Source organism: Notamacropus eugenii, chromosome 7 (genome assembly GCF_028372415.1).
Source record: "Notamacropus eugenii isolate mMacEug1 chromosome 7, mMacEug1.pri_v2, whole genome shotgun sequence".
In the NCBI taxonomy this organism is placed as follows: domain Eukaryota; kingdom Metazoa; phylum Chordata; class Mammalia; order Diprotodontia; family Macropodidae; genus Notamacropus; species Notamacropus eugenii.
Genome location: NC_092878.1, coordinates 141,370,167 through 141,514,345, shown reverse-complemented (window position 1 = coordinate 141,514,345; position 144,179 = coordinate 141,370,167). Strand labels below are relative to the sequence as shown.

Here is a 144,179-nt window from a genome sequence, read left to right as displayed (position 1 = left end):
AAACAAAACCAAAAGAATGAGAAAATGGAAGATAATGTGAAGTATCTCCTTGGATAAACAACTGACCTGGAAAATACATCCAGGAGAGACAATTTAAAAATTATGGACCATCTGAAAGCCATGACCAAAAGAAGAGCCTAGACTTTATCTTTCATGAAATTATCAAGGAAAACTGCCCTGATATTCTAGAACCAGAGGGTAAAATAAATATTGAAGGAATCCACCAATCACCTCCTGAAAGAGATCCAAAATGAAAATCTCCTAGGAAATTTGTAGTCAAATTCCAGAGTTACCAGGTCAAGGAGAAAATATTGCAAGCAGCTAGAAAGTAACAATTTGAGGATTGTGGAAAAACAATCAGGATAACACAAGATCTAGCAGCTTCTATGTGAAGGGATGGAAGGGCTTGGAATATGATATGCCAGAAGTCAAAGGAACTAGGATTAAAACCAAGAATCACCTACCCAGCAAAACTAAGTATAATACTTCAGGGGGAAAAAATGGTCATTCAATGAAATAGAGAATTCTCAAGGATTCTTGATGAAACGACCAGAGCTGAAAAGAAAATTTGACTTTCAAACACAAGAATCAAGAGAAGCATGAAAAGGTAAACAGGAAAGAGAATCATAAGGGACTTACTAAAGTTGAACTGTTTATATTCCTATGTGGATAGACAATATTTGTAACTCTTGAAACTTTTTTCAGTATCTGTGTAGTTGGTGGGATTATACACACACACACACACACACACACATTTGGAGAGAGAGAGACAGAGAGAGAGAGAGAGAGAGATAGGGAGAGAAAGAGAGATAGGGAGAGAGAGAGAGAGAGAGAGAGAGAGAGAGAGAGAGAGAGAGAGAGAGAGAGAGAGAGAGAGAGAGAGAGAGAGAGAGAGAAGGCACAGGGTGAGTTGAATAGGAAGGGACCATATCTAAAATAAAATTAAGGAGTGAGAGAGGAATATATTGGGAGGAGAAAGGGAGAAATGGAAAAAAGCAAATTATCTCTTATAAAAGAGGCAAGAAAGACTTTGCAATGGAGGGAAAAAGGGGGGAGATGAGAGGGAAAACATGAGACTTACTCTCTTCACATTTGACTCAGGGAAGGAATAAAATGCACACTCATTTTGGTATGAAAACCTATCTTACCATACAGGAAAGTGGGGGAGAAGGGGTAAGCAGGTTGGGGTGGTTGATGGAAGGGAGGGCAATGGGAGGAGGGAGCAATTAGATGTCAACCCTCTTGGGGAGGGACAAGGTCAAAAGAGAGAATAGAAGAAATGGGGGGCAGGATAGGATGGAGGGAAATATAGTTAGTCTTACACAACATGTCTATTATGGAAGTCATTTGCAAAACTACACATATATAGCCTATATGGAATTGCTTCTCAGTGGGGATGGGTGGGGAGGGAGGAAGGAAGAGAAGTTGGAACTCAATATTTTAGGAACAATTGTTGAGTATTGTTCTTTCATGCAGCTGGGAAATAAGAAATACAGGAAATAGGGTATAGAAATTTATCTTGCCCTACAGGACAAGAGAGAAGATGGGGATAAGGAAAGAGAGGGATGTTAGAAGGGAGGGCAGATTGGTGGTAGGGGTAATTAGAATGCTTTGCTTTTTGGGGTGGGGGAGGGGAGAGATGGGGAGAAAATTTGGAACTCAAAATTTTGTGGAAATGAATGTTGAAAACTTAAAATAAATGAATAAATTTTAAAAAAGGCTTTCTGACCCACACATAAGTACTGAAGGTGGTTCATTCAGTGAAGGAAACACATAGGATGGGAAAACTGAACTCAGAGTTAAATTCGTTCCTTCCCAAAACCGTTAACAGAGATTCCTAGGGAACAGTTTTAATCCAGAGAGCTTGAAAATACCGGTAGCCAACCTAGTACGGTTGTCAGCTCAGGTATAGATACACAAGTCTATAATGATCCTGAAGGTTAACCCATACCAACCACTAGCTCTGTTATGAGAGCTGAGACATCAGTCAGTGACAGATCTAGACCTATCAGAGCAGTCACTAGGCTAAGTTATGAGGCTACAGATCTAGTTACACACTTATCTTGGCAACAGTGCTAGAGATTGCTCACGTTAAAAGTGTCTTGAATTTTTGTTCCTTGCATATGCACTGACATGTAGATTATTGTATGTTTGAGTATTGTTCGTTTTTTAAAAAATATTTTGCTGTCCATTTGATTGTGTTGTGTTATATTCAAGTACAGCAATATCTGTTTATTGTTTTCTGTATACACCGATGCTTAAAGTGAAGTTGTATTTTATACAACTTTATGCAGACTTTGCTTTATTAGCAATGCTTATTGCTTCTGATTGATTGCTATATACTATGAATATTCATGTATTTAACTCTTAACTCACTTCTCAAAAGGTGAGACCTGTTCCATGAATGGGCATTACCTCACTTTAAGTGAGTACTTGAAAAGGCCTTGGCCTAAAAGGCCAATGTCTCCCATTGCATGCTGGGCTGTCTCCAGTCATCCTGATGAGTATCTGGTCACTGGATCCAGATGGCTCAGGAGGAGAAAGTGAGTCTGGTGACCTGACACAGCTTTCCCTCACTTAAAACAAAGTCAGGTGCAAATCATCTCTGATATCATGGTCCTCTTCAAAAACAAAGGACAAACACAATGTACTTTTAAAACATATATTTGTTATATATTCTATATGTACTTCAGATCATTGTCACTATAATATCCTCCCAAGTGACATTCTGCATAGTGACATGTCTATGTGCTGTTAATGTACATTTATTTATTTCTGTTTCAATGGTGCTGAAGATTGATAACTTGGGATACCAGGAAAATTATCCTTGTTTTAAAAGGGCTAATATTTTTGTTCATTCTATGTATTTATAGTTTTAGATTTGCCACAGCTGATTTTTGCAAGGGACTACAAAGGGTTTCTGTCCAAAGGAGGAATATAACCCCAGTCCCAAAGCCCACTGGTATGAGACTCTCACCTTATTGGTAGAGATCAGTGTCCTATGCCTATGTCAGGGGCCTGGCAGAGTTGTTGAGTGCAGGAGTACTACAATCACTTCAAGTCTCTATATTCTCTGAGTTCTCTTTAAGGCTCTTGGGATTCTGCAGTTGCTTCAGGTGCTGCTAAAGTCTTCCAGCTTTGAAAGACATTAAAGATGCCAACCTCACTTCAAGTTACTGAAGGAAAAAACCCTGGAAAGGAGTCAACATGAGAGGAGCCAGCACTCTCTGTCATTCCCTTATTTCCCAACTTAATACACTAGGGATTTCAAGGAACTCTCACTTGGATAAGATATAGTATTCTGTCCCTTTCTTTTGGTTGAGCTGAGTTATCTCACTTCCAATGGGAGAGCTCCTTCACTCTCTATTGTTCTCAGATACACTTTCTCTGATTTCTGTTTTTGCTACTGATTTGGCTAAGTGGGTTTTTTGGCTAAGTGTTATGTTTTTAGCCTGGTACCCCTTATCTCTGAGGAGAATAGAGTGGCAGCCTCTGACCCCTACTTTCTTTGTTGTCTTTCTGGCAGGGAATAAAGTCTTTTCTAGAGAGGTTGGGGGAGAAGTCAGAGATGTCTATTCTGCCTCCCTTTGAGTCACACAAAGTCATCCCCATACCGCATGTAGGAGATGACCCTCACAACATGTGAGCCCTTGCTACACCAGTGTTACAGAAGTGATGAGTGAATGGATAATTCCATCCCTCTACCTTCTCAGGCAGAGGCAGTCAAATGCACTGGATGCTGAACTACAGAGGGTCATAGAAAGTTAGCTAGTAAAGTTGATCATGTTCAACTGCTTCATTTTCAAGGAAACTAAGGGTCAGAGAGATTAAATTTAAACCATTTGCTTAAGGTCCTTTTAAAACTTTAAGCTAGATTTTTCCCCCAGTACAGTCGGTGTGGCCGTAATGATGGAGTTCAGCCCTCCCTCTCTTAAATTCAATTCACTTGCATGTCATGGCTTCACCTCCCTGATATCATTGTTCTCTTGAAGAATGATGAACAAACATAAACAACCACCACAATGTAGCATAAGCAGGGGTTGGCCATGATTTTGAAACAAGGATTTCTTTTAAGTTCAGTGTCTTATTTTTATTTTTACCTTATTTTATTTTTAATGGTATTTTATCTTTTTCCCACTTCTATGTCAAGACAATTTCTAGCATTCATTTTTACTAGTGCCTTAGTTTTAAAGTGCTTCTAGCTTTGTAAAGAGAAAAAGCATTGAGCATAGTGGACTCAGAAATATTCAGACCCAGCCTTTATAAGTTTGTTTCTGTCCTTGACATTCCATTCCTCAATCACCCACTCACATTCCTAAGAGTTGTAAACTATTATTGATTTCGATACAGTTGAATCCATACTCATCCTCAGGCTTTGCAGAGTGAAGGTGTCAGGAAATTTTCATACTTAGATTCCATTCTTTGAGAGTTGCTAATATTCCTTCTCCTGCGTGCTCTAAATGGATTTTGCTTTTACCCACAGGATATACCTGTTATTGTTTTATATGAAAGTAATTAGGTATTATGGATAGTCTGTTGATTTGGTTTCCAATTAAAGACTGGGATCTGTCTTGATAGCCTACCAAATTTCCAATTAGTGTTACCATGTCCTACTTTTATGGAAATATTTCTCTTCCTAATATATTGACAGTGCTGAGAACAGAGACCATAGAATCAGATATTCAGGACAACAGCTATTATTCTGCAAATGACATGTGTGGCCTCCAGCTAACCTCTAACATATCTCTGATTTATCACTCTGAAAATGATATATAATTATAGTCTTTTTCATATGATCCATTAAAGCTATGTGAATATTTTGATTATCAACTGTACTTGCAGGGCTGTTCATTTGACTCTTGGAAAAAATAATTCTTTGATGTTTTCCATGATTTGATTTTGGATGGTAGAAATTTGAGGAGAGATTATGCATACTAGAAAAAAGAGCAGAAGTAGCCAGTTTAACTTCGTTTTATTACTTGATTTTAGCATTTTTTCAAAGTAAAAAATGTGTCACATTTATTTTTAAAACTAAGATTACCTTAGGCTCATAAGAGAGATGGATTTTTAACATTTGAACATTTTAAAGATCAGTCTTAAGTGAAGCAGAAGTGAATAGCCATTTGGAAGAAAAAATAGCATCAACTGGCTCATCAGTCATTTTAAGATAGAGTTTCTATGTCCATGGAACACAACATTCCAAGCATGTTTAGAATTGTCACTGTTCTTTCTTATTACCATTGCACTTCATAATATTATTGAATTGGCTTGTATGTTTAGAAGTCAGGAAATGATAATTATTCATTGCTTTTTAAGTTGCAAAAATCACTTCATTGGGTAAATTTTACATATGTTTTATAGAAGAAGCTGTCATTCCAATATTTGACATTCGCACTTTCCAAAAAAATCCCATTGGAAACCTTGAAAAGCAAGTAGTATATGGAAGGTTGCCTGACAGCTGGCTATGCCATAACTTTTATTGGGGAATATAATGCCATCCTTCAGGTTTGAACTCCATATTTAATTCACAGAATGTTTACCAAGGGCTTTCTATGTACTAAACATTGATAGAGCTAAAGGAAATAAAAAGATCAAAGCATGGTTCCTGACCTCAAGGAGTCAGCAATGTAGTAAACACTTTATCAAAGGAATTCAAGATTTTGTAAAGGAAAAAACAACCAAATAATTTAATTAAACCAATTCAAGTCTCATTATTCAGCTGTCATTTTATTTTATGGTATAGTTGATACTCATGTATCATATCCTCACATAGTATATCATATACTCATATAGTAAAGAATTTTTTTCCAGTGTGTGCCTTTTAGATTTTCTCCAAGGAACTCATCATATTCCTTTTGGAGGAATGAAAGGTCTTAATTTTTATGTTGCTAGGAATGCAAGAGAAAAATTCAGATCTCTCCTTACCTGATGTTAGATTTGTAAGAAGATTTTTTTTATATACCTAGATACAATAGTAAGCAAATTCTTCAAGAAAAAAATTATTAACGGTATTGAGTATAGTAAAAAATTTGGTTTAAATTACGCTTGACAAAGAATATTAAGGCAAAGAAATTGCTCAATTTTCTGGACTAGCTACAACATTAGTTTTTGTTTTTTAATTATCATAGTAGAACTATTTTTTTCAGTTTATAAATACTGAATTAAATCCTGTTTACATAAGCTTCATAAAGGAAAATGAACTTAATGTTATCCACCCTTATTAAGCATATTTTTGCCAAGGAAAAATGAACTATCTGTGCTATTGCCATTAGAAATTCTTCTTGTCTATAAGATCTGTTTTTAATTGTGAATTTAGAGAATGGAGTTAATAATATTTAAATTGTAGTCCTCTTAATCCAAAGAATTTCACTTTGATGTCTAATACATACGATAAAAATAATAGAAACTTTCACATTTCCATATTAAATAATTGCTAATAATTTTTCTGGAAAGTTTTACTAAAAGTAAAATTCTGTGTTCAGGTCCTCCCCCTGATCAAGGAGGCAAAAGTTGGGAAGAGAAAGTTAAAAAGGAGTTTATTGACACACCAAAGCAGAACAGCCTTGATAGGATGACTAGATGGATCAGGGATTCAAACTGGGCACTGCTTTTGTACAGAGGAATCAGTGGCTTCTATATAAGGGCAAAGATATTTTGATTGAATCATGTGATTGTGAGGAAGTAGGATCAGTGCCGGTTCAGTTCCTTCCTAAGTATTTTGATTGGCCCACCTTTCTAATGAAGAGATGGGGTAAGTGAGCATGTTGTTGCAGCAGCTGCCATGTACTGGTTATGAGGAGATGGGATTAACACTAAAGAGATATGAATAGAGACTGCCCTTTCCTGCAGGATCACCCTCTCCAAAGTCAAGCAAGATTAAAAACATGGGGTCACTTCAGAATGATTCTACATTAGTGACTGATTTTACATAATTCTAAACAAATTTGAAAAATTAAACTTTAAGAGAAACTATCTCAGAGGCATCATATTAGTAAACATTTATTGCATACTTACTATTTATAGGACATTGGAGATAGAAAGAAGTAACCAGTATTGGGTATTATAAATGATTTTATTGGTATTCTCAGGTTTTGATAACAAAAAAGTGTTTACTAAGTTCTTCCTCTATCCATCCATCTATCCATCCATCCATCTATCTCTCTATCTATCTATCGATCGATCGGTCTGTCTGTCTGTCTATCTCTCTACTAAAAAAAAGACCTAGATAAAATCACATTATAAGTTACTTATCTGACAATCTCAAGTATCTAGAACAGTAGACAATGAGTTCAATAGTGACCAAAATATGCCTCTGAATAGCCAAAATAAAGGCCACAAAATCCACAGTTCAAAATCTTATAGGGACAGCTAGGTGGTGCAGTAAATAGAGTACCAGTTCTGGAATCAGGAGGACCTGAATTTAAATCTGTCCTTAGACATTTGACACTTACTAGTTGTATGACCTTGGGTAAGTCAGTTAATCCCCATTATCTCTCCTCATCCCCTCCAGAAAAAAATAATACTTTAAAATAAAATCTCACTTAGATCTGAGGTTAAAAAAAGCTTATATACCTGCTCAGTTTTTCGTCCAAGCTCAGTGCTAGGATCTACTACTGTAGCTGCATCCATGAGCAAATATGATGAAGGTTGGAGTCAATGGATATTGGGGTGCCTGGTAATCAGGTGGAGCAGACATTGTGGCCATCAATGACCCCTTCGTTTACCTCAACTATGTAGGTTATATGTTCCTATATGATTCCACCTATGGCAAGTTCAGGGGCACTGTCAAGGCTGAGAATGGGAAGCTAGTAATTAATGGAAAAGCCATTACCATCTTCCAGGAGTGGGATCCTACCAGTATTAAATGGAGAGATGCTGGAGCCAAGCATGTTGTAGAGTCCATTTATGTCTTTACCACCATGGAAAAGGCTGAGCTCACTTGATGGATGGAACCAAGTGGGTCATTATCTCTACTCCTTATGCTGATATTGCTGTATTTGTGATAGGAGTGAGCTGTGAGAAATAGGATAATTTCCTTAAGATTGTCAGTAAAAATCTCCTGCATTACCAAGTGCTTGGCCCCATTGGTCATGGTTTGGTCATTCATGACAACTTTGGCATTAGAGAAAAACTCATGACCACAGTCCATGCCATGATGCAGATGATAGCAGATGGTCTTTCTGGCAAGCTGTGGCATGATGTTGCCCAAAACAACATCTCTGCTTCCATCGGTGCTAATGTAGGGCAAGGTCATACTTGAGCTGAATGGAAAGATTATAGGCATGGTTTTCCATATTCCTACTCCCAATGTATCTGTTGTGGATTTGATCTGCCTCCAAATGAAAATGAAGTTTTAAAAATTATACAGGTGTGCTTTCAGATCCCAAATCGGGTTAGAGTCAATTCTTTGTATAACTGGTAGATAGCCTGTTTTCCTCAGAGTCCATTGAGCAATATGTTGGAGTCAGCAAAAGTTAGGTACAGCATTCAACTGCAATTAACTTAACAATTTCTGCAATTCTTAACAATAAGGGTATGAATTCAAACCCTTTGGCATGACTTCGTTGATTCTTGAATTTTATCACTTCTCTTGTAGTCATCTGTTCTCACTTGCAGTCATTCACAGACAACTGAGACAAGGAAGTTAAATGAAATACAAAGCATGTGTGTGGATGGCATGCTGTCTGGTAAAAGCCTTAAGTTCTCATTTGCATGTCCACTTGATGTGGTCCAATCTGTTGAGTATCACATATACCTCTTGAAACTTTTCTCTTTCTTTTGGTACATTATTAATTCAGGAAAGGGTATCTACACATACATTCATTTCCCCTGGTTGATAGTATATACTGAATTCATATTGGCTTGAGCTACTATCCATCTCTGGCATGCAGCATCCAATTTAATATTGGTCAAAATGTGTCACTGAATGGTCAGTTCACACTTGGAATTTTATTCCATGCACATTATATAGTCTTTGAACCTATAAGTGACAGACTACTTCAAAATTAAAAAAAAAAAACCAAAACTCCAGCTTGTGGATGGAGTAACAAATTTCACCATCAGTCAGACCCATGCTCATTAATATGATTCTGGTGATCAGAACTCCCCAGGCTGGAATCTCAATAAAGAATCACCAATAAAAACATATAAGGGCTTCTACATTCTATGTTTATGCCAATGACAAACATTTCTTCGAGATGGTTTCTCAGGTCTCCCATTAAAGACAGAATCTCAATAGTTTGGGTCTGTACTGGTCAACACTGTTATATTTATGAGGCAGTTTACTAAGTATTTAAGGACTTTTACATTTGCCCATTCATTGGACTCTGAAGAGCTTTGCTGGTTTTAAAACCACTTTATATTTCTTTGCCCTTCTGCTTCTAAATTCCTTTAATCATGTATAAGCAAATGAGCTCATTTAATAGTATAGCATTAGTTTCATCATTTTTTTCTTTTAAATAGTATTGTATTTTTTCCAATTATATTTCAGACAATTTTTAGCATTCATTTTAAAAAATTAATTAATTTATTTTTAGTTTTCAACATTCATTTCCACAAGATTTTGAGTTCCAGATTTTCTTCCCATCTCTCCCCTCCCCCACCCCCAAAACACCTTGCATTCTGATTACCCCTTCCCCCAATCTGCCCTCTCTTCTATCACACCCCTCCTTTTCCTTATCCTCATCTTCTCTCTTTTTTTGTGGAGCAAGATGGAATTCTATATCCCATTACCTGTATTTCTTATTTCCCAGTTCCATACAAAAACAATTCTCAACATTCATTCTTAAAACTTTGAGTTCCAACTTATCTCACTTCCTCCCTCCCCACCCATCTCCACTGAGGAGGCAAGCAATTCAATATAGGCTTTATATGTGTACTTTTGCAAAAGACTTCCATAATAATCATATTGTGAAAGACTAACTCTATTTCCCTCCACTCTATTCTGCCCCCCATTTATTCTATTCTCTCTTTTGATCTTGTTCCTCCCCAAAAGTGTTTACTTCTAATTACTCCTTCCTCCCATTTGCCCTCCCTTCTATCATCCCTCCCCATCCTACTGATCTTCTTCTCCCCTACTTTCCCATAGTGTAAGACAGATTTTCATACCAAATTGAGTTGCATGTTATTCCCTTCTTAAGCCAAATGTAATGAGAGTAAGCTTCACTTTTCCCCTCTCATCTCCTTCCTTTCCACTGAAAAAGCTTTTTCTTGTCTCTTTTATGAGAGATAATTTGTCCCATTTCATTTTTCCCTTTCTCCTCCCAATATATTTCTCTGTCATCCCTTAATTTTATTTTTTTTAGATAGCAAACCTTCCTATTCAACTCACCCTGTTCCCCCTGTATATATGTATGTATGCATGTATAATCCCTCCAACTACTCAAATACTGAGAAAAGTTTCAAGAGTTACAAATATTATCTTTCCATGTAGGAATGTAAACAGTTGAACTTTAGTAAATCCCTTATGATTTCTCTTTCCTATTTACCTTTTCATGCTTCTCTTGATTCTTGTGTTTGAAAGTCAAATTTTCTTTTCAGCTCTGGTCTTTTCATCAAGAATCCTTGAGAATTCTCTATTTCATTGAATGACCATTTTTTCCCCTGAAGTATTATACTTAGTTTTGCAGGGTAGGTGATTCTTGGTTTTGATCCTAGTTCCTTTGACTTCTGGAATATCCTATTCCATGCCCTTCGATCCCTTAATGTAGAAGCTGCTAGATCTTGTGTTATCCTGATTGTATTTCCACAATACTCTAATTGTTTCTTTCTGGCTGCTTGCAATATTTTCTCCTTGATCTGGGAACTCTGGAATTTGGCTACAATATTCCTAGGAGTTTCTCTTTTTGGATCTCTTTCAGGAGGTGATCAGTGGATTCTTTCAATGTTTATTTTGCCCTCTAGTTCTAGAATACCAGGGCAGTTTTCCTTGATAATTTTGTGAAAGATAATGTCTAGGCTCTTTTTTTGATCATGGCTTTCAGGTAGTCTCATAGTTTTTAAATTATCTCTCCTGGATCTATTTTTCAGATCAGTTGTTTTTCCAGTGAGATATTTCACATTATCTTCTATTTTTTCATTCTTTTGGTTTTGTAATTTCTTGGTTTCTCATAAAGTCATTAGCTTCCATCTGCTCCATTCTCATATTTAAAGAACTATTTTCTTCAGTGAGCTTTTGAACCTCCTTTTCCATTTGGTTAATTCTGCTTTTAGAACATTCTTCTCCTAATTGGCTTTTTGGGCCTCTTTTATCATTTGAGTTAGTCTATTTTTAGAGGTGTTATTTTCTTCAGCATTTTTTTTGGGTGTCCTTTAGAAAGCTGTTGACTTGCTTTTCATGAATTTCTTGTATCACTCTCATTTCTCTTCCCAATTTTTCTTCCACCTCTTACTTGATTTTCAAAATCCTTTTTGAGCTCTTCCATGGCCTGAGACCACTCCATATTTATTTTGGGGGGTTTGGATGCAGAAGCCTTGTTTTTTTGTCTTCCTCTTATGGTATGCATTGTCCTTTCTCATCTGAAATGGTGGAAAAAAAATACCTGTTCACCAAGGAAGCAATCTTCTCTAGTCTTATATTTTTTCCCTTTTGGGGGCATTTTCCCCAACCAGTTACTTGACTTTTTAGTCCTTTGTCAAGAGGAGGGTATACTCAATGGACCTGTAAGTTCTCAGTTCCTTCAAGGTAGCATAATCAAGGGAGAGGGGGTTAGTCCTTTGCTGGCCTGCGCTCTGGTTTGGGAACAACCACCAGTTTTTCTGCCCAGGATCTGCTAGTAGAATTCCTTCTCCCAAGCCTCTACTAGCTCCACCAGCCAGTGCTCCTCCTGATCCCAGGATTGACACTCAGGGTTGAGATTCAAATCAGCACCCCAATTCCCCCAGGATCTTAAGGCCAAGGGCTCCAAAAATGGATGCTGCTGCTACTGCTGCTGCTTGGGGCCAGGGCTAGGGTAGGACCCTGCTCCATTCTCACCCAGGTGAAAAAGCTTTCTTACTGATCCTTGAAGCTGTCTTTGGCATTTGTGGGGTGAGAAATCTTGGAACCATAGATGATACCTGTGATTCTGTCACTCTGAAACCTGCTCCAGTCTTCTCTCTGCCAGTGCTGTGCATGCTCTCCCTGGGCTGTGCTCCCTGGGCTGCGCTCCCTGGGCTGCACTCTGCTCCACACCCAGTGTGATAGGCCTTTCATGTTGGCCTTCCACGCTGTCTTGGGCTGGAAATCTCTTTCGCTCTGTGGTTTTGTGGCTTCTGCTGCTTTAGAATTTGTTTAGAGTCATTTTTTATTTTATGGGCTGTGGTGGGGAGAGCTTCTACAGGTCCACCCTTCTACTCTGCTATCTTGGCACCCAGCACTCATTTTTAATAAAAATTTGAGTTACAAATTTTCTCCCTCCTTACTCCCCTCCCTTTCCTTCTTCCTAAGATGGTAAACAATTTGATATAGATGACATATGTGCAATCATGTAAAACATTTCCATATTAGTCATATTGTGAAAGGAGAAACAGAGCAAAAAGAAAAAAACTACTAAAAATAAAGTGAAAATAGTGTGCTTTGATTTGCACTCAGACTCCATCAGTTCTTTCTCTGGATGTGGATAGCATTTTTCATCATGAATCTTTTGGAATTGTCTTAGATCATTGCATTACTAAGAAAGGCTAAGTCAATTATAGTTCATCATCCCATAATATGTCTGTTACTGTGTACAGTGTTATCCTGGTTCTGATCATTTCACTTTTCATCAGTACACATAAGTCTTTCCAGGTTTTTCTGAAATGTGCCTGCTTGTCATTTCTTTTAACAAAATAGTATTCCATAACATTCACATACCACAACTTTTGTAGCCATTCCCTCATTAATGGTTATCACCTGAATTTCCAATTTTTGCCATCACAAAAAGAGGTGCTATAAATATTTTTGTACATGTAGGTCCTTTCCCCCTTTTAATGATTTCTTTGGGATACAGACCTAGCAGTAGTATTGCTGGATCAAAGGGTATAGTTACATCACTCTTAATAAATTTTCTACAAAACTGCTCTATCCTAGAAAAGTCTTTATGCCTGGATAATTCTATTGGTATGGAATTCAGAAATATAGCTACCTTCTCTGGATCAGTGTTTGTATCTTGTGATAAATGATCCAGATAAATGGATACATGATTCGACAGCTTCAGACCAGCTTCCTTCAGCCAATCCAGCACTTTCTTCAGTGCTCATGTCTTCCAGTCCTCATGTTCTTCCAGTATGTTTCCCAAGACAAAGATGTTCTTAATTTTTCCAAGCAGTACATATCCTTATGGGTGCATGTCCTTAACTACTTGGTCCGTAAGCTAGTGAAAAGTAGTAGATGCCCTTCCAACGTATCTGGGAGCATACATGCAAACTAGTAAAATCCAACTGTACACATGAGAGCAATGCTCTCCTTTTCTTCCTCAGATATAGGATTCTGACAATATCACGACACAAGTATCACTGCCTGCCTAGCAGACACTTCAGAGCATCTTGAACTTGTGACATAGTGTCCTGGTTCACTTTAGTTTTTGTGTTCAAAGCCTGGTAGTTTACTCACATTCATTTCTTTCCATTCTTTTTTGGTACCACCACTATTGGTAATGTGTAAGGGCTGCTACATTCTGTGTTGATGCCAATGTCAAGCATTTCGCTGAGATGGTTCCTCAGGTCTCCCATTGTATATAGAAGGATTTTTCCCAGAATGGTTGAGGATTGGTCAATTGGATTCTGTGAATTGCTGCTTGGGCACATTTTACTCATGCAGTAAGAATATGCCTGTCCTCCTACTGAATCACCTCAGCTTAATCCTTCCATTCTTCTGATCCCAGAGAATCACCAAAGTGAAATGCCTCAGGATCCATGCCAGAGTTTAAAAAGTCAGTGCTCTTGTGATGTTCAGTGTTATTTTTCTTCTCTATTCTCTGCTTTTGACTGTGAATGATCCAAGTGTATGAGTATTAAGTCACAGCTTATTGCTAGTATTTTAATGGGCTAAAAATGATTCTAATCAGTGCTGAGATTTCAGTGAATATTGAATTATGGGCCTACCAGAGCCACCATGTCTACTATCTCATTGACATCAAAAAACTTGCTTAAGGAATTTAAACTTACCTTGATGTATCCTTGGCACAGCTAGTCTTTATCATTCAATCTAATACATCCAGAGAAGGGGTCCTGCTTATGTCCTGATGGAGATTTTCTTTTAATTAGATTGTTGTGCCCTCTATTTTATTGACCCTTTAACTTTCCAAGAACAATTTAATCTGTTGTTTACTCTCTCACTTTATTCTCTTTGAGCCTCTGCCTTCAGCTCTACATCTTCAGTGAAGGTCCTTTTCTTTCCTTCTATGGCCCACTCTTAAGAAATTATTACTGAGATAGTTAGGCCAGAGCTCCTCTTGGCAAATGTAAAGGGATGTTCTTTCTGTATTAATAATTGCTTCACCTCCATTAGTTTTCTGGAGGATCTGTGCCTCTAACAAGGTGCAGGACCATCTCAGGGTTGTACATTAGACCTCTATCTGTTTGTTGCAATCTGATCAGATTCTCCTTCTCAGGTTGTTCGCCTCTGCCTTCATGTTTACATTGACTATCAAGTCAGAGACTCATTCTCATACACTACATGATAGAATCAATGAATGTGGTAAATACTTTCTGTGTAGCCCCATAACCACCAAGCAGATGGTCCAAATTTTGTAAATGAGTCTACTGGATGATTCTGAGCTGTTGTTAGCCTTAAGATTCTGTACAAAGTCAAGAACTGTCCCTCTGAGATTATTAATCTAATCATCTTTTCTGAATTTTGTGCCTTCCACTACTTGTAGCATATATTCTGCATGCCCAATGCAAGTCTCCCACTGTCTTCAGGGGCATGTCTCCTTTCAAGGAAAGATGTGGAATTTTGACTTAAGGTCACCAGCCTCACCTTCTCCTCCTGAGATATCTGGATCCAGTGATCAGGTATGAATCAGGATGACTGGAGGTGGCGCCTCACAGGGAATAAAAATAAGCAAATATGCAAAGAAATATAGATGGAACAGGCATCAAATTCAATCATAAAAAACAGCATCAATAACTTTTTCAATGTACCAACATATGGCAAATAATTATAATTACAGCATCCATTCAAAACTTCTTCATAATTTTTTAATATGCAAATAAAATCCAACAAGAAATATTTTGGATGATAACATTTTCACTCAAATAGATTATGGGGCAAAAAACTTATCTGGTAAAGGCTTATAGGCAGCAACCATGCTAAAAATAATTAGGACCTTCCTTGAATAGTTACTGGAAAAATATTTCAAGTATATAACTAGAAAATGAGACAAAACTTTTCTGTGCAATCAAAGAAAGAAAAATTAAACTATGTACTCACTAGGTATAGGACAATGCTCAACAAAAGTCCCTTTCTGAGGCAAATATATATAAAAACAACACATAAAATATAAACATAATGTACAAAAAGGTCTCATTGAAAAATAAAATTAAAGAGCTAAAGCAAAGCATTCCTTCCAGCTATCTGTAATAGAAACTTACTTCATAAGATAATTTCAAAGCATAAAAACTATAAATCTCAGCCAGCATCAACATAGCTTAAAAGAATCATCAAAAGTAACATTTAAATCATAATAGCAGGAGAGTACAACAGGGTCTCTCTAACATGCAAGGAGAATTAGATGAGAAGTTAATATGCTCAGTCTAGCTCATTGTCTTTGTCAGAAAAGCAAAAATTATTGGTTGCAGTACTTGCAATGGAGCACCCTGTGGGGAGGGAAACAAAGTGCCTGGCTCTCTGTCATTTTCCATAAAATTCTGATCTCAAGCTCATCACATAATCTCCATTTCAACCTGCATTTTTGCTACTTTTGTCAGAATTCTTCATGAAAGATGCCACAATCTCACAGTTCCACAAGGTCAGTCAGTCAATCAATTAAGCATTTATTAAGAGCTTACTACATAGGAAGTACTATGATAATTGCTGAAGATACAAAGAAAGGCACAAACAATTCCTCGAGGTCAGCCTCAAAGAGTTAACATTCTAATAGTAGAGACATGTAAACAATTGTAGATACACTATAAAAACAGGTTAAATTGCAGTTAAGGACAGGTAGGTGGCGCTGCAGTGGATAGACTGCCAGGTCTGGAGTCGGGAAGAGTCATCTTCTTGAGTTCAAATTTGACCTCAGGCACTTACTAGCTGTGTGACCCTGGGCAAATCACTTAACCCTGTTTACCTCTGTTTTCTCATCTGGACAATGGGCTGGAGAAGGAAATGGCAAACTACTCCAGTATCTCTGACAAGAAAATACCAAGAGATCACAAAAAATCAGACATGACTGAAAAATAACTGAACAACAAAAAACTGGAGTTAATCACAGAGAGAAGACACTAACAAGGGGGAGGAGACCAGAAAAAGCCTCTTGCAGAAGGTATGACTTGAGCTGAGTCTTGAAATAAGACAGAGAAGCCAGAAGATAGAGACGAGAAAGAAGAACATTCAGAAGACGGAATGCTATTTTCAAGGTACAATAAGACTCCTAGATTATGTGAAGGGGAGTAAAATGTAATATTAGAAAGGTAGGAAGGGGCCAGGTTGTGAACAGGTTTAAAGTTAAACAGGATTTTATGTTTGAATTTGGAGGTAATCACCACTGGAATTTATTAAATGTCTGGGGGTGGTGGTGATGATGGTGGTGTGTGAGACATGGTTACATCTGTGCTGTAGGAAGATCAACTGAGTGTAGGATGAACTGGAGCAGGGAGAGACTTGTGGAGGGGGAAACAACCAGCGGGTTATTATAATAATGCAGGTGTAAGGTGATGAGGACTTACACTGAGGGGGCAGGCTGTGTTGGAGGCAGATATCTAAAAGATACTGTGAAGTAGAAAGAACAGGAATCGAAAACAAATGGATAGGGAACAGCTAGGTGGTATAGTGGATAGAGCACCAGTTTTGGAGTCAGGTGGACCTAATTTCAAATTGGACCAGTGAAGCTGATGATTCTGCACAGTCCTCCCTCGCTTAAATTCAATTCACTTGCATGTCATGGCATCACCTCCCTGATGTCATGGTCCTCTTCAAGAACAAAGGACAAGAAAAAACAGGAAGATCCTGTGCAAGTTACTTAACCCAGATTGTGTCAAAAAAAAAGAAGGAAAGAAAGAAGGAAGGAAGGAAAGGAAGAAAGGAAAGGAAGAAAGGAAGGATGGAAGGAAAGGAAGAAAAGGAAGGAAGAAAGGAAAGGAAGGAAGGGAGGGAGGAAAGGAAAAAACAAGGAGGCAAGAAAAGAAAAAGAAAGAAAACAAACTGATATGTGAAGTGATTGTGTCAGTGTGGGTCAGAATTCTGGTGTAGCATCTACATGGCAACACAAAGCTACACTAAAAAGGTGTTTACTTAGTAGGGAAAAATGGGAAATCATATTTGGGTTCAAAAATTCAACTTCACATAAAAGATAGGAGAGGAATGGTAAGATACTAATTTGTTTGAAAAAGATTTGGGGGTTACAGTGGATTTCAAACTCAGTGCAAATAAGTTAGTGGTGTGATATGGAAGTCAAAAAAACTAATGCCATCTTAGATTGGATTAAAAGAAATAATTTCCCTGAATAAGGTAGCTAGGTGGTGCAGTGAAAAGAGAATCATGCTTGGGAGTCAGGAAGACCTGAGTTCAGTCCTGTCTCAATAGTAGTGTTACCCTCTATTTGCCTCAGTTTCCTCATCTGTAAAATGGGGATAACCATAGCTCCTACCTCAGAGGGTTATTGTGAGGATCCAATGAGATAATAATCACAAATCGCTTAGTATAGTGCCTGGCACATAATAAGTACTATAGAAACATTAGCTATGATGCTGCTACTGCCAATGATGCCCTCTACAGGAGGGCAACCAGAAGGTGAAGAGTCTTGAGTCTAGATCATATGAGGACTGGATCAAGGGACTAGGGGCTGTTAGCTTGAAGAAAAGAAGGAGATTTCTTCATATTTATTAAGTGTTTACTATGTGTGAGATACTGTGCAAAACTGTATGTTGTCCTTGCAACAACTCTGGAAGGTAGGTACAATTATTATTCCTATTTTACAATTGAAGAAACTGAGGCAGACAGAAGCTAAGTGAATTGTACAGGTTCAAACAGTGTCTGAGGCTACATTTCAATGAAAATCTTCCTGACTAAGCCTAGTGCTCTAGAAAAGCCACCTAGCTTTCTCTAGAAAGAAGACATGGGGGACATAATTCTGTTCAAGTATTCAAAGTTCTGAACATCCGTATCCCAACTCCTGCTTTCAAAGATGAACCAGGTTCCCAGAACAAGGTTGGCTATATCTTCTCCTCCCTACTCCTAGTGAATATTCCAGAAGGGGTCAGGGGTAGTTCTCCAATGCCATCAGCAAGAGCCCCCACTAGTATGCTTTCCCTCAAGATAATCAGCTAAGAATTTACCTTGAGTTTAGCCTTAAGCAGATTTTAGAAAGGTATTCCACTAATATGGTACAATATGAGTTGGTACAAAAATTACCCCCAAAAGTCAATGTTACACTCGCCCACCAATACATACAAAATCTGGGGGAAAGTCGGCTCCAGCTTAGAAAATACATGTGGCAGATAGTTAACAGTTCCTGATAGACAGAAGTCTTTTTCTTTCATTTATGAGGTGCTTAAGAAGTTTACCTTTAATGTGGTGAATCAGTGTTGAGATTGTCTTTAGCTCCTGATGCCAGCTGATCCAAGAAGACCATTTTGGACACCAGTGGGAAGATGAGAAGTTCAACATCCTCTGAAATTAGAAGGCTCTCTGATCAAAATGGGGGGGGGGTGGTGGTGGTTACAGAGGCAGCTTTAGTTTTGATCTTGAAGGAGGCCTGGCCAAGGCTAAAAGCTAATGCCTTTTCTTCACTCCCACACCTCAAGTGGTTCCTTCCCAGGGATGTACTGGAAAGTCATACTTGTTCCAATTTCTATAAAGGCCTCACTTTCCAGCTAACTCTTTTTATTCAGAAGGTATAACAAAATCCTGCAGTCAAATGGAAGAGGCCTCATATCTGGGATTTCACTTTATCAAATGATTTGCAAGGATTTTTTTGCCTTTTACTCTAAGGTCTTTTAATTAATGGAGACATATTCTTACCTAGTTAAGGTATAAGACTAAAACGAGGTACAGTGGTTTCAACTTCACCCTTAAAAAGGTATATCATGTGGAAGAGGGGTTTGGTCTTAGACAATGAATGGAAGCTGCAATGAGGCAAGAGTAGGCTTGAAGTCATGAAAAACTTGTTAGGACTAGAGTTTTACAAAAGTGGAATGGGGCTATCTCAAGGAGAAGTAAATTCTCCTTGACTGGAGCCATGGAGCACACTGAGCTTTGCATTTACCAGAAACAATTCTATTTAATTTAACAATATTCTATAGCCAAATATTTCTAGCTTAAGAAAATATCCAAAGTGCTATCTTCTTTCCCCCATAGCCCTGAACAAATCTCTGCCCTATATGTTTCAAGATAAGAATTATAGGAATCCTGAACAAGAAACATTTCATAATATTAAAATATTAATTAATTAATGAAATATTAAAAATTAAGTTTGCTATGTTGGAGCATTGTATCTCAACAAACAGTACAGCAATAATGACTAAATTCCTTCCTTGCTTACTCCCCTCAAGGATTGAGAGAATTTTCTTCTCTATTAGTAATATAAGAAAGAAGAGGGTACTTCCTTCTGAATGTAAAATAAGGAAATTATACACACACACACACACACACACACGCATACACACATACACATACATACACACATACTTTATTCTCTAAAAACCATGGAAGCATATAAACAGGGGCAGGAAGGGATGGCAGTAGCATGAGAGAAGGTGGAGAAGGCAAGGAAGCTGCTTTTGGGCTCTGGATTCTGAATTAGTAAGAAAAGAGTAGGTTAGGTAGAAGGGAGATCATCTTCTTGCTGGCTGGAGGTCAGGGGATGATAGTAGTTTATCACAGTTTTCAAGGAGGATGAAGAAAGTTAGTGGAATCTTAGTGGTCCTATTTTCCTGGGATATGGGAGTGGAGTGGAGAGTGCCCACTGAAGAACTTTGCACCTAATACTGGGGAGGTGTTTGTGGTGCTGTTATCAAGGGAAAAAATGCTCTGTAGTTCTATTATCCAAGGAAGATTCTGAAAGACTGTCTGCATCAGTAACAGCAGCAAAGACCGAGACAAGGGTGTCTCTTGATTCAGTCCTCCAAGGGCTTAGAAAAAAAAATACCAAAATCTGAGTTTCCAGGGGTCACCTGTAGCTTCATCTTTTGAGAGGAAGAAAGGGAAAGGAAGGCCTCTCTCAGCTCAGAGAGCCATTTGTCCCAGCCTCCTTTCCAGATTCTTGCATGATTCTTGTTTAGATCCTCAGAAGGACTTCTGGAGACCACTGGGGAGGGGGCAGAAGCAGAGTATTAGACCATAGAATGGTCTGTGCCTCTTGGCCTTCCTGAGGAACAAATGGAGCACGTCAATCCCCCAACTTGTAGAAAAAGCACAGCAACCTGCCCAGCTCAAGGACAAGGAGGGCTCCAGCTCTTCCTTTTGAGTTTCAGCCATCAGAGGGTTGTCCTTCTGCCCTTAGTGATCATGTGGAAAGTCACCAGCATACAGGATAGGGATCAGGAGCACTGAGACAAGGAGCAATTCTCCTGAAGTCAATATGAGGTCATCTTTTGGTTCTTTTATCTACATACAAAATACATTTGGTCCCAATAAGGTAGACCAGCAGGTACAGCAGAGTCAAGAACTTAATGATGACAGAGAAAGATTCCAGTTGATTGTAGGTCATGGAACAGGGCCAAGAGAGAATCATACACTTGTCCTGCATCTAGTCAGTACTCTGGACTACAAAAGACATCCACTGGACTTCCTGCACCACTTGGGTCATGAAGATACTGTTGCCAATGGAGGCTGTAAACCTTCACACGGATTGGACTCTAGGGTCCCCACCCAGCCCAGTACTGCTAGGATCATGCTTAGAACCTGGAGGCCAGTAGAAGCCATTTAACAAGGCTTAGAGAATACTGCCTTGGAAACACAAGGTGCAACTAGAGAACAGAGGTAGAGTATCATTGCAAGAATCTCTTCAGGAGAAGGGGAAGACAAAGATCTTAACAAGACAAGAAGTACTTTTTGTTCAAAGTTTGGTTTCCACTCAGTCTCTTGTCCTAAGAAAGGCTTCCCCGTCACATCCCTTGGATTTGTACACCCAAACAGGGAAATCTGGGAAGGGTTTTTATCCTAGAGGAATATTTATTTTCTAATATTTCTAGAGAGACTAAAAAGACTTTTAATATATTTCCAAAGAAGTCCTCAAGCAGAGGCTGAGTCATTGTCAGATATATGACAGTTTAGATTCCTTTCAGATAGGAGTAGACTAGAGAGCCATTGAAGTCCCTTCCAGCTCTAAAATTCTATGATTCTGTGTTTAAAATGATGAGGGAAGTAGAGGATATAGCAAAGAAAGAAGTAGAAAATAGGCCTGTAGGAAGGGAAAGAGGCATACAGAGGAGATAAGCAGTAATAATTCAAATATTAAATACCTACTATTTCTAAGGCATTCTGTTAGGCATTAAATATATCTACAAAGATAGAAATGAAAGAATGTCTGCATTGAGGGAGCTTCTATTCTATTTGTGTTACTTCCAATAATAATAATTACTTATATGTAATACATATAATCATATATATTATATATTATTTTAATAATGATATTCTAATCTAATAATTTCTAATAATACAATATTCTATATTGTATACATATATACTGACAAGCAAATAACCAACTTGAGAAAGAATGAAAGAATTATAGTTTAATTAACTGACATTTATATGACGCTTTGAGGTTTACAGAGTAATGACCATTTCAAATAAGAAATATGCAAAACAATTCATATAATTTACTTTTTAAGGTCAAGGGGCTGTTGATAGTATTGGAACTCATTAAAAACATGTTGGTAAATGGAACTGAAAATCTATTTCAGAAAATAATATTATGATGTGTTGTAAATGCATTGTTCTCTGAAATTTCTGGCTTGAAGTCTAAATAAATTTTTAGAATTTTGATTATTTAGTGGTGAAATCTTACATTAGCTGAATTTTTCAGTTCTAAATCACTTGTCCAGGAATTTAATCTTAGGCACCAACTTATTTCTTAGCCTGAAGTTTGGCATGTAATATGCAACAAAACTAGATGCATAAGCAAACATTTATCCAAACACTAATGTAGTAGTGGTGGGCTAATCACTAACATGTGGAACTGGACATGTGATATGGTTCCATGGGGGATGGATGCTTTGAGCCCTTGCTAAGAACAGGTATAACACAACAACTCTTGGTCCCTATGGCTGAAGCCAGAAGGAGCTGCCCACTTGGAAGTCTTTAAGAATTGATAAAAAGAAAAAAAGCTCCACCTCTTTCCCTTCCTCTCTCTTTTGATTGTTATCTGTTAGCTCTCCTTTGGACTTCTGCTAAGGAGTGTGTGTGTGTGTGTGTGTGTGGTGTGTGTGTGTTTGTGTCTGAGTGTGTGTGTGTTCCCCCTTCCTGACCAGTTCCACGGCTATAAGTATATGATAGTAAGAACACATGCTTGCCAAGTGAACCTGGAATTAGACCTCAAGCCCCTGGCCATTTCTTCTGCTTTGTGTTTCTTTCACAAAGCATAGGTGACTGAACTTCAGTCCTAAAAGATGAACATTTCTAGTTTTGGTGACTTTCATGAATTTTAAGGGCCATGAGTTCCTGAGTTGGTGTTGGCTGCCCAGTGAGTGGTACCTCTTCCAACTACACATTCGCAAGGTCACTATAAGAAACTTCTACGAAGATCCTGCAGCTGAGAGGATTAAGAAAGCTCAAGCCATGTTCTTATTGGCCTGTCAGTTACACACTTGAAAGTGTTCTGTTTAGTAGTCCCACAGAGAGCCTTTATTTTTTAGAGAGAAGATGATGATAGGCTTATGAGCCTTTTCTACTTTAAGCACTTCTTTTTGTGGTGGAGAAAATGAATGGCTGTCTTATGTCTAAGTGTGACAATTGAGTACCTTTTCTAGAAGGGATCCTTTTATGGGGAGACCCTTGAAATGTGCCATACCTAAGTTTTACTGTAGAGGTTTTCCCTGGTACTCACTCCAGGTGAGAGCATAACAAATCAGAACATTTTAGAAAAGCCACATTTCCCATAATTGAACCAGGTCCATGTGAGTCCTGAGCAGGAGTCCTTTGTGGGAGAAGGTGCCCTGAGTACTGGTGGCACTAATGCATAAACCATTAAATTTAACATGTGAAAACTTGCTCTTTTCTAGTTTTTTTCTTTGTTCTCCTGTATTCAGTAGTAGACTTCTTCCATTTCATTATTTCTGCCATTATCATTCCATTGATTTAAGTAGACAAAATTCTTTTTAATCTGTCCTTTACATCTAGTTTTTTTTTTTTTTGGTGAATTTTACTATTTTCTTCTGTGTTTTTAAAAGTAGACCCAGGGGCAATTAGATGGGCAGTAGATAGAAAACTGGATCAGTCAGGAGGACCTGAGTTCAAATCTGGCCTCATACATTTAGTAGCTGTATAACCCTGTTTGCCTTCCCTATAAAAAAAAAATAAACACAATAGACCCAGAGCATTATATACTCAAATATTCAGCGTGATCTGCAACATCACTGATGTGAATATTTCTATTCTAAAAGACTACAATCCATTCATGTTTCTTCATTTTGTGAAATATACATTTAAAAGGGAGAATTTTTATTCTCCCTTAAGTTTGACAAGACAGGGTCCACCCAAAGTGCTAGTCACTTTGCTTCTTCTACAGGGGTCCATCAGTTAAGCCTCACCCTCTCCACTTGACCAGCCCATCTTTTCCCGATACATTTCTCTGTTGACATGTTAAAGCCTCCCTGCACATAACATATACTTTTGAGGTGACAATCATTTTCAGTCCTTCCAACAGTGCATTGTCATATAACTGGTAAGCAGGGTCTGTATGCTAGTATGCTAATACATTATTCAAAAATAACTACATCCGAGTTACAAAACAAAGTGCTGTAACAGATCTGAAGTGGAAGGTCATCATGCACTGGGAGAAGCAGGGAAGGTTTCTTGGAGGAGGTAGAAAGAGTTCTTTTGAGGGGGCAATCCTTTCAACAAGCATTCATTAAATGCCTACTTTGTGCTAGGCACTAGGCACTGAGGTCATTTGGGACGAGAGAGAGGGAGAGAGAGAGAGAGAGAGAGAGAGAGAGAGAGAGAGAGACAGAGAGAGACAGAGAGAGACAGAGACAGAGACGAGAGACAGAGACAGAGACGAGAGACAGAGAGAGAGAGACGAGAGAGACAGAGAGACAGAGAGACAGAGAGAGACAGAGACAGAGAGAGACGAGAGAGACAGAGAGACAGAGAGACAGAGAGAGACAGAGACAGAGAGGGAGACAGAGATTCCAGCCCTCATAAAGTTTGCATTCTTTCAAATGGAAATATGTTATTTCAGGAATAGGGAAATAAAGAATAAAGGTATGGAGGCATGAATATGACAGATTTAAGAATATATTTTTAAAATTCATCCTACATCCTGTTGGCTTTCTATTTTTCACCCATAGCCTTCTTAACTGTTCCTAACACAGAACCTGCCATCTTTTCCATGGAATGCTCTCTCTTCTCATCCCAGTCTCTTAGAACCCCTAATTCACCTCAAAAATTAGGTCAATCAAAGCCTTTTCCTGATCTCCCCATCTAAGTCCCCCCCCCTCCCGAAACATCCACTTGTGTTTATTTATATATTTTGTAAGTGAGACAGCTTTAGGGAACATCTACAGTTCAAATCCTGCTGGCCACTGATGTTAGAGGCCGAGCGATCCCGAGCAAGTCACTTAACCTCCTCGTGCAAGGCTATAAATTACAGAGCAGGTACTAACCAGGACTGGTAGAGGGAGTTTCCTCATTGGGAATTCCCTATACTATTGAAATCACAGGCCTGGTTAAAAGAGAAAAAAGTCAATTCCTTGAAGACAATGGTGGTTGACTTTTGTCTCTGGAATCCCAGAGCCCAAAACGGAGCCGGGTAGCTGGCGCTTGATCAATACTTGTTGATGAAGCACCTGGGCATCTCCGAGTCACCGATGCTCAGCTGGGGACGTACTAAAAGCCTCTTGTCCACACCTCCCGCCTGTCAATCTCGTTCTTCTCCCAGAAGCCGCGCCTAAGATGCTTCGCAGGCTGCCTCCTTATGAGACAAAACCCGCCCGTGGGGTCCTCCCGACAGCCCGGGGCTGCAGCAGAAGCCCCCTGCCTCTCTCCCCGGTCCCCTCCTCCTCACCACGTGTCACTCGGCAGCCCCCGCCCCACTCCGGCTCCTGCGAGCCGCAGCCATTGGTGCAGACGGGCTACCAGGCGGGCACCCCATTGGCCATTTTAGGAAGTCAGTCTGGGGCGATGGTCCGCAGTCTGCTGGCGGAGGAAACTTCCTGGTGATTGTGACGCTGGGAGAGCCAGAGGAATCCTGAGTCTAGGCCGGCCGAGCTGTCAGGGCAGGCATCGTGGGGCCCCCGCGGCGGGCAGCGAGGCGGAGCACCGCGGGACGTCGTGGGTTGGGAGCCAGGCGGGCACCACAGCGGGCAACGCTGCAGCCGCGCTCGGGTGGCGGCCGCCAGCCTGATCCGGCCTCCCAGCTCGGGCGGCTTCTGCGGGCGGCGCCGCGGCTCCTTTCCGGGTGATGAATCGGAGTTGCTCGTGCGGGTATCTGCAGCGGGCACCGAGGAGGGGAGGGGGCGGGCAGGGCCGGGAGGGCCGGGGGCCGCCGCGCAGCTCTGCGCTGCCGCGCTGACCTTCGGCGATGCTCCCGGAGGTGGCTGCCCGCGGGGACGACGGTGCGCGGGGCCAGAGACGACTGCGGGCAAAGCCTGGGCTCGGCCGAACCCGGAGAGACCCCCGGGGCTGCCCGGACGGGCTTGGGGCGCCAGATGCTCCGTGGGGGCGAAAGTCGGGGCCTTGGTTGGGAGGAGACGCGGGAAGGGGCTGCCGCGCCGCCCCCTGCCCGACGATGCGCTTAGTCTGGGCAGCAGCGACCCTCCCCCCCGCCCCCCAGCCCGGACCACGGTGGCAGGGCGGCGGCGGGCGGGGGGCGTCAGCGTCTGGCCCCCGCAGAGTCTGGGTCCTCCGCTAGGCCCCAGTGTGCAAGCAGGCTGGGGGAGGGGGGCGGTGCCTGTGGGCCAGCACCTCCTTTGCACTGTCAAATTCTTCTCCTGGTCCTGGGCTACGTGGGAGTGTAGGGACAGCGAGCGCAGCCGGGGTGCATAGTGTAGGACATGGTTTTAAGGCTGGAAAAATCACGGAGCCTTAGCTGGAAGGGCCTTATCTAGCCCATCCCCCTTATTTTATTAGGAGGGAAACTAAGCTCTAAGAAGTTTTACGACTTGCGCAGGGGCGATTGAAACCAAAGCCTCTGACTCCAAGGTAATGGACTGGACCCCCAGGATGACCTGAAAAGTCTATTACCGGACGTTCAGAAATTCGAAGTTCCCCTCCAAAGTTTCTGAAGCTTGAACTAAACAACTACAAATACCCCAAACTTTTGCAATACATAACAGAAATGCTTTGGTAAAGACTATGTTAAACACTCTACTGTACTGTTTGAATTGCATCTGCATGCCCTGAGGTTTTCCCCCCTAAATCACCGGGGACACAAATGTTTTTCCATTTTTGTTTCCCTCTGTGGCCATTTAGTTCTAGCCTCGTTTACAAATTTTAAACAAAATGTTTTAATTTTTATTCAGAACTTAACAGAGCCAAATTAAATGGGCATTTGCATATATGCGTAGTAGGAAAAAAAGAGGATTCTACCTCAAACTGCATATCTCTGTTAAATATAGCTTGCTTTTATTTTTGAACATGTTAAATTTAACCAGTAGCTTTCCATGCGGTCTTTCTTGTCAGTTTTTCTTTGGCCTGCCTTCTGTTCTCTACATTTAAAAAATAAAGATACCAATGACACCCTTTCACTTTCTTCTTTTCTTTCATTTTCCCTTTGTTTTTCCCCATTCCCTTTTCTTTCCTTCTTTCCCTTTTAAAAATTCAATTTTATTTTAAGATCCAAATTTCTTTCCCTCCTCACCTTGAGAAAGCAAGAAAAGCAAATATCATCATAAATGTGTAGAGTGAAGCAGAACAAATCAGAGACCTAACCTGCTCACTTAACATGTTGGGGCTAACAGCTGAATGGCAAAGAATTATATAGGATAATCAGGGAATCTATATTCTTTTCAAGTACTTGTGGAATATTTAAAAAAATTGCTCCTGCACTAGGTTATGGAAAAGTCCTACATAGATGTAAAAAGGCAGACATTATATATACTGTGTTTTATACCACAATACAATTAGAATTAAATAGTGATACCATTCTTAAAGTAATAAGACCACATAGAAACTGGAAAACGATTAAACAACAAAAAAAAATGCCTCAGTGTGTAGTCTGAGAACAATACCTTTCCATTTGAAGGTGAATGGTGCATTCATAGAATCTTGAGTCAGTTCCTTATATGTACTTGGAAATGAAACATTTATCAGAGGAAGTTGTGGCAGCAAAGATTCTCCACCCTTCCCCCTCCCCCAGATATTATGTTTCTCTTCTAATCTTAATTGCATTGGGTTTGATTTTTATGTAATAAAAATTATTTATTTTGTCTTCCTGGAGGCTCTTTATCTCTTGTTTGGCCTTGGACTTTTCCCCTATCTGTAGATCTTAAAGGTAATTTCTTTCTTGATCCTTTAATTTCTTTATGAGGTCCCCTTTTAATGTCTAAATTATATATCCATTTTGTCCTTATCTTGATGGTGTGAGTTGTTGGTCTAAACGTAATTTCTGCCAGTCTGCCTTCTAGCTTTCCTAACAGTATTTGTTGAATACCAAGTGCTCATCCAGTAACTGGGTTCTTTGAATTTGTCAGACTCTAGATTATTGTGCCATATATGTTGGGTGCCTAATCTGCTCCACTGACCCGATTTTTATTCAGTATGAAATTGTTTTGGTTATTACAGATTTGTAGTTTAGTTTGAGATCTGGTATCATTCCCACCTCTTTTCATTATCTCCTTTGAGCTTCTTGACCTTTCGTTCCTCCAAGATGAATTTTGTTGTTATTTTTTTAGCTTCATAAAATAATCTTTTGGTGGTATGATTAGTAATTCACTGATGAGTAAAGTAATATAGATAGTATTGTCATTTTTATTTATTGGCTTAGCTTAAGGATGAGCAACTAACATTTCTCCTATTATTTAGGTTTATCTAAGTTTCTATAGTTGGGTACACATATGTATGTATGTATTTGGTATATGTCTTGATAAGAAAGATACCATATATTTTATGTATTTTGGAGTTATTTTAAATGAAATTTTTCTTTATTTCTTCTTACTGGCCTTTGTTGATAATATATAGGAATGCTGATGATTTTACATGGCTTTAAAAACAACATGCTGTTGTTTCAATTTTTAGGCTATTCTCTAAGGTTTCCTACATAAACCATGATATCTGCAAGAACTGGTAATTTTGTTTTTTCTTTGCTATGTTTATTCCTTCAGTTTCTTTTTCTTGTATTGCTATAGCTAGCAATTCTAGTATGATATCAAATGACAGTGGTGATAATGGACAGCTGTGTTTCTCCTATGATCTTATTGGAAAGTATTCTAGTTTATCCCCATTACTTAATATGCTGCCTCTTAATTTTAGATGTCTAGTTCTAAGGAAAGTTCCATTTCTGTCTGTTTTCTAATATTTTCAGCAGAAATGGATGTTGAATTTTCTCAGAATTATTTTCTGTATATATTGATATAATCCTATTTTTGTTATTAATATGGTCAGTTATGTTTATTGTTTTTGTGAAACTGAACTCATTCTGTATTACTGGTATAAATCCAACATAGTCATAGTATATATTCTTTTTGATATGTCACTGTAGCCCCTTTGGCATCAATATTTATTAGAGATATTGGTCCATAGTTTTCTTTGTTTTGATTCTGTCTGATTTAGATATCAAGACCATATTTGTATCATAGAAGGAATTTGTTTTGCATACACTTTATTTAATATCAGACTATTGTTCTTTGAATGTTTGATAAAATTCACTTCTAAATTCACTTATTTGTTCTTTTTAAATAGTTCAGTTGTAGTTTGTTCAGTTTCTTTTTCTGAGGCGGGATTATTTAAATTCTTTATTTCTTGTTCTGTTAATCTGGAGTCTTTTCACATTTTTTAAAATAAATATCCATCTGTTTCCTTTGTTGTTAGTTTGATTAGCATATAGTTGGATACAACAGTTTCTTATAGTTTGCTTTATTCGTTTTTTTAAGAATTTTTTTTATTTTTGATACTGGTCATTTGGTTTTTTTTAAAAAATAAACTAGCCATTGTTTTATCTTTTACTGGATTCCTGAAAATAAGGTATTAGTTTTATTTATTATTTCCCTTTTTTTGTTTTCAATTTTGGTACTCTTGTGTTTGATTTTCAGACTTTCTGTTTTGGTGCTGAGGCTTTTTAATTGATTGGTTTTCTAGGTATTTTTTCTTTTTTCTTTTAGTTAAATGACATTTCATTGATCTGTTCTTTCATTTGTTTATGAAAGTATTTAGAGATAAAACATTTCCCTAGGGCTGCCTTGTTATCTCATGCATAGTTTTAGCATATTTTCATTTCATTACTTTTGATAAAATTATTATTTCTATGATTTGTTCTTTGACAATTGTTTAAGATTAAATTATTTAGTCTAATCGATTTTTAATCCTTTTTAATGATACCTTTATGGAATATAATTTTTATTTCATTGTAGTAAGTAAAGGATGCTTTTTTGTATTTGCCTGTGAAGCATTTGTCCCTTAATATTTGATTAATTTTTGTAAATGTGTCATGCATAGTTGAAGAAACACATTTATTTGCTTATTCCTTTGCTTATATAGTTACTCATTTATAATTTATCCAGCTATTGATTTATTTATTAGCCATCTTTTTATTTGTTTGTTTATTTGAGCACACTTCTTTCTCTTTGTATGCAGTAATTGTCAGAGATTTACCATGATTAACTTTAAGAAATATCTATTTAGGTACTTCTTTCTTGTTTACTTATTTTTTGTTAGATTTTTCTAGGTCTGAAAGGCATACATTGAGTTAATTATAGTTTTACTGTCTGTTTCCCCCTGTAACTAGTTTAGTTTTTCCTTCAAGTATTTAGATGCTATGGCATTTAGTGCATGTATGTTAGGTATTGACATTCAGTGCCTATAATACTTTTCTGCATATTATATTGCCATTTATCTTTTATTCAAGTATGGTTTTGCTGTTGTGTTTTCTGAGATTGTGATTGCTACCTTTGCTTTTTTGTGTTCAGCTGAAATATAATCGTTTTGCTCTAGCCATCTTTGTTTCATGTATGTTTCTTGTAAGCATAATACTCACATTTACACTTATGATCACTAATTGTGTATTTTCATTCATTCTGTTCTTTTGTATTTTCTCCCTTCCTTTTCTCCCTATACCTGCTGTTAGAAAAAAAAAAAAAAGAGATGAGAGAAGAATGTACTTAGCAGTAGTATTCTGTGTTTGAAGTAGTCTATTTCTCATCCCTTGCCCCTCTTCTTTTCTCCTTGTCCAGACTGTAATCATAGGTTCTTACCTTCTTTTTTTAACCTCTTAATCTTCTCTTTATCATCCATCCTCTGAGATTAGAATTTGTTTTGCTTATGACTAATCCCTTCCTATCTATCCTCCCTCTTCCTTCCTGTTTCTCCAGTTGTTTTTTTTTTTTGCTGTTTCTCTCTTGAATTAAATGCTTTTTTTATACCAAACTCTGTGTTTGTGTGCATACATGTATACAGACACGCATGTGCTCAACTTTGTTTTGATTAGTTCAGATGAAATTATGGTTCAAGTGATGCCTGCTCTCCCTCTATCTTCTCCCTTCTTGGTCTAGTTTTCCACTTGTACATTCTCATTATGTGAGATACTATGTATGATTCCTTCCTTTTCCTCCTCTCCCTCTTTTATTTAGTATATCCCTTCACATATCCCCTTTTTCTTTTTTAAGATCATCAAATCCCAAAAAAAAGACAACAAACTACTCCTTGGTCCTTTGTCTTATTTAAATACCTTTATGATCTTTTGATGTTAAGGTTCTGAAGGACCCTTGTTTCTTCTTTCCACCTAAACAGTTCATCCTTGTGTAGTCCCTTCAGTTGCTTACCATGTATTTACCTTTTTATGTTCTTCTTGATTCTTGTGTTTGAATTTCAGAGTTTCTTCTGAGCTGTGGGATTTTTATTGATACTTAGAAATCTTCTATTTCATTAAAATCTCCATTTTCCCCTCTGTAAGACTATACTGTTTTTGTGGGTCAGTTATCATTGATTGTAAATTTATATCTTTGCATTTTGAAATATTGTTTTCCAACCTGTCTTCTGTAAGTGGGAGCAACCAATTCTTTTGTGATCTTAACTGACCCAATGTAGTATTTTTTAAAAATTAAACTCTCTGAATTTAGATTCTGACAATCCTAGGTTTTTATTTTGTGGAGGTGATATGGGTTCTTTCTGTTTTCACTTTGCCGTCTGGTTCTCTGGATGCAAGATATTTTCTTTCTTTTTTTCTTTTTCTTTTGAGGCTGTTGTGATTAAGTGACTTGTCTGAGGGGACATTTGAACTCAGGTCCTCCAGACTCCAGGGCCAGTGCTGTATCTGCTGTGCCACCTGGCTGCCCCTTTCATGGTTTCTTGAAATAAGATTGTGTGTGTGTGTGTGTGTGTGTGTGTGTGTGTGTGTGTGTATTTGATCATGACTTTCAGGTAGTCCAGTGAGTATTAAACTATTTCTTTCTCATCTGTTTTCCAGATAATTCTTTTTACTTTATATTTTCTTCTTCTCCTCTTCCTCCCACTCCCAGCTGTGACTTTCAAATTTTCTCTATGTTTAATATTTCTTGTCTTTATGGGGTCATTACTTTCTATTTAGTCCATTCTAATTTTCAGGGCATTTGTTACTTGAATAAGGTTTACTTCTTGTTTTAAGCTGTAAATTCTCTTTGCAAGTCTTTCCCTTGAAACATTCATTTCTTTTATAGTTCTTTCCTCTTGAGCTCTAATTTCATTTATAATATCATTAAAAAAATACCCTCTTAATTCAAGGAATGTTAGTTGACCTTGTGGCCAGGCTGTGTTTTCCTTTGAGGCTTTGCTTCTAGATTTTATGGAATATTTTCTTGTTCTGGGTTTGTTCTTTGTGGGTATTGTATTGCACTTTATCATGATTATCTTTTTTGATTTACTCATTCTTTCAAACCTTTATTTCTGAGTTGGGACTTTGTGGTAGGGCCAGTACCTGGGCTCTTTTGGATTATCCTTTTTTTGGAATCCCTGGTGTCCTGCTGCTGCATTTTCTGGCTATTCTTAAAGGATCTCAGGGGTGGTTCAAAGTTTAACCAGGCCATAAGCAATTTTATCTAGGGTATGATTAGTCTCATCCTGGTCTGAGTTTGACAGGCTTTTTACCCAGTTTGGGTACGGACAACACCACTGCAAACATTCTCCCAATTGGAGCTCCAGTAGACAATACCCTTTTCCTCAAGCCCCGAGTTGCAAGCCGAAATTATTTTAAAGTTCATAGCTTTGGAACTGTAGGTTAGACCTCAGTCCGTGCCCTTCTTACTTAGCTATAGGACCCAAACTCATTCTATGGGCTGGAGACAGGATCCTGGTCTAGGGTCTGAGCAAAAGAGATGTTGGCCAACTCTCAGTTGTAGTTGTCTTGGTTCCTCAACTGTGGGCTGAATCTACAATCTTAGTCTGGGAAAAAAATGCCTTATTGTAGTTTCTCCTTCGACTTCTTAATTACAACTTAGTCTAGTATTCTTCTTCAATCTTGGTGTAGGTATAGTTGGAGGAGAGAGCTAGGTTCTCCTGGCCTCTCTGATGTTAAGCAGTATTACCCTTTTGGGTGAGCCTCATTCTAGTGAGAGTTACAGAATTGGCTATTAAAGTATGATTTTTATTACAAAGAGATTAACAACCACGCTTTTAGCATATTTGTTAAGAAATTCTTTAAGAACAAAAAGGAGCAGTAGATCTTTCATCTTTAGTGGCTACTTGATCTTTATCCTGACTTTATAGAGTTTAAAGATTTTTAGATATGGTGCCAAATGCCCTACATTTGTTCAGTTTTTTCCACTGAACATTGGAAAGATCAGAAACCTTATGCTCTAGTGATAGTTTATTGGGAAAAAAGTGTTCAGACCTTTAAGAGTCTGTCCTACATAGGAAGTCAGATGGCCATGATCCCATGGGGATCACACTTAAGTTGGACATAGAAACCCAGAAGAGATGGAAAGGGGAAAAAAAATTCCTGGCTCTATAAAGGTGGGAGTATGACCACTAGTATATGCTATTATAACCTGAATTTATAGTAGGGATGAATTTGTTTGGTTTGGTTGCAGTTCTGTATGTTGTTTCATCAGCTCTACCCTATTGCAGTGGGGAAAGTTCATCAAAAAGCTTCTTGATTTGCCCAAACCATCCTATGATATTAACATGTCATTGCTGTGTTTCTGAAGGTGTTGGCTGAGATTTGCAACTTTACAACAGCAATGAAGAAGGCATTCATTTTAGTAGAATGGGCAGGGCCCAAGAATATTAAGCCTAATTAATTAGTCTGAGCCTACTGGGACCAGTTTTCTCCATGAAAAATTTAATCTACCTGAGGCTTATATCCCTAGAACCTGTTTTTCTGGCACTGTTGGTTCTGGCCATTTGGATCCTTCCTTGTGAGGCTTTGAACACTCCAAACTGATAATGGTGTTTAGTACACAGATGATTTTCATAGGCTTAGCATCCACTTCTAGACAATCAAAGTGGCCCCCACGTAGGGGCTGTATCAGTAGCCTAAAAGTGTTAATACACATTTAAATGTGACCTTGAAACAGTACCATGGACAGACTCTTTCCTTGTGGCCATCCCATTTATCGTTTTCTTTGATAAAGAATCTCACCCTGGCTCCATCACCCTGCAGAACTGGGGTAAATCTCATAACATAAACGTGTTTTGTCTTTTGACCTTCCTGAAATGGACTGACTTCCTTGCAGAGGTATTGTCTGTCCTCAGTCATGTTAGCATTTCTTCCTGGAAAGGTTTGGGCAAATCATTTTGAAAGCCAACGAGGATTTGTCCACTGAGGTGGGGAATAGTTGATCCTTGCATATGGGATAGGTTGGTGGATGGAAATTAATGTGTGTTGTTTTGTTGCTGAATGAGGTGAGGGAGAGCAGTACCCTGAACCCTACATCTCCTGCAGAAACCTGAGACATCAGGTGTAAACCTTGGGGCAGTCTGTGGATGTCCTTGTTGTGGGGCGGGGGGGGGGAAGTGTTAAATAAGGGAGGAAGTCTTAGAGAATGGTAGGTAGAACCAAGAGAAGAGATATCTCGGAATAAGGAAGTGTTGAAAGCAAGGGGATAACAACCTTTATCGTGTGTGTGTGTGTGTGTGTGTGTGTGTGATGAAATAGCTGGAGTTTTGTTTGTTATGACGTTTTTCTTTGTAGGGAATATACTTTCTCTTAGAACAATATTTATTTATTTATTTAGGACTGAAAACTTGATCATTTATTACTGGTCATAAAATGTGATTTCCGTACTGAAAGTAAAGTACGGAGACCAAAGGGTGAAATTTATTTTTGTTATTTCTACCCAGGCCTTGAACACTAAAGAGTTGATTAGGATGCATGGCATAAATGGCTGAGAATGGAGATGAGGCAATGTAGTGAGACATGCTCCCTCCCAACCCTGTTGGTCTTTACTTCTCTGCTTGTATTTTCTCTCTTGGTATATATGATTAAAGAAGATTGTTGATCCCTCAAAAGTTGCTTTCCTTTTAGAAAAGCAAATCCAAGAACCTGAGCTAGCAGGCCATCCTGGATGTATCAGGGTGATTGCTGTTATAGCTATTCAAAAAGAGCTGCTATAAATATTTTTGTACAACTAGGTTCTTTGTCCTTTTTAAAAAAATTTCTTTGGGATATAGACCTACTAGTGGTATTGCTGAGTCAAAGGGTATGTATAGTTTTATCGCCCTTTGGGCATAGTTCAAAATTGTTCTCTGGAATAGTTGGATCAGTAGACAACTCCACCAACAGTTCGTTAGTGTCCCAGTTTTCCTGCATCCCCTCCAACATTTGTCATTTTCCTTTTCTGTCATATTAGGCAATCTGATAGGTATGAGGTGGTACCTCAGAGTTTTTTTAATTTGCATTTCTCTTGTCAATAGTGATTTAGAGCACTTTTTTCATGTGACTATAGGTAGCTTGGATTTCTTCTTGTGAAAAGTGCCTATTCATAGCCTTAGACCATTTATCAGTTGGGGAATGACTTTCTACTTTCCTTCTAATCTAAGCATTAATGGTTTTGTTTTTGCAAAAATTTTAACATAATAAAAGTAAGCAGGTTACATCTTGTAATGCTCTCTGTCTTTTGTTTGGAAATACATTTTTCCCTTATCCATAGATCTGACAGGTAAACTATTCCATGATCACCTAATTTGCTTATGGTGTCACCTGAAATGTCTAACTCACATACCCATTTTGATCTTCACTTGTTATTTGATGTGACATGTTGGTCTATACCTAGCTACTGCCAAATTTCTTTCCAATTTTTCCCAGCAGTTTTGATAAAATCATGACTTCTTGGTCTCAAAAGCTTGGATCTTTGTGTTTATCAAACATGAGATTACTGCAGTCACTTCCTACTGTGTATTCTATGCCTAATCTGTTCCACTGAATTTTTTAGCTAGTATCAGATTGCTTTTATGATTCCTGCCTTATAATACAGTGTGAGATCTGGTACAGCCTGGCCACCTTCCTTCACATTTTTTTCATTAATTCCCTTGATATTCCTGACTTTTTGTTCTTCTAGATGAATTTTGTTATTATTTTTTTCCAGCTTTGTAAAATGATTTTTTTTGTTGGTTTGATGGATATGGCACTCTATAAATATAAATGGATTTTCATTTAATTCCTTTTTTGAAATCTTGTGGTAGTTTTTTTTTTTTTTTTTGCTTAGGTTGAAAAAATATTTTGTTAGAATGTAAGCTTGAACTGTTTCATTTTTGTTTTTATAATCTCTGGTGCTTGCTAATTATTTGTTGATGAATAGATTATTATATTCTCTTCCAATTTAATCTAATAAACATTTGTTAGGTGCCAGGTGCTGTGCTGAACACTAGGGATACAATTCATAAAAAAAAAAAAAAAGACAGCTCCTGCCCTCAGGGAGTTTACAGTCTGGGGTGGGAGGAGGAGAGACAACACGGAAAAATAGGCTGGGAAAAAGCTGGGGTTGGGAGGATGACACCAAGGGTTACTCTGGATAGTGTCATCTTTTTCATGGAGCTGAAACCAGGGAGAGCAGCAGATGAAGAGGACAAAGGGGAAAGTGCAGTATCTGTCCTTCATAAAGGAAGGCTTTGGGAGGGATTTGGTTCTCCACCTTCCATCCCTCCCATCAGAGAGTAAGCTGAGAGAAATGGTGTCGATCAAGGCTTGAGTTACCAGCATGGTAACTCAATCATGAGATTAAAAGTTATGAGTTTATCTTGGGAGGGGCATTTTGTTCTTGGGAGTTGAAACCAGACAGAGCAGCAGAAACAAAATTGCCCACTTCTCATTGTCATCTCTAAATCTCCCTTGTCTGACGTCCCTTTCTCAATGGCACTATAATCTCCAAACAAACTGAGTTTTATTGAATGCCTGTGAACAGTCTAGCCCCAAGATTTTCTACCATCCTGTGAAGATCTTCCAAAGTTCTTGTGGCTCTATGAAACATTATCCAACATTTCTGTCATACCAGGGAGATCCTATTGAACTGCTCTGGGTCTTGGCAACCCAGGGCTTTTTTTTCTTTGTAGCTAAAATTTTTTACATCCCTGAAAAATGACTTGGATTATATAAAATCCAAAGTAATGTTACATGTGTTGGATATAACATAACACATCATTTGATATTAGTACTAATTAACACATATGTCAACATGCAATTGCATGCAAGACATATGTTACAAGGACATGCTAGAGGATGCTGGAGACTCTGAAATCCAAGAGCAAAAGGCATGGGTCTTGCCTGGAAAGAATTCAACTTGAGCCGTCTTTTGCTCAGAGACAAGGGTTACTGTTTCCCCAAAAGAAGTGGGCTGGACTTTTAAGATCCAGCAAATTTGGTAAATGAGACTCACTTCTTTTATGAGGGACAAAAATATTTTGTACGAAGATTTGAATGGGATCTAGGAGTGGTCAGTAGACTTGGGGTGACTCAAGGTATCAAAGAAGGGGTCTAGATGGAATTAAAGGGGGGAAGTGGCCTGGGACATCTAGAGGTAACAGACATTGAAGGATTGGGATAGGTTAGAGGTAACCTGGAATTGGAGATTGGGGCAGAGTCAAAGCCACAACGCCAAGATAGTTGAAAGGATTATAGACTGGGATGGATAGAGTACCTCAGGCAAATGCCAGAGTGTGTTCATCTTTTTAGGAGTCCAGCTCGAATCCAATCCCCAACAGGCAGATGTTTGCATTGTTATCTGGTGACACCTCACCTGTTAGGCTGTACCAGCCTTTGTGACCTACTGACTTCTGTATCTATAGATGAGTTGGTTGATGGTATTGTCTGATCATTGTATCATCCTTCCCAAACCAGAAATTATTGGGGCCTCAGGCTGCCTATTAGTATTTCTAAGTTAAGTGCATTTTCTCTGTATGCTAGGGAATCTCTAGACCTGGGGTTCTAGTCAGCATTCTTTCTTTCACCCCAAATAAGCTGAAGTCTTCAGTTCTAGGCCAGGTTATTGGATGACATTGTCTAGCCCTGGAAGTGTTTCTGTAACTGGTGGGTGGTCTTGACTTCTGCTTAGCTAACTGCCCATCCTTTCTTTCATTCTGCTCATCAGAAAACTGTACCTACACAAAAAATAAATACAAGGTAATTTCCTTAGTGGAGATCGTGGGAGGTCTCATGTAGGAAGTGGTATTTAAGCTGAACTTTGAAGGAAATGAGGTGCAGTAAGAAGTAGAGGTGAGGAGGAAGGAGGGCATTAGAGGCAGAGGCATGGATGTGGGAGATGCAGAAAGGCCAGTTTGAAAGATTTGGCTAAGATTCAAATAATTGTAGAAGAGGCCATTTCAGAAATCACAATTTTTTTCTTGATTATTTAATCATTTTCATTTCACAGGATCCCAGGATTTGGGGGTTCAAAGAACCTTACAGGTTATCTAATCCAGTGCTCTCTTTTTACAGATGAGGAAACTGAGGATAAGAGAAGTGAGGGGGACTTATCCAAGATCATGCAACTAGTAAATGGCAGAACCTGGCTTTGAAATCAGGCCCTGGGAGTGTTCAGACTCTTGATCTTTTGACTCCAATCCAGCACATTTCCTCTTCCCTCTGTTGCCTCCTTTTTGCTGTGCTGCTGCCCAAGATTGGCATCACACTCAAGGTAAATGCATTTAAATGAATATAATCCTCTTCCCGTAAAAACAAAAATAAAACTCACTCCCCCAAATCAAAACAGACTTCTTTGGAAAAATAGTCTACTGACAAGGCACAGAGTTAAAAGGCTGGAGGCTTGGGGCTGTTTTCTGCCTCTTAACTCTAAGCAAGTCCCCAAGATCAACATTATTCCACTAAAGTTTTCTGCTCTTTATATTCAGTCCTCATAAAGATACTGGAGAAAAAGAAGATACTGGGAAGAATGCTTCAGTCTTTCCTAAAAGCCCTATTAGCTTTTATAAAAATATAATTTATTATCATTATAGCTTCCTTTCAACCTGTTTACTTAGGTGATTATTTGTCTTAAAAGAAAATTTAGGTCAAAAGGAAGAAGTAGTCAATGTATGGGAAGATGAGCATTGCGGTTTTAACTGTTATCAGAGATCTACTGTTAGTCATTTAATCTAACGTGTGCAAAGAAAGAAAAGTGTTACATATATCAAGATATTCAGAACAGCATTTTTTAGCTAGAAAATAATCAATAAACAAATTATAGTCCCTAAATGTAATGGAATATTAAAGAAACCTAGAAAGACTTGTATGGACTGATTGTAGAGTGAAGTAAGCAGAATGAGAAAAATAAGATACAAAATGACTACAACAGCGGAAAAAGAAAACAATAAAGCAAAACTTAATGCTGTATCATGACAATGACCAAGCTTGACTCTAAAGGCTACTGAGAAAATGTATCAGCTTTCTTTAAAGGGAAAATGTAGATGTGGGGTATGCAGATACTATAAAATGCAGTCAGTGTATTAATTTGGTTTTATTGAACCACTTTTCCCACTTTTTAAGTTTTTGTTATAAGGAATGGCTTTTTGTGTAAAGGTGTTTTCAGAAAGGAATGTGATGTGAAATACAAAATATCCATAATTAAAAAATAAAATTTAGGGTATGTAGGAACCATTAGTGAGAAACAAATGTTTTATTTACTGCATTCAGTGTTTAAATTTATTTTTCTTGATTTTTCTAGGCTACATGACTTGCTGAAGGAAAAGAAAATGTTATGTTGGGGATATTGGTCTTTGGGCCATCCTGGTGGTATTAGCAGCAATCTCCAAGGAATTGTGACTGAGCCACAAGTATATGGATTTATTTCTGACAGAAGCATCAAAGAAGTGGCCTGTGGGGGAAACCACTCAATTTTTTTGCTGGAGGATGGAGAAGTTTATACATGTGGTTCAAACACCAAAGGACAACTAGGTCATGAAAGAGAAGGAAATAAACCAGGTTAGTGGTTTGAACTGAGTTGGGTTTTGAGTGTATCAGTGTGGGAGTGGGATGGGGAAGGGAAGAAGAATGTTTGAAATGTTTTCCCCAAAGGTTTAGGACCTTTTTCGGGTAGCTAGCTATCTTATGAGTCTCTCATTACATTCAGCTGTTTAGTCCTCCAGCCTTTTGACCCTTTGTTTCTAACTTAAGTTATTTGATTAAAAACATTATTTACCTTGTTAGACAACTTTTATTATATTAGATTCCAAGAGTAGAAAAATTAGCCATCCAAGGTGGTGGAAGAAAGGACTGACTTTGATTTTCAGAGAGCCAGAGAGGGAATGTATTCAGTTTTTTTCCTATAATTGAAAACAAAGACATTATGATATTTTTGTCAGATCGGTGTCAAATGTTATTTTTTGAAGATCAGTCATTCAGTTTTGCAGCAAAGGTTTGTCTTTGTTTTTGACTGCCTCTTCCTTTGTACTTTGGAATGACTGATTCTGTTTCATTTTGAGCTTGAATGATTTTTGAAACACTTGACTTTCCCAGGGCAAGTCATTGAAGTGTATTGTTTAACTGTTACAACTTTTCTGCATTTCCTTGGAGTAATATCCATTCTTAAAAATCACAGAATTAAGAACATAACAAAAGAGAAATGAAATATATGCATGAAATCCAGTGCTCACTTGACAGAGAATTAACTTAAAAGTGGGGAAACCAGCTCAATCTGGTTTCATCAGGTCAGGGTCACATGTTTGTTCTAAGTCAGTCTAGTGGCACACACCTGACTATTGCTGTCACAAAATGAAAAATTATAAAAATGATTGTTTGTCCCAAGTAATTTGCATATCACCATATAACCTTTCCCCACATCTTGAAGTCAGTATTAATGTGTAATACTATATTTTGAACATTAAATTTGGATTGAGGCTGTTAACTTGTAGGGGCTGAGCCTAAGTCAGTTGGTGAAGAGTATGGGACCCTCTTACCTTCCCTTTTAGTTTTTCTTTGTGCCTTGCTTTGTTTTTTGTCAAAATATTTTTAATAATGTTTTCCCACCAATTACATGTAAAAACAATTTTTAACATTCTTTTTTTTTAAGTTTTGATTTATGAATTCTTTTCCTCCTTCCCTGAGATGGTAAGCAATCTGTTATAGGTTATACATGTTTAATTTAGACATTTTTGTGGAAGAAAACTCCAAGAGAAAAGAAAGAAAATGAAAAAATAACATGCTTCTATCTATTCAAATTCCATCGATTCTTTCTCTGGAGCAGGATAGCATTTTTCATCAAAGGTCCTTCAGAACTGTCTTGGATCATTGTATTGCTGAGAATAGCTTAGTCATTCACAGTTGTGTATCACCCAATATTGCTGTTACTGTGTACAATGTTCTTCTATTTCTCCTCACTTCACTTTGTATCAGTCCATATAAGTCCAGTTCTGAAATTATCTTGCTCATTGTTTCTTATTGCACTATAATATTCCCTTAAAACCATTTACCACAACTTGATCTGCCATTCCCCAGTTAATGGACATACCTTCAATTTCCAATTCATTGCCATCACAAAAAGAGCTGCTATAAATATTTTTGTACAAATAGGTCCTTCGCCTACACCCTCCCCTTTTTTTAACCTCTGAGATACAGACCAGTAGTGGTATTTCTGAGCAATACCACTTTGAGCATAGTTCCAAGTTGCTCTCCAGAATTGCTTGATCAGTTCACAACTCTACCAACAATATATGAGTGTTTGAATTTTTGCACATCTTCTCCAACATTTATCATTTTCTGTTTCTGTCATATTAGCCAATCTTATAGGTATAAGATGGTGCCTCAGAGTTGTTTTAATTTGTATTTCTTTAATCATTAGTGATTTAGAGCATTTTTTTCATATGACTATAGATAGCTTTAGTTTCTTCATCTGAAAACTGCCTATTCATGTCCTTTTACCACTTATCAATTGAGGAATGACTTGTATTCTTATAGATGTAACTCAGTTCTCTATATATTTGAGAAATGATGTTCCTTACTTTCTTATAGAGGATCCTGAATTTCCCCCCAAGATAACACACAGTATCCTATATCTATACCTTACTGAGGTATGTTTGGAAAAGGGGTCTTATCACTGGGCAGCTTTCTCTACCTATATGAAATGCTGTTTTTCTTGAGATCATCTTTTCAAATAAGAAAGAATTGAAGAAGTAATAAATACTGCCTATGTCTGGATCTCTTGGTCACTTATTCTGTCATTAAATAATTATTGAATGCACACCTTTTACAAGGCACTGTGTGGAATGCAAAGATCAATGAAATCTGGTCCTTATCCACAGGGAGTTCAGTCTTGGAAAAGTCATTGTGGATATACTGGTCTTGATGCTGTGGCATGGCAACAATAATAAGATTGTGGATTATTCTCATTTTACAGATGAAAGTCGAGCCTAAGAAATTAAGTGAGTTGTTTAAAGTTAGGCAGGTATTAATTGTCATATCCATAATTTGAACTCGATCTTCTGACTCCAAAGTATGGTGGTCTTTCTACTATATCGTGTAGATCAATCTACATATTGGTGATATCAATAAATCAATCAAAAAGGATTTATTAAATGCTTACTATGTGTCAGGAACTTAGGTATACCATCTACCTTTCTGAACCAAAAGGCTGAACCTGTAAATCTGATAGAAGCCTGGCCTTTGACCAAAGAGTCAGGTGTCTGGATAGAGACTGAATGATTTAGATACAGCCTTTCTGCTTTATGTTTTAAACATGATGTCAGATAGACACCTTGAATTACCCTACAGGATCTTGTGGTGAGTCAGTTGAACTTAAGACATAGCATCTCCGATTTGCCAGCACCAGAGGGATATAAAAAGGTTTCAGGCCTCCAGAGCTTTTGGTCTAAGTCTACAGTGTATTACAGATGAAGCATGACCCAAAGTTAGGGTGTAAATTTGGGGAAACGTGTTTACTTTAAAATTGCATCAGATTCCAGAAATGTTGATGTTGGCTTCAGCTTGTCTGTTAAATATAGATGCCGTAACAGCTATAAATTTGCATATGCCTCATAAATGGAAATAGGTGGCTCCCCCCCCACACTCCCTATTGGTAGGTATGAGCCATGTTCTCATGCAGTTGACTGTTTTGCTTTTGTTTTTAGTTGAGAGTAAGAAGTAGAGTGCGTCTGTTTCCGGCAGTATGTGTATACTCAGAACTGAGACCTAGAGAGTCACTGGCAGTGACAGGAAGTGGTGGCATCAAGAGGCTTGGTGATAGTGTTGAGAATGTCTAAACATCTCTTGCAGTCCATTACAGACAAGTGAGGGTATCAGGGTGAGTCTAGGAGGTAGTTGGCAGAACACACACACACACACACACACACACACACGCACACACACACACGCGCGCGCACACACACACACACACACACACACACACACACACACACACACTTGTGCCTGATGGCAGCATTTCTAGGGCTGGGGGCTGGGGAGGGAAGAAAAAAGAAGGAAGTTTATGTGATAATAGCTATTTAAAAGGAATAGCAATTTGTATATAACAGATTTGCAGTTTCATGTGCAATCATTTTTTTTTTATAACACAGTATTATGGAAATGCTTGTTTTTAGTTCATAAATTAAAAAATTAGAAAACAAAGAAAGGAGGCCATGTAAAGGAATGTGTTCTCTGGTGATTTGTCAGCCTTCCTGGTTCTAGTCCACTAGATCCACAGATACACTTTTAAGTTTGAGTGAAAATGGTTAAGAGTTCATTATGGGTTTTTTCCAAATAGATTGACAGTGAATGAATGAACTCTCAACTATCTTCCTATTATTACTGTGTCTTTCTTCCCACAAATAAGTCACCTTTTTGTCCAACCTGTGAATATTTCCTTTTCTATTGATTTCTCCCAGTCAGTCAACTAGCATCCTACTATGTGTCAGGCACTGTGTTAAACACCATGGATACAAAGAATGTAAAAAGAAAATTCATGCTCTCAAAGAGTTAACAGTCTAGTCTCCCACCAACTAGTTGCATTCTAACACTTAAATACCGTTAAGGTCATGGCTTGCTGTAGGAAAAAGGCAGCTAAGTAATCTGACTTCAGGGAGTTATGAAACTATTCTTTCTATCTGGCTTATAACCCCCAGTTCAGTTTCTGTGGTTGAATTTCTACCCGGAGATAGGTTCCTTTGGCTTTGTAAGCTTGTTAAAGTGCAAGGGCCTTGGGAGAAGTAATAATAAATTAAAACTTAAAAGTTTTCAATTATACGTGTTACTGTGTTTGAATTCACAGCACCCTCTGGGAATTGATACTATACCTACCTGACAGATGAGGAAATTTAGGTACAGGAAGGTCAAGTGATTTGCTCATAGTAACACAGCTGGTGTTAGATGTAGAATTGACATTCAGTTTTTAAAATAAAATTTTGAGTTCCAAATTTTCTCCCTCCCTCCCTCCTCTCAGACAGTAAGCATTTTGGTGTGGGTTATATGCAGAATTGAAACACAGGTCTAGTCTGCCTCAGAACTGAATGCTCTTTCCATCCTACTATATTTCATGAAAGAAAAATGGAGCACATAAGCATGTGATGTTGTACAACAGACTGCTGTACTTAAGATTCGTAAGCACAGTGCCCCCTGATGGGACTGAGTTTATGGAATCCCTTATTCATTGAAGAGTTGGATGAGTGGAAGGAAAACCTGGAGGGGTAGACCTGAAGGCACCCTTTACCTAGGAGGAAAAGTATGCAAGAAAGGGAGTCTAGGTGTCTGCTTGTTTCATAGTTTTACCCTCTTTAATTTACATATTGTTTTATCTCTTTCCGGTTCCTCTTGTACATTTTTAAATGATTCCTATGAATGAAACATTGTCTCGAATATTGTTTGATTGTCACAATGACAGAAACATTCCAAAGAAACTAAAGGATCAAACTAAGACTCTAGGATCTAAAACTTTTCTGTGCTGTTGTCTGGAAGATGTTTTACTGTGCTCTGTTGCTTTTCTGAGTAATAATGCTTATAGGGGACTAAGTGAAATGGCCTTGAAAAATATGTACATATGTGAACACAATCAGTGATCATTTATTATTTGTCTGCTTTGTGATAAACCCTGGTGATGCAAAGATAATAAAAACATTCCTGCCCTCAAGGATCCTATGTCAGAATACATTCAGGGGGAGCATAGGCACCTGTAAGTAAATACAAAGTGTATATGAAGTAAATACAAAGTAATCCATGGGAGCCATTAGTACTTGGGGAGTCAGGGAAGGCTTCTTGTTACTGGATGGGACATTTGGCGACTGGAGATTGAATATCACATGTGGGAAATAGCTTTGAAGCCAGGCTGGCCTGAACACAGGGTGTGTGAAGAGGAGAATGGGTTTGTTATAAACCTGGCAAAGAATGTTGGATCTAGATTGTGAGGAGCTAGAAGTGCCAGACAGAAAAGTTTGTGTTTTATGTTGGAGACAATAAAAAGCTATTGGAGCTTTTCTTAACAGGAGAGTAAAGAAAGGGAGAAGCTCAGACAGAGTATTTGAGTACCCACAGTTAGGCAGGTTAATAGGCAGTGTTGATCCAGCATTGGTGACTTGAGTCATACCAGGTAGGAGGAAAACAAAGAAAGAGCAGTGCCATGAAAACCCAGAGGGGACATTATCTGATACTCATTGCTATGCTGAATCATATGCCTTTTTCTGTAATAAAAATAAATAACACCATTTGTGATATTTTTCTGTCTTTTGGAATCTTTTCTCCTCCTACCCCTTGAAATATCTTGAAAATCAATCCTTAAGTACCTTGAAAGCTGGGTCCCTTAGCATAGACAGTCCAGCAATGTGACATGAGAAAATGTATACCTGTACACGCAAACTTCACTAAACTTTTTCTTTAATGGTTTATCATGATGGGGAGTAGAACTGAGTATCCCTTCCTCAAACTCTTTTAGGACTTAGTCAGCTGAAAGGGCTTTATGTACCAGGTTAGTAACTACATATATATATACGTATATATACATATACGTATATATATATGTATATATATATGTATATGTATATACGTATATATATACATATATAATAGTCATTTATGGGACTAGCCTTATTTCAAACAACTTATTAAAAAAGTCAACAACTTATAAATAAAAAAATCAAAGAACTTATAAAAAAAACCAGCTGGTGATTAACCTTTTTTTGGCTGCATCAACTTATGAAGATCATCTATATTCTGTGGCACATAGAGGTTGTAATCTACATTAGTAGATGAAGTAACTACATATAGCTCTTTTAAGTAATCAGTGTTAGAAAAAACATAATTCTATGTACATATATTCACACGAACCATTCCCTCCCCTACTCTTGCTTTCTCTCCCAAATAAAAGACCTACCACATTATTAAGCTCTGAGAAATTTTAATGCCACCTTACGTACCTTGTTTATATCCTAGGATTCAAGTTTAGCTTATGACTCATTTGCACTTGGACTGGCAACACTGAGTTTTATGATTGTTCTAAACATTTTTTTCATAGGCATAGCAAAATGTTAAGGTCTCACTTCAAGCTCAGTGGCCAACTTATTTATTTGAAAATTTCCTGTGTTTTATCCCTTCTCCTCATTCCGCTCCTCACCCTCCTATCTTTCCTTTCTCTTCCTCCTCCATTTCCACCCACGTAATCTCTCCCAGAGCATAGAAAAAAATTTTTTTTATGATACGGGGAATTATCAAATGATTACTTGACATGCCTGTCTCACTGATATGGGTACTCCTTCCAACAGTGCAGCTCAGAGTTGTCCAACGTATGGCCTGCAGCACTCTGGAAATGGACTAAAATATAACTGGGGAAATAGTTAACAAAATACATAAAAATACAATAAAACATAGATAACATTACATTTTAAAACTAAGTCAATATGCAGCCCTCAAAGATCCTTTTATGTACAGATTAGTGACTGTTTACATTTTTAAACTGTTTCTGTGTGACATGACGTCCAGCCTTTTCTTCTTATTCAATTCTTGGTCCATTTTGCTGTCCATCAGCATTGTCTGACTGAGATATATGAACTGGCGGAGCAGCTCTGTGGGAGTTCGATCAACTGTATACCATAGGATAATAAGGATTCTTCCTTCACTTGGGTTTGCCTGAGTAGAGAGTTAAACCGAGCTCTTGAATGAACTTTAAAGACATAAGAACTGATCAATTCAGTGACCAGCCATGATCCCAGAGGACTGATGATGCAGGATGTTGCACACTTGTTAGAAAAAGGGAAAGATTTAGGATATGGAATGACAGATATATGTATATATATGTGTGTATATAATCATGACTGATGTAGGCATTTGTCTTGTTTTGATTATGCATATTGATTATTAGGTTTTTTTTAATTGAAGGGGAGAAATAAGAGAGAATAGATTTTTGTTCATTGAAAATTTAATTTAAAAAAGCTTAACTATTTGGTATAGATCTAATTGGAAAACTCTGAAAGATACGCAGCCAGCACAATGGTATCTGCAAACAGGACCATCTGAAGGACCTTCCCATCCGCAGGAATCCATTACTATTTGGATTCTGTACCATACCTTGTTTTATTTTTCCCTTGATAATAAGGGGATCAAAGAACAAAGTATCTCTATTACAGCTTTCAAGGCATCTTAAATGATTTTTAACATGTTCATGGTAGATACCTTGTGGAAGGGAAAACCTTTAAGTGCAGGTCTGGTGATATCACATTCCTCCCTTTCCTCCTTCAGCAAGCCTGAGCAGTTCTCTGTTACATCAAGGATCAAATATATACTCTTGTTTGGTATTTGTGTTTAGTCATTTTCAGTCATTTCCAACTCTTCATGGCTGCATTTGGGGTTTTCTTGGCAAAGATGGTGAAGTGATTTGCCATTTTCTTCTCCAGCTCATTTTATATTTGAGAAAACTGAGGCAGACAGAGTAAAATGACTTGCCCAGGGTCACACAGCTAGTAATTATTGGAGGTCAGATTTGAACTGTAGAGATGAGGTTTCCTGACTCCAGGTTTCTTCTTCCTGACTCTATGTACTATGTCACTCCCTAGCTATCCATGTCATTTAAGGCTCTTCATAACCTTATTACTTCCTGTCATCCTACATTTTACTCCTGTATGAGTGGTATCTGGTCCAGCTACATGAGCCTGTTTGCTTTTCTTTAAGCATGACAATCCATCTCCCATGCCTTTTCCTTTCTACTGGTTGTCCTAGTGTCTGGAATGCTCTCCCCCTTTATTTCTTTACCTTTTGGTTTCAATGGCTTCCTTGAAGGATTAGCCTTCTATGGGAAAACTTTCCTGATTCCTTGCAGATCCTAGTGCCTTCCCCTCTCACCTTTGAACCACCCTGTGTGTATCTTGTATTTACCTAGTGACTTTATTTATATATTGATATTGTCTCATTCATTAGAATGTCAGCTTCTTGAGAGTGGTGACTTTTTTTGCCTTTCATCTCCAGCTTTTATAGTAAACACTTAATAATGTCTTATTGATTGATTAGCTTACCTTTAATATGACAATTTTTCTTCTGAATCAAATGCTTTTTTATAGTCAGCAAGCAACAAGAGTAGTATTTGTATTTCTGTAGTTTTTAATTATTTGAGTAAAGGCATGGCTTTTGCACATAGAGATTATTCTTGCAAAGAATTTGTAGATTGTGATGACTCAATATAAATGAACATTAAAACAAGGCTAAAGATTATTAAATTGTAATAACCAATAGTGGCCATGGAAAAGAGATGAGCAAATTCACATCCCTCCTTCCTTTATGTGTAGAATATTGCATGTGCTGTCAAACGTATGACCAGCTTTGCTTCATTGTTATTAGTTTTGCTTAATTTGTTTTTCTTTGTTACAAGACAGCGATTACAGTTTGGTGGGAGAAATACCCAGGAATGACTGTGATGGAACCTCTAAAGGCCCCATTAAAACTTAAAAAGAAAGATGTCATAAGAGGTGAAAAAAACATGCATATGGCTGAGGTTAATGACATTTTTCTTAATTTTCTTTTTTGGGTAGTAATAAAGTCTGTGATTTTTGGAAAACTTTTTTCCTAAGCTTAACCAACACTACGCAAATATATAGTAGAACAGAAAAAGAGGATTGTACATAAAACTACAGAGCTTTATTATATGTATAGCTTCCTTATTAAGTACGTAAGTTTCACCTGTAGCTTTCAAAACTGTCTTGCCTGTTTGTGCTGCCTTCTGGATTTTTTTTCTTTTCTCTGCATTTTTAAAAATAAGACCTCAATGACCCTTTTCCTTTTTCCTTTTTCCTGTCACGTCTCTCTCCTTTCCTATTCCCTGACATTAGGAAAAAAACCCAAGCTATATATACACATACATACATACATATATATGTGGGTGTATATATATATATGTATATATATATGTATATATGTATATATATATAAAATATATAGTGTGTGTGTGTGTGTGTGTGTGTGTGTGTGTGTGTATCCTCCCCCCTCAACAAAACACATTTCTGTATTGGCTGTTTTTGAAATGGCTTTTTTCCCTCCATCTTGAGGCTATTATCTCTGGGCTTCTTAGGAATATTTTTTTCCTTCATCTTGCGTGTATATGCCCCTCTCTGCTAAGACATAGGTACCATGTTTCTTCATGAGTCCTCTGTAATTGTAATTGTTCATGGCATTGCTAAGGGTTCTCAAATCTCTTAATGTGATTTTTTTTTCATTTTGATATCATCTCTCTCAGATATCTTGAGAACCAATAGCATAGCATCTTTAACATTTCAAAACCCATATATTCCCTCCAGAGGTCTGTAGTAAGAAAAAGAATGTGAAGTCAGGTTAAAATTAAGGCTTGCATAATAGGAGAATGAGACGTTAGCATTTCTAAATGTGGACTATGTTAGCTTCATCATGGAACAGACCACTTTCCATCTTGTTTGATTTTTCTTCCTTCTAATAATAATGACAAGTGGTAATAATTTGTTCAGCCATCTCTACTTGTTATTGTTGGCTTAAAAGACATATACAGTTTAGTGACTTGTATAGTACACCTTGAAATTGATTTCTGGAAAGGTTGTATCAATTCATAATTCTTGGCTTGTCATGCATTATAGGGTTTGTCCTCTTGCAGCTTCTTAAAAGGTGTTACTTTCCTTTTTTTTAAAAAAAAAAAATCTTTGCTAGCCTTTGGGCATGACCATGAACTCCAGAATTTCTTTAATTTATATTTCTCTAATCAGTAATTTAGAACATTTTTTCATGTGACTAGTGATGGCTTTAATTTCTTCCTCTGAGAAACTTCCTCATCATATTCTTTGACCATTTATCTATTGGAGAATGGCTCTTGCTCTTACATGTTTGGCTTAGTTCCTTATGCCTTAGATATCAGATGTTTATCAGAGAAGTTTTCTTCAGTGTTTTCCCCTACCCACTTCATGGTTTAATTTTAATTTCAGTGCATTTTTTTGTACAGAGCTTTTTCAGTTTTATGGAATTAGAACTGTTCATTTTATCCTGTGTCCTTCTCCCTTGTGTGGTCATGAATTCTTCCCCCAACTAGTCATAAAAGGTATTTCCTCTCTTGTTCTTCCAATTTGGTTCTTTTTCTAGGTTATGGATCCAGTTGGTGCTTCTTTTGGTATGAAGTGTGAAATGTTAATCTAAACAGTTTCTGCTTTGTAGTTTTTGTTGAACAAGCAGTCCTTAACCCAGTAGTTAGGGGCTCTCTACATTTACTGAACCCTTGTTTACTATGTGTATTTGCTTCTTTATGTTGTATACTCAACGTCCTATTGGTCGACTTTTCCACCCAATAGTTTTGATGATCACTGGTTTGTGGTATAGTTTGAAGACTAGTACAGCTAATGAATACGCTTTCCTTTCCATTTTTTCTTTATTTTCCTTGAGATTTTTGAGCTTTTGCTGCTCCAGATGGATTTTGTTGGTATTTTTTCTAGTTCTATAAAGTAATCTTTTGGTAGTTTGAATGGTATGGAACTGAATGAGTACATTAACCCATGTAGTAATAGAATTTTTATTATACTGGCACAGTTCAACCATTAAAAATGAACATTTCTCCAATTATTTATGTCTGTCATTAATTTCATTAAAGACTGCTTTATAATTGTATTTATATCATTTCCTGAACATCTCAGTAGGCACACTGCCACATATTTTATATATTCCGTAGTTATTAGCACACTCAAAATGTTTTTTTGAAATATGTGTTGTTTCTTTGCTGAAGTTATTAGTATTTTCATTTGACTCTTTAGGCGTTTCTAAGGAGATGTCATTTTCACAAAGCAGCATCTTTGTTTCCTTTTTGCCTATTTTTGTTTCTTATGTCTTTTTCTTCTCTTACTGCTATAACTAGTGCTTCTAGAACTGAATGAAAGGATAGTAGTGATAATGGGAATTTCTTAGGGGAGAAGGCTGTAGCAATATCTCTATTACACAGAATGTTGGCTCACTATAAATCCAGTACTTTAATGGGATTCTGAAGGGAAGAAGGGCTCACTGGAACCTTAGAGGTTTGCCTCTCCAGGAACCCCAAATTGCTTTCCTTTCCAGGGGAGTCCAAACTCAGAACTGGATGCCTATTGTGAATGTGGAACCTATTAGAAAGGGAAATAGAATTGTATCAGTTTTGTAGTATGTGTTCCCTTAGTACATTATGGAGTGGAGATCAATATAAGGTTGCAGAAAGACTACTACAGAGTTTAGAATCAAGGGATCCAGGGGCAGCTAGGTGGTGCAGTGCATAGAGCACTGGCACTGGAGTCAGGAAGACCTGCATTCAAATCTGGCTACAAGTGTAACACTGGACAAGTCACTTAACCCCAATTGCCTCACACACCCTCCAAAAAAATAATTAAAAAAAAGAATCAAGTGACCTGGGTTTGAATCCCAACTTTTGTGACCTTGGATAAATAATTTCCTCCTTGGGCTTTAGTTTCCTCATCTATAAAATGATGGGGTTGGATAAATGAGTTTTAAACTTATTTGTAGCTTTAAATATTTTAGACTATCAAGTGCAGTGATAGGGATACATTATGGGGAAATTAAACCTTAAAAGAAATTGGTTTTCTTTGTTGTTTTATTCATTCTTGTATATTGTTTCCTTATAGCATATACTTCTTTATATCAAGAAATCAAGGATCATGTATATTATTCTCTATCATTCTTAATCATTTTCTTCTTTCATCACCATATTTTGTATGTCAGAAACCTGTGCTATTTCTGTACTTATTATACAGAACTCTAGATTATTTTGATCTTTCTTGATGTGCCTTTTAGTTTTATATTTACAAATTAATTAAATGTGGAATTTATTTCTGAAAATGATTAGATCTGTCTGGAGATCATTTGAGGTATTTTGCCCAGACATTCTACAGGGAGGGAGAACAAGTGAGTGAGTGCCCTGTTATCTCTCAGAACACTACTTCATAGGAGTTCAGCTACATTGGAGTTTGCCTAGTTTTGCTTTGTGTAAATTGTAACTCTCCCCCCACCAATTTTAATAGTATTTTATTTTTTCCAATTACATGTTAAGATAGTTTTCAACATTCATTTTTGTAAGATTTCGAGTTCCAAATGTTCTCCCTTCCTCCCCTCCCTCTACCCTACCCAGGATAGCAAGCAATCTGATACAGGTTATACATGTGCAGTCATAGTAAACATATTTCCACATTAGTCATGTTGTGAAAGAAAAATCAGAGCAAAAGGGAAAAACCACAAGGAAGAAGAAAATAGAAAACAAAAAAAGTGAAAGTAGTATGTTTCAGTCTGCATCCAGTCTCCATAGTACTTTCTCTGGATGTGATTAGCATTTTCCATCACAAGTGTTTTGGAATTGTCTTGGATCATGGTACTGATGAGAAAAGCTAAGTCTGTCACAAGTGATCACCACACAATGTGGCTGTTACTATGTACAGTGTTCTCCTGATTCTGCCCACTTCATGCAGCATCAGTTCATGTAAGTCTTTCCAGATTTCTCTGAAATTTGCCTGCTCATCATTTCTTGTAGAACAATAATATTCCATTACATTGATATACCACAAGTAAGTTGTAAAGGGTACTGAAGGACGGTGGTCCCAGAATATATCCTGTGAGAGTCAGCATCCAGCTTCCAATGATCAATGCCCTTTCTATTTCTTACTGTTTTGTAGTTTTAACAACAGTAATAATAGAAGCTATGCGACGATAGCTGTAGTTTATAAATGACTATAGGCTTCAGATTAAGATAATTTAAGATTTAAGACAAAAGCTGTTGAGGCAAAAGGTCAAAGGGCAGGACATTCTAATCAAGGAAACGCTATATCTTTTCTGGTTGAAGTTTATAAAAATCCATAAACCATGGATGAAATTAACTGCGTCTAGGCCACTGATATGCTACAAAAAGTAGAGGCAGAGTCTCTTGGGATCTGTGTTCAAATATTGGTACTGTCACTTAGTGCTTGTGTGAACTTTGGCTAGTCTCTTAATCTGTTTGATGTAGTGAGGTGGCACAGTGGATGGAACGCTGGACCTGTAGTCAGGAAATCAGGAGTTCCAAGTTCAAGATTGACCTCAGACACTTACTAGCAGTGTGACCCTTGGCAAGTCACACAACTTCTGTTGGCCTCAAGTTTCATCACCTATAAAAGGGAGATGATAATAGCACCTAGCTCCCAGGATTGGTTTGAGGATTAAATGAGATACTTAGTACAGTGACTAGTCCAGCATGGACACTATATAAATGCTTATTCCTCTTTTTCTAACCTCCTTGGGTGCCTCGGATTTGAAGCAAAGCTTTTAGATTAGATGATCTAAGGTCCCCTCTAGCTCTATGTGTATGAGACAATGAATCAAGACTATTTCGTCAACCTAGATGAAATATTTGAAAGTAATTCATCTCCCTCTGTCACAAGTCCACATCAGTAAACTTTCACTGTTGGACAAATCTAATTCCAAAATAAAAGTTCTGTTAACATTGGTGGTTCCAGCTCAGACTTAATTAGACATTTACATATTGTGTTTCTTATTTTGATACACTTTTTACTAGAAAGCAGAAAGATAGTTTGACAAACATCAATGGATATTCCTTTGTAATTTTAAAAGGAAGCATATAAAGAGTTTTGGAGATCTGAGTACAAATCTGGCTCCCACTAACAACTGTGTGATCTCAGGCATTTCACTCAACCTGCCAAGCCCTCAGTTTCCCTAGCTGTAAAATAATAAGGTACAGCTGTCATCTCTAGACATCTGTGAAATGTTCAGTTCTCATTTGGCCTTTTTTGGTACCAGTTGTAACAATCCTTGTTTACTATTTCTGGCAGAACTCTTGAGTTCTCAGCTTAGTTTTTAAAGTACAGATGTTGTGTTTAGATTCATGGATTGGCAAGAAAATGTTCAGCTGTGTACTGGGGATGCCTCGATTCATGCTTCTAAGAATATGACTTTTGTGTGTATGTACCACATGGGAGTTGTTAATGATGTTTGCATACAGCAATGTTATATACATTCACTCCAGTGGCTTATTTATATATTACCATGTATTATGTTTACATACGTTTTGTTTGAAGAAGGTACAGAAACCTATCCACTGAAGGAGACTTATTTTCAGGAGCTCATCAAAATTTAAGAATCAATGACATAACTGGATTTCCAACTGTAAGGCAGAAGTTACAGTGTCTTGTGGAGAATTTGAATTGTGGTATTTTGAAGGATTTAGAGCTGGAAGGGGCCTTACAGAAGATAGGTCCAACCCCCTCATTTCAAAAATGAGGAAATGAAAGCCCAGAAAGCAGTGACTTACCCAAGGATATACATGATTAGTAAGTGGGAGAGTTGGGACAACTCTAATCTTCTGATGGTACATTCAGAGCTTTTCTCACAATTCCTTGTTGTTAGACTCTTACTTATACTTCAACTTTAGAATAGTTGGCCTCTTCTCTCTTTATTTTCATGATTTCATCTGGTTTTATAACTGCACAATCCTTTATGTTAGTCTGCAAGCGTGGCTAGGCTGGGTAACCAGAATGCAGTCCTCAGCCATCCCAGGGGATTGCCTGCCAGTGCTAATCCAAGTAGTCTGTCTAGTGAAGTCAATTCCACTTTTTAATACTTTGAGAGTATAGCTGTGCCTTTGGGATTTTTATTTGGCCAAATTTAAATAAAGATTGCTTGTAAATTCTTTTTGCATTATCCACCTTCTCTGCCGCTAGTTCCAATGTCTACTTTACATGCCAACTATTCTGTGAAGCCTTAGTTGGTCTCTCAGTCAAGAAATGGTCTTTTCTGTTTTGAAGTTCTCTTAATAGGCTGTTGAACTTCAAGTGGCATATGATATATATGTGTGTATACACACACAAACACACACACATACACACATACACATACATTGGTATGGAATATCTGGTCACTGGATCCAGATGATGGTTCAGGAGGAGAAAGTGAGACTGGTGACCTTGCACAGCCCTCCCTCACTCAAAACAAAGTCAAGTGCAAGTCATGTCATCATTTCTCTGATGTCATGGCCTTCTTCGAAAATGATGGACAAACCCAACCTGTGAGTGGACTGAGCTGCCTAAGTGGGCACTCAGCTAACTGAGTAACCCAGCTCATCCTCTCCCTTCTGTCTCCCCCTCCTCTTCCTTTGGGGTTTACTGGCTTGATGTCCTTCCTTCCTTCCTTCCTTCCTTCCTTCCTTCCTTCCTTCCTTCCTTCCTTCCTTCCTTCCTTCCTTCCTTCCCTCCCTCCCTTCTTTCCCTCCCTCCCTTCCCTCCCTTCCTCCCTCCCTTCCTCCCTCCCTTCCTTCCTTCTCATTCCCAAAAACTTAAAGCCAGTACACTTTGAGATCCATAGGTTGGACAACAATAGGTCTCTGCCCAAGCTCCACTTAATGGCTACCTTAGAGTGATTATCAATAGTAACAGTTTCTCTTTCCCTCCCAGTTTGATTGAATATTTTTTATTTGGCTCATTAAAAAGGCCATTCCTTGACTACTTCTTAAAGAGACCTATTCACTCAATGGGGGTTACCTCCCTCTGGGTAGTTGAAAAGGTGCAGCCTATAAAAGGTCAAAGTCTCCCATTGTACCCTGGGCCATCTCCAGTCATCCTAATGAATAGCTGGTCACTGGCTCCAGATGGCTCAGGAGGAGAAAGAGAGGCTGGTGACCTGCACAGCCCTCCCTCACTCAAAACAAAGTCAAGTGCAAGTCATATCATTTCTCTGATGTCATGGTCTTCTTCAAAACTGAAGCATGAACGCAATATTACAAATTTAGAATGTATACATATACATACATACATACATATATGGTACTAATTCTAAATAATTAGGAGTTCAGTGCAAGGAAAAACACTGAATTTGAAGTCAGTAGATCTGGGATGTCGTCATAGCTCTTCCAATTACTAGTCTGTATAATCATGGTCATGTTCTTTTATTTGTGATTTTTGTGACTATGTATATTATCACTAACCAGATTTCCAATAAGCATCTCAAATATTATGTGTCCAAAACGGAACTCATTATCTTCTGCCTTAAACTCACCTGTCCTTCAAACTTTGCTATTTCTGTTAAGAGCACCCCATCCTTCCTTATCCAGTTTCTCAACTTTTTAGTTATCTTTGACTCTTTTTTCTTCCTAAGTCTCCTGATCATCTCATATGTAGACTGTTGTGACAGCTTCCAAATTGAAGATTTCTAGTCTTTCCACTTTACATTCTCCACAAGAGCTACCAAAATAATTTTCGTAAAGCACAAGTGTAACCATATCATTTGAACACAAGAACATTTCAGTGACTCCCAGTCGCTCTTAGGAAATGTGTTTGGACCCTGGCCAACTTAAAGACTAGGTTTTGGAAAAAGTAACTAGTTGTACTGTAACAGATATCTAACTAAGAACACCTTAAACTAGATGTATTTACTTTCCACTATATACTTTAATGGTGATTAAATACTTTAATGGTGAATAAACATCTCTCACTTGCACCATCAAGTGACTTGCTAAGTCATAAGCCTTAGAAGGAACTGCTTTTAACATTGTTGAATGAAATTAGTGCATTTATTAAGTTGTTACTTGAGGTCAGGGATAGTTTTATAGTGTATATAATGTAGTGCACATACATTATTTCATTATATCTTCTCAGTACGGCTATGAGAAAGGATCCCAGCTATTGGGTAACTCACTGACAAAAACCACTGGGAAAACTGGCAAGTAGTCTGTCAGAAAATAGACATAGGCCAACATCTCATACCATCTACCAGAATAAGCTCAAAATAATTGCATAATTTAGATATAAAGGGTGACAGAAAAAATTACTTGTCAGAGGTCTAGATGGGGAAGAGTTCATGACAAAACAAAGATTTAATTCATAGGAGGTAAAAGAGATAAATTTGATTACATAAAATATTCTGAGGTACTACCTCATTCATGTTCATCAGATTTTCTAATATGACAGAAAGGGAAAATGACAAATCTTGGAGGCAATGTGGAAATATAGGTTCATTAATGCCCTGTTAGTGGAGCTGTGAACTAGTCAAGCCTTTCTAGAGAGCAGTTTGGAACTGTGCCCCCCAAAATCTGTAAAACTGTGTACCCCTTGACTCATTAATATCACTATTAGGTATGTACCCCCAAAGAGATCAAACAAAAAGGAAAAGGGGTTATATACAAAAATATTTCTAGCAGCTCTTTTTTATGGTAGCAAAGTATTGGAAATTGAGGTGATGCTCATCAGATGAGGTATGGCTGAACAGGTTATGTTATATGAATGTAATGGAATATTATTGTGTTTTAAGAAAATGATGAAGGAGTTAGTTTCAGAAAAAACCTGGGAAGACATATATAAGCTGATGCAAAGTGAAGTGTGCAGAAACGAGAGCAATCCATACAGTAACAGCAATTTTAAAGATAATTCTCTGAGAAAGACTTAGCTATTTCAATACAGTGAACCACTGCAATTCTAAAGGATTCATGATGAAAAATGATCGACTCAGAGTACAGACTGAAGCATATTTTTTATCTTTTATTCTTTTTCTTTTATTTTTTTTTAATATGGCTAATATAGAAATATTTTTTGTGTGACTCCTTATGTATAATGGGCATTGTATTTCTTGCCTTCTCAGTGGCTGGGAGAGGGAATTGAGAGGGAGAATTTGGAACTGAAAATAAAATGAAATTGAATTTAAAAACCCCAATACTCTGAAGCAGGTCTATAGGAATTACTATTCCAGATCTTAACATGCTCTACTATGGTCATAGAGTAGTAGACATGAAGTGGAGTTTCAAACTAAAATAACTGCTGATGTCCAGGTCTGCTACTCTTTCTACTGTATCGTATTGGTTATGTATATTCCCCAGACAATGCCTTGCACGTAGTAGATACTTAATAAATGTGTGTTGAAATGGATGCATATGTATTGAACACTTATAGGCTACTCTATTTACAGGGTTTTAGAAATCTGGACCTAGATAATAGATCAAGGTGAGTCTGGTACTGGTACTGGTACTGATTTGTTGAGATTTTAAGGAGAGGTTAGAAACGTTGCTCTTTCACCTACTCCAGTATGTGCAGTTGCTTAGCTCATATGCTTTTCTCTTCCTTCCTCTTTCTTTTTCTTTCTTCCTTCCTTCCTTTCCTTCTTTCTTTCCTTCTTTCTTTCTTTCCTTCTTTCTTTCTTTCTTTCTTTCTTCTTTCTTTCTTTCTTTCTTTCTTTCTTTCTTTCTTTCTTTCTTTCTTTCTTTCTTTCTTTCTTTCTTTCTTTCTTTCTTTCTTTCTTTCTTTCTTTCTTTCTTTCTTTCTTTCTTTCTTTCTTTCTTTCTTTCTTTCTTTCTTTCTTTCTTCCTTTCTTCCTTTCTTCCTTTCTTCCTTTCTTCCTTCCTTCCTTCCTTCCTTCCTTCCTTCCTTCCTTCCTTCCTTCCTTCCTTCCTTCCTTCCTTCCTTCCTTCCTTTCTCTGCCCTCTCCCTCCTCTTACCCCCTTTTGCCCCCATTTCTCCCTTCTCTCCTATCCCTTCTTTCTCTCTCTCTCTCTCTCTCTCTCTCTCTCTCTCTCTCTCTCTCTCTCTCTCTCTCTCTCTCCCCTCACTCCTTACTGGAGTCTTCTGGTTCTTTGGCAAATTTTTTCTCAGAGCATCATGGTGTAGTGCATAAAGCATTAGGCTTCAAAGTGGGAGGTGTGAGTTTGAATCTTGCCTCAAATTGACTAGCTATATAGACATGTCATTTAACCTGACAAAACTTCAATATTTTTGTCTGTGAAATAAAAATAGTAATATTTGCACTATCTGCCTCACATAGTTGTTATGAGGAAAGTATAATGAGCTATGTAAAAAGTTACTTTTATTTTCCCACCAGAATGCCATGATTCTTTCAAATTTAATTTATCCAAAACTCTATTCATTTGTGTATTGTCCTTTTTGGTTCATCGTTCTGTAAGATTATAGCTTTGAGAGAGGAACATTAGTATTCTGTAATATTTGTGTTGTTTTGCAACTCAGCATTTCTTTTATGAACTTGTATCATGCATTTTATGATTTTATGCATTTTTGTGTATATTTAATAATGACATTCTTTAATTACGTGTTTATCTCAAAATTGCAAAGTTTTGTTTTTTCCTTGTCTGTCATGTTGCAATTCTTGCTTCTTTGGATTACCTGACACCTAATAAGGGAGAGAGATACAGGGGACAGGATGGAAAAAGAGATGGATAGACAGACTGTCACAGGCCCTTAAAAATGTTTATTGATTTTGTTATTATTTCCTTTGTAAATATTGAGCTTTTATTATTCCAGAAGAATTTTGCTATTTTTCCTACCTCTTTAAGGTTGTTAATTTGATTTGTATGGCAGGAAGTAAGAATATTAATTTAGGTAATTTCATTATACTGGTACAGTTTTTTTATTTATTGATGGTTCCTGTGTGTGTAACTTGGTAGCTGGATTGCCAAATATTCTATACACTTAGTAGTTATTTTAAATGAAATTCCTCTTTTTCTTCGTGTTTGGTTCTGTGGGCAATATGCAGAAAGGCTGATGATTTGCATGCTTTGAATTTATATTCTGCTTCTTTGCTGAAGTTATTATTTCAGTTAGTTTTTAAGAGGCTATTCTAAGAGGATATATTCTAAGTATATCATCTCATTTTCTGCAAAAAGTGATAATTTTGTTTCCTCTTTGCCTGTATGTATTTTCTCAAATTCTTTTTCTTGTCTTACTGCTATGGGAAATATTTCCAAACTCTTGCCAAAGAATAATGGGATAATGTGTATCCTTGCTTTACTTCCAGCTTTATTGTAAAGCCCAACCTTAAAATCTATTATTTGCAATTCAGACTCTTGGTTTTAGATGTATACAATTTAGCATATTAGGGGAATGTCTATTTTCATTCATAATGTTATTAACAGAAATAAGTATTGTATTTTATTAAAAGTTGTTTCATAATAGTGAACTAAATATGTATTCCTGGCACACATACACCCTGGTCATAGTAGACAATATTTTGCTATGTTGCTGTAGACTCTTTGCTATTGTTATATTTAAATTTTTTTTGTTTTGATATGCATTATGTATATTGATCTAAGGCTCTCCCTATTTAATCTCTTCCTCATTTAGGTATCAAGATCGTATTTGTATTATAGAAAATTTCAAAGGATGCCTTCTTTTCCTATTTTTTTCAGACAATTTAATATTGGAATTGATTGTTCTTTTAATGTATGATAAAATTCATTTGCAAAAGGGCATCTTTTCTTTGGGAATTCATTTATTGATTTTTCAGTTTCTTTGTCTGATTCTAGGTTTTACAAATTCTATTTTTTCTGTTAATGTGAATATTTTTCATTTTATAAATATTCATCCACTTATGTTGTGAGTTTCATAGCATATAGTTAGACAAGATAGTTTTAAATAATTTTCCAGATTTCACCTTCATTTGTAATAAATTCTCTTTTTTAATATTTAATCTTGGAAGTTTTGTTTTCCTTTCTCATTTTTAAAATGAGACTATGGCCTATATTGCAAATGTAAATTAAAATTCCTCCTCCCCCAAAAAAGTTTCCTGTTCTTATTTAGAATTCAGTGGGCTTTTGCTTTCAGTTTTATTCATCTCTACTTGATATTTCAGAATTTCTGTTTTTATGTGTAGGGTTTTTAATTGTTGTTTCAGTGTTGCTTTTCTAGTATTTTTTTAAAGTTGCGTGCCCAATTCATTAATTAATTTTCTATCTTTTGTTGATTAAAGTGCTAGTAATATACATTTTACCTTAAACACGACTTTTGCTTCATCCCATACTTTTTGTTATGTTGTTTTATTGTTGTCATTTTATTTGATGAAATTATCATTATTATGTTGTTCCTATGACTTTTTCTTTAATCTACTAATTCTCAGACGTTAACTTATTAGTCTACAATGAGCTTTTAATTCTTGCTTCCAATGCCATTATTGAATATAATTTATATTATATTATTGTCAGTAAAGGATGCATGTGTTTAATTTTTTGTTTTCTGAATTTTTTTGAGTTTCTAATGCCCAAGTGAATTTTTGTAAAGTTGGCATACAGATGCCATGCGCAGATGAGAATATTTGTACTTTTTTTCTCATTCACTAATTCCTAGAGAATAATCATTCTAAGTTTTTGAAAATTGCATTCAGGTATTTAACTTTTTCTTATTTATCTTTTTGTTAGATTTGTCTAGGTCTGAAAGTGGTACATTGAGGTCAACAACTATTCTAAATTTACTGTCAGTTTCTTCTGGTATATTGATTAAGTATTTCTTTTCCTCTCAATCTCTTCTTAACTCTTTGCAGTTTGAGTTCTGATTTCATCAGTCCACTGAAAATATTCTTGTTTTGTTATATGTTATTAAAAATCTCTAAATTGCCATACGTAATGGAATATTTTCAATCCTCATCCTTCTTGACTATCTCAAGCCTTTGACACTGTTAACCACCATCTTTTCCTTGAAATTCTCTTCTCTCTAGGTCTTTGCGACACCACTCTCTCCTGGTTCACCTCATACCTATCTGGTCACTTCTTCTTAGTTTCCTTTGCTGTATCTTCATCCAGGTTAGCCTTGGTTGTCACACAGAGCTCTCTCCTGGCTCTTTGTCTACTTCTATACTACTTCACTTGGATATTTCATCAATCCTCTAGGATTTAATTACCATCTCTGTGCTGACAATAATTACTTCTCCCTGTCCTGTTTCACCTCTCTTCTGAACTCCAATCTTGCACCTCCATACACCTTTCAGACATCTTTAACTAGGTGTCCAATAGATAGCTTAAACTCAGCATGTCCAAAACTGAATCCATTATCTTTCCTCTCAAAGTCTTCTCACTTCTACAGAGAGTAAATACTATTATCCTCCTTGTCACTCAAGCTCACAACTTAGGCATCATTCTCAATTCCTCACTCTTTCTCACTGGTATCTAGTTAAGTCCTGTCATTTGCAACTTAACATCCATTATAAATTCCTCCTTCTCTTCTCTTACTGCTACCACAATGCTGCAGAACCTTATTACTTCACACCTAGATGTTTTCAACAACTTGCTGGTTGGTCTCTTTGCCTCAAATTTCTGCCTTCTTTCCTCCCCTTAATTGCCAAGTTTTGATATTCTTAAAGTTAGATCTAACAACACACTTCTTCCCCCATTCAGCAAACTTTTACCTTCAAATAAAATATAAAATCATCTCTTTGGCTTTTAAAGCCCCTTTCCAGTTTTCTTAAACCTTGTACCTTTCCCCACATATTTTTGGATCAAGTGACACTGACCTTGCTGCACAACACTACTGATCACCTTACTCTGGACATTTTCACTGGCTGTCTCCTATGCCTGGAATACTTTCCTTCCTCACTTCGATCTCCTGGCTTCCTTCAGGTTTTAGCTAAAGTACTATGTTGTTCAAGAAGTCTTCCCTGATTCTCCTTAGTTTTTGTGCCTTCCTTATGATATTACCCTCAATTTATCTTGAATATATCTTGTTTCCATATTGTTTCTCCACCATATAACTGCAAACTTCTTGAGAACAGTGGATGTTTGCATCATTCTCTGTATCTCTAAGTTTTGCTTTTGTGTTGTCTGAGATAATAGTTGCTGCTTCTGTTTTTAGGGTTTGATTGAAGCATAATAAAATTTGTGAAATCCTTTTATTTTGATTATTTGTGAATCTTTATATTTCAAGTACATATATATACATATATGTGTATATATGCATATATTATATATATTTTAAGGAACTTATTGTTATAGTCTGCTTTCCAGTTCATTCTGATACCCTTTTCCTTTTTTATGGGTGAATTCTTTTCATTCATGTTAATGGTCATGACTGTATATTGGGTATTTTCCATCCTGTCCTCTTCTTCTCGTTCCTTCTCAGTCTCCACATTGCAAAGAAGAAGAAGGTGGTAAAATAGAATGAATATGCTAAATATTTGTGATCCGTAATTAACATGCTCTGGTTCCTTTCAATTGATCCTCTTTTTTCTTCCCTTCTCAGTTGCAAATCACAGAACATTATCCTTTTACCCCTTTCCCTCTTTTTCCCTTTTTTTCTTCCCTTCATATTCTACCCTCTGAAGTTGTAGTTAGTTTTGCTGATAACTCTACTGTCCCTCTTAATCCTCTCTTTTCTTTCCCTTGACTATTGTTGAGTTTAATGTCTTCCTACACTAAGCTCTATGTGTTTTATTTTCAGCCTTTTTTCATCCATTCCAGAAGAGTCAAATCTTGTGACAGTCATTTCTCCAAATCTTTTTGCAGCTTTGTTTTGTATATTCAGATTATATCAGAGAACATAGTACCTCTTACATAGTTTATTCTTCTTCCCTTTCCTTTCCTCTAAGATTAACAGTCTAAAACAAGTCCAGACTCTAGCTTTCTACCTTATTGATTTTCCTCCATGACCCTTGAAGATGTTCTTAGGGGAAACATTTCTTGTTTTCCTGTTAGAATGTAAGCAGTTCATCATCACATAGTGCATTGAATCTTGTGTTTGCATTAGAGAGTTCTACATAGCTCTTGTTTTTTTCTTCAGAGATACTTGGAAATTCTCATTTAATAGAGAGTCATTTTCCCCTGTAGGGTTTTTTTGAAAGGTTATTATTTGTTTTAATATTTTTCCTGTTGAAATATTCTGTTGTAAACTCTTCTGTGTAACTCGATGGTACAGTGAATAGGATGCTTGGCCTGGAGTCAGGAAGACTCATCTTTTCATTTCGTGTGGGCTCTGGGCGCATACTTTTCTAGTTGGACCCTTTCCCTGGTCCATGAGGTCTACAACTACTGACTCAAATTTCAATGCCTTGGTGTCTGGCTTATCTGTAAGTAGGCTTCTGTTCATTGTACTTTTGGGGCAACCTTTCCTGGCTGGATGCCTTACTTAGTGTCCACAGGTTCTGGCTGCTGCTTTGTGTAGATCTGACCTGGACAGATAGACTTTTTGACTTTTTTCCATTTGGATTTCTTTATCATTCCTCAACACAGGGCACTTTTTTTCCCCTTTCTTGCTAGAAAAGTTGTATGTGAGCTCATTTATTAAGCTGCTACTCACTCTGCTGTTTTGAGTCTGATTTCGTCAACCAAGGAGACGCATACTTACTTACCTCTTGTTTATCATCCCTGGACTGGATAAAAGCCTGTCACTTTATTCCTTTAATCCTCAGTTTTCTCATCTGTAAAATGGGGACAATAATATTTATACTGCCTACCTCATGGGGCTATTGTGAGATTTTATAAGCTTTAAAGTTCCATATAAATGTCATGGCATGGTGGATAGAGAGTTGGACCTGGAGTCAGGAAGACCTGAGTTCAAATCCAGCCTCAGGCACTTTTAATAACTGTGAGACACTAGGTAAGTCACTTGACCTTTATCTGCCTCAGTTTCCTCATTTGTCAGATGAGCTGTAAAAAGAAATGGCAAACCACTCCAGCATCTCTGCTAAGAAAAGCCCAAATGGGGTCACAAGGAGTTGGACATGACTGAAACAACTGAACAACAACATATATAGCTGTCTATGCATTCATCTCTGTACCCTGTTCATCTATATGTCCCCTCTACCAATGCCAGTCTATAATTCTGCCAACTATTATGCAATTTACAGTCTTAGAAAGTTGCCTGTAGTTCTGGGAGCTTACATGACTTACCCAGGATCACCTAGAGGTCGGGTTGGAACCCAGGCTATCCTGACCTCTGCTATGCCATGCTACATTTTGTTGTTTTTTAAATCTGTAATCTAATTGGCTTTTTTTAAAGCTATCACTGTGATATCAATGATCACGTGCCAGGCATCATCTACAACGTCATCTTTTTCAGTGACTACTTTCTCCTTTCTCTTTTGTTTAAGCCTCCATCAGGCCAATGAAGTGAGATGAGATGAGAACTGCTGATTCTCCAGGGCCTAGTGTTTTTGATTGTTAGCACCTGCTTTTTCTGTAATTTTAATTTTATGTGGAGAAGCAGTTTAGATAAATCAATTCAGTCACTTGGGCTGTTTTATTGGATACATTAAGGAAGTGGGAGGCACTACTCTTTCAATAGACAATGATTTTAAATCATTGCAGTGTTTATTTTTATTTTTTGGCAAACCATATTCCAGAAATTTTTTGAGCTAAATGTAAAGTTCTTGATATATAGCATAGTGGGTGTATTAAAAAAACTACATTGCTTGGGGAGATAATTATCATTTTAATGGCAGAAACCCATAAATTTTCCTTTTTATGTTTGTTTTTCTTTTTCTCAGAGCAAATTGGGGCTTTGGCAGATCAGCACATAGTCCATGTTGCTTGTGGCGAGTCCCATAGCTTGGCCCTCAGTGACCGGGGACAGCTCTTTTCTTGGGGTGCAGGTAGTGATGGACAACTTGGACATACAACAACTGAAGAGTCTGTTGCCATACCCAGGTAAAATTCTCTCCTAAAAGGTTCTGGATTTCCAAAAATGCTTTTAAATAATCACACTAATGCTAGAAGAATTTTAAATTTTGTTTCTTATTTCCTCTTTTCCTATTCTTAGATTCCATCTCACTGTGAAACATTCCAACAAATTAATCTTTCTTCCTTTTTATTTCCTCTTTTCCTCTCCTATTTCCTCTTTCTCTTCAAGAGAAGTGGAAACGCTTCTGTTGTTTTCATCTTCCACCTCCTCTCCTGCCACCAATGAAAGGGATTTTTTTTAAACAGATGGGAAGATGGGGTCTCTTGATTCACCTAATTGAGGGCCTTGAGCACTATCCTTTTCTAAGCACGTAGTACCTTATTTTTATTTGTAAAAGATGTTAAGTCAAATGAGGGGAAGACACGAGAGAGATGACTTGGAATAGATGAAATGATTTGGTTGTGAATGCAGCAAAAGAAGTACCATTTACATTTTGAATTCAATTTATAGAATTTTAGGATGATTTTAAAATAATTATTATAAAACAGTATAAAAATTTTAAGTGTCAAACTTCAAGTTATAGTCCTTAATGAGATTTGTTCTGTGAAAAATTAGTAAGAGGTATCCTATTTATGATTTGAGCTACATTGATAAAGTCACAATTAGAGAATTATCCCTAGATGAGGTCATTCATTGGTCAACAGGAGGTACAAAAGGACATTTTCCCCTCTTACCATTTGTACTTAACCATTTTCCTTTGCTTTGTTTACTTTTAAATACTCAAGGTGTGGCAGAGTTGGGAGGGATACATAAAGATAGAAGTGACTTTAAAAGACCTTTTGCCCAGAACCAGTCCCAAGGAATCCCTCATAATAAGGTAGTAAAACCAATGAATTTTTTTATGAGAAAGAAAAAAATCTTGATATTACTATGCAAATAGTCACCCCACCCCAAAAATCTGACACTCCAAATATTTTTCTTTCTCATGGGATCAGCATCTTTCCAAGTCTTGACTTTGTACCTAATGGAAGTACATAGTAAGCCACGTACCTTCTTCATTCTCACTGATTTTCATGTAATGAGGATGAACATTCCATACTTTTTTATGTCATACAAATTTCATACAGATGTCATACTTTTATGTTATATAGATTTTGATATAGATAACAAGCAAAATTTCTTAGGAAACCTAAGCTCCTATCTAGGCATAGGGCTAATGTTATTTTTACCATTCTAACTATAAATTTCATTTAGCTTATAGGATTGTGTGGTATGTTTTATTTTTAAATTGTTCAGAGAATAGCACTTATCTTTCTGTACCTCTACTCAGTAGTTCGTCCGTTTGTTCCTTAGTTGCATATAATAAGTGACATAATGGAATTGAGGTACCGTGCATTTTAATTCAGAATCAAATTCTTTCCCTGGAAAATTGCAGTTTAATGAAAGAAACAGTATAGTTGCAACAAATTGAATTGCATGGGTTAAAAGAAAAATGGTGTGTTTCAGTACCATATATTTTTTTTTTATTTTAAATTAAGAATTACATTTTTGCAGTGGTTTCATTTAGTTGGTTACCTGCTATTAGGACATATCTGACAATATTATCATCCAATTTTGTAACTAAAATTTGTGTTTTTCTTTTGTTTTAGGTTAATAAAGAAACTGAACCAACAGATGATATTGCAGGTTTCCTGTGGCAACTGGCACTGCATGGCTCTTGCAGCTGGTAGTGTAAAATTCAATGTATAGTAGTTTGATATTGATTTTGAGTTTTCTGTGTGTGGGAAGAATTTCAGCTCTCCTTATTTCACCCCCCCCCCCCAAAAGAAAGTAACTGAGAACCATCAGTAACTATAACTTTAATGTCTACTTTCCCATACAACAAAATTTTTTGAGGATTTATACACTTGTGAAGGGCATCCTTGTTGAAGGAATGAGTGGAAAACAGGCAAATCAAGTGATGTCATACAACAGACTATATCTTTTCAATTATACAATTCATTAAGCAGTAAAAAAGAAAAAAAGTTAACTTTTTTATTGTGAATTTTTTTTTTTAATTTACGGGATAAAATAAGCATTTGCATAACATAGTATAAAAAAAAGATAACTGCACATCAAACTTTTAAAACAAGTTAACTTTTCTTTTCTTTTTTTTTTTTTTAAAGCCAAAGCAAACAAAGTTTATTAAAGGTTCGCCATACTGGGTTGCCTCTTAAGGAGCCCAAGCATTTGTAATGCTTGTATTCACAAGCGGGCCAGATAGAATCCCAGCTAGACAGAGTCTGAGCTGGATTGCATCTGAGCGCCTTCATGGAGGCAAGATGGAACTTAAATACAGAAAAGAGTATAGGAGGGGTCTGGGGGGGTGTAGTCCAGGGTGATGGGAGGAGGGGTTTAGGAAGAGTCTTGAGAAGTCCAAGGAGGGAATCCAAGGAAGGTCAGAGGCTGGATACAGCTGGAGGCTCTTAGGAGATAGCAGACAATGGAGGGTTTTGAGTGGGAAGCAGGTGGGGCAATCGAGAGATAACAGACAATGGTCACAGATTTGAGTATGAAAAGCCAAGTTCTGTGGAGAGATAGAAGGAGAGCTCAATTTGAGTATGCAAAGCCGGGTTAAGTGAGGAGATTCCAGGGAGCTCAAGGAAGTTCCCAGAGTCTGAACCTCATCATTCCCTGCTCAAACAGATTGAACCCAAATTCTTTTGGGGTAAAGGGCGAAGGTCTCAGCTTCTGAAACTTCTTCCTGCTGGCAAGGGGTGTAGAGCTGTCCCTGCCTTGATGGGTCCTGTTCAAGGGGTCAGACTTCAGAACCTGGGTGGTGCCAGGTCCAGTGGGCTGGAGACCTAGGATTCAGACTGAGATTGGTATACAGCATAGGCTGTCATCTGGAAGCTGATGGCTTGCAATCTAGAAAAGACACACCTGGCAAGGAGGTTAGGCAAACACACACCAAGCACGTACAAAAAGAGTGTAAAGAAAAGACAATTTCCCTGGCACAAAAGATAATTTCTCTGGAGAGAATTAAAGATGACTATGGCAAGGCCAAAACATAGAAGGGCATGTTTGATAGGGGAGTTTTTTGCTGTCAGATATCCCCTTTCTTTCCAGATTGCTCCATGGGTAAGTAGAACAAGGAAAGCATATTTTGAGTAAATAAAAACATCAACTGGCCTGGGGTCAGGTCCTAAGGAATGGGTTAAGACTCCCCAAGCCTGTCTTCTCCTTTCATCAACATACAGAGTGAAAAATTTTACCAGATTGGGTAGGTGTAGTGATGGGGTGGTGGTCAAATTAGTTTTCAGAGTCTCAAAAACTTTAGCCTGGTCTGAGTCAATGCCCTGAGTAGGGTCATAAAGGGGTTTAGCAATAAAACCAAAATTAGGAATCCATAAAAACACTCAGACTTGTTTCTTAGTGGCTGGAACAGGGATAGACAGAATTGTCCTTTTTCTCTCAGAGGTTAAGGAGAGAGAGATGGGTGTGAGTTCATGGCCTAGATACTTTATGGACTGGTATGTTATCTGGACTTTGTTCCAAGAGACCCTATAGTCTCGAATGCCCAAGAAATTAAGGGCTTCTGTGGCAGCAGCCAAAGAACCTGCCTGGGTGGGGCTACAAATAAGAATATCATGCACATACTGAATTAAGCTACTGCCTGCTAGTTTCAGGTGCCTTAAATCCTTTCCCAAAGCTTGACCAAATAAATGAGGGTTATCTCGAAAGCTTTGGGGCAAAACTGTCTGCGTTAGCTGATATGGACTTGATTCCCCAGGAAAAGAACATTCAAAAGCAAAAATAAATTGTGAGTATTCTCCATTAGGTTTTTTTGCGGGAAGGATTGCAGTGTTGCATGGACATAAACAAGGGACAAAGATTTTATACTTAAGGGATTTTTCAGTTAAAGGTTGTAGTCCTTCCCAGGTCTCAGGCTTAATCAGATACTGGCTGAGATGGGGGAGCATTTTAGGATCTGGGAGACTAACGGTGGCTGGGATGGCAGAAGTAGCTCTCTCTAGAATTCCAGTGTCCCAAATATTTGGCCTGACTGTCTCCCATACTCTCAGGCAAACTGGGGAAGATGTAGTGAACAGAGGCAAAAGGGAGATGGGAGGTTTAACTAGAGATAATTGGCTCTCCAATTTCACCATCAGGTCCCTTCCCAACAAGGGGGCAGGGTCAGAGGAAGCATAAGGAAGGAGTGTTTAAACAACAGATTCTCAAGTAGGCTGGGGAAGGGGTATGTCTGGAGACATTCCTTAGTTTCCCCTTCAATGCCTATGACCCGAGGGGTCAAAGGATGGGTAGGGCCAGAGTGACTGGTCAAAGCACAGAATTTTACCATGTTAAAGTGGGTAACCTTAACTTCAGCCTTCATTTTTGCCCAGGGCTTGGTGAGAGAGGTAGAGAAAGTGGAAGCACTGCCAGCACCCAGGCTTTCCTGTTGTTCCATGTCATGAGAAGACTGGAGGACAGGGTACTGGAGGGCGGCTCTACCACTTTTCCAACCTGAGGGACAATCTTTCCTCCAGTGTCCCTCCTGGTCACATGGGCATGGTTCCACAGGTGTTGGTTCCTGGGGCTCCCTCTTGGGGGGAGCCCTGGAGGGGCACTCGTTGGACCAGTGACCCTCCTTGTGGCAACAAAAGTAGGTTTCCCCACTGCCCAAGTAGCCAGCCTTCCTCCAAGGGCGTGCCCTGGAGGGGTGCTCCCAGGGTCTTTTCCTGGCCAAGGCAGCAGCCAAGAATTGAGCATGCTCCCTGGCCCTGGTCCTTTTCCTTCGTTCTCTTTCCTCTGCTGCAACGAGGTCTCTGTTGTTAAAGACTCCAAAGGCCGTCTCCAGTAACTGGGTCTGAGGTGTTTGGGGTCCCATTGTCAATTTCTGCAGTTTCCTTCTAATATCTGGGGCAGACTTCCAGTTTGAGCAGAAGAACTTGAGATTAGCAGCTTTCCTGGTCAGGGAACCATAAATGATGAGGTTGAGGGGTGATCGGGGAACCTCAAAAGACCGACAGTCCAGGTCATGCTTGAATGAATTCGACTCAAGCCTTCTTAAAGCCAAAGAAAACAAAGTTTATTAAAGATTTGCCATACTGGGTTGCCTCTTAAGGAGCCTAAGCATTTGTAACACTTGTATTCACAAGCATGCCAGATAGAATCCCAGCTAGACAGAGTCTGAGCTGGATTGAATCTGAGCTAACAAGTTAACTTTTCAAAGAGCATTTGATTTGCGCAAAGAACTATTTGATTTGCCAAATGCCAACTGAAAGATTCTCCTTCAGTGAAGTATCTGTCAAAGTTTATTCAGGATTCCTTAAGAGGTATAACAAAAGAGATAACTTCGACTGATTTTCAGATGATTGATGTTGAGTGATGTCAATAACTAGGAGATATATGTTTACAAAGGTGTTTGCCACTATCATGGCAAATGCCCCACATAGTTTAAATGAAAAAGGGTGAGGTCAAACAAATGCTTGTTTTCAGATGACTCCATGCTTATCGATTGTAGAACTTCCCAAATTAGATCATTCAAAAGATTTTGGTCCAAGTATTGATGCTAGAAGAAAAAAAGGGTTAAAAAAATCCATTTAGACAATAATAGGCAGTTGAAAGGGCAATCTATAGAACTGTCAGTACATTTATCTTGTATGGATGTGAGTTTGAAAAATGGTCCCAGAAGTGAACAGGACCAGGAGATTTGGTTCAGTTTCCTTTGGTAAATCATGCAATCTTTTAATGAACTGAAGTTTCTCTCAGAAACACAAAGGTCCAATTTCTAAACAATGACATTATTCCATCTCATCACCAATGAGGAATTATTCAAAAGTGAAGTGGTCATGGATTTAAAGGGATTGGTCATGGATAAAAAGTGAGGTGCAACCAATGGTCTTCATTAATCATTGGTACCCATACAATTTCAAGAGATCCAGAGGATTTTGCACATTTTGTTGGACAAATTGATGAAATCCACAGATCCTTTCAATATGTGTTTGTGTGTTTCAGCTTAGCTTAGTGGAGTCTGTGACCCTCTGGTAGGATCAGCCTGTCTTTCTATTGGGTATTTGGGAATTTCCTGATGTTCTTTCAATTAACCTACCATACCTTTCCATGGTGGGTAAGTTATAAAAGAATGTGCATTGGAAGTACATTCAATGCATATCTCAAATTTATAACTTAATGTATATCTTAAATTTTCTTTAGCCAGGATTATATTTTCCAATTTTATTTCTGTTTTTACCACTCATTTCCTAGTTCTTATACAATATCACATAGACCAATAAATAAAACTCTACCCTAAAGTGATAACAATGAAGCCTATATTTACCTATTCTGCTAGAGGTATCATGTTAACAGTCTATACTGAGTTTACTAAATAGCATGTAAAAATAGCCCATATATCATGTGACTTTGTCTCTCCACAAGTTTTAATAGCCTGTGCGTGGCAATAAAACCTTGTTCATATCTGTCCTAAAAACTCTTGGTCTTCACCAATTGTGATAGGAGCAGTATTCTAACCCCTTTCCCTCCCATTCCATTAGGCTAGTTTTCCTTAAAAGGTATTGAGACCATCTTGGAGACTTGATTGCATCAGGAGAATAAAGGCTCAGACTGTTGAAATCTTCATCACTTTAGTACAGAACACCCACAAGGTGTTCTAAGTGCTCTTCCTCATACTTGGCTGGTAGATCATGAAAATCAGCTCAGGCAAGGGACCTTCTCCCTGAATTAACTTACATGTCCTCAATGCCCATCTTTTTTAATATACTTCTGCTATGGTTCGGTAAATCTTCTTTTGTTAACTACTGAATGACTGACAAGTATCACATTTTGTTCTAGTACTGAAAATAAACTACTGGACTAAGTCAGGTCCAGCCCAATAATGAAAATTTCGTTTAAAAAATTTGTTCCTGTGAAATGTCTCTGCTCTGTCCTTTGCTCTTTAGCTGTGGGGATAGAGGTCAGGGGTTGCCACTTGGCTTTTCATCCAAATGAAATGAAAGTTCTGCTGTGCTGATGCTAATTTGCACTTTCTTCTTTCAGATGGGCAGTTCTTCACATGGGGACAGAACCGCCATGGGCAGTTGGGTCTGGGGAAAGAATTCCCTTCCCAAGCTAGCCCCCAGAGAGTGAAATCCCTGGAGGGCATCCCCCTGGCACAAGTTGCAGCAGGAGGGGCACATAGCTTTGCCCTGTCTCTCTCAGGAGCTGTATTTGGGTGGGGAAGGAACAATGCTGGTCAACTGGGACTCAGTGATGAAACAGGTTTGAAAACTTTCTACCTTTACCTTTAAAAAAAACAGAACAGTACAGTGCGAGTTGAATCCTAATAATTCATTAACTTTTATCTTTACATCCCTATCCTAGATCGACAATCTCCTTGTCATGTGAAGCTCTTACGAACTCAGAAAGTTGTTTATATTAGTTGTGGAGAAGAACACACAGCAGTCCTCACGAAGGTAAAGACACCCTGGAGTTCTCTGGTCATTGCTTTTGACAGACAAATTTAGAGATTTTAGTTTTCATATTCTTATTCCCTCTGGATATAATTGCATTTTTCAAAGGAATACAAAGAGTGATTTTGTTTCTTTCTGGCATTTTCTTCTGTCCTCTCTAACCCCTTTGGAAACCCGCAAATTCCTTGTGTAACACTAGAAATTCCAGTTTAGCATATACATTCTAATGTATACAAATATACACCTCTGCTTGTGGTTTTTATGCAAATCTAGTGTTTTTATTTTCCAAAATTCTGGTTATGGAAGCTAATATGGAGGATTGTTTAGACCATCATCTTCAGAGCCAGAAAGACCTGGTTTCAATTTCTATGTCTAATATATCTGTCCCTGGTCAAATCACTTAACTTCCTGGAGCTCATAGCAGCTGTTTGAAACTATAAATGGCAGAGAGGGTGCTAATTTACATTGGTACAGGGAGTCTTTTCACCATGCATTCCCTAAATTGGGGAAATTATAGATAATAAAAAAATTTTATTTAAAAATCATTGGTCATGTTATTGCTTACTGAATCTAGTTTACTGGGGGTGGGGAATGATAATTTATCTGTAGAGGTTATGTATGTTTTACTATACATCATTTATGCTCTTAGACAGAGCTCCTTGAAAGCAGGAACTATTTTTTGTGTGTGTGTCCTCAGCACTTAGCACATAGTAGGCACTTAATAATATTTGTTAACTATTAGAATGAGCTTTCTCCACCTCTTCTCTTATGGCACAATTTTAGCTATGACCCATCCCACACAGGAAGTGTAAGCCCATCCATTTGTGTAGTATCTGACCTAAAATCCCTTTCTCTCTCTCTGGGCTGGTTCACTCACCCCAACCTGCCATCATCCTGGCAGATCTGGGGTTTTTCCCAGAGTGGGGAGGGAGATGTTGCTATAATGTCAACCACATGTCTACAACTTATGTTCTCTCTCAGGATGCTGGGGGGTGGGATAGAGAGAGGTAGGAGAGGGGAGAAGCAACCTTAGTGTATATAGAGGGGGAGGCAATATGCTCCTAGTACTCATCCCTGAAGCTCCTGAGTCCCCACTAGTGTATCTCCTATTTACAAAATAATCAGTCATTGTGACTGATTAACTCAAACACAGAACGTTTACTAAATGATAATAATTAGTTTACACTCATTAGAGGACAAAGCAAGAATAATTATGACTTGAGCTTAGTAGAAAATGAAAGCAGCAATAATCATGATGACTTTTTCTTAATAGAAGGCAAAAGCAAGACTAATGGAAAACATCACAGTCTGCCCATCAATCTGGGTCACACTCTTCTAGCAGTACACCATGTCTGTAGAGGAAAATGGGTATATGTTTATGGAAACTTATCAAGGAGGCAGATAAGCAGTCAAACCTATGTACCTGGAACAATAAACCACTCTGCACACCTTAATGTCCTTAGTCCCGTTAGCAAGAATTTGCACCACATGAAGCTACCTCCTGGCTAGCTCTCTTGATAAGAAAAAACTGTTCTTGAGCTAGGGTGGGGATGACAAGCTTTTTTAGCTCATTACCATTCTTAACAGCATCCTGAGAAAGTATTATGCTAAACAACAACATGTGCTTCTGCAGTGACAAGCACTTCTTTAAGCCAGAAAACTGCCAGGCTCCTCAGTTTGGCTGTGTGACCAGCATAGCCCAGTAAAATCTTGACCCTATAAGAGTTTTTCTCCAGTCACCTTTTCACAAAGCAAAGCCTCATTTCCAAAAAGCACGACTAGCTGCAACATAAATGTAAAGTTCATCTGTCACCCTCAGTATCAAACAGTTGAGTACAGTAGAGAGCAGTCAGTTTCTGCCTCTTTCAAGTTGCAGATGTAGAAAGCAATAAACTAGTGAGTTCCATGTATATCAGCAAGATTCAGTTCTCCCTCACTATGTGTAGCATTTAAAGAGCTTCTTTGGATAACTCCTCAGCCTTCTCTAGCCAATCAGCAAAATAGCGCCTGTCTTCCAGTCAGTAGGTTCTCGGTGAAGCAGCCAAAGAGAGAGTGTAAGCTGTCTTAGCTTGAGGCACCTTTTCTCATTGCCTTTTCGCCTTCTGTTCTGCCTTCTTGTATCTGCTCTTGGCTTTTGGTTTACTCTCCCACTTCTGTCTGTCTCTTCCGATGGCTTCTTCTTCTGCCTTTAGTCTCTAATCCCTCCTTATAAAGAGTGACCCATTCTAACTTATGATGTGAAACTCAAGAGTTTAACTTTTTTGATAACCTTTGAATACTTGTATAGTCCTCCTATTTCTTCAGTACATACATATTTACATAAAATATTATAAACACATTAATTATCAATATATAATTATATTACATAATCTTCCCATTGTCATCAGTATATATTTATATGTAATATTATAAGTATATTTTAATTATGAATATACAGTTATATCACACAATCTTCCCATTGTCTTCAGTTTATATACACATACATATATATGTGACATATAGTTAATATATAATTGATATGTACACAGATACACATAATTTTTCAGAGATAGTGTTTAAAACCCTAAAAATAGTCACATGTACATGATCTGATGCACTGCAGTGCTCTGGCTTATTCTGGGTAAAATTCAAATGGGAATAGGATTTCTACCTAGGCTGTTCTTTTATGAATGCCGAATTCAGCAAAATGTGAAAGAAGAGACTATTCAAATGGAGCAGTACATTTTTGTGAAACAGTATGATGTTTGTTTCCATTAGAGTGGAGGAGTGTTCACTTTTGGCGCCGGTTCCTTTGGACAGCTTGGACATGACTCCATGAATGATGAGGTTAATCCAAGAAGGGTTCTAGAATTAATGGGCAGTGAAGTAACTCAGATTGCTTGTGGCAGGTGAGTGATCGCATGGGTTTTTTGATTTTTTAAAGAACCAACATTAGAAGAGTGTCTTGTCTTAACAGTGATGAGGGGAGAGAGATTATTTTTAAGCCAACTTCTTAACTAAATCATTATCATTGAAATACTAACTGGGGGCCCAATTTATGTAGGGCATTAGGACCAATTTAGGACCAGGTTTTTCACGGAAGGGTAGACTTGTCAAAAACATAGCAGGTGGGGATTTGAGCAGTTAGAGAATCACATGAAGACGCTGAACTTTGGGAATCCAGTAGGTGAGAAAATACAAACTTTACCAGGAAATTTTGCCTGGGATTGAGTCTGCCACCTGTTTTCCATGCCCTTACATTCTTCTCCCAACCCAGTGTTAAAAGGTGAGGCAGCTGCAGAACATTAAGCCGAAATTGTGTGGTTTTATTTTCAACATTTATATTTTAACCATTTACGAGTATCGCTATGCATGCTCACAAGTTAACTTTAAAGGATGCTTTCTTTTTTTTCCTCCTTAGACAGCACACTCTAGCCTTTGTGCCTTCCTCGGGGCTCATCTATGCATTTGGCTGCGGAGCAAGAGGCCAGTTAGGAACTGGACATACATGTAATGTTAAATGCCCATCTCCTGTAAAGGGTCATTGGGCTGCTCACAATGGCCAACTTTCATCTAGAGCTGGTAAGTGCTTCTGCTGAAATTAAATAATTTTAAGAGGTATGAAATTAATTTTATGCATACATGTTGAGAACTTTTGAAGGAAAGAATTTATGACAGAAGTCCATGTGTATTTTGGCATTTGTATGTAAATTATACATTTATAATAAGAGTATTTACTAGGTTCAAATATTGTGCTTAACATGGTGAAGAATACAAGGAAATGTAAAATATGGTCTTGGCCCTCAAAGTTGACCGAATTCAACAAACATTAATTTCTTGCTATTTTTAAGATGGGAGGCAGCTAAGTGGCTCAGTCCTGAGTTCAAATGCAGCTTCAGCCACTTACTAGCGGTGTGACACTGGGCAAGTCACTTAACCTCTGTTTGCCTTAATACACTAGAGAAGGAAATGGAGAACCACTTCACTATCTTTGCCAGGAAAACTCCGTGAACAGTATGTTCCATGAGGTCATGGAGAGGTGTACATAACTAAACTACTGAACAACAACAGTGTTCAAGAAAATAATGTATTAGATACTTGGGATAAAAAATGAAAAATGATGCAGTCCCTTCCTTCACATGTTTTTGTTTCCCATAAGGAAAAGAGTGCCATGTACGTAGATATTGAAAGGGTGGATGGTGCACAGGTAAAATTCAGAGATGAATTTGATTCAGAGACTTTTCTCTGACATTTACTACCTGTTTAACCTTTGGCAGATCCCTTCATCTCTCTGGGCCTTAGTTTCTTAATCTGTAAAATGAAATGGTTGGAGTAGATGCCTCTGAGGCCCCTCCCCACTTTAAATCTTGAATCCTATGATAAGTATAATACAAAATAGAGTGTTATGGGAACAGAGGAGGAATCTGCACAAAAATTAAGGAAATTTTGAGGAGGTAAAGAAAACTTTCAGTTGCAAGGGTCAGGAAAGGCTCCAAGGAGTAAAGTGACCTTTGTGATTTGAGCCTTGACGAAAGAGAAGAATTTTGCCAGGCAAGAATAAGGAAAGAGTGAATTCAAGAAGTAGGGACAGCACGTGTGAATCCTTGGAGGCAGAAGAAGCCATGTTAAATTTGAGAAGAGTTAGTTGTCTCTCTTGATTTGAACACAAAGTATACGAAGAGGAATAATGAAATGAGGCCAGATTTTAGAGTGCTTTAACACCCAGGATCTGTGGCGCTATATGAAGGGGCCCCATCAGGAAGCTGTGGTAGTAGCACATGTGAGAAGTGATGAAATAATAGAGTGGCGGTCATGGGAGTGAAGAGAAAGGGATAAATGCTATGCAGGCAGTGTCAAAGGCTTGCAGAAAAGTCAGAGAACATCAAAACAGAGAAAAGATTATCAATGAGTTTGATTTACCATCTAATTTTCTCTTTGGTATCTTTTTTTTTGCTTTGATTTAAAAACATAATATGATCATAATCTACATATTGGATGGGCAAACCTTTGAGCTTGTCTATCAGTATGTAGATCAGTTAGCAGAAATGAGCAGTGAGTTGGGCTCACGACTGAACAGGGAGAGGGCAAGTTGCATTGCCTTCAAAAAGTTGCAAAGCTTCTCCCAGAAACAAAGACCCATCTTTCTAATACCAATATCCTTGTGTTATATGACTTTGATGTTGTAGGACTATGAGACATGGAATGCAATAGTCTCTAAATAATTAAAAATGAATTTCACACAGAGGTCAGTGGTTCATGGCAGTAAGTGTGAATAGGCTGTAACATAAACCAAAGAGGAACTTGAAAGAACAAGTGTAAAGATGTCATCAGGGAAAATTTGTGGTAGGAAGATGAGCTGGTCTTGTGTCAAGAATGAAGGTTGACAGTTGGACAGCCTCTCTCAGTGTCTGGAAGAAGCAAAGGAGACATCTGGTGTGTTCAATTGAAACCTTGTGGTCAGTTTCTAGGAGGAAATGGCTGAGAGTTACATGGACTGTGCAAGTATGAATGGACTGTGATCTGCATTATTGGGGGGAACTTCCAAAACAATGAGATCACAGATCCATTTGAGAGTGAGTCATTCCATGCAAGTATTCTCTGTTATCTTGCAAGAAGTAAATGGTACAATATCCATTTAAAGGAAGGAAACACTTAAACAATAAAAATATAGAAGTTAGAAAATAATGTAAAAGCAGATTTAGGAATAATTTCCTGTCTTCCCTTCTTGCCTGAGTGTTCTCTCATTGTAGGATCTTACTTAAAGCACTACACTTTTAGGATGTGCACACTGGTATTTTTAAAGTGCAATATTCCAAAATGATGGTATAAGTGATCATGATTCTTTGATTTCAGTTTAGGAGTTTTGACTGCATTTTACAGGGTAGTAGTAGAGTCTCACTTGGATATTGTATGACAAAAAACCCTATGTATCTTAACTGCCCCTGTATATTGCAAACACTTGCTCTCCTGATGCTAATATATATTATTTCTTATGGGTAGATGTCCCTATGAGTTGCCTGTGTGCTCTTGGGAGGGATTACTTTAGAAACCAGGTTAGGGATAAGTACATAATTAGGATTAGTAGTAAAGTTCTGATGAGGTTGTAAGTAAAGGTGTTTGGAACAGATTTAGGGTTTGTGATAAGTATCTGAACCTAGTATTTGCTCCGAAATATATTAAATGTGAGTGGAAAGAACCATGTACCAGAGTCAGAAGACTGATGTAGTTCTGACTCTTCCACAAATTATTTGTGGCATTAATCCTTTCTGGATTGAAGCTTTCCTTACCGTAAGATGAAGGAATTGAACTAGATGATTTTTAAGGACACTTCTAAGTTCTAAAATTCTAGAATTAAGAAAATTTGATTTCTTCAGAATAAAATACTCAGGACACTCCTTTTTTTTGTACTTAGTGTTCACTTGTCTTTGAATTGATGCTGTGGGATTCCAAAAGAGAAATAAAAGTTGAGTTTAGCTTTTAGTGGGTCAAGTTTGGGTAAAACTTTTAGTGCTTTACGTTAAAAGGCAAATTGTAGAAAGTCTTCAGATATTGAAAGAGGTGATGTGTTTGCTATTTCTTTAACAGATTCCTTTAAATATCACATTGTTAAACATATCTTCTCAGGAGGAGACCAAACTTTTGTACTTTGCTCCAAATATGAGGTAAATTTTTTACTGACTACTATTATTTGGGGGAGGGAATAGTAGTATGGTTATTTTATGAGCTGATATTTCTTTCACAGATGATTCTAGAAGCAAATGGTGTTACTTTTTGCATCTAACAGTATGTTAAGTTAGTCTTATCCTATTAGAACAAACAGTTATCAGAAACGTATCACCGAGTTCCTAAGTTGAGTTTTGAGTAAAGATTTTTTCCCCTATTATTTCAGTTACAAATTGCCAGAAAAATATGTTAGCATTGTCTGAGTTTCTGCCTTTCCCCTTTCTGGTTAAGTAATTTGAAATGCTACATAGATGAAAACTTATACTGTTTCTTGTTTAACATGAATTAGCATAGTTATTTTGTGACAGGCGTAGATTTAAAAGAGAGGTCTGGCAGAGAGGCACAGATGGGTAGAAGCCACACATTGAATAACTGCCAGTGCCTAGCCTCCTGGGATTATTTGGAACCTCTGCTGTTCACCCTGTTTTAAGCCTAGTTTCATTGCTATCAGGTTCCATTAAGAAATAACACAGAAAGAAATGAGATCCCTGCAGGCTAAAAAAAAAAAAATCCCACCTTTTTTTTCTCTAAGGAAAACTTTTATTTCCTTACCAAAGATCCTGACCTGAACAATGTGAACCAATGTGTGAACCATTCTGTTCCTGAAATTCAAGAATGTAGAGCATAAGCTAGATGTTTATATTTCTCTTGTAAACATCCCATTTAGTGTATATACACATAATCTGTTCTCTGTAGTGATTAATCACTATTAATTGAAATTAATAATGATAAATTTCAAGTGTGACTTGAAATTGACAGACATGAAGAGAAAATAGAAAAGTATTGTACAAAAAATGTAGGATAACAAATCACAAGAATAGAAAGCATTGAAGAATCTGATGAAGAGATATAGTATGCTAACAAAAGAAAAAAAAGTGCCCTGTGTTAGGAAGGTTAACTTCCTTTTCTTTTAAAAATGGAAAATTTTAGAAACATTTTGCAACTATTAATACAGATGTTCACCTAGATATGCTCGTATACTGTTTTGATCACTGAGTCTGTTTAATTTTGTAATTAATTAAGAAGTTTATATTCTATTGGAGAATAATCTTATTCTTTGTACAAACTACAATATTATTAACTTATTAATAATACTTGTGCTTTAGGTAGGTTTATGCTGAGATTTGCTTGTTTGGTGCTCCACCTTTCTGTGAGTGCTAAACATATTTGCTCTTTCCCCTTCTTTCTTTTTTCCTTCTGTTTGACCCCTCACAATTCAGCATTTAGTAAGTATTTATTATAGATCACTCTGCTGAATATGCTTGCCACATGCCCCAGGCTCTCTTGTGTAATTAAGAAATGAAACACTCCCTGCTTTCAAGAAACTTAGATTGTGTTGGGGGGGGGGAAGATTTTTGCAATTCAAGGTAATTTTACAAAATCACAGCAGTAGGGATGATGGGAGAAGACCTTCTGTGTGATGGAAGGGAGGGAGGTGGGTGAGAGGGTTTGAGAATCCCAGGAAAAAGGAGCAGCCTATGGAGATGGAAGATGGAAATCACAAAACTAGTAAGTGGCAGAGTTAAGATTTCCATTCAAGTCTTCTGACACTTCTTACTATACATATTAATTAAAATGATACACAATTTCAGTCATATTTTCTCTAGTAGAAACCATTGTCTTTGACCTTTATAGGTATAACATGGTCCTCTGTTTGTTTCATTTAAAGGCATCTGTTGTGGTGTTTGAATATAAAGTGAAGGAGTCTGGTCATGGCTATATTTACATTTAGGGCATAAATCTTTGTTTCATTAGGTGGCATTTTAAAATCCTATGCTGAATGGCCGGTATGGGCAGGGTTTTGTAGAGGCAGTATAGACAGTGCCATCTTTTATTGGTTTTAGTCTTATTATCTACATGTGTATGTAAACACACTTTTGGTTATTCATTTCCTAAGTGTGACAGTCTTTGTGTTCTCAACTAGAAACTCCCTAACTTTTTCAGTAAAATAGTTTAAGATGATAGGGAAACTAAATAGTTTCTTGTTAATTTTGATAAGGAAAGTTAGGTAAGACTTTTTTTTTTGGCCATATGGTGGAAGGCATTCTATTCTCAACCATGGAAAATGAGAAAACTGAAAATTCCACTTCAGGTATATATCTATCACAAAAGTAGCATTGACTGTATGACTTGATAGGAGAAACATACTTTAATTCTTTTTTTCCCTTCTATTTTACTTGGGTTCCACTTTCTGTAAAAGTCTCAATTCCATTGCAGTAGTTTGATATGGAGATGACCTTGAGTTCTCAAAGGTCCACAAATTCTGGCAGGTCCTATCCATTTGGAAAGGCCTTGAGGATAGGCCTGTTGTGAAATGCCTATATATCTACAGTCAAAGGGTCAGCCTGGCTAAGTGTAGAGAGGCTTAAAGGGAAAAGGACCTATTTGTACAAAGATATTTATAGCATCTCTTTTTGTAATGGATAAGAATTGGAAATCAAAGGAATGCCCATCAATTGGGGAATGGCTAAACAAGCTATGGTATATGATTGTAATGGAATTTTATTGTGTTATAAAAAATGACAAGCAGGATGATTTTTTTTCTGAAATCCGGCAAGATTTACTTGAACCGATGCATATTGAAGTAAACAGAATCAGGAGAATGTTTTCCGCAGTAACAATATTGTTCAGTGAAGAATTGTGAATGACTTAGCTATTCTCAGTCATATAATGATCCAAGACAATCCCAAAGGACTAATGATGAAGTATGCTATCTGACTCCAGAGAAAGAATTGATATTAATGGAGTGCAGACTGAAGCATGCTATTGTTCACTTTCTTTCATTTTTTTCTTTTATTGTAGTCTTCCTGTACAAAATGACTAATATGGAAATGTTTTCTGTAATTGTACTTGTACAACCTATAATTGATTGCTTACCATCTCAAGGAGGGGGGAAGGGATGGAATGAAGAAGGGATAGAATTTGGAAGTCAAAACGTTAAATAAAAATGCCAAAAAATTGAAAAAATATTATAGGGAGGCAGGCTTATCATCAGGTTGACTTTGGGATGATGAGTTTTTCAGCCATAGCAACTCTCAAAGGTTGCTAAGCTGTAGAGAAGACGATGATCTGTATCAGTGGAGGAAGCTCCTATGCCAGTGAAATCTCTTACATTGAGTAGGTAGTGTTTCACTTTTTGCTTATAGAAGTGTAAAATTTTATGAATGACATTATGCTCAAGTTGTTGGGGATGTAAGAAGCTTGAAATCTAATGACAGTAATAAGAAGTGCCTAAATAGATGTAATGCAAGACATAATGGGAGAAATATAAAGGAGAGATCAAGGCAAGACCTTGTGAGAAATTGGAGGTTGGGGAAGAAAGCACTTTTGATTGGGATAACCGGGAAAATCTTCAAATAGAAGTTGTCTCCTTAATTGGGCCTTAAAGAAAGGGAAGGTTTTCAGAAAGCATTGCTCTGGGGAAGATGTATTCCAGGTCTAAGGGGGTTTGTATGATCAAAGGAACAGAGATGGGAGAAAGCAGTACAAGGATGGAGAATGAGGAGTCCCGGTTGGCTGGAAAGAAGAATACATAAAATGAGGGTGTAATAAAATAAAACAGGTGGAGTAGGCAAGGCAAAGAATAAGATTGTTGAGGACTTTGAATGTCAAGGTGAGAAGTTTATACTTTATATGGTAGGGAGTGGAGAGCAATGGAATTTTGGAACAGTGAGTTAGTTGATCCTTAGAACAAAGCATTAGAATTAATGGCATGAGAGATGGGTTGGAGAAGGGGCAGTCTAGACATAAGAAAACTTGTTTTGAGGTTGCTATAATAGTGCAGGAAAGAGACGAAGATTTGACCTTGGGTGGCTGGATTGGGAATGGACTGGTGGGGACAGGTGCAAGGGATAGTGTATTGGTTGAATTAACAGGACTTGACAACTGATTAGTGATGGGAGCTAAGAGTCAAAGAGGAGTCCACAAAATCCTACCAGGAAACAAAAAACCCACAAAAGACTAATTCTAGGTATTTTGTTAGAATAGAGGTGCCATCACTTGTAACAGATAATCCCTTGGAGAGAGATATGCTTTGGGGGAAGGTGATTAGTTCAATTTGGGGCATTTTTGAGGAGGCAACCCAAGTAAATGTATCTCCCAGGTATTTTGAAATGGACGCCTGTAGCTCTAAGGTGAAACAGGGCTAGATTTAAAGATTTAGAATGTACATACATACATACTCACACACACACACACACACACACACACACACACATTTGGGTGTGTTTGGGACAATTAAAGGAAAGAGGTGGCCCTGGAGTACATTCATATTTAAGTAATGGAAAGAGAAGGGTGAACAGTCAGAGAGAAAGCCAGGTGTTGGTTTACAGTGTCCAAGGTAGTTTGAGGTTTATTGGATAAGGAAGAGACAAATAATTTAGGAAATGATAATCCTTTTAACTTTTATTCATTTCCCTGAATAGGGAGACTATAACATCTGGCATCGCTTGGTCTTTTGAAGAATATTACTCATGTACTCTCTGTATCCCCTTCTCCCTTACTGACTCCCATTTCTTGTAGCAAACTCAGCACTGAATGGTTAAGATTAAGGATTTGTGTCCATGGAGTCCACAAGGTTTCTTTTCTTGTTATACAGTGACTTTCTTTATTCTGGAGGAAGGAGGTATCATTAAGATTACCGAAACATTCAGGGATATAAAGGAGAATCCCTGATTGTGTCAATAAAGCAGAGAGAGTGGAAAGATGTATGTGCTAAATGCAAATGAGAGAAGAAAGAGGGAGAAAGAGAAAGAATGTAAAAACATAATATGTCATTTCTTGTTATCTTATATGTATTGCAGAATTCCTCGCCTGCAGATGACTTCAGGATTATGAATCAAGCACAATATACCAGTTTAATAAATGATGAAACTATAGCTATTTGGAGACAAAAACTATCAGAGCATAGCAACTCCAATTCAATCAAGTACATGCTACGATCTTTTCATTCCTTTTTCAGAACATATTTGTTATTTCCTTATTTAGTATTTCAAGGTGACAGGAATGATGAAGTTTTACCTTTTTAGGGAATGGTTTTTCATACTATTACCAAAATAGAAAGAATATACCGGAGTCTTCCCCCTAAGTCATTTAGCATTATTCAGTGCTATCTGTCACCATTCACTACTTGGCTGGCCCAACTACTTTTCCCATGATTCCCTTTATATCACTTTTGCTCCACAATGAGCAATGTGCTATAGCCAACTTATACCTACCATATGTTTCTTCATTGCCATGTGGATCATCAGAAATTTTTGTACTTAGACTCTGTGGTGTTCCATGATTCATGGTTATAGCATCACCAGAATATCATTAAAAGATTTATCTCTAAATTTGGTGAATCTTTGAGCAGGTGAATGAAAACTAAAGCTGCTAGTAGGAAAAAAATGAACTAAATATCTATTACATTACTGATAATTTATGTCCACAAAGTTATAATAACTAATACCTTTTACTCTTTTTTTTACTTTAAGCAGTGGTGTTCTTCAGATATTGTCCTCAGCTGCCTGCTGGAATGGAAGTTTCCTTGAAAAAAAGTAAGCTTTTCAGAGATTTGAAAAAATGTATCTGGAGCTGATAGTCCAGAAAAGAAATGAACATGAAGGTGTTGTATTTTGAGGTGGGCTTTGATGCTGTCAATAGAAGAGAAGATGATCTTGCACTAGAGTTGGACTGCCCAATAATGTGAAATAGAGACCATCCAAGGAGCAGTGCTAAGTCACAAAGGAATGGCAGATGTGGAGGGCTGCCTAAAAGCATGACTTTTTAAAGCTGTTAGTATATTAGAATATCATAATTAAAACTTTTTTAAGAATATTGTTAGTTGTTGCTTGTAGGTTTCTTAAAAAAAACACCTCAAAGAGAAATAACTACATGAAAAAATATATAACTGTTTTCATTTCTTTCAACATTAATACTGATAGAGTCACAGGATTTGCTAAGGGATTTCAGAGGCCATCTAGCTCAATGCACATCTGAGCAAGAATCCTCTCTGTAGCCTATCTAACTAGCAATCATGTGGCCTTTGCTGAGGTTAAGGGGAGATATACTACTTTAAGAAACACATTCTGCTTGTGGCTGATCCTTAGGAAGTTTTTCCTTAAGTCAGACTTAAAGGTGCATCTTTTTGACTTCTAAGCCACTTTCTGCCTTCTAGGTGAAGCAAAGTAAGTGTAAGCCCATTTCTAACATTTGAAGACAGATATCATTTCTTCCCCAAGTTTGATCTTCTCTGGGTAAAGCATCCCCAGTTCATTTCTTAAATCCTTAAATTTGAGACCTTCACTATTTAGACTGTTCACATGTGGACACTGTCTAGCTTATCAACATCCTACAAATCTAGCATTCTTTCCACAGCACCACATTTCCTTCTTTGCCTAACAGTCTGAACATTAGAAACTTTTCACTTTAAAAATTAAAGTATTCTAAAAAATTCAGTGTGCCCTGGTTTAAGGCCACACAGTGAATTTATTAGTTTCATCACAGGAATCTAGTGTTTGGGAATGGTTTACATGGATAGTTGGTCCGATCTGACGAGCTGATAAGACAACCAAAATAATAAGGTTGGATAAGCCATTTTGGCAATCTTCTCTTGACCTGAAATTGTGATAGATTTATCTTGCTCCCTACACCTAGGCTTGTGTTAGATTTTTATGGGATCATTTTATACATACACACACATAACGCACACTCACACACATGTTATATATGTATGTATATGTGTATACATATATATGCATAGATATGTTTTATTTTTATTTTATGGAATGAAACAAGTATTTCCATAGAATAGTATAGTGAAAAAAGAAAAGATGATTGTACTTAAAACATATGCACAACTTGACATTCCTTTCAAACATACAACAAAATTATCATGTAAATTTTTTTCCTTTTTTCCCTCCGCCCTACAATGGCTGCGATTAGACACAAATAGGTGTATATATTTGTATCTATATGCACACACATATATATGTAAAATTATTCTGTACATATTTCTATTTATCAGTTTTTCTCTGAATGCAGATAGCATCTTTCTTCATATGTCCTTTATAGTTACTTTGGGCATTTATAATAGACAAAATAACTTAATGCTCAAAGTTGTCTTTAAATATTTGTAACTATTTCCCTGGTTGTAAGATAGTATTATTTCATCAAACACATGGAGTTCTGAATTCACCTAAGGATTCCCTATTGAAGATGTTGCTCTTAACATAGAGATGTCACTACAGTTGGGGTCATCTGCGAAGTGGGCTCCAATCTGACTCCTGCAGAATGTCACTTAATATAGTCCTTCAGTTGTCAGTGACCCATTGACAACAGGTGCTGTTAATGGCTGAACCAAGTGTGGAGTCATAAAGATCTAAGTTCAAATCCAGCCTCAGACGCTTACTAGCTATGTGACCCTGGGCAAATCACTTAAACTGTTTGTCTGCCTCAGTTTCCTCATCTGTAAAATAGGAATAATAATAGCACCTATCTCTCAGAGTCGAGGAGAGGATCAAATGAATTCAGACTTGTAAAGAGTTTAGCTTAGTGCCTGGTATATAGTAAGTACTATAGAAATGTTAGCTACCATTAGCTATTATTATTATGTATATATGTATACACATATATTTATATATGTTTACATATATATTACATGAATTAAATTTTATATATACCTATATCTATCTATATACACTTATATGCTTATATATATGTGTATGTATGTATGTGAGTGTGTGTATATATGCACATATACAAATAAATATGTTACATGTTTATGTAAATAAATATGAATATATACATACATATACACCAGTATGAATGTTTTGAAAGTTTGTGCTAAAGATCATGAAGTAATGAAACTGTACTGGAAAAGGATGACTTGAGAAGTTAAAAGTTGCCCAGCTTCAGTGGCTTGTACCTGTTTAAGTTCTCTCTTGCTGTGTTTGGTCACTTAGACTGATATAAAGCACTAATCTAAAGCTAGGTTGTTCTTTTTGTCTTTCTAAATTTTCTATAAGAGTGAAATAAGGAATGTGATAGTTCAATCCCTTCCGTGATGGTGAAAATTAATTTTAGTGTAAGCAAATTCCCAGATCTTACTATTGTAGAACGGTGGTCCTCAAATGTATTGCTTCATGGAGTACTCTGTTAATGAGAGAGAGAGAGCTCTCACAGACCCTTTATTAGTTGACTCTTGCTCCAATAAAATTCCTTCATGGACCAGGACTTTTTATTCAGTTTCACTCTTGGATACCTGGCCAACATTACTGTCTACTATGAGGTAGGTAGGTAGCACGGTGGAGATAGCACCAAGCCTGGAGTCAGGAAGAACCCAGTTTAAATGTGGCTTCATACATTAGCTGTGTGACCCTCAATTTCCTCACCTGTAAAATGGGAATAATAGCACTTACCTTCCCAGGGTTATTGTGAAGGTCCAATAAGATATTTGTAAAGTGTTCAGCACGATGCTTGACATGTAGTGGGTACTATATAAATATTTATCCCCTTTCTCTCTCCCCCATCTCTACTATGGATCAAGGTAAGGTTGGGGCTGTTGTTAGGTTAAAAATAGGAGAGAGGAAGTGACAGCCGAGTCTAAGTGTTGGTGACTGTCTACAGAAAGTATACGTGAAGTAGACAGCTTCTTCAGTTTTTTCTTTTCCTCTTCACAGCCTTCCTTGATCTCCCATGCTGGTGCTGGTTTTCACTGTTGGGCCCCAAATAGTGCTTTGCTTTGTATCTCTTATGTACTTGACATGGAGTGTTTTATTAATTATAGAACTTTGTATTGTCTTATCCTTCCATTAGATTTCCCCCCGTAAGACAGCAAGGACAGGGACTTGGTTTTATCTAAATTTGGTCATTTCCCCTTTGCCTAGTGCAGAGCTAAATAAACAGATACTTAAATTTATTAAGTGTCTGTTGAACGTGTGAATAAAGGGAAATTTTATGTAGACATAAGCCTACTGTAGCCTTTGGATTTTGGAAGAGTGCCCTAGCCATCTGGAGGACCATTGTGTCTCTGTTAAAAAAAAAGTTAATATTCTTATATTCATAACTCCAATCTGAGTGTTTTTGGTCCTTTGCAGGATTGTTTTCTTTCTCATATGTACATTTGCTTGTATTCTTTTTGGTTCATTTTAGAATTGATGAGCATTTTAAAACTAGTCCCAAAATTCCAGGGATTGACCTGAATTCTACCAGAGTGTTGTTTGAGAAGCTAATGAACTCTCAGCACTCGATGCTTCTAGAACAGGTATGTCCTTTATATTTCGCTAGGTGTTCTCTCTTTTAAGCAATAGTATTATGTATGTTAAAAAAAAAAGTTTGTAAGGAGAAGCAGCATGATGTGGTAGGTAGAGAACTGGCCATGTGGAGTCTGGGAGGTCAGACTCATGCTGTCTTTGTGACCCTGGACAAGTTCTTTAACTTCTCAATGCCTCCAGGCATCTTTCTAAGATTATCTGTTCCAGAAGTTTAACATGTGCGCTGGTATAGAAAATTTCCTTATGGGAGTTTCCTTTGCAAATGAAATAATAAATCACAAAAAGTTTGTGAAAGAAAAATGTAACAAAAGGAAAGTGATAATTTTGTATGCTTAAAATTTTTTACTTTTGAAATTTATGACTTTAGAAAGACAGTTTCATCTTTTAATTTCTCTGATAATCTTTGTTTTCCAAAAATCTACCTCTGCAAATATCTTGTGAGTAGGATTTAGATCTGAGTTAACCATACTCTTAAATACAACCTAGTATAGTTTGTGGAGAAGGAAAGGTGAAATTGGGTACAATGTCATATGCAAATGAGTTTACATTTAAAATGTTTAAAATAAAATAAATACTGGCTTACTTGTTATAATGTTTTAAGGTTGCGAAGACACCTTACACAAAAGCCTCATGGTATTTGTAATCTGGTACTATGATGCCTTTTATGGCCTCATGGGAAAGTCGGGTTTTTTTTTTTAATGTTGATTTTCAACATCTTATATTTTGGAACTGTTAAAGATTTTAAGGCTGCTAGTTTCAGTAATTATTCCAGCAATTATGTTAATAATTTTATAATTAAGTATTCTGTAGATTCTGTGTACATATATATATATATATCTATATAAAATAGACATATTTATAAACCCTTTAAGATACGGACACATCATTTTGTTTTGTTTTGTTTTTTTCATTAATAGGTGTAAAGAATGCTTTGAAAGACTTATTTAACTTACTCGTTTGAGCTCCACAGTGATAATGCCCTGGTAATATAGTACTGACATTTAGAGTTGCATTGCACTTTGCACTTTATAAAGTATTTCCATACTATTTCCTCATTTGAATTTCTTAGCAGAGATATTATCCCTATTTTACAAAAGAGGAAACTGGAGCTCAGGTTGGGTTTAGGGATTTTCCCAATAATAATGAAGTCATAATGAATAATGAAATGATAATGAATCTATTTCCCACTAAATAGTGAAGGAAAGACACAGACTCACATAATTTGACTCTGTCTTGGCTCAGCCACTTTTTCACCCAGATTTCATTTCTCTAGACTTTCAGCTCTTTCTTTTGTTGTATTTGAATACCTTCTTCAGTAACAATTTAGACCCTCTTCTCCTTGAATTATTTTTGCTTCTCTCCATCCTTTTGTCCTTTAACTTAGGGATCTGTGCTTTCATTCTCCTTATTCTATTTCTTTCTTCCTACTCAAGCTTGTCTCCTAGTTTCTCTTTTCTTTTTTGTGTACTTTTCTCCTTTTCATGAAGAAAATAGAAATAGAGAACATATTTAGCAAGGAAAGGAGAAAACTGCAAGCAAGGACAGTCCAATGGTGAGGTTAAAAAGAAATGATAGTAAGGTGGCTTCTTTTAGTCAAGATATTCCATATGTTTGACCTGTTAATGGATGCTAAAAAATCAACTTTTTATTTAATTTTTTAGCTTTTAACATTTTATTTTTCCCTAGTTACATATAAAAACAATTTGAACATTTGTTTTAAAACTTTTGAGTTCCAAATTCTTTCCCTTTCTCCCTCCCCATTCTGCTCCTCGTTGAGAAGGCAAGCAAATTGGATACAGGTTATACATGTATAATGATGCAAAGCATATCTCTAATAGTCATGTTGTGAAAGAAAACACAGACAAAAGCTCGAGAAAAATAAAGACAAGTGTCTTCAGTTTGTATTTAAGCACCATCAGTTCTTTTTCTGGGGATGGATAGCAAAAATTCAACTTTTTAAGAAAAGGGTAAGTGTTGTCCCCATTTCTCATATGGAAAAATGTGAGGAACGAAGAATTAAAATAAGTTAACCTGTCACTGTTGAAACTAGAATTTAACCCTCACTTCACAGTGCTTTGTAGGATTTGAATTTTAGCCCAAGTTTCTTTGTATGCAATGGTCTTTTTTCCTCCTTGTCTAATATCTACTGGATTGTAGTCTGTCTTCAAAAGTTTGATCATAATTCTGATAAGCATTCTGTTCAGTCATCATTTGCTGCACATTAGCAGGGAGGGAAAACTGTTAGGGATGAAGGGTGGGTGTACTGTTTGTTCATCAAGTCCTCATCAAGGGAAATGCTAACTTTAACCTAGTAAGCCCTGTGCTGCTAGCTCTCATTTCCACCTTTCTCTCTCACCCCATATATTCCATAGTAAAGACTGTAGATTCCACCAGTGCTTTAACTTTGTTATATTTGTCCTCAAAGCTATGCCTTAGGGGTGTGGTACATAGAGTCACTACCCAAAACCAACCCAGGAGCACGTTCTTTAAATTATTAATACCTGGCTTCCCAGTACAGCTAGTGTCCTATCAGTGGTCACAGTTGCAACATCTTTCAAATATATCTGATTGATCCTAGGTTGTAAACTATGAAATTGTGGAGTTTAAGGCTTAATAGATAATAATCATATTTACAAAGCATTTTCTTCACAGTTGTTTTCCTTGAGAAGCATGTGTTGTCAGTGAGACCACATGTACAAACACACACACTCACACATATATATATACATAATGTATAGCAGGTAAATGTAAGGCAAATTTGGGGGAATAGGGTACTAGCTGGTGGGGTGATCAAGACTTTATGTTGGAGGGAACTGTTAAACAGTAAATGCAAAAACATTACTTCAGTTTTGTGGAAGAGGATATTGAATCTCAGAGGAAGCAAATAACTTATCCTAGGTCAAAGAAGTTTGGTAGTAAGTAGGCAGCATATATTTTTTAAGACTGCATCTTGGGGTACATAGGCGGTCCAGTGGTTAGAGCAACCAGCCCTAGCTCAGGAGGACCCAAGTTCAAATCTGGCCTCATACACTTACTAGCTGTGTGATCCTGGGCAAGCCACTTAACCCTGATTGCCTAAAAAAGAAAAAAAAAGACTATCTCCTCACCTCTACCTGGCTCTAAATAATAGGGGCTACTCAAGAGCCTGACCCCACTCTGCTCATCATATTTTAGACTTCTGTTTTTGATTTGTATGAGTTGGACCCTCCTTAGGCTATCTTATAGCCCCCTATTCTTGGGGACTAATGATAATAATGTCGAACTTTATGTGGACAGTTGACTGACTTCAGGTCTACTGCAGCTCAGAAATGGCAAGCTCAAAATTTTTGCCAGCCTCAGCCTTTCCCATAGCAGAGATTCTTAAATAGGAAGAAATCACCAACTTAGCATATTTTTAAGAAGCACGAATGGGAAACTTTTTCACGTTTTTATTTTAATGACTGTGACCCATGGGGAAATCAGTGATAACTGATTACAGAAATGGGGTAGTGAACACAAGTGGTGGTTAGAAATGTTTCAGTGAATTTGGCAAATGACAGTTTTGTAAATTAGGCCACACTGATAAGACTGTTTTATGAGAAGCTACTATATTTTACTGTATTTAATAGCTTTTTACAAAGTAAACAAAATGAGAAACAAAAATGTCTTGTAGTATAAAAGGTTTTGAAATTTTTAAGTATAGAGCTCAAACCCAGGGTCGTACCTAGTTTTGATCTCCTTTTAAAAAATACTTTTTATTGATATTTTTCCCCAGTATCACTCTCTCACGTCTTCTTCCAAACCCTCATCAGTGACAAAGTACAGTTAAGTAAAACAAAGAAGCATCTTAATCATATATAACAAAGGATGCCTTATTCTGTACCTCTGTATTTTGCCAACTCTTTCCTAAGAGGAGTGAGGGACATGTTTTACCCTCAGTCCTCAGAAATCAGGGTTGGTCACCCAATTGATCAACATTCTGATGTTCAACGTGATTTCTTTTGGATCATTGTTTTAATTCTTTCATCGTTCTACTTACTTCCCTCTGCATTAGTTCATAAAATCTTGATCAAGTTCCCCTGAATTCTCCATATTCATTGTTTCTTTATGGCATAGTAATATTCCATTACATTTACTTACCAACATTTGTTCAGCCATTCCCCAATTGATGGGCACACCCTCTTTGTTTCAGGTTCTTTGCTACCACAGTGTTGCAGTAAATATTTTTGTATCCATGGAACTTTCTTGTACCTCTGACCTCCTCAAGTCATGATCCTAGCAGTGGGATCAAAGAGTGTGAACTAGTGCCTTTTCTAGTATAATTTCAAATTGTTTTCTAGAAGGGTTGTACTAATTCCTAATTGGTACATAATTAGCATAAGTGCCATCTTCCCATTACCCTTCTAATAAGTGATCATTTTTGTCTTCTGTCATTGGTGACTTTTCAGTATGCTTGAGTTGAAACTCAAGAGAGTTTTTTATTTGCTTTTTTACTTCTTTGTTTTAATAGTTCAGAATTTCAACAAATCTGTGAGTTTGGTTATTTTGACAACAGTATCATAGCTAAGTAGGAGAATACTTTTATTTTCTAACCAGATGTATGATTTCATCGATGAATGGCAATACACAGTCTGCTTTGTATTGTCTTAGAGAATTGCCTGGGAACATGGAGGCTCTAAGGTGACCTACCCAGGGTCACATAGTTCAAGTCAATAGTAGGGACAGGGTTTGAACCCACATACTTCTGAACTGAAGGCTATCTATTAACTCCACTCACTTGTTTCCTCTCACTTGTGAAGGTAAAAGATTGTGTGCAAAGTTTCCAAAGTACTTGGGATGGGTATAGCATGACAGTTTTTGATGTAATAAAAAACAGAGACTTCTCATGTAGAAGCATGGATTTTAATTATAGGACCATGCACAATTTCATTGTTTTAATATTCTGAGGTAAGGTTGTGATCTTTCATTCCTTTGGTGGAGTCATTTTTCATTTTTTGTTGACTTCCTACGTTTTACTTTTTAGTCATCATATTTTCTTTTACTTTCATTTTTTTCTCTGTTAGGATTAATTTCCTACAAAATGTGCTATTGGGTGTGAATGAAACTGATTTTGTCTATACACTACAGAAAATTCTAGAGAATTGTATTTGCAGTTGGAGACATGGATATCCCACATAAATACTGGGCAAGAATTAGACCTTTCTGTGTGTGCATGAATTAATGTTAGTCTCCCCCCTACTTTTTTTTTTTTTTTTTTTACAGATCTTAAAAAGCTTTGAAAGTTTCCTGATTCCCCAGTTGTCCAGTTCACCACCAGATGTTGAAGCAATGAGAATCTATTTAATACTTCCTGAATTCCCTCTACTTCAGGATTCTAAATATTATATAACGTTAACCCTCCCCCTCGCAATGGCTATTTTACGGCTGGATGCAAACCCTAGCAAAGTCTTAGGTAAATCGTGCAAAACCCTTTAACTGCTACATTATTTTCTGCTTCTTATTTTATAGCATTATAAGATTTTTGAGACTTTAGAAAACATGTAGCTCTGTACTCTTGTTTTGCTAGAAAAGAAAGTGAGACCCAGAGATATTAAGTGACTTGACTGAGGCTACACATGTAGTAAGTATCAGATCTGAGATTCAAACCCAGATTCTTTGACCCTGAATGTGTAAATTAGGCTGAGATTCAGTATCCATTTTTGCAGTACTTACTATTGTTTAGAAATCTCACCTTTTTACTCCCTTATGTAATTTATTTTAGTTATCTTTGAATCATGCTTTGTGTAACATGTTTACTGATCCACGACAAATAGTGTAATTTCCTAATTCATCTAGAAGCTGTTTGAAATAGTTAGCTTTAGAGAGATGTTTCTTGGTCTTGCAGTATTTATAAAATTTTGTTTTTTAATGAGCTGCTGTATTAAAAAGTGCCTCAGAAAGTTAAGTGCCGTCTACGTAGCTTTTTTCACCTACCAAATTTTAGGTAAAGGGGATGATATAGAAGCTCCCATGAAAGAAGGGATTGACCAAAATGTAGACTATGGCTGCTTTGAAATGATGGTCTTCCACAGTGAATTAGAGAGTGTTTCTCATAGGAATGACATTTGAGATATATTTAATAAAATGCAGAAAGTCTCCTTTTTCATTATTTGTATGTGTTAATTACTTAATACTTAAAGAGTTTTAAAGTGTCAATTAATTATTAATTAAATGTTAATTAATTTTAAAGTGTTAATTATTCTATTGCTTCTACACTTCAGATGAGCTGTGATATTACTAGAGTTGTCACCACATGAAAAGGAAATGTTATTAAGAATAGCGAGGGCAAAAGATTATAACTCCTTTTGCAGAATGACTGACAGTAACAGTAACGAAAACACCGCAAATATTGTAGCATATTTCTTTAAGGGACTTTTTTAAAAAGACTTCATTGCAGCCATTCTCACAGGACTACAACCTGGGTTTCTATCCTTCCAGCTTGGTCCAAAGAAAGTGGGGAGAGGGGAGGGGGAAAGCTGTGGTCAGAAATTCAATTCTGTGCTAAAGTTGGATAAATATTTTTAGGCAGAAATTCATTTTAGCAGGTTGCGGTGCCAGTAGTAGGAAGCTGGAATAACAACCTTTTGATCTGGTTTTTGCCTTGCAAAAAAGCAAACAAGGATGATAAGGTTGGGTTTGGAGGATCCTTTTTGGTATTTAGTTTTCTAGCAAAGAGCTGAAATAGTTTGGAGGTTAAGATGGTGGAGGAGGTAACAATTATAGAGAAAATTACTCCCTTCTGCTGTGATCCTCCAAATGCCATTTTTTGTACAAAGATTTCGGAGAAATCTAGTGGACAATTAAATGTTAGTTTCTAAAAATAGAGAAGCAGCATATGAAAATGCAAACAGTGATATGCCGAGGAGCTTACAATGCTAGTTTTCTAAAATGACCCTTTGTGATTTGGCTAATGTTTCCTGAGCAGCTAGGACTAGGTGACCTCTCAAGTCTCTTCCAACTCTAAAATTCTATGATTTTTGTGATTCTCTGAATTTAGTTTTGATTCAGTAACATTTGCTTACCAGGGCAACCTCTTCTAAACTCATGAAAGGCATGAATACCTGATATTTAGTTAAGGATTACACATTTAATTTTGTCTTTATTTTTCTTCCTTAAAGATAACTGGTGGTGCCAGGTATGCCCAAGATATTTCTTGAAGCTAGTAGACCTTTATAAAAGTGCTGTAGTTTATCTCCTGAGTGGAAGAAAAACATTGTTGATTCCTGTTCTGTTTAGCAGTTATATAACAGCAGCACTGAAGCTATTGGAAAAACTGCACAAGGTAAGCATGAAGTGGACCTGTCTGGCTAGAGGGAGAATGAATGGGTGCTATGCCATTACTGAGGCTGGGCTTGAGCGATCACAGGCCCACACCACTGAATTAATTATATTGAATGTAATTGAAACTGTTGTACGTTGGATAGCACCTATAAAATGGCCAAGATCTTCATGTGAAATCAAAGGGATCTTCCATGAAAGTGGATGGAGTAATGATCTAGAAATGAGACTAGACAGGTTAAAAATCCTATTTTTGATGCTCATTAGGTGCAAAACTAGCACTTAACCTACCTCAGCCTCAATTTCCCCATCTATAAATTGAGAATAGTAATAGTATTATATTTACCCAATAATTGTTGTGAAGATCAAATAGAGTAATAAGAGCCGATGTACGTTATAAAGTTTGTGAAGCTCATGATATCTCATTTGAGCCTTGCAACATTGCTATGAAGTAGATCGTAAGACAAATAAAGTATTTTGGAAGTTTGTATCACAGTTTAAATGTCAGTAATTGTCATTGTTATTGGTATCTTATTCTTATCTACTCAGTGTTGTGGAGATAAATATAGTCCTGGAAAAAGTTCCTATGCTACTATTGTGTTGGAGTTAATGTTCTATGGACTATTGAAAAAAGTGGGAAAAAAAGTCTGCATTTGGAAAATAAATAAGATTATCAGAATATAAGCTCATATTCTGTTAGCCCACTGAAAGCATTTTTGGGACAATTCTAGAAGTACACAGGATGGTGATATATACCTCACTTTGTTACCATGTGCTTTTAATTTCTTTTCTTTATTTTATAAACTCTTCATTCCGCATAGTTTAGTGATTATGAATATTGGCATGCTCTGTTAAAAATATTGTTATTAAATTTTTATATATTAGGTTATAGGGCAGCTGGCTGGTACAATGGATAGAGAACCAGTGCAGGAGTCAGAAGAACCTGAGTTCAAATCTCACCTCAGACACTTGACACTCACTATCTGTGTGACCTTGGGCAAGTCACTTAAACCCAATTGCCTCATCCTGGGTCATCTCCAGTCATTCTGATGAACATCTGGTCACTGGATTCAGATGGCTCTGGAGGAGAAGTGAGGCTGGTGACCTGCACAGCCCTCCCTCACTCAAAACAAAGTCAAGTGCAAGTCATTTCTCTGATGGCATGGTCTTCTTTGGCAGTGAAGGACGAATACACACAACAATTAGGTTATATCTTGGCAATTATAGGCAGTGGTTTTGTCTGCAATAATCCTCTGGTTCTGATATAATTTGTTCAATTCCCAAACCTATTTTGGGGCCTTTATAATTTACCAAAGTCAGTGAGCTTCTGACCACAAGGTTTGTCCTGTTGGGATCTTTATTACTGCTCAGTGAAGGAAGGTTTGTTCCAAAGTATTTCCATTGGCTTTTAACATGTGCTGAGAAGGCTGTTGAAGGTCTTCTTTCTTTTTGTTGTTCTTATGCTTATTGTTAACACTAAAAGTTCTTTGATAGTAATAGAGTTATCATCTCTTCCCTTTCTTCTTGTTCTTCTGTGTCTAAGGTAAACCAGAAAGTGAAACATGTGGAATATGACAAGTTTTATATACCTGAAATTTCCCATCTTGTGGACATTCAGGAGGACTATCTCATGTGGTTCTTGCATCAAGCAGGAATGGTAAGAATTTGTATCATATGTGTCTTATTAAAGCTATGACCTCCTCCATTCTTTGATTTGGTCCCTCTGTGTCGTGTAGTTATTAGAAGAAAAGGACTTTTTCCTGTATCCGGTCTTTGATTGTGATAAGATGCAATTCAGATATTGCACTTGGACTTTCTCTGGACAATTCTTCCCTTTGATATGTAAAACCCTCTGAAATATAAAAAGCACATGAAATCGAGTTGTTGCTGTAATGTGTATGAAATTGTGATAGCCTGTTCTGTGTCAGGGAAAGGTTACTTCATAGGAGCTTTCAGTCAGGTACCAAGATTTCCCTGGTTTGTTTTTGTTTTTAGCCTATGTGTGCTAAGATCACAGGAACATTTTGATAGTCTGGATTCTCCTGCAAGGTTTTGTCTGTTCTAATGTAAATGTTTCAGACTAGGCTACCTCGAAGTTTCTGGTTAACCTCATGCTAAGATTGATTTTACTGTTTAAAATCCAATTTTTACTGAACTTTTTATGTAAAAAAAAAATTAAAGTAAAATCAATTAAAGAACTTGGTCTCCAAAAAAAAGAAAGAAAATATTGGTCAGAAATGAATTGAAAATAATGTCCAGTTTACTAACATTCATTTTTGACATGTAAAAATCATTTCTATTTTCCCAAATATCATGTTATATGTTAAAATTAATATATCATGATGAAATATTTAATTTGAAACAAAACAATCTTATGGAGGGTTATTTAAAAGTTTAAAATCTAAAATCTTTTAAAATTTATTTCTGTATGCCAATACCAGCTGATGTTGAGCCTTATAAAAGCATATCGTTTATATAGATTATTGAGGCATTAGATGTCCATTTTAATAGAAGGTAGCCATCATTGTTTAATTTCAGGATCAAACACAAGAATTTTATCCTAAAAGGACCCTAAACAGAGTTATGGGGCACACAAAAATGCAAGTAATGGACATAAACTACTCAGAGCATTTTTCAAAAGAATTGGATTCTTCTTGCATGCACAGCAAAGAGGCATTTAGTATAAAAGAGAAGTGATTTAACTCACTTGTATTGGTCATCTGCATCACCGTAGAGAATCCCATTGACACAGTGCTGCACTTAGCCTCAATGTCCAGTCAGAAGTAGAGGGAATTGTGGGGCAGATGGATTTGGATTTTAGCTGCTGTCCAAACTCATCAGATATTGGTATTTATCTCCTTGGCAAATGGCATGGAGCCGACCCTATGTTCCCAGAGGCTACGTCAATGAATTGTAAGCTCTGGCAGGTCTTTCCAAGCTGGAAAGACTTAGAGTATGACCTGGCAGCAGACTCTGTTATTCATGGACCAAGTCGGCTACAAGGTAATGACCTTTTGGTGACGTTACCTTGTGAAAATAAAAAGAAATGGACAAAAACAAGAAGAAACTTTATTTGGAGGAACACAATAGCTTGAATCTCGAGGGAAATAAAGAAAAGCTTAAGAGACTTTGCATCACTAAATCTCCAAATATATTAAATGTAGTCATCACAAATACTGTCTGGTAGTGGTTAAAAATGGAAAAGTAAATCATTGGAGTAGGTTAAACAAGTGTGACCTAGAAGCAAACAAACATAGAAAGCCAAGAGATATAAACAACTAAGGGAAAGACTTCTTTTTTAATAGAATTGTTGGGAAAACTGGAAAGCAGTTTGATGGAAAATTGATTTAGACTGACATTTATATTATATTTTATGAAATAAGTGATTTAAATATGAATAATCACATCCTAAAAATCTTAAAGAAGGCCAGAAGGAAATACATTTCAGAACTATAGTTAAAGGGAGATTTCATAATCACATAGGGAGTAGAAGTGATTAAAAGTAACAAAATAAATGCAACTTGAATAAGAAAAGAAAGTTTTGATTGGTGGGGTTGTGAGTAAGGTGTATGAATGCAATTTTACATCAGATGTCCTGAAAAAAAAGTCAGGTATCCAAAAAAACCATACATACATGTGACAGAAAGCCATTTTTCAAGTGATAAATGGTCAAAGGATATCAGCAAATGGTTTTCAAAAGAATTGCTAAACATATATAACTTAAATCAAATTGTTTTCCTTTTCATTGTGGGAAAAGGAAAAAGGTCACGAGAAAAGTTGGAACTCAAAATTTTAAAAATGATGTTTAAAATTGTTTTTACATGTAATTAAGAAGAAAGAAAATTTTAAAAATGTATATTTTTCAAAAGAAATGCTAAATTAAAAATGCAGGGACTTTCAAAAACAAATATATTTCTAAAGAATTGCTATAAGAAAGAAGTGCAAATTTAAGCAAATCTAGTTTTATTTTATATCTACTAAATCAGCAAAAATGGTAAAAGCTGGGAGTAGTGTTAGAGGAACTATGAAGAGAATATTAATACACTCTTGGTGAAGCTGTGTTAGATGCAACCATTCTTGAAAACAGTCTGGAATTGCCTAAGGAAATTTACTGACCTGCTTGTTTTTGCCCATCCTTGTCGCACATACTCCTCAACAGAATTCAAAGATATATGGAAAGTTCTTAAATATACCAAAATATTTGTAACCATGGTTTTTTTTTTTGGTAGCAAAAACTTAGAAAAATGGATATTTATTGATTAGAGAATGGCAGAATCAATTGTGATGTGTGAATGTAATGAAACAGTATTGTAACATAAGAAACGAGTATAATTTAGAGAAATATGGGAAAACAATATGATTTGATTCAGAACAGAGAAAGTAGAAGCAGAACAGTACAGACAGTGAAGACAGTAATGTAAATAAAAACTACCCTAAAATGCAGTCCCTAATTTAAGGAAGTTACTTTTGTGTTCCAAAAAAGGGAATAGGAGTGCTATAGACACATATACTGTCAATCTTTTTTTACCATTTGGTTTTAACTGTTTACTTTTTGTTTGAAGTTAGGATTCTGAATGAGGAAAGGTACTTTGTTAGGAAATGACTGAAATAAAAAAATGGTATCACTGAAATTTAAGAAAAATAATTTCTCTTAGACCAACCTTATATCTCTTGTCTCTCTCTCACATGGGTTTATTAGACTGGCAGGTCAGGGAGAAAAGACTGAACACATTTGCATTTTAGTAGAGAATTTTGCAGTCTCTTCCCATATCCTTCTGGACAAGATGGTAGGATGGTTATATGAATTTGGAAAACAGCTGGACCCAGAGAGGGTTGATTAACGTATCCATATCAACTTGACCAGGGCAATCTCCCTTGGTATCTGTCAAAGATTTTTCCTTATTTATCAATGACTTGGATAAATATTAATAATAACAATAACTAGCATTTATATAAGGCTTTAAGATTTGCAAAGCACTTTACAAATGTTATCTCACTTTATTCTCACAACCCTGGTAGGTAGGTGCAATTATTTTACTGATGAGAAAACTGAAGTGAGCAGAGGTTAAGGAGCTTGCCTAGCTCACACAGCCAGTAAGTGTGTGAGGCCAGATTTGAACTTAGTTCTCCCTGATTCCAGGTCTAGTGTTCCTGTCTAACTACTATGCCACCTAGCTCACTGAAGGTTTCATGACCCTGTTCTCTGTTGGTTCTCCTCCTGCTTGTCTGACTTTGAACAAACCCTATAAGAACACCCAAAGAAATAACGACTAGATGGATTTAAATAAAACTTGGGAATGAAGTAGCTGGCAGTGTTGTAGGTGATTACTTGAATTTATATTGCGTTTTTATTTGAAGAAGGAAAAATGTTTGCAGAATTATTTTTTTTTTCTGAGCAGGAACTTTGCTTAGGAGAGATTTAAATCCATTGTTGGTATGTTTCATTTAATTTATCTCATTCAAATTTATTTACTAATTCAAGTTGCGTGCTGGTATAGATTTTCCAAAGAAGACTGTGGAATTCTTATTTTTTCATAATTAAGTTTTAGAAAAGAAAGCATTTCATTGGTTGAGAGTGGTTTAAGTATCTGATTGTGGTATCAGGTTGGTCAGATGGTTTTTGCCCTTTTTGTTCCTGGGATCTTCCTTTAGGCAGCTTCATAATACCTGTCTCCTCAACTAGAAATTCAGACAATTGTTCAGATGCATTATTTACATGGCCAGATATGAAGTTTGACTAAATGAATAGCATTTGTATATATCTGATATCAATGACATTCTTGGGGGGGGGGGAGAGAATTCTGGGTTTTGGAAAACAAGAATGATATTTTGTTTATTATTTTTCTTTCCACAGAAAGTTAGACCATCTATAATGCAGGTACATAATCCCTCTTTTCCCCCCCATTACTTCTTGCCTTTTTGATATAGTACCTTGCACGATACTTTAAATATTGCTAATATTAATGTGTTTCATTCCAGGATGCTGTGACTCTCTGTTCCTATCCATTTGTCTTTGATGCCCAAGCTAAGACCAAAATGTTACAGACAGATGCTGAACTGCAGATGCAGGTATCACTTTTCAAAATCTCTTCTTGCACCATATAATCCCATTGTAATTTTTCTATGATAGTAGAAAACATTATGTGCCAAATTCCTTAAGCAGTCACCCAAATTACTCTTTTATCCTGGAATTTCATGTTGAATACTATAACATATAATTCTTAGATTAAGGCTTGAAATCTTCAATAAGTGCTAAATTATCAGAATTTTTATCACAGTTGTATTTGCAAGCACAACACAGTTAAATAATTTAACACTGACAAAAGTATCCAAATACCTATTCTTTCTTTATATTATCATACGGATACTATGGGTATCTTCATAGTGGAAGTTGCGTGATACTGATACATGACTGACAGATTTCAGTTTGAGTTAGAGTGAATTATATTTTTCAAAGAATAGAAGCTGCTATGTGGATAGATTTCTATTAACTTTGAAATTATTTTTTGTTGATGCTGATAATCCTGGAGGTGTGTTATTTTCGACTTAACAATTTGTTCTAATGACTTTATCTCAAATTAGTTTAGAGACCATGTTTTTCAATAAGTAGTATTAGTTGTTCAACATAACTCCCAAACTAAAACAGTTTTCCTTTATTGTACTTACATGAGAATCTGCTGTAGCAATTATAAGAAAAAGCCAAACCAAGCACTTAGAACAGCATGAAAATATTTATATCTCTACTTTTAGGTGTTCTCCAAAGAAGTTCTTTATGGTCATTTTTTTGGGCACCATTTTCTAGGTCGCTATCAATGGAGCAAATTTGCAGAATGTATTCATGCTCCTCACATTGGAGCCTCTGCTGGCCAGAAGCCCCTTCCTCGTCCTTCATGTTCGCAGGAGCAACCTTGTTGGAGATGCCCTTAGAGAGCTGAGTATTCACTCTGACATTGATTTGAAAAAGCCTCTGAAAGTGAGATTCTCTGATTTATCTTTTCTAATTACTTTATTGGTTTTCCCATCAGCGTGTAGTAAAGTACTTAAGAGAAATATGTCTGCTGTAGTTTGATTGGAATGTGTAGTCATTTTGAGAACTTTTCTGTGTCCATTTTATATTCATATAAATTGACTAAAAAGTCTAGAGCATACAAGATATTATATCCTCCTCACCCTAAAACCTATCCTAGTGTATAAGTTCCCTATTTCTGTTTACTGTTCATTGACTAATTTGGTCTGCCAACAATTTTATCAGAATCGTATGAGATTCCTTGAATGAGATAAAAACAGAAAATGTTTGTTCAGCAACTCTTGTATAAACAATTAAGGCATACAATAACTCTGTATATGTTCACTAAAGTTATTTGCCACTGTCATGGAAGTTATCTGGCTCAGAATCTACATCAGGGGTGGACATCTGCAGCTTCAAGGCCACATGTGGCCTTCCAGGTCCTTGGATGTGGCCTTTTGACTGAGTCCAAGTTTTACAGAACAAATTCTTTTATTAAGGGAATTTGTTCTGTGAAGTTTGGATTCAGTTAAAAGGCCACACCCAAGGACCTAGAAGACCACATGTGGCCTCAATGCTGCAGGTTCTGTACCCCCTTCTAGATAAATAGAAAAGGGAGTCCCTATAAATGATGAGGTTCACAGATTATGTTTTACATCAATAAAGTCCTTGAACATTATAGAACCACATAAATTAGATGCAAGACCACTCTAAAACATTTGGTTTAACTGGATACAGGAAAAAAATTGATAAGAATGCCTATCCTTTGGACTTTTGAATATTTGATGCATGTATCTCATCAATACATATGTCTTGTATTGACATTGAGCTGGGCCTAGAATTGGGCAGGAATGAGAGTGACCATTTTATTGTCTTTGGAAAATTGCACATTGCTTTTAATGATCCCGCTATTTTTTGACTCAGAGAGCTATCTTTTCCAGCAGCAGTATTCTTTTGCTGATGTACTTTGGTTGTACATTGTGGGATACTCCAGTCTCTGAAGAATTGTAGTTATGAAGAATTGTGTTAACTCCAGCAATACAAAATATGCTTGGTGTAACCCAGCAGTTTTCTTCAACTTTGTGACCAAGACAGATAAAAGAAATGTAATATATAGGTAGAACTGACAAGACTTGATAACTGGTTGGATATGGGAGGTCAAGGAAAGTGAGGAATAGAGGGTGATTGCAAGATGTTAAACATTGATGATTTGAAGAATGATGGTTCCCTAAACAGAAATAGGGAACTTATAAACAAGGATGGATTTTAGGGTGATGATAATGATTTCTTTAATGAACATGTTGAGATGGAGGTACCTGTGGGACATGTCTGACAGAAACAGAAAGCTCAGAAAAGAGTTGATCAGGGGACTAGCAGTGATATTGGAGGAGGAGGAAGCAGAACACTGTACTTAATAATGATTGAGAGATCTGGGCAGAAAGCACAATGAGCCACTTTTTCTAACCCAAGTCAGTCTAGGAAGACACCCAGACTCTTCTGGGCACTAGAAATGGGTTTCATTCAGGATAAGCCTGAACATGTCTGTCGAGCATAAGACCTACAGACAAAAAGTCAGGTCACAAATTCAGTTCAGGCTGTGCCTGAGACTGTGTAACATTCAAAGACCATCAAAATGGCAGAGTATAAAAAAAAGTACAACTTAGCTCTCCCACTGAACTAGCTTCATAAACCTCTTCTCAAAGAAAAAAACACCAGGCCTAATTCTGACTGGAAAACCCAAGAACTGGAGAGATCTGTGGAATCGGTGTGGCTGGGAATGTATCACATGTATAACAGAGACAGAAAGAGAACCAAGACTGACCACCAGTGCAGGAAGAGACTTCAGAAGGTCCCTGAACCTTGCACTCCAGGGTGTAGGAATGGGTACTATATGGTAGTTCTTTCCCCCTCTACCCAGTGTTAGGTCACACTGAGGCAGGAATTTGCAGATAAGGTTGGTAGAATAGAGAGGTCTCTAGGGGACCCTAGCTGTGTACTGAGGAAGGAACAAGTTCTGAAGCAAACAGTGGCTATTTGTGACTCTCATTCCAGGATACAAATTTAAACAGAATTCCTGGAAAGAGTTAAAGTAGGAGTTGAAAGGGGAGGGGTGATTTTAAGAACCAAATGAGAGAGATAGGAGAAAAAATCGGAAAAGAATTGGGAACTGAAGAAAGATATTAAAAGGGAATTAACAGCTTGCAACAAGAGGTACGAAATGTTATCAAAGAAAATAGCTCACTTTTGAATTGACCAAATAGGAACCAATGATTCCATGAGACATTAAGAAATATTTAAAATGCCAAAAGACAGAAAAATAGAAAAAACTATGAAATATATTCTCATTGCAAAAGGAACTCACCTGAAATGCAGGTCAAAGAGAGATAATTTAAAAATCATCGAACTCCTTTAATGTCATGACCAAAACAAAAGAGTCTAGACATTTTATTTCAATAAATCTTTAAAAATTAAATATCCACATCTTAGAACTACATAACAAAACAGAAATGGAAAGTATCTACCATTAGCTTTTTGAAAAATACTCACAGATCAAGTCTTAGAAATATTATAGCCAAAATAAAGCTCAGAGAAAAAAATCAAGCAGCCAGAGAGACATACTGAAGAGCCGCCTTGGATTATGCAAGAGCTAGCAGCCACTACCATCAAGGAATGGTGAGGTTGGAGTATTATATGCCAGAAGTCAAACAATATAGGCTTATAGGCAAGAATAACTTGCCCAGGAAAACAGAAGGTAATCCTACAAAGGAAATGATGGATCTTTAATAAATTGGATGAACAAACTCCAAATATTCCTGATAAAAAGAAGAAACTTTGAAATGCAAAAATAGGAGTCAAGAGAAACATAAAGAGGTCAATGTGAAGAATCAATCACAAGAGACTAAGCAAGTTTAAATTATTAAACTCTAATAGTAATGATAATGGTGATAGTAATGATAATGTAGGTCCTGTCTATTATGTGCAAGGCATTTTGCTAAGCACTTTACAAATATTATTTCACTTTTATCCCACATTGGACGTTGGTGCTACTGTTATCTCTGTTTTAGAGGACACTGAGGCAAAGAGGTGAATTGACTTGCCCAGGGTCACACAGCTAGTACATTTCTGAGGCTGGAGTTGAGCTTGGTCTTCCTGATTCCAGGCATACAACTTTATCTGCTGTGCCACTTAGCCACCTCATCTTCATCATCAGGAATTCTAGAGGGAGTATAATGAGACAAAGAGCCCACAAGTGATTCTGTTATGTTTTGATTATCTGAAAAGAAGGGAAAATATAAGGAAGTATGTACTGGGAGAGGAAGGGAAGAAAAAAGTAAGAATGGAGAAAATTATTTCATGTAAATAGAATAAGAATGTAGAAATCTATGTAACAAGGAGGGGAAAATGAGGAGCATGTGACAATTAAACCCCATTCTCATTTGAACTGTTCAGAGAGGAAGAGATACATGTTTGTACTTTTGGGTACAGAAATATATTTCATTCAACAGGGAAGTAGGAGGGAAAGTGTTAAGGGAATGGAAAGGAGGGTAGAGTAGATTAAAAGAGATTAGTCAAAGCAAAGGGAATTCTTAAAGAGTGGAGCAAGGGGAAAAATTGAATAACAGGAAATATATAATTAGCAATCATAAGTATGAATGTGAATGGGATGAACTCGTCTGTAAAATGAAAGAGGATAGCAGGAAGGATTAGAAACCAGGCTCCAGCAATACTGATATTTGTAAGAAGCCTCTTCTAAGAGGCTAGAGCAGAATCTATTAATATTTAGATACAGTAAAAACATCAAGGATAGCAATCATGCCTTAGAAAAAGCAACAGCAAAAATAGAAAAATAAAACCAATTGAAAGAGATAAAGAAATTATGTTTTGCTAAAAGATTCCATGGACCTTAGAAACTATTGTGTTAATATCAATATTAGATGTATGCACCAAATGTCATCTAAATTTCTAAAGAAAAAAATGAATTCTTAAAGGAAAATTTAAATGAGTGATAGGGAAACGTAGATAGCAAAACTATAATAGGGTTTAAGAAAAGTTTGATATAATAGATGTCTGGAGAATATTTAATGGGAATAGAAATGTTATCTCATTTGTGCACGGCACCTTCATAAAATTAACATTAAGGTTAATTAGGTCATAAAAACTCACAAACAAGTGCAGAAATATTACATCCATCATTTACTGGCAATAAAAATTAGCTTCACTAAAGGGCCTTTGAAGTTAAATAATTTAAATAAATTATTCTAGGTGAGTCCAAGAACAAAATGATAGAAAAATGTCAATTGGTCACAAGGCCAAAAAAGAATTCCTAGAAGAACTCAAAAAGGATTTTAATAATCAAATAAGAGAGGTAGAGGAAAATTTGGGAAAAGAAATGAGAGTGATGCAAGAAAATTATGAAAAGAGAGTGAATAGTTTTGTAAAGGAGAAATAAAATATTACTGAAGAAGAAAAACAAGCCTTAAAAAGCAGAATTGGCCAAATGGTAAAAGAGGTACAGAAAATCATTGAAGAAAAGGACTCCTTAAAAAGTAGAATTGGCCAAATGGAAAAGGAGGTTCAAAAGTTCATTGAAGAAAATAATAGTTTAAAAAATAGAATTGGGCAGGGGGAGGCTAATGACCCTATGAGACATCAAGAAACTATAAACTCGAAAAAGAACAGTTTTTAAAAATCCCAATTAAACACCAATTTGGAAATCCTGAAAAATCAAAGATAAATAAAATTGAAAGTAAGAAAGTCATAGAACTAATAAAAAAAAACAACTAGCAGCTAGATTTATGCAAAAAACAATAAAATAAATCATTTTTAAATTTGATCAAAAATAGGAAGTAAATCAATTACCAGAATCAAACATAAAAAGGGTAAATTGACCACCAATGAAGAGGAAATTAAAGCAGTTATTAGGAGTTATTTTGCCCAATTATGACAATCTAAGTGAAATGAATGAATATTTGCAAAAAATATAAATTGCCCAGATTAAGGAGAGAAAATAGAACACTTAAATATCCCAATCTTAGAAAAATAAATTGAACTAGTCATTGATGAACTTCCTAAGAACAATTCCCCAGGGCCAGATGAATTCACAAGCAATCTCAACTGAACATTTAAAAAATAATTCATCCTTACTATATTTACTATTTGGAGAATAGGCAGAGAAGGAATTCTTTTAAAAATGGTGTTGATACATAAACCAGGAAGAACAAAACCAGAGAAAGAAAACTATAGAACAATACCTAAATAAAGACTGACACAAAAAATTTAAGTAAAATACTAGTAAGGAGATTATAGCAATATATCACAAAGATCATAACACTGTGACCAAGTGGGATTTCTACCAGGAATGCGGGACTGGTTGATTGTTAGAAAAGTTATCAGCATAATCAACCATATTAATAACAAAGCCAAGAAGAAACATGATTATCTCGATAGATACAGGAAAAACTTCTGACAAAAAACAACCCAAATTCCTATGAAAAACTCTAGAAGTCTTAAAATGATGAATAACCTATGCCTAAAACATCAGCAAGCAGAAATCTTCCCATTAAAGTCAGAGTGAAGCAAGGATGCCCATTATCACCACTGTTATTCAGTATTGTCCGGGAAATGCTAGCTACAGTAATAAGAACAGAAAAAGAAAGGAATTAGAAAAGACAATGAGGAAATGAAATGATCACTCTTTGCAGATGATATCATGGTATAATTAGAAAATCCTGGAGAATCAAGTGAAAAACCAGTTGACATTAACTTCAGCAAAATTGCAGGATATAAAATAAACCCATATAAATCATTAGCATTTCTATATGTTGCCTACAAAGTCCAACATCAAGAGATAGAGAAATTCCATTTAAAATAACGGTAGACAGTATAAAATACTTGGGAATGTACCTGCCAAGACACACTTGGAAACTGGATGAGCACAATTACAATATAGTTTCACACAAGGTCAATTCTAAACAATTAGATAAATGCTAATTTCTCATAGGCGAAAATTCTAACTAAATTACTTTGATTATTCAGTGCCATACCAATCAAACTACCAAGAAATTATTTGATGGAATAGAAAAAAAATCATACAATTCATCTTGAAGATCAAAAGGTCAAGAATATTAAGTGAATCAATAAAAAAAATGTGAAGGAAGGTGACGATAAGCCTAGTAGTATCACATCTGAAACTATAACAACAGTAATCATCAAAAACAGTACTGATTAAGAAATAGAGTGGTGGACAAGTTGAATAAATTAGGTATGTAGAACACAGTAGTAAATGACCATAGTAATCCAGTGTTTAATAAATGCAAAGTTTGAAGCTTTGGGGACAAGAAATTATTGCTTGACAAAAATTGATGGGAAAATTGGAAAGAAGTTTGGTAGAAACTAGGTACAGATTAACATCTCACACTGTATACCAAGATAAGGTCAAATTGGGTACTTGATTTATATGTAAAATGTGATATCATAAGCAAATTAGGGGAGTATAGGATTTCTTATCAGATCTATGGATGAAGGAAGAATTTATGACAAAACAAGAGAGAGCATTATGGGAAGTAAGATGGATAATTCTGATTAAATTAAAATAGCCACGATTAGAAGAAAAGCAGAAAACTAGAAAATAATTTTCTACCAAGTTTCTCTGATAAAAGTCTCATTTCTCAGATATAGAGAACTGAGTCAAAGCTATAAGATTTCAGATTGTTCCCCAATTGATAAATGGTCAAAGGATACGAAATGGTTGTTTTAAAAAAAAGAAACAAAAAACTATCCATAATCATTTGAAAAAGTGCTCTAAATCACTATTAAATTAGATTGGATAGATGTGAGTAGAAAAATACAAATTCAAACAACTCTTAGGTACCACTCTAATAGTTAAAATAAAGTCACCTGGGGCACAAAGTTCTAAGCATAATCATTTTATTGGAATTGCACGAATCTACCAATCAATAGGATCTCAGCTTCCTGAGTAAGCTAAAAACCTTCAATGAATCCATCTTGATCATTTCACCATCTCACATCTGTCCCATTGGCTTATATGACAGAAAGGGAATGTGGAAAAATTGAGACACTAATATACCATTGGTGGAGTTGTGAACTGATCTGAACATTCTGGAAAGCAATTTGGAACTATGCCCAAAGGGTTATCAAATTGTGCATACTCTTTAACCAGGTAATACCACTACTGGCTGTACCCTAGAAAGATTACAGAAAAAGGAAAAGGATCTCTATGCACAAAAATATTTATAGCAGCTATTTTCTTGATCACAAAGAATCAGAAATTTAAGGGATGCTTATCATTTGGGGAATGGCTGAAAAAATTGTGGTAAATGATGGTGGTGGATACTTACTGTGCTATAAGGAATGATGAGCCAGATGCTTTGAGAAAAACCTGGAAAGATTTACAATGAACTGATGCAAAATGATGTGAGCAGAACCAGGAGAACAGGGTACACAGTAATAGCAATATTATACTATAATTATCCATAAATGACTTAGCTTTTCTCAGCAATTCTATAATTTAAGACAATTCTGAAGGATTTATAATGAAAAATGTTATCCAACTTCAGAGGAAGAATCAGTGGAATTTGAATGCAGTTCAAAGCATATTTTTTTACTTTGTTTATTTTCCTTGTTTTTTTGCAACATAGCTAACAAAATATATTTTGCATGATTGTAGATGAATAAGCCATATCAAATTGTTTTCATTCTCAAGGAGAGTTTGCAACTCAAAATTTAAAAAAAAAATTTAAAATTGTTCTTATGTGTAATTGGAAAAAAATAAAAAGTTTGAAAGATAAAAAAAGAAATTGTTGAGAATGCCCCTCTAGATTTGTGAGTTATTGGCATAAAATGCTAATTGAGTTCCTACAGTTTGATGGAATTATAAATCATTCAAATCAATATGCATTTTAAGTGCTTCTTCTGCTAGGTACTGAGGATACAAATGCAAAAATAAGACAATCAGCCATCAAGTAGCTTACATTTTACTGGGGCCAGGGTACAGCATATTCCCAGGTTTGTAAATATAGGATATGTATAGAATAATTATAAATCCATGTCAGAGAGATGCTTGGTAATTAACAGATAACTACCAGATTAGCAGCTATGTTTGTGAACAAAGACCTTTCTGGAGGTAACTCTTAAACTGAATCTTGAAGGAAGCTATGGCTACTAAGAGGAGAGAGCATATTCTGTGTTATTTCTTATGAAGATCCGTGTGGGATTTGGAATGTCATACAAGAAGGACAGTAATTAGTCTAGTTTCGCTGGAATATAGATTGCATGAAAGAGAGTAATGGGTAAGCATCTTGAAAAAATCAACTGAAGAGAAATTGTGAAATGCTTTAAATGCCAACTACCAAAATGCATAGTTAGCAGCACAAGGAACGGTTGAAGGTTATTGAGCAGAGGAGTGACATGCTTTAGAAATAGCAAATGAGAAAACATGTAGAGAGAAAGAAAGAAGCCAAGTGCGGACCTTTAGGATACATTTGCTAAAAGAAGTTGGAATATGACAGAAAGAAGAGTCAGACTGGTAGGAAAATCAGGAGAAGCAGTATTCTGAAAATCCAGGGATAGGGGAATATCTAGGAGGAGGAGAAAAAGTGCTGAGTAAGATGGTACAGAGAGGTAAAAAATGGATGAGACCCAAGAACAGGGATGGGAAACCCTTTGTCTGAATCCAAACTTCATGGAACAAATCCCCTTAATAAAAGGATTTGTTCATAAAGCTTAAACTCAGTCAAAAGACTGCACCCAAGGACTAGAAGGCCATATGTGGTCTCAAGGCTGCAGGTTCACTAATCCCGCCCGAGAATAATATTTAGCATTTGAGATCACCTATGACCTTGGAAGGAAGAGTTGTAGTTGAGTGATGGAGTCAGAACCTATAGTACAAAGTTTTAAGAAGTGGGTGGGATGGAAGGAGATGGAGTCAGTGAATATAGATAGTTTTTTTCTAAAAGGTTGATAATAAAAGTTGAAAAGCAGTAATTATAGCTTGAGGATGTGATAGTTAAATATTAAGTATATTTAAGTATTTTAAAGTTTAAGAAGATCTACACCTACTTTTAGGCAGCTAGAAAAACTCCAGAAGCTTTAAAAAGTGACAAGGGATGGTGAAAGGGGTGGGAGGGGGAGGTATTAGATGTGTTGGGAAAAAAGGAGATTAAAAGCAGAGGAAGCGTTTCTTAAAAAAGGACAATCTCTTTCTCTGAGACTGAAGCAGAGGAGCTATTGGGAATTAATATTGAGAGGAATTGACATAGAGAATTTGGCAGAAGAAAAATACTCCTGAGTCACAGTGTGTGATTTTTTTTCTGAGAAGGGGCTGGGTAGAAGGTGCAAAGATGCAAAGAAGCTTACTGGGACTCAGGTGAGGAAAAATTTTCTAAGAATTAGAATTCTCTCAAAGTGGAGTGGGCTCCCTTCAATAGAAGTCTTCAGGAAAAGGCTGACTGGCCACCTTGGGGATACATTATAGAGCAGGTTCTTGTTCAGACACAGGTTGGATTAGAAGACCTCTGTTGTCTCCTTCCACTCAGATTCTTTGATTCCATTTCTGTATTCTCCTTCCTTCCATCTTGCCAGTCTATTTTCATCACTATCATGAAGAGCTTGTCACCTCTTCCTAGAAACATTTCCCTGTGGTAATCATTCCTTTGTGTTGCACAATAGTGTCGTTCCTGACAACACTACACAGCCATACCAGCATCATCTTCTCTTTCTTCTCCATTCCTAATCTTTCTCCCAATAACTTCGAAGTTGCCATCAGATTTCATCTTACACAGACCTTACTTGTCATGTCATTTCAGGTGATCTTTGATGGTGAGGAAGCAGTGGATGCTGGTGGTGTCACAAAGGAGTTCTTCCTTTTGCTCTTGAAGGAACTTTTGAATCCTATCTATGGGATGTTTACTTATTATCAAGATTCCAACCTCTTATGGTTTTCTGACACGGTAAGTCAGCAGTGTTGCAGTAAAACAAATGGTAGACTCAACCAGAATAAAGTATGGCACGATGTTTGGTTTTTCTCTTTTTAGGTAATTTTGCTGTTACTCCTTGATCTGGTGACATTGGCCATGACAGAAATGATAAGGATACAAACTATAATATTCTTTTACTTAGTTTTTCTGTACTTTAGAGCTCAGAGGAATCATATTTTAGTCATTATATTATTATCTTTCCATAAATGATAGCAGTCAAGCCTCATCCCTGTTTAACTGATGGGGAAACTGGATCAGAGTGATGAAGAGATGTTAGTTGCCTTTTGATTAGCCCAATGTACTGGCTTCGCTGTCATCATGCTGTCCCTCACTTCATTGTACAAACTGATTTCTTAACTTAGACCATATATCATCACCAGGAAGATACTTCAACATTTGAGACCTCACTTTAGGCAGTACTCAAATGTAAATGAGGCCCCTTATTGAAAAAAAAATTTATTTTCAGGTAGATGGTGCTGATTTGAGAGCTTTTTTTTTTTTTTTAAGTATTAACCTTTATTTTTAAAAGTGTTTTGTAGAACACAACTGGTTTCACCTGATTGGTATCATCTGCGGACTAGCTATCTACAATTTCACGGTGGTAGATCTTCACTTCCCCCTGGCTCTCTACAAAAAATTACTGAATGTAAAACCTGGCTTGGAAGATTTAAAGGAGCTGTCACCTACTGAAGGAAGGTAAAAAATAGAAATAAGTGTGGATTAGCTTTTCTTGCTTTTGAAACCTGGATCACCATAGGTGATACATGTTGGTTGATTTAAGTTTATTGAACTGTTTGCTTTGTTCCCTGTATCTGGATCTTGTTGTATATGCATTATGTACACTACACTACACTAGAGTAGCTAGTTGTACAACTAACCAGCTACCATATTGACTCTTCTCATAGAGGAGGAAATCTGATGGATTTGAAAAGGCTCCTACAGGGGAGCAATTCATATGTGCCTTTGGCTTTGGCCATGAGGTATGGGATGAGGGACAAAGCTGTTTGAATGCTATTGCCTTTTCAGTCCTCAGTCCTCTGCTTGGGTTATTTTATTGATTAGAGATTTCCTGCATCCAACTTTGTAAAAAAAATAGCAGGGTCTTAACCTGAATGAATTATCAGCTTAATGCTTTGTGAAAATAGGGTTGATCATCCTGGTATTTACCAACAAAGAGAACTGGTTTTAAGGAAAATATTGAAAAGAAATTACCTACTGGCCATGGTATATGTCTATTATCCCACTATTGAGGGAGTTAAGACTGGTAGGTCACTTGAAATCAGGAGTTCTGAGATGCAGTAGAGAGCTTTTGGGAGTATGTGTTACCAGGCTGCCTAAGAAATAGTGAGCTGGTCTAGATTGGAAATGGAGCAGGACAAAGCTTCCATGCTTCTCTGTAATGGCTTATAATCAGGCTTATGAGTAGTCAGTGTACTTCCAGTCTGGGAACGATGGGAAAATCTAGTCTCCAAAAAAGGGAGAGTGAGAGAGAGAAGAAGGGAAGAGTTAAGGGAGGGAGGAGAAAGGACAAAGAAGAAAGAATCTAAGGAAAAAGAAGAAAGAGGCAAAAGTTATCAGTTGCTTCTCTCTTGAGGTTCATGATTAGACCTGTGATTTTTTTTTTATAGGGAACTTCCAGATGAGGAAATTCCCTCTACTAATTCTGACATTTTGTCTACAATATTTCGTCTTAGAAAGTTGCTTAAAGGACTGAGAGGCTCAGTAGCTCGTACCAGTTATGTGTCAGAGGTAACTGACCTTTTCCTGGCTCTGAGGCTGGTTCTCTGTTCATTAGAATATGCTGTTTCATGCCCCATTTTAAGCTGCAAAAATTAAAAAGACTGAAGAATAAAGAGTGATGATATTGTTAGGAGAGATAAATAGAAGAAATAGAAGAAATAACAAATGATGGTGAGGCAAAGCAAATATTAAGAGATAGGAAATTATTTCATGACTGAAAGGAAGAGTTGTTCAGTCATTTCAGTCATGTCCAACTCTTTATGATCCCAGTTGGGGTTTTCTTGGTGAATACACTGGAATAGTTTGCAGTTTCCTTTACTAGTTCATTTTACAGTTGAAGAAACTGAGGCAAATAAGAGTTAAGTGACTTGCCTAACGTAACACAGCTAGTAAGCGTCTGAGACCAGATTTGAACTCAGCCAGACCCAGCACCCTATCGACTGCAGCGCCACCTAGCTCTCCTGAAGGAGAAGACAGAGCCTTATTTAGAAATAGGAATGTTGTATGTCCTGATTCCCTTATCTTTATTTAGCTTTGTATGTAAAAATGTGAATTTGGCAGGTCAACACACACACATACATATACATACACACACATATATGCAGACACACACACACATACATATGTAAGCTCCATTTATAGTTCCTAATCATATGCTGTCAAGGGCTCAGAGTCAATGATTAAATTAAATATGAGTGCTGGTGAAGTAGGGTTCCATATATTCTTTTACTTTTTAAAGTATTTCTTATAAATTTTATTTGAAACAACTTTATTTCCATGCTCAAAAGAAGAAAAGGAAATGGAAGTACAAGACTGACCTAAAGTTAAAATTACTTATTTGAGATTGTGGGATTGAAGAGCTACATTCTCTGGAGTTACATATATTCTGTTAGGAAAGCCTGAGTTATCATATACGTTTGCCCCATTTGATTCATCTTTAAAAGATATTTTTCTAGGCTCTTATTGCAACTTCCCATGCTCTACCATAGAAGACTGACTGTATTAAAAATCAAAGTTATTCAAATGAAGATGCATAGGATTTCATTTTATATATATGAATATGTGTGTGTGTATATATATATACATATATATAGAGAGAGAGAGTGTCATTTTGTGTGTGTGTGTGTGTGCGTGTGTGTGTGTGTGCGTGTGTGTGTGTGTGTGTTGTATCTATATCTATCACATATAGATGGGGTGGAAGGACTCCTTCGCTCCTTTATACAAAGAAACTAAGTTTAGCCATGGGGTTCATGAACATTTCTGTCAGCCAATATTAATTTTCACTCTTAACCATCTACACTCTGCAGTATCATTTAAACTCTCTCCTGGTATCCTTCTTCCACTGTGGTGATGCTAAAGCCAAATTAACCAAGGCTGGTGTTTATGTGAGATAAAGCCATTCAAAATTTTCCCTTGAACCTAAATTACTGTGAAACTGATAAGAAAAGACAGTGATAATTGCGTTTTCTTTAGAGCTTAAACTTTATTTTTAAGTCATGAATTAATTTGTATGCCTGAATTTATCTTCATTTTAGAATCTTTTTACTACTTTCTTAATCATATTTATATAATTATGACAGGAATACTATTGGAGTTTCTGACCATTCTCCTTTGCTCTGTGTCTTTCATTGTTAGGAGTCTCCAACAACTTCTCGATTACCCAGGAGAAGATGTCGAAGAGGTGTTCTGCCTCAACTTCACAGTAAGGAGTGCCAGACATATGTGACTCCCAAATTGTGTGCCTAACTGTGTGTATAATGTACAGTACCTGCCTGTTAATTACTCACAAAGGCTGTCAGAAGTATTTTTAGGTGGTTCCAGTGGTCTTCAAAACCAGAACAAATTCATGGATTTCTCCTTCAAAAAAGAACAATTTCAAGGCTTTGTTGAAAATAAATGCCACTCACATAGTAGACATTCAGTAATGAATGCCTTGTCCTCCACCCTTTCCTTCCTATACCATTTTTAAGCCACATTCATGAACTTATGTATCTGTGTTTGTGACTTGTCCCAGTATTAGACTATATGTTCTGTGAAGACAGATTTTGTCTTTATATCTCTCTCAGCCCCCAATATAGTGTTCTGTGTACAGTAAGTGCTTAATAAATGCCTGTTGAATTGAATATTTGTTAAATCATTTAATAAGTAATTTAATGTTAAATAAATAGATTAGTTCAGTATTTGTTAAACAGGTAAGTCATAGATATTCCTATGTTAGCTCAGGAAGACAACTTAATCTGCTTCTGAACAGTGCTAGAGAAAATCACACGAATGTGCTAACTGGGCCCATTACATATTTGTTATCTGATCATTTCTGGGCACCCACTACAACAAAGCAACCCTTTTTCTCTTTCCCAATCAACTGTCACATTCCACACCTCTTCCAAATTCTTCCTAAGTGTGGAACACTGGTTAGAGTGATGGGTCTGAAGTCAAGAAGACCTGAGTTCAAATCCAGCCTCAGATATTTGCTGAGTGACCCTGGGGAAGTCATTTGATTTCCTTATCTATAAAATTAGGATAATAATAGCACCAACCTTCCAGGGTTATTTGTGAGGATCACATCAGATAATCTTCAGCACAGTATCTGGTACATGGTGGTACCATATAAGTGTTAGTTAATATCATCCTCAAACTTCCCATGCCATAGTCCCATTAAGCAGTGGACCTGGTTCAATATTTCAGACTCATAGATCTGAAACTGTCTAGCCAACTCTCTCATTTTACCAATTAGGTAACTCAGACCCACAGAGGTTAAGTGACCTGCCCATAGTCATAGGTGGAGCAGATGGCAGGACTTTTTTCCAGACTGAGGTTTTCTGGAACCAAATCCACTACTCTTGGATGATCCTCTTTATCTCAAAACACTTTAACTTCATTCCTCATTCTCTACTCCTTCACTCTAGCCTCTGATCTAGGCCCTTCTCACTAAGGGCTTGTGTCCTTCATTCTATCCCCTATGGTTACCTCTATCACCTCTCCCCTTTTCTCCCATTATCTGATCTTCAATATCTTCTCTTAAGGGATGGGATGGAAGAAGAAACTTGTAGATCATTCAACAGTTAACAAGGAGAGATTTACCTAGCCCTAATGTAGAAAGGATATAGAGATATACTACTATTTCCTGGGCTTCAGTTGGCATGGCCTGCATCTTCACGTGTCTGCAGGGGCACTGGATGTAGTGACTGCCTCAGGATGAACACCAGGTCTGCCCTTAGGTAACTATGAAGCAATGTCAGTATGGCCAAAGGCTGTCAGGAAACTGCATTGAGGGATATGCAGTTTAAGCCTGAGCCCCTTGGGTCAGTCAAGTGCCAGGGAAGCTTTATTGCCTCTTAGGGAAAAAAATAACAATCTGTATTACCCAGGGAGGTACAAACCTACCCTTGTAGGTATTGGCCAGTCTGTCACATCTCTCTATCTACTGACTCCTCTGCAGCTTATACAAATATTCCCAAGTCTCTCCATCCTTTAATTACATTTTTTTAAAAAAAGAAACTCTTTTGAGATTAGTAACTGTTACTAAATGGAACAAAGCAAACAAAACTTTTACTTGACTTCCTTTTTCCCTCTAGTTTTCATCTAGTGTGTGTGTGTGTGTGTGTGTGTGTGTGTGTGTGTGTGTGTGTGTGCGTGTGCGTGTGTGTGTGTGTGTGTGTGTATCCTGCCTTTTAGAGATAAATTTCTAGGGGTAAAAAAATACCCATTGGTTACTTTCCCTTTCTGTCTAAACAAGTCAATGCACTTGTCAGTCCTTTTCAGTCTGGCTTTTGATTTCATCGCTACTGTGTCTAAGGTTATCAGCGATCTCTTAATCATCAGATCTAATAATCTCTCTTAGTCTTTAACCTTCTTGACCAGTGTGTTACATTCGACACTACTGACAGCCTCTTCTTGGAATACTCTTTATCTACGTTGTGGGTTTTTGTGATACTTTGTTCTCTTGTTTCTCCCACCTTCCAGCACACCCTCCTTCTACTTTCCTTTGTGATGCTGAGCAAGTCACTTAAATTCTTCAGTCTCTTGGGCTATTCCTTCATCTCCTTGACTGGATTACTATCCATGAGCCACACCTTGTATGTTGGCATACATTAGGACTTTGTCCTGGCTTCACTTCTCTTCCTTCATTCCCAGTGGGAACTCATTAACCTCTGTAGGTTCACCCATCATCTCTGTGCAGATGACTCCCAGTCATAGGTATGGATATTGATGATAGAGATAGATCTTGTAACCTAGCTGCCAAATTGCTATTTCTCAAATTCCAGTTTGAACATGTCACTACCTTGATCAAGAAATTTTCAGTGACTCCCACTTGAATTGAGGGTGAGACACAAACTCCTCTGACATTTAAAACCCTTTACAATCTAATGACAGTCTCCCTTTTCAGGCTTGTTACACATTATTCACACACACACACATATATATACATATATGTATATATATATGTGTGTATGTATATATGTATACTTATATTTATCTGTGTTCATGTCGTTCTTCTCTCAATCTTGCCTCCTCCCACTTCTTATAGAATGTTGTTTGCTTGAAAGCAGAGATTATTTCATTTTTTAAGTTTGTATCCACATTCTTTGACAGTTTGAAAGAGGGTAGAAATTAAATAAAAAGCTAGTTGGAGCCATAGTGCATAAGGCATCAGGTTTGCAATCAGGAAGACTGATCTTCCTGAGTTCAAATCTGACCTCAGACACTTACTTGCTGTGTGACCCTAAGTAAGTCACTTAACCCTGTTTGCCACAGTTTCCTCATCTATAAAATGAGCAGGAGAAGAAAATGGCAAACCACTCCAGTGTCTTAGCCAAGAAAATCCCCAGGAGTCATGAAGAGTCAGACATGCCTAAAAGGACTCAACAACAACAAAAATTAAAAAAAAAAACCACAGTGGCAGTAATAATTGCTAACATTTACTTTAAGGTTTGCAAAGTGCTTTATAGAATGAATGAATGAGTGAATGAATGAATGAATGCATCTACACACTAGCTATCTGTTTCCTGTAGTTGATATTTCCCATCTTCTAAATTTCTCTTTTTCATACTTATCTTAAAAGATAGCTCAGTAAGGAATGAGGAAAAGTCCCCTGAAATAAATATCCATCTTGTTTGCTAATGCGAGTTTTCTCTTTTTCTGTTTTCCTGTTTTGCTTCACTCAGAATTGTTCTGGAAATTGACACGGAATAAAAGAATGATTTTCATTTTTTCTTTTAAAATAAAGATATGCAGAGAAAGTTATGGGGTTGTTGAAGAGAAGAAGCTCATCCCTGGAGGAGACAAAATGCCTGTACAGAAAGACAACAGGTCAGTTTCATTAATTGTCCTTTTACGTGTCCATAGCAAACGATTTATTTTATTCCTTGGAAGCCAGGCTATTGACAATTTTAGAATAAGACTGATGCTAAGTTCTGAGTTGTTTTGTGGGAGCTATGTTATACTGGAGTCAGGAAATGAGGGAGGGGGGTCCATTTGGTAAGGCGGTCATGAATGTCCTTTTCAGCTGATTAAGAAAATGGATACTAGCTTCAGATTTGGGTGTTCATTCTTGTTCCTCGTTTTTATATTCATTCTAATGAAAACTGACTTGTATTTTCAAGTACAGCTTTAAGGATCAGCATAGTCTGGGTTTGTCTTTTTAGAAAGAAATTACTTTTTAAAAAAATCATCTGTTGAGAGCTTTAACAGCTCAGTTTAAGTTTGAATAGTTTAAATCACTTGTTTACTTACAAATCCTTGTGAAGTCATGACATTTTCAGTGTGTCACTTTGATATGTTCACATTTAGCCTTCCACATGACTTATCTCTTTGTTTTTTAGTATTGAGATAAGTTGGAGGTAATTAATGGAAAAAATGATAGATTATAGACAGCATGGTTTTGTGCACAGAACTTTGAACTTAGAGTCAGGAAGTCTAACACTTATATAGCATTTACTCCGTACCAGGCACTGAGATAAACACTTTACAATTATCTCACTGATTCTAATAATAACCTTGGGAGATAAGTCCCATTATTATCCCCATTTTACGTCTGAGTAGCTGGTAAGTGGCTGAGACCATATTAGATCATATTAGATCCTCCTGCATCCAGACCTATCATTGTTTCTGCTGCACCACTTAGCTGCTTCTAAGAAGCCCCAAGGAAGAACACGTTGAAATCCCTCTTCAGCTGCTTAATTTCTCTGTTCCTTTGTTTCTTGATCTGTAAAATGAAGGGATTGGATTTAGCCTCCAGAGGTCCTTCTAGCTCTAAAATGTGTAATCTTATTCTCTTAGGACTTCTTTTTCTTTCCTTAATAGATAAGCAGCAGGCACTGGAGTCCAATGTTTACCGATCCTTTTTCAGTCTCCTGAGAAAATGGTGATAGAGTAGTTAGTTTCAATGACAGAGCCAAGTGAAACTAGCTTCACCAGCCCAGTAACCAAAATAAATAGCTTCTGGTGATGAGATTATTTTTACCATGAAAATGAAAGGCTAATCTTGGCAGAAATAAATGTGTAATTGCTGACTGGCACATTTTTGAAAATATTTTTAGGAATGAAAGTGTAGTGACGTTAATTTTTTTTACAAACATGCACACACATACACATTTGTTTGTGTGTGTGTGTATATATATATATAAGAAAATATACATATATGTATATATGTAAAATCAGCATCTATAAGAGAGGTTAAGTGACTTGCAGCTAGTAAGCTCTTGATCATACATTTTATGTATGCAGCACCACCTTTGGCATCAGTCTCATAACTCACACTGGCACTAGCAGGTTAGGTCCCCAGAGGGATCACTGCTATCTTGGGTTCTAGGGATGAACCTTTATGTGATTACTTCTAACAGTGTAGTTCATGAGCCTCTACCAATTTGTTTCCCCTTAATAATAGCTGATTAGCCAGTAGTCTGGATTAGCTTTTAGAAGAGCCGTTTACTCAGATGGCATAGTAAGAACAGTAGTTAGAAATAATTTCCCCTGGAATCTTGGCATGTACTTTCCTGAAGGAGGAGAGAACATAAATGTAAAGTACAGTGTTAATGAGGCATACAACTTGTGTAGGAGCAACTTGCAGCTCTGGAAGAGCAGTGCCTTGATCGTCTTTTTTTCTCTGAAAGGACCTTCTGAGGTTCACCATGGGACAGGGTTGTTGGTGTTAGTGATGGACAGGTCACCCCAGTGCTAAGATGAGCTGACTCCTCATAGGGCTGGATGTATTTCCTGACCCAGACAGGTGACTCAGCTGCGAGGCTGTTCTTAGGGCTCAATGATTCTGTATCCATTCATGAGACCGATGGACAATCTGATGGACTTCCTGGATGTCATTCTTTGATGGGCAGCTGTGGTCTCCACCACCTCTGGTCTCTGGCATGCTCTGTCATAAAGAGCAGCAGCCAGGATCACGTAAGAGCCTTTATGACCTCCTGGATACAGAGCCAACCTTAATGTCACATACACACAGGCAGTGTAACCCAAGGAAAGTCATTTAACCTTTCAGTGCCTCAGGCAATTGTTTACAATGACAAATTGCAGAATGGTTGCAGATCTATATTGATAGAGACTTTGTTTTTTTAGCTGGGAATTCCCTACATTGATGTAAATCCAAAAATATGCTCCATTTCTCTATTATATATTTTAATTGTGTTTACTTGTAAAGTAGTTTTATTTTTATTTCAGTTTTTCTCTATAGGTTTGAAAATTGCATGTTGAAATGTGGAATGATTTTGTTGGCCCAGATGGTTTCTCTTATCATCTTTGATGGCACACATTCAAAGAATTTTTTTTTTCCAGCTGACTATTCCTGCTAAGTTTCCTGACTTTAGTTCTTTATTGAGTATTGCTATTCAGTCTTGTCTGACTCTTCATGGCCTCATTTGAGTTTTTTTTGACAAAGATACTGAAATGGTTTGCCATTTCTTTCTCCAGTTCATTTTACAGATGAGGAAACTGAGGCAATGGGGTTAAGTGACTTGGCCAGGGTCACACAACCAGTATGTCCAAGACCAGATTTGAACTCATGAAGACAGAACTTCCTGGCAGTCTATCCACTGTGCCACCTAGCTGCCCTTTATTAATTATACCCCTAGCAATCTTCTTTGAATAGGAGCTAAAAGGGACTGGAGAATCATCTCATTATGACCCCTTTATGACAGTGACAGTGCTGAAAATGAGAAGCTAATGATTTACCGAAAGTTACAGATGTAATAAAGAGCAGAGCCAAGCAGTCCCCCCACATCTTCAGTCTCAGAATCCCCTGCCTCTGAGATGAAACCCAGAGTATTCTTTGGGGCATTTATAAACCTTTACAATCTGCCTCTAGCCTTGCTCTCTGTTACTCTCATTTACATGCTCTATATTACAATCAATATGCTTAGAATTGTGATGAAGACCTTCCTAGGTCATTCCACAGTTAGCAGATTTATTTAGCCACAGCATAGAAAAGAGGCTTGCCAAAGTTGTGGCATTTAAGGGGTATAGAAAAGCTTTTGGTCAGCAGGACAGTATAAGGTTACTCCCAATCGCTTGGGACATATAGTGAGTCTCAAGGACCCCAGGCTCATAGATTGCCAGGAGCCTCTCTTATGCTTTTAGGTGACCAGAAAGCCCAAGCCTTTGCTCCCTTAGTCAGCCACATCTCAAGGGCAGTTTGAACACTTTTTAAGGAAAAATAAACAACCTACTTAGAGCAAGCTCTTAGTAAAATCTAGCCCAAAGCCCAAAGAGGAAATATGGAAGGAACTTCTTTGGGCTTTTTGTAATCTCACCCATCCCCAGATTGCTCGAGTCTGCTCTTTAATTACTTTGTATTTTTTTATTCACAAATTTGCATTTGCTATTTACTTAAGTGTACACTTGTTTCTCTCTTAAATTATATGCAAGTGCTTAATAGATCTTTGTTGATTGGCTAGGAGGAATGACTATTATATAGAACCTTTCTGTCTTTAAGTTAGTAGACTATTTAAAGTTGTAGGATAGTATTCTAAGTATTTCTATTACATACCCCTATATTCATTTTATAGTTTCTTCCTATTATGGGGAAAACTCAGGGTTAAATCAGATGCCATATTCTCCCACCATCTGCTGCTTTCTCTCCAACCCACATGCTGCTGAATAAAACTGGAGAAAATTACAAAATTGTGTTGACTGGGTCCACTGCAAATTTATGTAACATAATCTCACCTGGACTCTTACTGTAGACAAGGCAATCATTTTACACCTCAGTAATCAATTGAATATCCCACTCAGCTTTTAACACCTCCTGTAACCTCTCATGGCTCCCCATATCCCCACCATCCTAGCTAAGAACGTTACCTCATTTTTCACTGAAAAAATTGAGGCCCTTCACCAAGAGCTCCCTCTCCTCCTCTCAGATCATTCATATGCCTTCTGCCACTGTCTCCTCCTTCATCTCCATCTCATATGAAGAGGTGGCCCTTTTCCTTGCCAAGACAAACCCCTTTATATGTTCACAAGCAGTTGCATTTCCATCCTGTCATCTCCAGCAGATTCCCCTGCCATTTTTCATTAATCTCCAGTCTCTCCCAGTCTGTTGGCTGCTTCTCAAACATACCCATTTCTCCCCCATTCTCAAAAGAACCCTCGCTTGATTCAAGCATTCTTGTTAGTTACTCCTTTCTAAATAATTGCTTCCTTTGAGGTGTTATATGTTCATTAGGATTATCTTCATCCTTAGGGATTTATTTTATTTCTAATACAAATAATACACAACTTATTATTTGATCATGCTGTTAGGAGTATAAGGCATGCACTACGTGTTTAGAGGCATGCTATAAAATGTCAGTATGTGTAGATTTATGCCTTTTCTTCCCTTTTAAATTTGTGTACTTCAAGTAAATCCAGCTAATTAAGAATTATTTAATGTCTTAAATATAGCTAGGGCTTTTAAAGTAACAAAAATCTGTCTGTAAAGCAGATAATTTGTTTTGCTATAAAAGTTGTCACCTGTCTTTATTGCAGCTTGCTAGTCTGTGTTCAGGCTGAGGCTAGAGAACATTGAATAATGTGTTCCATGAAAGGAAGCCTGCAAGAGAGCTTGAAAAAAATGCTAGCTAGCATTCAGAGAGCAAAGATGATGGGATCTCCATTCTATTGTTTCTGTCAGATTCTTCATATTCTTTCTTCTCAGAAACTCTATTTGCTATCCTTAACATTAATGGATTTCATGATACTCATGCATAGGGTATGACTGGGAGTAATTTTTAGCTCCACCAATGAGCTTTGTGTTGGCTTATCTGAAAAACAAGAAACCTAGCTGTTAAAACTGTCCATCAGAGAACAGGATTATGTAGAATTGAAATGGATGTGGAACTTCTAGTCCAAATTCATTTTACAGATGAGGAAACTGAGGAGAAAATAATAAGTGACTTGCTTAAAGTCACACACTGTTTTTAGTCTATTGCATAATTCATTTATTGCTAGGTTTTCATTTAAGAGGTGTAAGAAGTTACCACATGAGAAACATACTGTTTGGGGATGAATCAAGATTTATTGGAGCCATATGTGAGTTCCAGTATCATCCAGCAGTCTCTTGTGTTAGTGGATGCAACTTTACATAAAATTATAGCCTTGCTATTTTCTTTATAACATTGGATACTTTACTTAACCATGGTGTTCCTTAGTTTCCTCATCTCTAGAATGAGGGTAAGAGGTTTGAAATAATCTCTAAAGGTTATTTTCTAGCTCTAAATCTGTGACCCTGGCTCCATGATTCAATAGGCCCTAAATATCTGACTCCATGTGTCCCCCAGAACCTCAGATTTCTAAGTACTTGAGATGTCAATCCCCATTATTAAAGGCATGGGGTAGGGACTGGACCTGTGATTTCATTGGTATCAGGTGAGGAAAATCCTCTACTCAGTACAAGTTGGTACCTTCTCTGTAACTTATAGAGAGAACTGCCTAGAGCACTGAGAAGCTAAGTGACACACCAAAGGTTATATACTGCCATTTTCAGTCAATAACCATTTATTGAGCACTTACTATGTGCCAGGCACAGGGCTAAGTTCTAAGGATATAAGGACAGGCAAAAGACCCTCTAGATACTCTCAGGTTAATGGGTAAGGCAATAAACAAACAAGTTATTTACAGGCTACATTAGAAATAAACAAGAGGAAAGGAGACAGGATTAAGAGGAATTTGGAAAGATGATCTTAGAAGGTAGGATTTTTGCTGGGACTTGAAGGAGGCCAATAGGCAGAGATGAGGAGTGAGGGCATTCCAGGAATTGGGGACAACCAGAGAAAAATGCCCAGAGTCTTGTGTGGAGAATAGCAGGGAGGCTAATGTAATGGAATCAAATAGTGCTTGAGGGTTAAAAAAAAAGACTGGAAAAAGTCTTTTTTATGAATGCCAATCAGAGGATTTTTGTTTTTGGAGGTAATAGGGACTATTTCTAATATTATTGATAATATAATTAAAATTAGTAATATTACCTGGAGGTAATACGGACCACTGAAGTGTATTTTTTTCTCTTTTTTGTATTTATTTATTTATTTCTAGATTTTGGCATTCATTTCCACAAAATTTTGAGTTCCAATTTTTCTCCCCATCTCTCTCCTCCCCCCACCCTATAATATCTTGCATTCCGATTACCCATTCCCTCAATGTACCCTCCCTTCTATCACATCCCACCCTTCCCTTATGCCCATCTTCTCTCTTTTCTTGTAGGACAAGATAAATTTCTATACCTCATTATCTGTTTTGATTATTTCCCAGTTATATGCAATATTAATCCTCAACATTCATTTCTAGTACTTTGAATTCTACCTTCTCTCCCTTCTTCCCTCCCTACCCATCCCCACTGGGAAGGCAAGCAATTCAATACAGGCTATATATGTGTTGTTTTGCAAAAGATTTCCATAATAATCATGTTGTGTAGTACTAACTATATTGCCCTCTATCCTATCCTGTCCCCCCCTTTTTTATTCTCTCATTTGACCTTGTCCTTTCCCAAAAGTGTTTATTTCTAGTTACTCCCTTCTCCCATTTGCTGTCCCTTCTATCATCCCCTTTACCCCACTTGTCCCCTCCTCCCCTACTTTCCCGTAGCGTAAGATAGATTTTCATACCAAATTTAGAGAGCATGTTATGCCCTCCTTAAGCCATATTTGAAGAGGGTAAGCTTCACTTTTTCCCTCTCACCTTCTCCCTTTTCTCCTCCATTAAATAAGATTTTTCTTATCTCTTTTATGACTTATAGCCTGCCCCATTCCATTTCTCCCTTTCTCCTCCCAGTATTTTCCTCCCTTACCTCTTAATTTTTATTTTTTTTTTTTATGGATATCATCTCTTCTGATTCAACTCAACCTGTACTGTCTCTGTGTGTGTGTGTGCGCATATAATCCCTCCACTTACCCAAATACTGAGAAAAGTCTCGAGAATTACAAATATTGTCTTTCCATGTAGGAATGTAAACAGTTCAGCTTTAGAAAGTCTTTTATGATTTTTCTTTCATGATTACCTTTTCATGCTTCTCTTGATTCTTGTGTTTGAAAGTCAGATTTTCTCTTCAGTTTTGGTTTTTTCATCATGAATGCTTGAAAGTCCTCTATATCATTGAATGACCATTTTTTTCCCTTGATGTATTATACTCAGTTTTGCTAGGTAGGTGATTCTTGGTTGTAATCCCAGTTCCTTTGACTTCTAGAATATCATATTCTAAGCCCTTCGATCCCTTAATGTAGAAGCTGCCATATCCTGTGTTATCCTGATTGTATTTCCACAATACTCAAATTGTTTCTTATTTTCTCCTTGACCTGGGAACTCTGAAATTTGGCCACAATATTCCTAGGAGTTTCTCTTTTTGGGTCTCTTTCGGGAGGTGATTTGTGGATTCTTTCAATATTTATTTTGCCCTCTGATTCTAGAATATCAGGACAGTTTTCCTTGATAATTTCATGGAAGATAATGTCTAGGCTCTTTTTTTGATCATGGCTTTCAGGTAGTCCCATAATTTTTAAATTATCTCTCCTGGATCTATTTTCCAGGTCAGTTGTTTTTTCTAATGAGTTGTTTCACATTATCTTCTATTTTTTCAAGCTTTTGGTTTTGTTTTCTAGCTTCTTGGTTTATCTCAGAGTCATTAGCTTCCCTGAACTCGATTCTCTCTTTTAAAAAACTATTTTGTTTAGTGAGCTTTTGAACCTTCTTCTCCATTTGGCTAATTCTGCTTTTTAAAGCCTCCTTCTCCTCATTGACTTTTTGGACCTCTTTTTCCAAGCCTGTTTTTAAAGGTATTATTTTCCTCAGCATTTTTTTTTTTTTTGATTCTCCTTTAGCAGGCTGCTGACACGTTTTTCAAGCTCTTCTTTTTGGAGGTACTGGAGGCAGAGTCCATGACTTCCTCTGAAAGTATGCCTTGTTCTTCCACATCTGAAAGGATGGAAGGAGACACTTGTTCACCAAAAAAGTAACCTTCTATGGTCTTATTTTTTTCCACTTTTTTGGGCATTCTCCCAGCCAGTTACTTGACTTCTGAATCCTTTGTCAAGAGGAGGGTCCTAGTGCCTCTTCTCCCCCCAGTAACGTGCTTGGGGGTGAGATTCAGATCAGCTGCTCAACTCCCCCAGGGGCTTTTGGTGGGGGTGGGGCTACCACTGAGGGCTGAGGTTCAGATCAGCTGCTCTATTCTGCCAGAGGCTTTAAGCTGAGCTGCCTGGACAATGGACCACATGCTGCCCTCTGCTGCCGCCTAGAGCCAGTGCTTGGGGAACCCAGTTCCCCTCTCTTCCAGCTGGTAAAACCCTCCCACACTGACCTTTGGAGCTTTCTTTGTCACTTGTGGGTTGAGGAATCTGGGACCCTCCCTGCTGGGAATTCTGGCCCGGAAATCTGTTCAGGTCCTATTCCTCCCAGTGCCTGCTCTGCTCTGCTCAGTGTCCTGTGAGATAGACCTTTCCTATTGGCATTCCAGGTTACCTTTGGCTGGAAACCTCTTTCACTCTGTTGTTTTGTGGCTTCTGCTGCTCTAGAATTTGTTGAGAGTCATTTTTCACATGTATTTTATGGGCTGTGGGGGATGCACTAGAGTATGTGCGTCTTTCTACTCCACCATCTTTGCATTTTGACCACTGAAGTATATTAAATGGGGAGGTGATGTGTGTGTGTGTGTGTGTGTGTGTGTGTGTGTGTGTGTGTGTGTGTGTATGGGATGATTGGACCCTCACTTTAGGAAAATCACTTTGGCACGAGCATGGATGATGAACTAGAGTCAGGTAGATCAACCAGCAGGACATTGCAGCAGTCAGGGTGTATGATGAAGGCTTTCATCAGGGTTAGCAGCAGTATGAGACAAGAGAATGTGTTCAGGAAATATTGCAAAGATAAAATGGATAGGCCTTGGCAACAGATTAGATGTGAGGGGTGAAAGATAGTGAGGAGCTAAGAATGACACCTAGGTTGTGAACTTGGGAGGTGGTGGTGCCCTTTACAGCAGCACTGAAGTTTAGAAGGGAGGAGTGGTTTTTTGGGAAAAGATAATAGCTTCAGTTTTGGACATATTGAGTTTAAGATGTCTTCAGGATGTCTTATTTGAAATATCTGATAGGCAGTTGGCCTTTAAGACTGAAAGTCAGCAAAGAGGTTAGGGATGAATTAGTTGATTCAAGAATCATCACTGTAGAAATGACAGTTGGATCAATGGAAGTTGATGTGATCACCAAATAAAGTAGTATAGAGGGAGAAGAGAAGAAGACCCAGAATTGAGCCTTGGAGGACAGCCTCAGTTAATGGGCATGAACTCGATAAAAATTCAGCAAAGGCAACTGAGAATGAGCCAAATCAGAGAAGCAGGAGAGAGCAGTATCCTGAAACCTAGAGAGAAGAGAGGATTCATGAGAAGCTATAGAGAGGCCAAGAAGGATGAATATTGATAACAGGTCTTTGGATTGGGCAATTAAGAGATTATTGGCAGACAGAGAAAAGTTTGTACTTTTGTGAAGCTTTCCAAACATACCCCTTTAAACAACTTTAAAAAGCATGTCAAATTGAATTCTAATTGGGATAACCAACAAAGAGTCACATTGATCCCAGAGCAGCTTAAGGAGACAAATAGAGATCTGTAGACCCTAGAGTGAGGGCTGGTCACACCAGCTGCCAGGGCAGAGCATGGTGGTGAAAATGGAACCAGGAACACTCAGTGTCCAGGGATGGTAAGGGGATTGAATACCGAATCAGAAAGCAATTTTAGGGGACCCCTTTGCTACCACTGGCTGCAGGATTGGTCGCCATTTGGCAACTCTTTCCCATTACCCATTTCTGGGTTACAGTTTCAGGATTGAAAAGCATATCAGAAGTAACCAGGGAGCAGGGACCCTACCTGAGTACGGACCAGAGAGAAGACCAAGTGCAACAATATGTTCTTTACAAGAAACCCTCTTGAAGCAGAAAGACAAACACAATAAGGAGCAGGAGACAATTTATTTTGCTTCAACTGAAACAAAGGCATGGGTAGGGATCATGACCTCAGACAAAGCAAAAGGAAAAAAGATATTATCAGTAACTTTCTAGGGAAGTTTTAGTTGAGTGTTGGGTTAGAAGCCATATTGTAGGAAGTTAAGCAGAGAATGAGAGCAAAGGAAGTGGAGACCACTGTAACAGGATGCTTTCTCAGAGTTGGTCATTTGGCCTTTCCTCTGCTACTTTACCATTGCTTCTAGCAGCTTTTTGGCTTGTCCTTCATAATCTGCTGGTTTAGTGAGAGAGATATGGGTCAATAGTTAATGGGTTTAGATGTTTAGTTTAGGGTTAGTTTTTAAGTTTAGTCAGGGTTTTTTGAGGATGAAGGTCTAGTTTTATAGGCAGTAGGGAAACAGCCAGTAGACAGGAAAAGATCAAAGATTAGAGAGAGAGCAGAGATGATAGAGGGGACATTTTACTGGAGGAGATGGGATGGAATTGGGACCACATACAGGCTTGCTTGAAGTGGCAAAAGCCGCTTCATGGGAGACAGTTGAAGGAAGAAATAGTGATAGAAAACATCTGAGGGATATGAGATAAGGAGGGGAGAAGAGGGAGAGGGAGTTCTTGGTGATTGGCTTCAGTTTTAAAAATAAAACAAGGCAAGGTTCTCACTTGTGAGAATGGAGTATGGGGGAGGGGTGGGGAGGAAAGCATGAGAGGTTTGAGGAAGATAAAAAGATTTAGAAGAACCATTGTGGTAATTGGGATAGTGAGTTGTTTAGGAAGATATAGGATTGTCTGGCAGCTGTGAAGGCTCAGATGGTTACTCTTTACTCCTTTGTAGCATAATTTGAGACCTGGTAATAATAATTTCTACACTTTTTTCCCTCCTTTCTCTTGAGATTCTGGACCTTTTTGTCTTCCAGGCAAAATTCTGTCTTCCAGAATTTCATTATTTTTTTTCTAGCTTTGTAAAATTATCCTTTGGTAATTGAGTGGTATAGTATCAAATAGATTAATTTAGTTAATAATATTTGAATTATATTGACTTGACTTGCCTGTGAATTCTTACTATTTCTCTTTTTAGAGTTATCTTTTATGTGTATTTCTGTAAAGTGAAGTAGTTGCATGCAGATAGTTTCTGATATATTCTGAATCGAATTTCCCATTCTGTGTTTTCTGAGTTTTGTTGGAAATATCCCAGAATACTGATGATTTATGTAGATTTATTTTTCATTCTGCAAGTTGAAATTTTAGTTGACTCTTTCAGATTCTCTATATAGATCACTACATAATATGCAAAAAAATCATTTTGTTTCAATCTTGCCTATATTTAGTTCCTTGATTTTTTTTTTTATCGCTAGAGAAGGCACTTATAGCACTATTTTAAGTAATAGTGGTGATAGTGGAATCTTTGCTTTATCCTTGATCTTAATTGAAAATGCCTCTAACCTTTCTATATTTCATATGTTTGATCCTGGTTTTAGACAAATATCATTTACCATAATAAAGAAAAGTCCATTGTAGGGAAACTACATTAAGCATAAAGGAAATAGAAATAGTGAATAAGTATTGGTATTTAATATATATGCTCAAAATAACATGGTAGCTACTGTGGTAATCTATGCTTTCTATTTTTTTAACAGTAAAGGGGTGAGCAAGAGTAGATTTTGTCAAATCTACTAAAATTTGTTACTAAGATCATCTGTTATGTTGATATTTTTCCTTATATTGAACAAACAGTACATTCTTGATGTAAATCCAATCTAGTCATTGCGTATGATTTTTCATAATTAGTGGCCTAATTATTTTATTTAATATTTTTGTGTTGATGTTCATTGTGGATACTGGCCTGTCATTTTTTTTCCACTGCTCTGTCTCTTCCCTGCTTATGTCTCAAAATCAAATTTGCATTATAGAATTTGGAAGGATCTTTCATTTTCTATTTTTATACATTATTTAACAGTGGAAGTAACTTATCTTTGACTATTTGGTAGAATTCACTTATAAATCTATCTGTTCCTGGATTTTTTTATCCCTTTGGAAGTTCATTTATGGTTTGTTCAGTTGTATTTCTGATATTGGATTATTATTTTCCCCTGTTGCTCTGTGTATATTATATTTCTCTAAGTATTTGTTCATTTCATCTAATTTATTGATTTGTTTCACCTAACAAAATGGTTCATTTCCTTCTTAGTTAGTGTTCATTCTTTTTTTTATTTCTGATATGAACAGTTTAATTGTCCCCTCTCTTTTAATTAGATTAGCTAATTGTTTATCTATTTTATGAGTTCCCCCCACCCATGCAAACTTCCCAGTTTGATCACTTCAAGAGTTTTTTAAATGGTTTTTTCTTTTTCTTTTAATTTTGTCCATCTCTTCTATTTTCAGAATTTCTACTTTGGTGTTGGGTTAGAATTTAAATTTCTTTGGTTGCCTGCCCAGTTCATTGATTTGTTCTTTTTCTTTTGTTAATGAAAGTATAGAGACAGAAATTGTCCCCTAAGGACTTCTTTAGCTGAATCCTGTAAGTTTTGGTATTTGTTTAATTGTTGTCATGATTTTGATGAAATTTTGGAATGCTTCCACGATTTGTCCTTTGACCCATCAATTCTTCAGAATTAAGTTATTTAGTGTCTAATTAGTTTTTAATTCTCTTCAAAGGGCCTTTGTTGAATATAATTTTTATTGGATTGTAGTTGCAGTAAAGGGTGTGTCTAGTATTTTTTATTTTTTTGCATTTGTTGGTGAAAGTTTTGTGCCCTAATACATGGCCAATTTTTCTAAAAGTGCCACATTTGTGTGTACATATATGTATACATACACACATTTATATAGAAATATGTATATATATAAATGTGTATATATATACATATATACACACTCTGCTTTTTCCATTCATAATTGCTAGATATCTAATATATCTATTTATTCTAAAATTCTGTTCATGTCCTGATTAATGTCCTAATCTTTCTGGTTAGATTTCGCTCAATCTCAAAGGGTACATTGTGATTCCTCACTATTAGAATTCTTCTTGTCTTTTTTTCCCTGCAATTTGATAAGCCTTTCCCTCAAATAGCTGCTATGTTATTTGGGTCATATATATTAAGTATTGATATTGGTTCATTATCTTTGGTGCCTTGGAGCATAATTTAGTTTCTCTGCTTATCTCTTTCTGCTGTCTGCTTTGATTGTAGCTTTGTCAGAAATTCTTGCTATTCCTAATTTTTTGAGTTAAATTGCAACATAATAGATTCTGCTCCAGCCTCTTTTTTTAATTCTGTGGGAATCATCATGTTTCATGGATTTCTTATAAACAACATTTCTTGATTCTGCTTTATAATTTATTTGTTATCCTCTTCTGTTTTATTGGCACATTCATCTCGTTCTTGTTCATCGTGATTTTTAACTGTGTATTTTCCTCTGTCTTGTCTTCTTGTATTTTTTCCTCTCTTTGCCCCTCCCTGCTTTACAAAAAAGGAGGTGAGAAAAGAGAAACTGGCCTAGCATTTGTTTAATATAAATATATATGTGGAGGATCTGGGCTTCCTTAGGTCTTGACATACCACTATCTCTCTCTTAAATCTTAACTTTTTACAGATTTTTTTTTACAGACTTTTATAGTCAGCTAAAGTCAACAATGTCTGATATGAAATCTAATAGTTTAAACATAGCTAAAGGATTTAAGTTAAATATAAACAAAACATTTTGCCAGTTAAAATGATCAAATGTTGGGTTGGTTGAGTGACTGAAGGTATTTTAGTGATCACATCTGTCCAGGATGAGAGAGGGAGGGAGGGAGAGAAGGAGGGAGGGAGGGAGAGAGGGAGGGAGGGAGGGAGGGAGAGGGAGAGAGAGGGAGAGAGAGAGAGAGAGAGAGAGAGAGAGAGAGGGAGGGAGGGAGGGAGGGAGGGAGAGAGAGAGAGAGAGAGAGAGAGAGAGAGAGAGAGAGAGAGAGAGAGAGAGAGGAGAGAGAATTTGTGCGTGTATTCAAGTATATCTTGTTTGAAGACATTTTGAACAATCTCACAAGATTATCTGATGTCTTAGTCTTGAGTGAATTGGGACAGTGAGGGCACCTTCTTATATTTGGCATATATTTAGATCTGATGAATGTTTCTTTTAGGATAAGGTGATCTTTCTGCACATGAATCTGAAGAAGCAGGCCAGTAATCACACTCTTGCCCCAAAGAAACTGTTTTAGGTACAGGGTTTGCTCACATTTGAGCGTGGAAGATACATTCAGTTGTTCACTGGGAGTTCTTGGTACTGAAATTACTGACTGTGGTTGTTTCTCTTTAGTAGGATTCCATTCAGTTCCATTCAGTAGGCATCCTCTTTCTTGGTGAAAGGTTTTATTTTGGGTATCGTTAAAAAAACAAGACAAGTAGACATTCAATACAATAGTCCTCCATCAATATAAAACAGTGGGAATAGACTTTACTCTAAAAATATGACTACAGGAACCAAAATGATGATGAGAATTGAAAAGGAATAAAAATGCTAATGTTGAAGTATGATACCCTTGTTGACACACACAATGTAACCTTAATGTCTTCTATTTTCTCTTCTTTGGGCAGGCAAGAATTTGTGGATGCTTATGTTAACTATGTCTTCCACCTGTCGATCCATGAATGGTACGCGGCCTTTTCTAGTGGTTTTCTGAAGGTGTGTGGAGGCAAAGTACTGGAACTCTTCCAGCCTTCAGAACTCAGGGCCATGATTGTGGGGAACAGCAATTATAATTGGGAAGAGTTGGAAAAGGTAAGGAAATAATATGACGTTTTGGTGGAGAGAGGGCAGACATACTCTGTGCTGGGTCTGTTCTGAACCTAGCCTTTTCAAGAACATACCCCAATTTATTAGAATTTCTCTAACCTTAATGGGCATCCTTAGTCTTTGAGAGACTGCCTTAACCATTTATATTTTCAGTTTCTTCCCCCTAAACATGTTTGCTCCTTATCCTGTCCCTTGGTTTTCCTGAGCCTGCCCTTGCCCCCTCTGTCTTCCATAGGTAATTCAGTGTTTCCCCAATGTCTAGCAAGGCCGTCTTCCATAGCTCTCTGGATACCATACCACTTGGCTCTCACTTCTTGAGGGTATGCTCATAGGATAGATGAGCAAATGCATGAATTTTCCAAAGTTTGCTGGTTTGTATCAATTTTGTTGTTTGTTAGTATGTTTACTGTCTGGAGAACAAGACCCTGAGGACTGCTATTATTTTTGTAAATTTCTTTGTATTATTGTTTTTGTGAAATTTTGGACTTTTTCTTTAACAGAGCACAGTCTATAAGGGTGATTACTCAGCTACGCATCCCACAGTGAAAATGTTTTGGGAAACTTTTCATGAATTTCCATTGGAAAAAAAGAAGAAATTTCTTTGTAAGTATAAATGAGAAGTATATCTCATTTCAGTAATTAAGCCTTTACTCAGTGCCTTTTCTGTTAGGGATTCGAAGATAAAAATTGAATTCCTATGCCCTTAAGGTACTTACACAATCTACTAGGGTGAAAACAGCAGTTACTCAGATGATTAAATATAAAATATATAAATACAGAAAAAAGTAATTGGGGATGGTGTGCGTGTGTGTGTTTATGTGTGTGTGAGACTCACAATTCAGGGAGAACAGAAAGGCTTCTTTCTTGAGCTTGAGCTGAACCTTGAAGATGCCTAAAGATTCTCAGAGGTAGAGGAGAAGAGAGAGGCTTTCCCAGAAGGTGGTGCAGGTTGGGCCAAAGCACAGATTATTTAGTAAGGAGATCTCCAAGTAAGGCAATTAGTCTACAGCATAAAGGACATGGTGATAGTAATATGGGGCTGCTGTTGGCCTAGATTGTGAAGGACTTTAACAAAGGCATTTCTGTCTTATTCTAGACTCGATAGGGAATCTCTAAATTTTCTTAAGCAGGGTAGCAACATGATCAGACCTGTGGTTTTACAAAAATAATCAGTTTGTCACTTGTGAGGAAGATGCACTGGGGAGGAAGAAACTAGAGGCAAGTAAAGCAATTAGGTTTGATTTGTGAATTTAGGAATAATTTTAAGGGTTGAAAAGTTATTTGGGCTCTCCCTACTGTTCTCCAATACTTAGCAGCAAATGCTCTCTAGATGAAATTATGTGAGAAATATTAACTCATTCCCTGCCTCCCATGACCAAAAGGAAAAAACAAAACTCAAAGTATGCCTTACATATATTTCCATAGTGTATATCAAAAAGTAACAGTTATTGCAAGAAATTAATTACAATTTGGGAAAAGAGTGCAAAAATTACCAAGGATGCCTTGTACTAATAAGTGAAGGGCACACTCAATTGGGTCTGTAGAACTTCCTCTTGTCCTCCAATATCCTTTATAGGAAGTCTTTGGCAACAGGAGACTTTAAGGCTGGACTGCTTCTTCTTACACATTTACTTTGGGGCTTGGGAGTTGGGGGCAGACAAAACTTTTTGCTGAATTTACAAGAAAAGGAAAGGAAACCTCTTCAACCTTTGACAAGAAAATTTATTTAAAAAAGTAAAACCCGTGTGGAAATAGGTACGTCAACCTGCTTCCTCCAGTTGTCCTGAAGATGAAATTATATCAGCAGTTATTAAATAAAAAAGGAATGACAGTGACCTCTCCTTACCATTTCTATCTGACCCACATGAAAAGTGAGAATAATAAATTGTGATAATAATAAAAATATTTGTAACAATAAAGAGAACTTTAGTGAGATTGATCTCTCTTCATTAGCATTTCAAATGCTGAATTGGAATACAGCAGTCAAAACTAGGCACTAGCTAATGAAAAAAGGGACCCGGCTATTGGAATCATGTAGGAAAGAAGTGATCAGAGCTGAATGGATGGTTGCCCTGCAGGGAGATAAAAGGGATAGATGCAGGAGATATTGTGGAAGTAGCATGGACAAAAATATAGCAGCTATTGGAATAAGGAACTCACATTCTTTTTTTAATATTTTATTTTTCCCCATTTACATGTTAAAACAATTTCTTAAAACTTTCACATTTTTTCAAAAAGGAGATCCCCTTTTAATGGAGGAGCTGGTAGGACGTGTTAGCTGAAAATCAGATGGGAAGACCCTGGGATCTGTAAGGTGTAGAAGCAAAGCAGTCCATATTTTAAAATATCATTTCTATTAATAAAACTATATCAGTTTCTCATGAACTATTTGAAAATGCCAAGGGCTTAGGTGCAAAAACTTTGTTTTTCAGGTCTTTCTAACTGTGGAGAGTTGAGAAGACCTGAGTCTGAACCCTGAGCAAGTCTCAGATTCCTCATTAATAAAATGAAATAAGAATAGCACTTGTTTTATAAGGTTGTTGTGAGGGTTAAGTGAGATGATATGTAAAGTGCTTTGTAAACCTTCAAGTGTTATAAAATGCTTGCTGATATTATCATTACTAAGAAGGTAGGGGGTTTGGTCCCAGTGAAGGGAATTTCCAGGTAACATCTCCACAAGGGTTGTTTCCTTGGATTGTGGCTCCAGCAGCCGTAGCTGTAAATGCCAGAAATAAAAATATAAATTGTATTAATTTCCTATTCTTCTTCTTCATCTGTGTTGCAGTTCCTAGGGCTTTGGGTCTTACTTGGCCATTGATTGGTTGTGATCAGTGTTATCCCTTTTCTCATGTGAGTTATTTCCCTCAGTAATGGCTCCAAGAGCTGAGTGGCAAGGTCCATTGGCCTGGGTGTGGGTGGGAGGGTGGAGAATGGAATGGCTATACTCAGGGCTATTGGACTTAAGGTTATCTCCTCCAGGATCTGAGGAGAGGTAGGGGCAGCTTCAGAACATCTTAATGCTTCAGCTAGGTGGTCCTACCTGCTCTGTCAATGGCACTTGGCTGATGGTAGTAATAGTGTGGTGGGCCCCTTCTCGCAAGGGCTGCTCCAAGTTTTGGGCTGGAAGGAGGGCTATGATCGGGAGAGAACTCCTATTCTCAGGACTCCTGTGTTTAACCTGACCATCAGCGGTTGGTCATCTAATAGGGGAGATAACGAATATAAGAGAAGGGTAGCCTGAAAATGAAGACACAGGGATGATGATGAGTTCAATCACAGAGCTATAAAATGATGTGTTTTCCTGGAGCCATGGTAGATTTGATTCAATTACTGTTCCCATAGAAAGAAGGGGAAAGTTAGGGTGGGAGGCAGAGGGAATGTGCACTGTAGCATGGCAGAAATATGGTATGTTTGGGTGGCCAGGGCTGTTCAGATGTCATGAGCTCTCACTAATCAGCATGGCCCTGGCAGGGCAGAAACTAGAGATCTGCTTGGGAAGGTGCATATCAAGAAGTAGGAAGAGGGGGTTACATATGTAGATTTGCATAGAAATAAATGAACCTTGCACTCTCTTGGCAGTTGATGAGAACACTGAGAGACAATAGAGATGGGAAAAGACCCAGGATAAAACTGTGAGGTCATCCAAATATCAATGGTTATTCTGCATAAGAGACCGAGAGGGCTCAATCAGACAGCTAGGAGAAGAACCAGGAGAACAGTGTCATTGAAAACCTGGAACTGTGAGAATATTTGGGAGGGGATGGGCAGCAAGCAATGTCAGATGCTACATGGAGAACAAGAAGATTGAGGACGGGGGGGTGGCAAGGTGCTCGGTATAGGGGCATGTTGGAATCCAGTCGAAAGGAGTGTGGCTGGTGGGAATTAAGAGATGGCAGGCCTTGGAGCCATGGAGGCTTTGGAGGGAGTTCTTTTTTCCACCCTCCAGTCCTCCAATCAGATGAGGCTTCCTAGAACTGTGATGCAGTACTGTCCACAGAAGTGCAGTCTTTCTCAATGAGAATTCCCTACACCAGTAAAATCACAGTTGTGGACAGTGAAATCTCAGGTGTGGACCATGAAATCATGATAATGACCTTGTATAGGGTTACTGAGTCAGTCAGGGAACAAGCTCTGGCCCAGGCACCATGTGATGCAGTGGGATACAATGAAAGGCAAAAGATAGTCCCTGTTCTTAAAAGGTTACCATCTGTTGGTTGTACTAGATGGCTATGCATATCCCTTCTAACTCTGGAGTTCTGTTATCTGTGATGAACTCTGGGGTACATAAAGGGGTGGAGGGAAGAAAAAAAGAAATTTACATGATAACTTCATTATATTTTTAAAAGGAATGGCAAATTGTACATAATAGATTTGAGTTTCATGTGCAGTCATCTTTTTTCTATTATACTACATCATGGAAATGCTTCTTTTAGTCCATAAATTAAAAAGAAATTAGAAAAAGAAAAGAAATAATGGCCTGTTTAGCACAAACTGCTATAAGATGTGTTTTCAGCCTTAGTAGAAGTGAATCAGGATTGAACACAAAAACCAGTGGGGATTGGCATTCTTTACTTGGCTATGGTTTTAATACCTTTTTCCATTATTCCCAGTATTTCTGACAGGCAGTGACCGGATCCCTATCTATGGAATGTCAAGTCTTCGAATCATCATCCAGTCCACAACCAGTGGAGAGGAATATTTGCCTGTGGCTCATACTTGCTACAACCTTCTAGATCTACCCAAATACAGCAGCAAAGAGATCCTGAATATGCGCCTGACTCAGGCTATTGACCACTATGAGGGATTTAGTTTAGCCTGAGGCACCCCAGGTTCATCTGCCCTACCCCAGTGCCCACACTGGGCCTTGTGCAGAACACCACATGGAGTGATTTTTATTTTGGATTTGTGCAATCGAATTGGGTTGAAATATTTGAAGACTGCATCTCAGTGATATGTTTTTAGGGATACCAACTCTAACAAATCAGCTTTTGGGTTGGGGGTGGAGTGAGTTCGGGAATGGGGAATTGACTCTCATTTGGAGATTTTATAAAGACTACCTTCTCAGATTCAGCCTCTTCCATTCCAGCTCTCCCTCACACTTCTCAATGTGGTTGGTGATTTGCTGGGTAAAACAGTAGTCATTTCCTAGCTGTCAGTTTCTAGATGCCTTTCCCCCTTTACAATTACTCCTTGTCCAGTATCCCATTCTTTCATTCTTCTAAAAGCTCCATTCTTGTTGACCTTTACTTCCTTACCTAAGAATGTTGAATCATTCACTCTCTTGGAAGCCTTTGAAATTTTACTGGTGCATTTGGCTGGCTTTGACTCAAAGCCCCAGCCATTGCTCTGACTCTCAGGAGGAAATGACTGTTTCACAGTTTTAAACCACTGAGTCTCAGTCTATGGCTTTGGTCTAGCTTTGAGAACTTACAATGAACCTTTGTACATTTTTTTTTAAAGAGCTTCAAAAAAAAACAAAATAAAACTCCTTTTTTATGAATATGGCCCCCTTCCTTTTCCTTCTGAAGGATTTGCACAGTAGTTTGGCATTTCAGTGAAAACGTTCTATTTCTGCCTCTTTTAGGCATGTCCCTCTGGAAAAAAAAAAAAGAATGTGTTTTTTATTTGCATTATTCTGCTTTCCTGGCAAGTTTTGTTTTTAGAGAGTCTCTCTTGTGCCAGGAGAAAGTAGCAATAAACCATATGTAACAGTGTGAAATTTCTAGTCAGTTCTTCCCTAACTCACTTTCCCTCACTTTTTAATTTTTCTTCTTTCCGAGCCTCTTCCTACCCCCCCTTCCCTTTCCCCCTTAGAACTCTTCCTCTCCCCCCTTCTGTTTTTCTGTAGCTTTAAGTTGTCCTTTCTTCCTCCCCTTCAGAGGATGCATGCAATTTATTCTTTTGAAATTTACATTAAAAGTGCAAAATTTCTATCCAACAGATTTTTCTTCCCTCTTCACTAAATGCTGGCAAATTAAGGACATTCTTTATTACAGAATTTATGTTTTACAAATTTGAAATGCTCGGTTACAGTGGAAAATTATGTTCGAATCACATAGATGTTTCTCAAAGGAATGGAATTCTACTACCTTCCACATCATGGAAAAATGTCCTTCATGATCAAAAAATTCACGTGAATCTAATTTTAAAGACCTTCTAAGCTAGAGAAAACTTATTTATATAATATGCAGTATTTATGAACCACATGATATTACAAGATATTAAACTTTACACATCTCAACAAAAGGATATAGGATTTTGCTTTTTGTTTTCTAAACTTCTCTGATTGCTACATTGGTAGTTTTTCAGTCTCTTTATAATACAAGGATATGAAATGTTTATTTTCTATGTGTGTGCATACTGTTCGGTATTATGCAATAAATCTGATGTTTTAAATTAGACTATTCCTCATTGTACCTACGAAATGGATATATAGGGTTAAATTTAGTGATATGTTGAATTCTTTTCTAAATTAGTATGCCGTTCTTCCCAGAATACCCCCTTGAGTTTCCCAACCTATATGGCATATCAATAGCTAATCAATCAACAGGCATATTATCAGCAGTTACTGGTGCTAGACACTGTGCTGGGTGTTAATGTCATTACAGAGTACTGATAAATCAAGAGGGTAAGGGATTCAATGTAAAAGATAGTATACAGAGGAACTCATCCTCCAGGGCCATGAAGAGGTTAAGTGAGGCAAAACTGGGAGACTTGGGAATATAGCACAACAAGAGGAAGGACAAACTTAAGAGTGAAGCAAAGGATGAGGAAGAAGGATATTGCAAAAAAGAGCAATAGATTTGGAGTCATTTGGAGAGAGGTTGAAATCCTCTCTCTGTCTATATATGTGTGTCTATATGTGTGTGTATACATACATATATATGTGTGTATATGTTTATATGTATCGTATGTACATACATATGTACATTCTGATGGAATTAAATGCTGCCTTCTTTAATTTCACCAAAAGCAAAGTACAAGCAAAGCTTAGAAAGATTCAGGATTCCTGGCTCAGTAAGAAGGCAGATGAAATTCAGCTTTATGCTGATAATAACAATGCAAAGCGCTTTTATGATTCCCTGAAAGCTATTTATGGACCAGAAATTTATGGTGCATCACAGCTACTCAGTGCTGATGGAGTCACATTGATTAGTGATAAGGACATTATCCTAGAGAGATGGGCTGAACACTTCCATAATGTTCTCAACAGACCATCATCAATCATTGCTGAGGCCATTGACCATTTACCTCGGGTTGAAATCAGTCCCTCCTTAGCTGAACGTCCAACTGAAGAAGATGTTTTGAGAGCCATTAGGCTCCTTTCATGTGACAAAGCACCTGATGCTGATTGTATTCCAGCTGAGATTTACAAGATAGGGGGACCATACAAAAGCTGACTGGAATTTTCCAGGTTATTTGGCAAGAGGAAGTTATCACCCAGGAGTTAAGGGATGGCTCCATTGTTCATCTCTATAAAGGTAGAGGGAATAGATTGTCCTGTGAAAATCACAGGGCGGGGGTCTCTCTCTTAGTTATTTTTGGCAAAATTCTTGCTAGATTCGTCCTTAATAGGCTGAGCTACCACCTGGAAGATGGTCATATACCTGAGAGCCAGTGTGGCTTCAGAAAGGGCCAAGGAACAGTTGATATGGTATTTGCTGCCTGACACCTCCAGGAGAAATGCCACACAACATTTGTAGATCTGACCAAGGCCTTTGACACTATTAGTTATGAGGGCTTATGGAAAATTATGTCAAAATTTGACTGCCTGGAGGAGTTCATCAATATTGTGCATCAATTGCATGATGGCATGTTTGCCAGGGTTCTGGATAGTGGACAAGGGTCTCCTGCCTTCCCAGTCACCAGCGGAGTGAAACAGGGCTGTGTGCTTGATCCCATGCTTTTTAGCATGATGTTTTCAGCCATGTTGACAAATGCTTTCAATGAGGATGAACATGGCATCAAGGCCATCTACCATACTGATGGTAAGTTCTTCAGTTTGAAAAGACTACAGTCCAAAGTGTAAGGAGTATTGGTGCATGATTTTCTGTTTGCAGATGATTATTCGCTCAATGCAGCCTCTGAAGCTGAGATGCAACAAAGTATACATCAATTCTCTGTTGCCTGTGCTAATTTTGGCCTAATAATTAACAAGAAAACACAGGTGTTCCATCAGCCACCACCACACCATCCATACGTGGAACCATCAGTTACAATAAACGGAGATTTGAATGATGAGGATAAGTTCACTTACCTTGGTAGTGTACTTTCCAGGGATGTACCCATTGACAATGAGGTTGATACATGCATTGCCAGAGCTAGCTCAATATTTGGGAGGTTGTGAAGAAAAGTTTGGGAGAGAAGAGGTATTAGACTGACTACCAAACTGAATGTCTACAGAGCTGTTGTGCTGACCTCATTGTTGCATGCCTGTGAAACATGGACAGTCAATCAGCGCCATGCCAGAAAACTGAATCACTTCCATTTGAACTGTCAGGAAGATTTTGAGGATCACCTGGCAGGATAAGGTACCAGACACTAAAGGCCTTGCTCAAATTGAACTGCCAAATATTCAAACTATGCTTCAGAGAGCGCAACTCTGATGGGCTGGCCACATTGATGGAATGTAAAATATATGCTTGCCAAAAAAGACTATTTTATGGTACGTTCCAGGAGCCAAAATGCCAGAATGATTGGTAATGGCTGTCTCCCTCCCCTTGTTGACCTTGAAGAGTCCAGAAAATATCTCCTTGGAAAAAACCCTGGAACAGTGGGAACAGCAGAAGAGGTAAACAGTCTCTTAGCCCGTGAGTCTAGGAAAGTTGCTAAGGAGGGTCCCTCTTGCTGTGACTGAAGGGGACCAGTGCAGGACTGGAGCTGTCCCAGACAGCCCCA

The 144,179-nt window shown here is 37.2% G+C and overlaps 1 protein-coding gene across 4 annotated transcripts; it reads left to right on the top strand.

Moving 5' to 3' along the window:
* The first annotated feature begins 25,633 nt into the window (after positions 1-25,633).
* HERC3 (HECT and RLD domain containing E3 ubiquitin protein ligase 3) lies at positions 25,634-141,680 on the top strand. Of its 4 annotated transcripts, none has more exons than XM_072625455.1 (26): positions 25,634-25,765; positions 38,337-38,535; positions 39,562-39,818; positions 65,511-65,670; positions 67,294-67,370; positions 72,683-72,904; positions 73,007-73,098; positions 75,853-75,983; positions 76,496-76,656; positions 79,660-79,736; positions 84,600-84,724; positions 85,275-85,334; positions 88,930-89,041; positions 94,293-94,482; positions 96,188-96,351; positions 97,891-98,004; positions 102,202-102,225; positions 102,327-102,416; positions 103,150-103,320; positions 113,178-113,321; positions 113,878-114,044; positions 116,724-116,790; positions 120,316-120,398; positions 135,083-135,266; positions 135,782-135,884; positions 139,892-141,680. In XM_072625455.1, exons 3-26 carry the CDS (start codon positions 39,590-39,592, stop codon positions 140,098-140,100), a joined length of 3,156 nt encoding a protein of 1,051 aa, XP_072481556.1. In that variant the 5' UTR covers positions 25,634-25,765; positions 38,337-38,535; positions 39,562-39,589; the 3' UTR covers positions 140,101-141,680. The 4 variants fall into 4 exon arrangements, with proteins under 4 accessions (XP_072481556.1, XP_072481555.1, XP_072481558.1 ...); XM_072625454.1 differs by having other exon boundaries at positions 85,272-85,334; XM_072625457.1 differs by lacking the exon at positions 102,202-102,225.
* Positions 141,681-144,179: the final 2,499 nt, after the last annotated feature.

What these genes read in the sequence shown, in the direction of transcription:
- HERC3 (XM_072625454.1), top strand. Translation starts at nt 39,590, where the DNA reads ATGTTATGTTGGGGATATTGGTCTTTGGGCCATCCTGGTGGTATTAGC. An exon ending in ACACAGCAGTCCTCACGAAG is followed by an intron (nt 73,099 to 75,852) that starts GTAAAGACACCC and finishes TGTTTCCATTAG; the next exon opens with AGTGGAGGAGTGTTCACTTT. An exon ending in CTGTCACCTACTGAAGGAAG is followed by an intron (nt 114,045 to 116,723) that starts GTAAAAAATAGA and finishes TTTCATTGTTAG; the next exon opens with GAGTCTCCAACAACTTCTCG.